The sequence below is a fragment of the Carcharhinus amblyrhynchos genome, chromosome 24, assembly GCF_965287045.1.
Source record: "Carcharhinus amblyrhynchos chromosome 24, sCarAmb.v2.hapA, whole genome shotgun sequence".
NCBI classification, from domain to species: Eukaryota; Metazoa; Chordata; class Chondrichthyes; order Carcharhiniformes; family Carcharhinidae; genus Carcharhinus; species Carcharhinus amblyrhynchos.
The window spans coordinates 25,137,949-25,282,127 of NC_137347.1; the positions used below are offsets into that span (position 1 = coordinate 25,137,949).

Consider the following 144,179-nt stretch of genomic DNA (forward strand, 5'->3'; position numbering starts at 1 on the left):
CAAAAAAATTACCTAAAATAAATTAATTGTTCATTGGCAATCTGTCTCTACTACATTTACAGATGTAAGAACAGTGACTACACTTCAATAACAATTCTGTTCACCAACAACTCAAAATAGTTATTGCACTGCTAATCTTTCCTAATGGATATTTTGGTTTCCAGGTATTTTCAGAAGGTCACACTGTCGTGAATTCTTCAAATTTCAAACTGTACATCTGCCTGATTTTAGAGCATGGAGCTCTTTCCTTTTAAACTCCCTGGTAGAATCTAATAAGAATATGTTTTTAAGCAATTATATATGCAAAAGGAGCAAAGACGAATTCATGTCAGGCATTCATTAACTTGTACATGCTTTTGTCAGCATAACTCCTGTAAAGATTAAAAAATTATTGTTCCACAAAGGAAACAGCAATCGAATGAAACAAAACAAAAATTTGAAAGACTTGAGGCTTATTCAATTAGGGCTCGATTTTTAAAGATAACTTTGAAATTTTTGTACAAGCGGGGACATAACGTAAGTTTCATCTTATTGCTTTTGTCATTTGCCCTTTCTCCTTCCTCTTTATAGCATTAATTTTTAAGTATTCGCTCCCTGTGCCATGTTCTGTCTGCAATGATAACAGTCTGCTCCCAGGACCTTTCCCATTGTCTGTTTGAAGGTGTGCAGGTAGGCATGGCATTCCTCCTTTCCTTGGCATCATGCTGCAGCAGCATTGTTGACTTAAGCTTTGATCATCTACATACCCAAGTGCCAGTAATAAAGTACCACTCTGCATGTGGATCATCAATATTTATCAAGTGCAAGGAAGCACAGTTTAGCTAACTTTAAAATGAGAATAATGAGGTAGCTTTTTTTCCCAATGTTCTGAGACAAGTACCACTATGAATGCAAATGACAAACAGATTGTTGTGACTCCTAATAACACGGTCAAGTGGGCTAAGGAAAATGTAATGTTGGGCGGTGGATGAAAATTACAACCTATTCTCACTAATATGTTCAATCTACCCAGATGAATCTGTAGAGCCCTTTCAAAATCCTAACCTTAGTAATCTGCAGCTGCAATATAAATTTCATTCATTCACAGATATTGCAAAAGGCCTTGATGAAATACAACATTTTTTGTTTCAGAAAGTGCTTAAGTTACAGAAACCGGATTATAACAATTACCTCAGGCTTTAAAAAAATAATAAATTACGGAGCTCCCGCAGGCTTATTAATTTTCTATAAGCCAAGCAACTCATAGAAATCAGCTGCATGTTCCCAGTAGGCACGCTAATTTTATATTATGATAACTGAATTCATGCTGATTGATTTCAAACATCTTGTAGAGTTGCTTATATAGCTCTCCAAACATTGCGAAGAGCTTACGCTATTTACAATTATTATCACCACCTTTATGCTTGTAAATGGTCTTTTGGTAAAAGATAACTTGATCACAAGCTGAGAAGCTATTTTCTGTGGTAAGCATGGGATTGTGCTCTTGTCACAGCCTCGGGCCATGTTTCTTCTGTCATGTAACCCACACAGCAGATTTTTCTATTTTCAAGACGAGGAACGCTTATGTATTTGTCGTATGGGTCAAGGTTTTCTGCTTAAGCCTTGGTTTAGTTTGTATTAAATGCTTGCAACAAGAAGCAACCCCCTGACATCCCTCCAACTGCTTTGAAGAAAACAATAACTTTAAAAAAGAGCATTCTTGGATGTGGGTGTCCTTAGCATTTATTGCTCACCTCGAGCTGCCTTCAGAGTGAGTTGGTGGTGGGTCTCCTTCCCCAACAACTTTTGATAAAATGAAGGGGCTTGTTAGAGGCCCCCATCAGGGAACAGTGAAGAGTCAGCAGTGTTGTTGTGGGACTCAAGTCACAGAAGGCTGGAGAGATAAAGGAGGGCAGGTTTCTATCCTCTAAAGGACTTCATTGAACTGGTTGGCTTTTTACAACAGTCCCAACAGTTTTGTGGTCATTTTTACTGATGCCAGCTTTTTATTTCCAAGCTTTGAAAAAGTGAATGTAAATTGCCACTTGCCATGGTGAGATTTGGACTCGTAGGGTAGAATTTTACACGATTGATTCTAAGGGCCCTATTTTACCATTTTGATTCTAAGTGTTGGGTGGACTTGACACAGCAGTGTTTCAGATCTGACTTTTAGACCCATTCTGCCTGCAAAAAAATCAGCGATTCCAAATTGCGCTGCACAAGCCTGTCAGCCTGCAGCTCTGATTGACATCTCCAACTGCGCATGTGCAGAAAAAAATGATAGAATGCGGCTCCCCTGGCAAATCCTTCCAGGGCCAGATAATGCCTTACCCTGCACCACCCCCCCCCCCAACAAAGATGCTCCCCCCAACATTACTGACCCCCTTATCCCCCATCCTCTTCCCCCTCACCGATCTCAGGCAGAGTGGCAGCGGACCCCCCCACCTTCCCCTTCAGTGATCACAGGCAGAGTGGCAGCAGACCTCCCTTCCCCCCATCCCATCGATCTCAAGCAGAGACCCAACTTCCACTGCCAACCGCTCCCCCCCCCCACCCCGCCACCAGGGGAAGGGGAGTAAGACCCACTTTCCCCCTCCCTCTGAGAATTTTAAAAGCTAGACTTTGGTAATGTCGGTCAGTGAGCACAGCATGATAGGTGACCAGGACCTAGAATAATTTGGTTCATTGAGCCTACACTGACAACAATCCCACCCAGGCAATTAAACCCATGTACTAACCCTGCTAATCCCCCTGATTATAAGGGCAATTTAGCATGGCAATCAATCTAACCCACATATCTTTGGACATTGGGAGGAAACCAGAGCATCCGGAGGAAACCCACGCAGATATGGGCAGGACATGCAGACTCCACACAGTCACCCAAGGTCAGAATTGAACCCGGGTCCCTGGCACTGTGAGGCAGAAGTGCAGCCCTTACTTGACACTTGGTGTCAGTTAGAGGACACAAGGGCAGTCAAACACTGGATAATCTCAAGTTTCTGGAAGTTTGAATGCAAGAGATCAGCCAAGATTGCGTAGGAATAGTGCAGCCTCAAGGTTAGAGGGTCACTTACAGCCTGCCAATTAGATCTGTTCGACACAGAAGATGACCAAAGTGTGCCCTAGCTGTGTGTTGAATTCTGCTTAAAATTGGCAATTAATCTTGACTTCGTTGAAGGGTGAAATGAAAGATCAATGCACATTTTTGCTTTAGTGCTCACCTCACAAATCCAGATGGAACCCAATAAGTACTGGCTACCTGCATATGTAACAAGATGTCTATTCCCATTTTTGTTTGGAAATGAATTAGACATTGATATCCTTTTTCCACAGAGACATGAAATAGAACATTGAAACTTATCTAAACAATTAATTATAACTGACTGCACGATAGGAAAGAAGTGGAACAAATCATTGAACCTAGCATGACCCTGTAACGTCCTGCTTTGAAATACACTTGGACCATAGCAAAAATAAGGTCATGGAAGGTCAAGGTTTTGAAATTTTACTAGGCAGCTGGTTCCATCAGCATTATTCACTGGTATAAAATGCATGAATATAATCACACAATCTTTATAGCGCAGGAGGCATTTCTCCCCATCAGGTCTGCAGTGGCTCTCTGGAAGAGAATTCCTTCTCCTTCCACTCCACTGCCTTATCTGTGTGACCTTGCACATTATTTTCAAGTAACAATCCAACTCCCTTTTCGATACCTCAGTCGAACCTGCCTCTCAGGAAGTTTGTTCCAGAATCAACTGGAATTGTCAAATTGACTTGGGTGGGTTCCTGGTTTCAACAATGTTGCAGTGGGAATTTGTTAAACACAGTCCAAGTAGCACTCTGTATGTGAGGTTTAAAAAAACAATTTTTGATGAGATCATTTTTGTTTGCTCCCTGGCAGCTGGCTAACAGAATCATTGGCCTAGAAACAGGTTTCGCCCTCAAATATAACAAGGACATGACCCCGCATGAACTTGCAAAGAGAGAACATTAGTTGGGAAGGGGGAAAAGGGAAGTTGAAGAGAAAGGGTTGCTCTCATAAAAGTGTAGCATAGACTGGAAATAGTCAGATCAAGCCACAAGTACATTAAACCTCTGGGTGAAACACTTTTTCCTCACATTATTTTTACCTTTTGCCAATTACTTTGAATCTATGCCCTCTAGTTCACACTGTCTTGAAGATTCCCCTCAAGATCTTGAATACCTATATCAAGTCTCCTTTCAACCTTTTCACTAGGATAAATAGTCTCAATCTTTCCAATCTATCCTTATAGCTATAGTTCTTCAGCCATGGAATCATTCTTGTGAATCTCCTCTGTACACCCTCCAATGTCTTCACATCCTTTCTCGTGTATGGTGCCCAGAACTGGACACAGTACTTCAGATGGGGCCTAACTAGTGTTTTATGCAAGTTCAACGTGACCTCCTTACTCTTGTACCCAAACCCCTGTTAATAAAGCTGACAACACTATATGCTTCACGAACTGCTCTCTCAACATACCCTGCCATCTTCAATGACTTGTGTAAAGGTACACTGAGATCCCACTGTTCCTGCACCTCCTTCAGAGCTTCTCCCTTTTTTAATATATTCTCTCCATGTTTTTCAATTACCATTCACTGGGGTTTTTTTTAAAAGATAGGAGTTACATTGTAAAAGGTGCTACATGTACCATTATGTTAATGTAAGCCTTACTTGTGACTAATAAATACATTTTAAAAATTATTTATTTTCTATTGTACAATTATATATTTTACAATTTTGGATGTTAAGGAACTGGAGGGATGTGTAGATAGGCTGGGAAAGTAGAGATCAGCCGTGATATTGTTGAATATTAGAACAGGCTTGAGAGCCATATAACCGAAACTGCTTCTATTTCTTACACTGTAAATCTTTTGCAGAGAATTAGCAAGAGTTTCTCACACTTTTAATGTAACTGTGGCTTGATTTAACTATTTCCAGGCTATGCTACACTTCCATGTGAGCACCCCTCTCTCTTCTACTTCCCTTCTCCCCCTTCCCAACTAATGTTTTTCCTTTGCAGGGCACGCAGGGGCATGTTCTTGTTGTGTTTGAAAGAGAAACCTCTTTAAGACCACTGCCAATGATTCTATTAGCCCGCTGATAGAGAGCAAACAGAAATGACCTCATCAGAATTGTTCTTTTAAACCTTGCATACAGAGTCTGCTTGGACTGTGTTTAACACATGCCTGCTGCAACATTGCATAAGCCAGAAACCCAGACAAGACAATTTGACAATTCCAGTTGATTTGCCATTGTGCCAGACTTGAGGGCTTTTGTTGTGTTTTGTCTGATTTATTTTTGTGGAAATAGGTTTCACTTAAATTAGAAATAGCTTATATGGATACTACAGGATGGTACTAGCAGCACCTCTGGAACACATCCTTCTTTAGAAAGTTTCAGCAAACCTATAGCCAGTATCTTACCAGCAGAAGTACAAGGTTGCAGCATCCAATTATTGCATTGATAGTAGTGATATGTTAAGTTATTAGACTTTCACAGTAAGACAAGGGCTGCTGATTATGCTACTGAACAGGAGGCTCCCTCTTGCATAACAATGAATGCAACATTTCTCCATTGCTATGAATTTTCTTAAAATAAAATGTCTGCAACTTGTTACAGGTGGGTGGTACGCTGGCACAGTGGTTAGTGTTGGAGACCCTGGCTTCAATTCTGGTCTTGGGTGACAGTCTATGTGGGGTTTGCACGTTCTCCCCATATCTGCATGGGTTTCCTCTGGGTGCTCCAGTTTCCTCCCACAGTCCAAAGATGTGCAGGTTAGGTGGATTAGCCATAGTAAAGGTGTGGGTGCATAGGGATGGGGTGGAGGTTTGGGCATCGGTAAGTTTTTTTTGGAGAGTTGATGCAGACTCGATGAGCCAAATGGCCTCCTTCTGCACTGTAGGATTCAATAATTCTATGAAGATGCAAAACAAAGGTGACAAAAGTATGTCTTTATGGAATGCTGCTGAGCAAGTAGATTACTTTTTTCTCACACACAAATTCAAAATTGTTTTCAGAAATAGGTTAACTTGATGGCAAGAGCACTAAAATTTAACAGCTTGTGATTCGACTATGGGGAGGCAATGGTATAGTGGTAATGTCACTGGATTAGTAATCCAAACACCCAGAATAGTGGTCTAGGCATCCAGGTTCAAATCCCACCACAGTAGATGGTGAAATCTCTATTCAATAAAAATCTAGGATTAAAAGTCTAATAATGACCATGCAATCATTGTTGTAAAAACATGCGGAGTTCACCAATATTCTTTAGGAAAGGAAATCTGCCACCCTTACCTGATCTGGTCTACATGTGACCTGGCAATGTGGTTGACTCTTAAATGGCCTCTGATACAATCTAGTAAACCACTCAGTTCAAGGGTAATAAATGCTGTCTCTGCCAGTGATACCCACGCTTCATGTTTAAAAAGTCCTGATATTTGTATTGCAATGGTGCTGTCTGTTCTTTTTGCTGTTTCAGTATACAGTTAGCGTTTGGAGGCGAGCACTGCCCACTAACATGTACAATACAGCAAATTTACAATTTTAAAGTTTATTTCAATGAAGAATTTTTTGAATTCTACCTTTAGTTTTGCTGTATGAACAAAAAAAAATTAACTGACAATGACTGATTATGGGAGTGTGCTGTGTTCCCTACTTCACAATAGTGATTATACTTCAAAAGTACTTCATTGGCTTTAAGACCTCCTGAGAACATGAAAGGCACTCTATCAGCTGATATACAAGGACTAGGGGACACAGGTTGAAGATTTTGGGCAGGAGCTTCTGGGGTTGATGAGGAAGAACTTTTTTTATATACTGAGTAATGATCTAACACTTGCTGCACTTGTGGAGATGGAAGTGGAGACAGTGAATGATTTCCAAAGGAAATGAGATGGGCACTTGTGACAAATGAGCTTGCAGGGCAATTGGAGATAGTGCAGGAAAATGCAGCTGGATGAGTTAACTGACATGTACTCCTTGATGGGCTGAATGGTCTCCTTATGTGCCATTATGACTATGGGCAGAATTTAATGAGCCCCCCTGCCCCCACCACCTCCTGGTCCCCTCCCACCCCAGATGCTGTGTGATCAGATGGGAAGATGTGGGATGGAGATCTTGATGATTAAATCAGGGCAGGAGGGCTTGAGGATGGCTATCTGTGTGGGAGCTAATGTGGAGGCTGCACAAAGCCATCAGGCATGCCCTGTTGGACAAGCCTGGAGCTTGATTTGGGAGCGGGGAGGCAGGGGTTGTGGGTGTGGTGGTTCCTCCTTACCAGGCTCTCTATTCCAAGTGGAAGCACCTACCAACAGGAAAGGATGTGATCGAGGGAAAGACCTCTTTCCCCACCTTCACTGGGACATTGGTCTAGCCCCCGTGAACTCACTCCACTCACCATGTTCCCGAGGTTCTATTGCCAATCCTCAGCCTAGACCACACTGCAATACCAGTGGAGGCTAATGTTTCTGGTATTGGAGCTGTTGGCCTGCGATTGGTGGACAACAGTTGGAGGTGGAATATCTGTGTTGGATATGTGCTTTAAACTAGGATTTCGACAGGAAATACCCTTCACAGGAGCCGGTAAGGTAAATACCCAATTGGGACTTAGTTAAAAGTAGCTGCGCTGCGGTTGCCACCAGTTTTTAAGCTAGTGTATGTGCTCGCCTGCTGCAGTCATTACATTCCACCCTATGACTGTAAAGGTGAGTCTTCCTATTCTATATAAATTCAGGAAAACAGTGATTGGAAACAAAGTTCAACAATTATTCTTGGCATATAGCACTTTGAGGAGTGAATATTTCAATGAATATCTACTTCTGCATGTTATAAATGTGAATGAAGATCACTTGTATTATAAATTATATAGTTAGAGTTAATTTAGTTAACATTGTTAAAACCAAAAGCACTGAGGATTGTTCCATATCATTTACAAGGTGCATTGTGTATGCGGTAATGTTTATAACATGCCAGGTTTAAATTAAATACTGTTACTTCTCAAAAACTTTTGTAGACCCAGTGAAATAAATTTTTAGAAGTCATAAAACCAAACATATATAGAGCGCTTTTTAAAGTCTTTGCTGAAATGGTTCATATTTATTTCATGTACTATTGATTAGATATCTTTGCTGCAGGGCACTTAGAACCATAGAAATGATACTGCATAGGAGGGAACCATTTGGCCCATCTTGTCTGTGCTAACCCAATGAAACCCAACTGCCCTTTCTAATTCCATCTTCCTGCACCCGACCCCTCGCCCTCTTAAATAAGTTTAGGATCTTTGCCTCCATCACCAACTCTGCAAATTCCAGACACCCACCATCCTCTCTGTAAGAAAGTGATGCTCTGCTTTATCTTGTTAATGCAGCATTGAAGAAGACTGTCTTTGAATATATTCTGCTATTCCCTTTATTTTTCATCCTGGTAATGCTGTTGTACTCCGATATGGAATATGGTAATCTAGTGGTTACATTAGTAATAGAGTAGTTTAGACTAGTAATCTAAAGTCCTGGATAATGATCTGGAGACATGACTTCAAATTCCCACTATGGAAGTTGAGGAATTTATATTCGGTTAACTAAATAAACTTGGAGTTAGAAAAACTATCAAAAATGGAGACCATAAAACTACTGGATTGTCATTAAAAAAGCCCATCTGGTTCATTAATGCCCTTTAAGGATGGAAATCTGCCAATCTTAACTGGTCTGGCCTGGAAATAACTGCTGACCCACGCCCACAGCAATGTGGTTGACTCTTACCTGCCCTTGAAATGGTCCAGCGTATCAGGTAGTTATATCAAACCCTACAACAACATATTCTTAGCACATGGACAGCAACAGTTTAAGAATGTGGCTCACCATTCAAGGGTAATTAGAGGACCATTAGGGATAGGCAAAAGTTGCCTTAACAACGATACCTGCATCTCATGAAAGAGTAAAAGAAATCAGAAAATAAGCTGAAATAGCTCAGCTATCTAACATTAGACACACTTTTTCAATATGTTTCTACTGAAATCAATAAAGTCATGGAAAACCATGTTGAAGAAAACTACCTCCCTCTGCACAAGGAAATCCATTATCTAGTAGAATAAGTGATCTCCAGTGCATTTGTTTAATGGGTTTTAAGATTTGAAACTTCACGGCTCTCCTAATCTATGTGTGACATTGTCAGAGCACTGTAAAATAACTTGATGCTTTACAAATACATGAACTGCAGTATTGAATGTATTGATAGATGTGTCTGTATGTCACAAAAAAATGAATGTTTATGTATTCAAGAATTCAGCACTATCCTTCAAACATAAAGCTCATATCAAATATCTGCACAGAAGTGGCTGTCAATTTCCTTACAAATTCTAACTTCTATTGATTGAAGAAGTCTGGAGGTGAGGGAATTAAGTAATTTCTGAATTCCACGATAATCTTTCTGAAATGCTTATTTCTAACATGTGGTTATTATTCCAGGTAAAGCAATATGATGCTGTAGCAAAGGAATTACGTTAAGTACATGAAAACTTTACTTCCTGCTTGATATTTCTCAAAAAGGCATCTATTCCAGATTTTCTCATGGTTCACCTTAGTGAACAGAGTATATGTGAAAGTAGTTTAAAATAGTTACATTTACATAATGCTATAACACAGCCATCACAAATTGCTTCACACAATTAATTACTTTTAAAGTGCAGTGACTAGTGTTATGCAGTCAAACATAACCCCTGAAATACAAACAACTTAGTGGGTGGGATTTTCCGGCTGTGCTAGCCCTAAAACCGGAAAATCCCATCCATAGCCAATGGATCTTTTCATTGTCTGTCCCCACCCCCTCCGCCTGCTATGATTCCCATGGTGGACAGAAAGAAAAAACTCCCCCCATTCAATGAGGAATAGTTCTCCTGTACATTCTTATTTTTCCCTAAAATATTCTGTATGTAACAGCAGTAATGAACGGGACCACATATATATATATATGTATAGAAAATATTTGTATATAAAATAGTATATTTTGGGCCTAGCACTGTAATAAACTGCTGTAATGGTGGAGGATACAGGTTTAAGACAATTGACAAAAGAAGCTACAGAAACACAAGGAGAAGCCTTTTCATGCAGCGAGAAGTTAAGATCAGAAATGCGCTGCCTGAGGGTTTGGCAGAGGCACATTCAGCTGAGGCATTCAAGAGGGAATTGGATTATGAAATAAAAAGGTAGAATGGGCAGGGTTACAGGAAGAAGATGGGGAAATGGCACTCGGTACAATAGTTATTCGACAAATTGGCGCAGGCAGGCTGGGCCTCATGGTTTCCTTCTGCGCTCTAACAATTCTGTTTGATTTTGTGAATGAGCTTGAAGTCTGGGTTACCTCCAATTTGGACAGCTATGAATATGAACTTCTCTTTAAGAAGGAACGTTGTTTCATAAAGCACATTAGAGAGAAAAGTCTGAAATTGATCAGTCTTTTATGTAAGCGTAAGATCTTAAAAGTCTAAACAAATAAAAGTCACAGTTAACTGTGTGGAAAACAATTTTGCTTAAAGGAATAAGTTGACCGAGCAAAGACAGTTCAGTGGGAATTCAGAAAAAAAAGTGGGAGGAAGCCAAGCTTCATCTAAACTCTCAACTGATAGATATCTATATTCTGGTCCAGAATCTATGTCAAATAGAACCATCTGTTGTTTCCCTGTTTTAGCACCTCATACAATCGTGAATGATTAACAGAAGATAAGTTTGTAAGACCTTTCGACTTGGTCACAGCTGGTTCATTTGTTGAAAAAAATGATAGCAGTTCCTTGCATGTGGATATTTTATATAGTATTTTAGAATAGTGTCATGAAACTTTTTTTTAAATTCCCATGTCCTTTATATTTGCCAGAAAAGCACAATGCCAGCAACCTAAAGGCCTGCATCAAAAACCTCTGACCTTGTCCATGGCTCGGATTCTTCAATGCTGCTGCAGTGAATGGAGTTTTGGCTGAGCGCCAGATTCTCCATTCTTGCTGGTAGCGGGGCAAGTATGCATGAGATCAGATTATCCCACCCCTGGTCTAGTTTCTAGCACTGGGCCAGGAAGGAAGCATGGAAACATAAAAGAACAGGACTAGGCCATTTAACTCTCTTGACCCATTTCTCCCAATCAATTAGGTTCTAGCTCTAACTACGACTTGCCTTTTCCCCAAGTCCCATGGTTCACAAAATATACCATTGCCAAGCGTGTACCACAGGGAAATAGCAGGATTCCTCCCCCATGGTGTAGCACATGGTGTTGCTATCTCATATATAGAGCCCCTCAAGCCTGTCCCACCATTCAATTAGATCATGGCTGATCTGTACCTCAGTAACCACCTCTGTTTTGTACCCTTTGCTATGACATACTCAGTGAAGGGCCTCAGAGAAGAATCTAGTCTATAGACTAAAGAAAACTAAAGTACAAAAATGACATTTGACTTCCGTACTTCAGTGGAATGCTCAAATCTTTATTTTTATAGATTTATATTTGAGCATTTAAAAGAGAAAATTGAATGGCCCAATTTTACCGTTTAGCTGTGAGATGTGTTGCAGATTCAAAGTAGTTTTATAATTTGGCATGTAAATTGTACTGATGAAATAAAAGGTACAATTCTTTTTGTATTAATGCTTAGATGCACCACAGCTACATAAAATGCAAATGAAATGGCAGGCAGCACAAATATCATTATAGCTCATTTGTGTGAGTAACTGTTTGCAAAGTACAAAACACAGCAGTGGTAAAGATAAAGAAGATTAAAGCAGGTCCTTAATGCTTTAATCCCAATCATTATGGTAATTTTAAAGCATAGCCATGAATATACCAAAGGATCACTCCAGGTACATGTTCCCCTTACAGATATTATGGCTGGAATTTTCCAGCCGTTCACCAGCTAGCAGCTGATGCTGCCAGCACAGACGGAGAATTTGGTGCCCAGCCAAACCTTCATTCACTGCAACGAGACCAGAGAGTCCTGCTGATGCCAACAGCCAGAGAATTCTAGCCCACTTATTTGTCACATATGTTTGCCACTGGTTAGGAAAGGTTGCCAAGCTAGACGTTGAATAAACGGAACAAAAAACATGGGTTTTGAGAAAATTGTGTGCTTAAGTGATATGGGCCCTAACCTTTGTACAAATTCCATTCCATGCATTAAATTTATTACATTCCAAAATGTCCAAAAATGTGTGAGTTAGGTGGATTGGCCATGATAAATTGTCCATTCGTGTCAGGGGTACTAGTAGGGTAAATTTATGGGGTTACAGGGATAGCGCCTGGATGGAATTGTTGTCGGTGCAGCCTCGATGGGCTGATTGGCCTGCTTCTGCACTGTGGGGATTCTATGCTTCTGTGAAAATATACCTATGCATGGATAATGAATATAAATTGTGAAGATTTCTATGTTTTCTAATTTGGTAAAAGTTCACATTTAATTTAAGAAGAAAACAATTAAGAGTTCTGAAATTGTCTAGTTTTGAAATTTGTAGCACGGTCCTTCTTAATTTTCAATTCATTTATTGCGTGATTATTTGCTCCAACATTTAGGATTAAAATGTTGGGTGAGATTTCCGGCCACGCTTACCCAAGAATTGAAAATCCTGCCAGGACCTTTGCGTAGCCCTGTCCTGCCTGCTACGATTCCCGCAATGGGCGGGACAGGAGAATTCCGCACATGATGTGAAACCACTAGAAAATAAAACTTCTGATGACAATTTGGAATGCTTCAGCCATGCAATTGTGGAATGATTCACTCCAGTCCTAGGCACAGTTCGGATAATCCACCACCTCTCCAGGTTTGAACCAAGGGTTAATCTCCTTCTGTGCACTTGCTACATAATCACTGGTTTGGATGATATTTGGTTACAAGAGTAACTAAAACAGAAACTACACAACTGCTATAATGTGTATACAAACACTTCCAGAAGGCTGCTCAGAATTAATGGCTCATGGGAAGAAAGAAATATAAAACTTATTAAGAAACTGCTGCCTCTTTGTCTAGGCTTCCTTAAAGCTTGTAAACCCAAAAAATTATTCTTATAAGCCAAACTGAGAGTTAGGGTCACTGAAAGGTGCTGATAAAGATCTAATACCGTCATAATTTTTGCAATAAAGATGTTTTTAAACTTCAAAAGACATCTTGTCAGTTCTAGCTCTGTCTGAACTGAGCAAACCTCACTCCAGTGGTACCATTCTAGAAAATGTTGCCAAAATCACATTCGGAGAAACATTGAATATGTAAAATATGCATAATAGCCTGTTGTTTGAGGTCCGCATGACAGTCTTCAGTAGCTTGGATTTCTGAAACATCTTTTGTCAACCATTTATGATTCATTCGATGAATTGTCAGTGAGAAAACTTTGAATATACGTGACCATTTCTTAAATCATTTATTTCTGCATTAGTGAGCCCCTTTGCAAGAACAGGAGATAAAAATCTTTATTAAATTACCTTTTTTTTGTCGTATTATATAAAAATGCTCAAACATTAGGGATCTTCTTTTTCATGGGTGAGGAATGAGATGGTCCCCTTGTCCTCTGATGATGCTGATCACTTCAATAATTCTTGATGGTTGTGTGCTTTTAAATCTATTTATGAAGCAGGACTGTCCTTCAGTTCAGAAGCCAACAGCTCCCTCCCAAGAGAAACCAAGTTAATGGATTAATTAAACCATCTTCTTAGCTGCACAGCAGTCAAGCTTCAATGATATTTACAGAAGGCTTGTTCTTTGGAAACTGAATAAAAGGATGAAACTGTTATTTAGAACAATATTTTTATTATCAGCACTTCAGACCACACATTGTTAAGTCTGGCTCTATGAAAGGGGATGATCTGTATGATTCCTGTTCAGTGGAGTGTTCAAGCATTCGTGAGGAAATATTTCATCAACAAATATCAATCTATGACAGAATCATAAAATATTACAAAGTTCGAAGGAGGCCATTCAGCCTATTTAACTTATGCAAGTTCTTTTGAAGATTTAGCTAATCCCCCTATCTTTTTCCTTTGCAGGTGTTAATTGACTGTTTTATTTTGGGTTTCCAGCATTCAATGTTGTTTTCTTTTTATTACAAAGAAGGCTTTTTTAAAGTTATATTATTCTGCCTTTAGGTCAGTTCTGCTACGAACAAATTGCCATGTTTTCTCTTTTCTTGCCTGAAGGGTCAGGCAACCTAGTTTAACCCTAGCGATTGGTTGGTTTTATAAGGTTCTGGTGAGACCACATTTGGAATCTTGTGAGCCCTGTATCTGAGGAAGGATGTGTTGGCCTTCGAGAGTCCAGAGGAAGTTCACAACAATAATCCCGGGGATGAAAATCTTGACATATGAGGAGCGTCTGAGGATTCTGGGTCTGTACTCAATGGAGTTTAGAAGGGTGAAGGGGAATCTCATTGAAACTTACAAATAATGAAAGGCCTGGGTAGACTGGACTTGAGGAAGATGTTTCCATTAGTAAGGGAGACTAAGATCCAAGAGCACAGCCTCAGAGTAAAGGGACGACACTTTAGAATTGAGATGAGGAGGAATTTCTTCAGCCAGAGGGTGGTGAATCTGTGGAATTCATTGCCACAGAAGGCTGTGGAGGCCAGGTCATTGAGTGTATTTAAGGCAGAGATAGCTAGGTTCTTGATTGGTAAGGGGATCAAAGGTTACAGGAAAAAGTGGGAGAATGGGTTTGAGAAACTTATCAGCCGTGATTGAATGGCAGAGCAGATTTGATGGGCCAAATGGCCTAATTCTGCTCCAATACCTTACTGTCTTATGGAAAAGAGGTCCACTTCTGATTGCCAGGATTTGGGATCTGAATCACCTCTTCCTTCTAACAGTCTCATCATGTATTTAAGACAAACTACTGATTCTGTTGATTCATACCCTGATCAAGGACAGAAGCATTGAGAAAATCATATTTCCTGAGTACAAGTCACAGCTTCTTTGAGTGTTTTACACTATCTCATTATCTATCAATCACACCAGCTGGCAGCTTTTTGCCATTTTGTTTTTACACTTAACTAAGCTGAGTACAACAGACAACTCCTAATGTTAAACCTGCCATAAAAATGATGATTCAAATCCAACTTAAGGTAGACTTAATAAAAACTGACTGTTTACACAAATCCTCCTGTCTTCTGTTTGGTGACAAAGAGACATGATACCTTTGACAATATTTTGACTGTCACATTAGCAATATTTACACTACCTACATATTCAACAAGTCATCAGTTTAGCCATCTGTCTTTAGTAGTAATTAACATTGTAGAGTTTAATGTTTGGAACACAAAGTCATCTTTTGTATTATATAGTTCACTCTTACAGTGTTCCTAAACAGTAAAAAAGACTTTTGGCTACTATATTTACTTTTTTACATCCTGATTTGAAGAATTTATCCAAATGGTAAACTTATTCTTTCTTTAAATTCTGATGATACATTTTGGAAGTATTTTGAGGGCGATTCTCCTGACCTGCTGCCCTGATGGTGGGCTGGGAGACATAAGTGGAGGTCGTGTAGTGGGCTTCCCACTGGGCATCCCAGCCTCCGAGAGTTTCCAGCCACCGGATTTCCAGTGTTGTGAGCTGTGCTGTGTGCCAGAAATCGGCGCGGAGCTAATTTGAATATTATAATACTGATTTCGATCTCATTAGCGGGCCTGGGACTGAAGTCTCCAGCAGAGTAGGGCTACTGCGCATGTGCCGATCTCCACTCTGACAGATCGGCGCATGCGCAATGGCCCACTCAATGCTATGCTGCTGGTCTCTTCAGCAGGAGTAGGCTTCGCCCCTGGATTTTTATTGAGATTCACATTGTGATGCACAGAGTGTGGGAGATTCATTTTGAAAATCCTGCTGAAAAAAACAGCATGATTTACTCCAGTTTGTATGCAAATTCGGCACTAAGAATGTTTTTGGAAGAATTCCTGACTTTGCTTGTTTCAAATTTCCAAGACGCACTGTTTTGTTTTAGATATGTCATCTTTAGGCTTTTGGAAGAATCAGCTCAGACATCCTATGGCAATGCTGAAAGGTCTAAAATATCATTTATGGAAATATACTTATTCTTAGGTTTTCAAAGTAAAGTCCAATTGAGGATCTATGAGATCATTATTTTGTACTGGTGGAGACTGGTATATCACTCATAATAAGTTTGATATTCCGTCCGCTGATTTACCATGGTATTTACTTTCATCTTCATGCAGTACGACAAAAGATTTGACAGCGATACCACTGCTTCCCTTTGGGCACCATCCATTAGCACTGGAAATTTCCTTGCGGGTCCCCCTACTCTGCCACTATTACCCTGCGGAAGTTTGCCACCTATAGGCCTCCATGGGGTTTCTATCGAATTTCCACTGAAATTAACACCAGCAAAGATGGAGAAGCCTTGGGGAATATTCCTGGGATGTCATTTGGAAATTAGGACAAGAGGTACATGAGTATTTGCAAAGTTCCTTGATAAAGAAATGCTTAAAAGTCACTGTATAAATTGGAGATGGAAATATTTTGAGTGGCCATTAATGTTCCATGCACACAATCTGCTGTTACATGAATAAAATCAGTTTGGGTATCCCTTGTTATTGAGGCAAAAATGGTTTCTAGTTTAAAACCTTTTTTACCAGATCACAAGGTACAAAATCTTAATAAGTTCAGATTCTAGAGACAGGCATGAATGAGCTTTCCAAAACCATGACCTCCATCACCCAGAAGAATGAGGGTTGCAGGCACATGGGAGCACCAATGCCTGCAAGTTGACCCAAATCACACACCATTCTGACTTGGAGATATATTGCCATTCCTTCATCGTTGCTGGGTCAAAGTCCTGGCACTTTCTCCTTTTTTTACATTCATCACACAGACCACAGGGGCTCAAGAAGGCAGCTCACGCTCACCATCACCTTCTGAAGGGCAGCTACGAGAAGGCAATAAATGCTGGCCATGTCGGTGAAACCCATGTCCCGTGATGAAATAGAAAAAAATTCCTCAAACATTCGCTTTTACTATTAAGTTTATTTATTAGTGTCACAAGTAGATTTACATTAACACTGCAATGAAGTTATTGTGAAAATTGCCTAATCACCACATTCCGACACCTGATTGGATACACTGAGGGAAAATTTAGCATGGCCAATGCACCTAACCAGCACGCCTTTCAGATTGTGAGAGGAAACTGGAGCACCCGGCGGAAACCATGCAGACAATGTGCAGACTCTGCACAGAAGGTGACCCAAGACAGGAATCGAACCTGGGTCCCTAGCACTGAGAGGCAGCAGTGCTAACCATTGTGCACCATGCCACCCAATGGATGTGCAGGTTTACCCTTAGGATAAGGGAATGGAATTAAACAGTATAGAAACAAACACCCAGTTCATGTTATTCCAGAGGGTCACACATCAATGGGTAAAAATATTAGTATGGATATGAATGAAGGAAGCCATTAGGGCCAACTTACCCCACCCAGCAGTACGCCATGTCGCCATGACACCAGCTACTTATTTCTCCAGCCACTTTTATAGCTGATAAACATCAGCTGCTGAAGCAGGGCCTACCTACTGCCGTAAATTTGGCTGTTTATCTTTGGTTATAACATTTGCTGCATTGCAATCACACAACTAATCTGAGGTTTTGCTTCCATTACACTATGTGGATATTTGTTCCATTTGTTGATCACTCTTCCAGTCTTGAACTTGCACTGCATTAACTTGGACCCGAGTCTCTTGTCCTACCCTCATGATTTAACGTGAAACAGTGCACTGAATTTACCTTTTCAAGATATTCAAAGTAAGATACTGGAAAGCACTGATTCCAGTACCAGAAAAAAAATTACATACAAGTTAAATAAACCTCTGTGCTTAAAAATCAGAAATCCAACAACCATTATTTTTAATTCACTGTAACTAGTAATTAGTGTGCAGAATGGCAGAGACAACGATTACCTCATTTTGTTTATATTGAGTGGATGACAATGCTAAGAAAAGGGAAGCTGCTTGTCTGGTTATGTATCTAGTTTATTCTAGCAGCCTGTGGAAACTTACTGCTGTACGTGACTCACAAGATGACGACAATGCTTTTTATGGATTAGCCTCAATGTACTTCTCATTCTGATCGCAAACAACAACCTGCATTTTTAAAATCATCTTTTAATTAGTAAAATGTGTCAATGCTCTCTGGACTGGGGAGGAAACCCAGGCAGATATGGGGAGAATGGGCAAACTCCACATATTCACCTGAGGCTGGAATCAAACCCACTGCTAACCACTCTGTCACTGTGCTGCCTGCTATATTTTACCCAACATTCTTATAGTTTATTTATTAGTCACAAGTAGTGTTATATTACCACAAAGTTACTGTGAAAATCCCTTAGCCGCCACATGCCAGCGACTGTTCGGGTGCACTGAGGGAAAATTAGGCATGGCCAATTCATCTAACCTGCACATCTTTGGACTGTGGGAGGAAGCTGGAGCACCTGGAGGAAACCCACACAGACACGGGGAGAATGTGCAAACTCCACACAGATAATGACATAAGAATCAAACTCAGGTCCCCGGCAGTGTGAGGCAGCAGTGCTAACCACTGTGTCACCTCGTTGCACTTAAATTGAAGGCAAACGAAAAGGTTAAGAGTCATAAGCATCATTTTTGTTCATCTCTGGAGGCAACGGCCTAAAGATGTGGGCTTGGGAACTAGCTGCCATTTTCCACCTGAAAACGGATGTGATTCAATCCGATTTGTAAGCCAGGCCTTTTATGTATTGAAGGCACTGCAGTATGCTTATTGAAGTCCTTGGGTCAGCAATGCTGTCATATCCCGCAGAGCGAAGATCAGGGGTACTGTTATTTAACTTAAGTACAGAACTGAACAGATGGAGCTCCTCTTTTGCAGTCTTGTACAGTTTATTCACCATTTTTGAAAGCCAGACCGGAGTTAAGCTTCCCATAAGGCTTTCTCTTTAAGGCATTGCGTCCTCTCTGCTGCTCCCTAATTGATGCAATTATCGTGGAAAGGGCAGGAGAAATTTGTTTCAAGGTCTTCCCAAATGATGCTCTGATACCAGGCTGCTAGAAAGTGCATGAAACCGAGCTATTAATAGCTCTCTCCTTAATTATCTTTTCATTAATGCTTGTGGAGAGGCATCTAACCTGTGTGCAGTGATGCAGCTGAGGTCCAAACTCAACTGCATGGGAGAAAATCAAGCCAGCATGTTCTTCCCTATGTAGAGAATTGTCAGCATCTAATGTGTGTAATTTGAACCAGGCTTCACCCAAAATATATAAGTGTGTAAATACATATATAATCCATATAAATTACTTATGGGTTATAGTAAAAACATTTTAAATCAATTGACACAAGGGCCAGATGGGACAATAAAAATGCTTCATGCAGTGCGTTGTTATGACTTGTAATCCATTATCTGAAAGGTTAATTAGGGATGGGCCATACCAGCAACATTCACATCCCAAGAAAATCGAATTTACAGAAAGGTATTAGAACAAGGGGTGAAGTTTGCAGGGTTCTGAGAAAGAGTTGGAGAGTGGGATTACTTAGATAGCTCCCTCAAAGAGCTGCTACAGGCACAATAAACCAAATGTTCGCGGTGACTCTATGATAACTTTATGTTAAGTCGGAACTATCAGGAAAACTGTCATAAGCAGAAAACCCCTGGCTAAAGAAGTAGGTAACAATAATGTCGCCATAGTCCCAGATGGCTGGCTGCTTGCCCCTTTGAGAGGGAGAGCTGACTGGTGGTGATTTAACCTGAGGATCACCACACCTCAGGCAAGGAGCAAGGGTGACAAGGTGGGGCCTTCATGAATAACCTCAGCCGGTATGGGAGCTGAACTCATGCTGTCGGTATCACTCTGCATCAGGAACCAACTGTTCACCCAGCTGAGCTAAACCAAACTCCAATTGTAATGGGGCAGCTTTTACACCTCCAGAAATGGTACCATCGCCATTGCTGGATAACAACTGCATTGGAAAAGTTTTGTCTGTCAGCAAGCAGAGCAATTAGGTATAATAATGTCAAAACTCCAACCAGTAGAGTCAAAAGCTGTGATGCCTTTGTTTTGACACTGAACTGTATATGGTTTTCTTTTAATGATCAATACATCCTAGGGTCACATAAACACTTCATACATAGTTAAAACTATCAGGGATAATTCCCTACTTTCATTAATGTGTTGCAGGCATTCCACTACCACAGCGAATCTCTGCTCCCATTTTTGGTAGCCATGGTATGGAGATACCGGCGTTAGACTGGGATGGACAGAGTAAGAAGTCTCACACCAGATGAAGTCACCTGGTGAAGGAGCAGTGTTCCGAAAGCTTCCAAATAAATCTGTTGAACTTTAACCTGGTGTTGTGAGGCTTCTTACTGTATCTTTGGTTGAGGCTACAGAGTCAAAAATATTTAACTGACCCCTAAGGCTGATCTCAGACTCATTGGCTCATGTTTGTGGAGGACAGAACTCCAGCCAGGATGAAAATAAGCAAAGAAATTTGGACCTGTCTGTTGACTTTTTTCAGGTGAGTGAGTGAGGGATAGGCTTTTGAGAAGGTAAGTAATGGTGCTGCTTTTAAAAGGAGTAGGAATAATGCCTGAAGGAAGTAAAATATCAGTAAGTATGGGGTTAAGAAAGGAAAATTGATTGCTCAGAAGCTGGCTGGTGTTGGGTTGAGGGAGCAGGTACCATGTTTCAATGGAGGAGCTGAATCCATCATGGAAATGAAGAGAAACTGAGCAGTTTGGAGGGTGCAGCTGGTGAGGGGGTAGTGGGACATTGAGTGTAAAAGGAAGTGCAACAGAGGAGAAGCCAGAGGAAAATGCAAAAGCTCGGAGAAGGTCTTGTAAACAGAATGAGGTCTGACAGAGTTGACTTCTGTGTCACCTCCTTATTCTCACCATAGTGGATGTTCAATCCAATATCACCAATAAGAGTAACTGGACAAAATAACAATGTGAACAATTCATGAATATTTATTTTAAATTTTATATTGACCTGAAAATGTAGTATTCTTAACCTCGACTGATCAAGCACAGACAGTATTCTGTACACTCAGAGATACTAGAAGCGGCTCTAGATAGCATCAGCTGTTCTTATAATTCTGTTCAAGGGTTTATTGAATTCATCTGCTTTCAAGTTATTCATTGCAAGCTGCAGAGTGGTTTATTGATTGAAAGCAGTGCAAGCTATCATATTGCTTATTGTCAGCCTCAAGACATCTTCATTAAACTCACTCATTGGTGTGATGGTAAAGTGATTAATGTTACAGTGAGACAAGTCATTTGAAACATTAGGGTTGTCTCATTCATTGAAAAGTATTGTTCCCTTTGATGGCATGGTGGCCCAATGCTTAGCACTGCTGTCTTACAGTGCCAGGTACGTGGCTTCAATTCCAGTCTTGGGTCACTATGCGGAGTTTGCACATTCTCCCCTTGTGTATGTGGGTTTCCTCCAGATGCCTGCTGTTTCCTCCCACATTCCAAAGATGTGCAGGTTAGGTTGATTGGCTATGCTAAATTGCCCCTTAGTGTCAGAAGGACTAGCAGGGTAAATATGTAGGGTTATGGGGATAGCACCTGGGTGGGATTGTTGTCAGTGCAGGTTCAATGGGCCGAACATCCTCCTTCTGCACTGTCGGGATTCTTCTATTCTATGGAAACTCCTTCCCATGGAAGCAGAGGAGCAGGAATGCTCCCTGTAGCTCCATAGGCATTGCAATTGCTCTAATACAGGACTCAACAGGAGGCAAGTAAGAGAGTAAGGAGCCAGCAATGGCAGAGACACACATATGCCCACAGAGACAATCTGTCGAAGCTGGTACCATAATAATGAAATAAAGAGTCCATTTGTTTAAGGTACTGGAGAACCAATTGACATTCAACTCAGGGCTAAATGAATAAAACATTCAAGCAAAAGTAGCCTGACTTTATATCCAATTCTAACATGAATTACTTCCTGATAAATGCAATTTGTTAGAAACTCACAATTTCACGATACACATTGATACTAATTGTACATTCAGCTGTTCATATGGCTTTTTTGCCACTGTGTATTACCAAGTTTAAACATGATGTGGAGATGCTGGTGTTAGACTGGGGTGAAGTCTCACAACACCAGGTTATAGTCCAACAGGTTTATTTGGTAGCATGAGCTTCCGGAGCGCTGCCCCTTCATCAGGTGAGTGGAGTCACTTGATGGAAGGGCAGTGCTCTGAAAGCTTGTGCTACCAAATAAACCTGTTGGACTTTAACCTGATGTTGTGAGACTTCTTATAGAGTTTAGACATACTTAGATTTTGCTTGTACATTAGCCAATAATTTCTCTTACCTTGCTGCGTAGTAGTCCTCCTGTTGGGTGCTCTGGTGTGCTGTACTCTGAAGAACTCTTGGCTTTGTCCTTATTATTGTTCGGTTCATTGTCTTTGATGATGTCATATTGCCTACAAAATAAGGCTATCACACCTGGCAAACAGATGAGAAGGAGTTCAATAAGTAGCAATGCATATGCATAACAATGTTGTGGAGATGCCGGCATTGGACTGGGGGTGGGCACAGTAAGAAGTCTCACAACACCCAGGTTAAAGTCCAACAGGTTTATTTGGTATCACGAGCTTTTGCAGCACTGCTCCTTCATCATTCACCTGATGAAGGAGAGTGCTTCGAAAATTCATAATACCAAACAAATCTGTTGGACTTGAACCAGGTGTTGTGAGACTTCTTACTATGCATAATAAAACCACACTGGGAACACCTCCCAAGAAACCAATAGAGCTACAAGTCACTGAATATTCAATAAGCGTGGCATTATCAGCAGAATTCTTTGCCGTTTGGTTACCACATCAATTAGTCATTTTTGTCTGTTCTCAAATACTCAAAGGTTTCAGGATTTAAGTCCCACTCCAGAACCTTGAGCACAAAATCTAGGCTGATGCATCAGTGCAGCACCGAGGATAAGCTGAACTGCTGGAGGTGCCGTCTTTCAGGTAAGAATTTTAACCGTAGCTCATCTGCCTTCTCAAGTGGATGTGAAAGTCCCATGGCACTATCTCAAAGAAGAACAGAGGATTTATCCCAGTCTCACCACTAAACACCTTGGGTGGGATCTTACCACAATGAGCGACCTGCATGGTGAGTCCGTGAGACAGGGTGAGAGGCAAAAAATTAGGTTCGCACCCAATTTCTTGCCTCTTGTGATCTTGCCACTCCCATTCTGCCCAGGAAGGTTGGGGGGTGGGGTGGGTAGGCAGGGGATGGAGTGTTAGGTCTGCCAGTGTACTGTGTACATAAAGGACACTGGGAGATCAGGACGCCTGCATAATGGCGTTACCCACAGCTCAGCAGCAGGCTACCGGGTGAGCTGGGAGTCCGCCCCTCCCCTGACTGGTGAGATTCACATTATGGCCTCTGTATTACACAGGGTGCTGTAAATTACCATCACCTACCTCGCTGAAGAAACAACATTTAAGGCACGACCTTACCGGCCTTTCACGCCACAATCGCTACAGCGAAGTCCGAGTATTTGACGCCCAGCCAAATCTCCGCTCCCTGCAGTGGGATGGATAAATCTTGACGGCGTGACTGGCCGTAAGATTCTGGCCCCGAAATATTTCTGAGAAACTTCTTCTCGTTAACTGGATCTTAAGTCAGAGTTTGCTGTCTGTAAATTGGTTACTACCTTTCCTACATTATAGTGACAGCATCCCCAAAAGACAGCATTGGCTGTAAAGTACTTAGGGACATTAAGAGGTCAAGAAAGGTTTTATATAAATATGTTTAAGTATTATTGTTTGTTACAGCAAAGCCACATTTTGCTTTGTCACTGCTTCAACATAACTGAGGTGATATGCTCTTTTAAGAGTTCTGCAGATGGCTGTTGAATCATAGATAACCATGCAAAAATAAAATTATAATTGCACATTCTTCACAAAATTGCTGAAATGGTTTTCCTCCCTTGTCTCTGTAACATCCCATTATAAAATGAAATCTGTCTGGTTCCATGGATTTGATATTCTACTTTATATTGTCAGTACATTTAAATTTTCAAGTTTGTTTATTAGTGTCACAAATAAGCTTACATTAACACTGCGCTGAATTTACTTGAAAATCCCCTAGTTGCCACACTCCAGCGCCTGAAAGAGAATTTAGCACGGCCAATGCATCAAACCTGAATGTCTTTCGGACTGTGGGAGGAAACTGGAGCACCCGGAGGAAATCCATGCAGACATGGGGAGAACGTATTGTCGCCACACAGACAGTGACCTAAGTCAAGAATCGAACTCAGGTCCCTGGCGCTGTGAGGCACCAGTGGTAACCACTATGCTACCCCCATTAATGTAGGAACTACATCATTCAGTCCACATAATTCATTTTATACAATGTTAGTCACTAAAGTTTATGATTTATCACGTTTTGTAGCAATAAAGGGTTAAAGTGATGGGATATTCTAATACATGACATAATGATGATGTGTTACTGACATCAGTCAGTCAAGTTTTAGATTCTCTGTCTCTGAGAGAGATAGAGAGGTTGCCTAGAACAAAAACATGCATACTCTCTAACCTGCTGAGATGTAGTATTAATAAACATGTGTTAAACATACCAGAGTATGTCTGGCCTGCCTACTAACCATGTCCCACACCTAGAGTCCAAGACAGCATCTCAGGACATTTTTAACAGCTAGATTGGAGTCTCTTCACTACATTTCAAATAGGATGACAGGAATCATAGAATCTTAGCATTCCTGCAGGGCAGAAGGAGGCCATTCAGCCCATCAAATTTGCACCGACAACAATCCCACTTAGGCCCTATCCCTGTAACTCCATGTATTTACCCTGCAAATGCCCCTGACACTAAGGGGCAATTTAGCATGGCTAATCAACCTAGCCCACACATGTTTGGACTATGGGAAGAAGCCAGAGCACCTGGTGGAAACCCATGCAGACATGGGGAGAACATGCAGAATCCACACAGCCTCCCTAGGAGAGGTTAGGAAAATTGGCACTCCACCTTCATTTAACACATTGGGTTAGATTTTACATGAACCCACCGATGATATTTTTGGTGTTGGAGTAGTGGAGTTGGGGGTCACATAAAATATGTTGGGTGGTTAGCCCACCACTTGAGCTCACCCTCATTTTGGCTAGCTGCTGAAATCAAAGTTCCACCCACCATATATATAAATAAATACTTAAAGGTTAATTCAGCTTGTTCACAAGCCTATTAATAGGAATAATACTCTTCCCATGCCATAATACGGCTGGTGTGGGCAGTCAGGTGGGAATGGGAAGGCTGTTTTTTATGACTCACACGGACAAAGGCAGGAAGGAAGTTAGGGGGGCACCTCATTCAGCCTGCTACATCAAGTTTAATTTACCACATTAATGAAAATAAAGCTGGTTAACTTGATTCACAAGTGCTATCGTCATTCTGTCTGCATCATTGTCTGGAATTTTCCTAGCCCTGAAGGGTTGGCTTTGAAGGAGGTGCATGAAAATTTAGAACACGGAGTGCTAGGTCAGTTCCCCAAGGCGTCACTGCCTCCGTGCGCTTTTCCTGGAGGCAGGTGTCCAGCGGCAATGGCTGCTAACAGTGAACAACTAATGAATTTAAAAGAACAATTAGTTCCTTTTTCTGACACTGCAATGACATTTTACCAATGGCTCACTGGTTCCCTGGCAATGCATCAGAGGTGACACTACAAGTGGAGGTTGGAGTGGCATTGTTTGATCTTGCAGATTCATTTATAAATAAATCAGAAAGGCAGCAAGCAGCACATCTGCAGGCATTTTGGAGCAGTTTTACCTTCACTCTGATCTGCAAGATTGTTCCCCTCACCATTTATAGGGATGCTGTTTGGATCTTTAGGTGAGCACCTCCATTTTGTGGCACCCTCACACTCTTTTTCAGCTTCTTAAGCGGCACCCACTTTTCTTAGTGATGCTTACAGCCAACCCCTTCAATTGGTGCTCTTGCATTCATGGGCTGTCTGCTGTGCCTAATGTGCACCATTTGTAGAGGGGAGTTATTAATTGGGAACCGCCTGTCAGATTGTAAAATTCAAAATGGGTGGACTGGGGACCCAGATATGGTCCCAGCAAAGGGTTCCCAATGCACTTGGAAAATTTCAACTCAACATTGAGTCAGTGCCTTCTGAACATGCACTGGCTAATGGACAGAAGCTGTCCAAGAGATAGAAAAAAAATTGACATCTAGATAAAAGCAGAACACAAGAAATCAAAGCAAGAGTAGGCCATCAGGCCCATCAAGCCTGTCCCATCATTCAATGTAATCATGGCTAACCTATACCAGCCTCAACTCCTGTGCCATTTCCCCAAAGCCCTCTATTCCTCAATCTATAAAATATTTATTTACCTCCACTTTGGATACTTCTAATGATTTAATCTCCATCACTCTTTGGGGCAGATAATTCCAGAGATTCACTGTCCTCTGCGAGAAAAAATTTCTATGATCTTAGTTTTAAATGAACAGCCTTTATTTTGTAGCTATGTTCCCTTGCTCGAGTCTCTCCTCTAATATAAACATCTCATCATCTATCCTGTCAAGCCCCCTCAGGATTTTATATGTTTACCCCTCACTCTTCTAAAGTCCACGCAATACAGACTCAGGCTAATTAGTTTCTGTTGTTAGGACTAATCTCTCATCCCAGGAATTAATCTCCTTTGAACTGCTTCCAATGTTACTATATCCTTTTTTAGGTAAGCAGACCAAAACTATGCACAGTATTCCAGGTTTCAGCCTCACCAACACCCTGTACAATTGCAGCAAAGCCTCCCTATTTTTAAACTCCAACCCCTTTGCAGTAAAGGCCATTTGTCTTCTTAACTACTTGTTGGACCTGCATGCTAGCCTTTTGTGATTCATGCAGTAGAATATCTTGAACCCTCTGTACTTCATTCACCTGCCATCTCTCTCCATTTAGATAATAATCTAATAATCAGGAAACCTAGAATTATATGCCTGGACCATTAGCACCAGTGATGTGATGGAAAAGGTTAGCGTTCTGTCACACACTTGTCACAATTTACCATCCCCTGTATTGGCCCCCGTAATGTAAATGTCCCAATGCATTTCAGAGATGTGGGATAGGTAGTAGGTGAAAAAGAATTAGATAAGGCAAAGGAATGCATTGGTAGAGATATTGAGGAGACTTTTGAAGATATAGAAAAAGGTAAAAAGGTGAATGAGTTTAGGGAGAGAGTTCCAGAAGATAGGGACGAGACTATTTGAGGTTCTGCCAAAATTCAGAGATTGACCTTCTTTGCATCTCTTGTCCTGAGTCTCGCAGCACTGGAAGTACATTGGTCTATAGGCTTGGAGAAGGTTCTACAAATAGGGTGAAAGCTGATGAAGACAAGGTTTTGGGGGAACAGTATAGAACATGAAATTAGGGTGTGGAGAGATGCTGGAGAGGATGAGAATTGTGAATTCAGTATGTTTGAGACATCCGAAGGTTGGTGAGGACGGGATTGATGGGGGACGGTACAGGACTTGTAAGTGGTGATGTAGAATTTTGGCCATACTGAAGGTAAAAGGGTATCGTAGAGGACTGACAAGGAGAACATTTCAGAATTAAAACTTAGAGATGACAATGGAATAGATAAAGATTTTGGCTCAGAGAGGGAGTAGGAATGAGGTGGGAAATGGAGATGTTAAATTAAGTAGCCACAGTAATGAAAAGGGGGGCTATCAGTGGAATCTTATAACCATCTAATAATAATGATGCAACTCACTAAACATAAAGAACTTGTTAATTGTCAGAGTTCACTCCTAGATGACAAAAGTTTATGACGTACATTTAATACACAAAGTATTGATATTTCTTGATTAGATGACAAAAGCCTGTTAAATATTGAATGAAGTGATTTTGCAGCATTATTTGTGACATTCCCTAAGTTCTTTTTTTCCAATTTGTAAAACAGCTTCTCACCTTGTCAGTCTGAACAGCAGGGTAAGCCAAAAAAAAATCAGCAAGTTCCAAGTGTCAAGAAAATAAATTGTAATATTTTTCTTTTGCTTAGTATTACAGTCATATTCCTTACATACAGGGAGGCAGGCTGTTGGGGGGATTGTGATTATGGTAATTGGAGTAACAGACAGGATGGTAGAAAGAGTCTAATATAATAGTAAGAAGTGGTTTTGATCAGTTAATGAATCAGGAGGTATTTCAATCAGGATTCTACACAAGACAATAACAGGAGTTGTTTTGAATGGGTTATTTTGGTTCAAAGGCAGGTAGATACGTGGTAAAAGAAAAATGTAAATATGCAAAGTAAAGGTAACTTCATTTTTCATCCTGAGAGCTAAAGTAAGGAAATGTATTGAATCAATTCTGGGAAGAAAGCATTTCTAAAGATGAGACAATAGAGACATCAAAGGGAAAGAACAAATTTAAGGAAATACTGAAGTCTATGTGATAGGCTAGCTGTTTCAACCTCCTAGAAAACGGTAGCTAACTGGTCAGAACTCCCAGAAAACTGTGTGAACAAAGCCAAACCTGAAGAACCAGCTGCTGTCAGTCTCAGAGCAGGATATCCCAAAAGAAACAAAGGTACTGTGTGGTAAAAAAATAGTAGAATTCTTAGATTATAAAATATATAAGGATAGTTGCTGAACAGAAACAGGGAAGGCTTGCTCCAAGGGTAGTTAAATTAGTACCTTTTGGAACCATTTTAAATTAGTGTTTAAGGTGTGAAGCCATTTTCGTGTTTCTGTATAATTCTGACTTGTTCTCTTTCTCAGTGAACATTTACTTTACAATAAAATCATCATAAGTAGACGGGAATATCATTTCTTGAGTTCAGAACATCTCCTCATACTACACAAATTGCTAAAAACATTTTGGTAACTGTTTCAAGTTTTCCTTTAGCACTTGGGCAACTTGGTGTTTACCAAAAGCTTGCCATAACACAAGAAGAAAACAAATGCAGAGCAAACACTCACCTGCCCACATAACTAGAACAACCACAATAATGATCATCTCGCCCATCCTTAACTGTGCGTTACGTTCCTGCAGTGTCTCTGCTGTCACCTCATCTGTAAGATAAAGATCAAACAGTTCAATCAGTGAGGGACATTGGATACAATTAGGAGTCAATTAGTAAACTAACTGCTGACAAACTATCTGTCAACTTAGCCTGGGATTTTTAAAAAATGTATTTAAGGGATGTGAGCTTTGCTGGCTAGGTCAGTGTAGTGGCACAGTGGTCCGTACCACTGCCTCACAGCATCAGGGACCCAGGTTCAATTCTGGCCTCAGGTCACTGTCTGTGTGGAGTTTGCATGTTTTCTCCGTGGCTGTGTGGATTTCCTCCAGATGCTCCGGTTTCCTCCAACACTCCAAAGATGTGCAGGTTAGGTTGACTGGCCATGTTAAGTTGCCCATTAGTGTCAGGGTGATTAGCAGGGTAAATATTTGGGGTTACAGATAAAGGACCAGCGTGGGATTGTTGTTGGTGCAGGCTTGATGGGCCGAATGGCCTCCTTCTGCACTGTAGGGATTGTATGATTCTATTTATTGCCCATCCCTAATTTCCCTTGAGGAGGTGGTGATGAGCTGCCTTCTTGAACCTTTGCTGTTCATGTGGTATAGGTATACCTTCAGTGCTTATAGTGAAGGAGTTTCAGGATAGTGACTGTGTTGGAGAGAAACTTCCAGGTGGTGGTGTTTCCAGGTATCTGCTGCGCTTGTTGCTCTAGATGGTCATGATCATGGGCTTGGAAGGTGCTGTCGAGGGAGCTTTGGTGAGTTCTGACAGTGCATCTTGTAGATGGTACACACTTCTGTCACTGTACATTGGTGGTGGAGGGAGTGCCAATCAAATGGATTGTTTTGTCTTGGATGGTGTCAAACCATCCAAGACATGGAGTGCTGTTGGAGCTGCACTCATCCAGGCAGGTGGAGAATATTTTCTGTCACAATTCTGACTTGTGGATGGTGGACAGGCTTTGGGAAGCCAGGAGGTGAATTACTTGGCACAGAATTCCTAAATTCTGACCTGTTCTTATACTATAGTGTTTATATGGCTAGTCCAGTTCAGTTTCTGGTCAATGGTAAGTCCAGGATGTTGATTTATTGGAATGACTTCAGTTACTTTTTACATTAAGGAGCATTAAGAATCTCAAATACATAATGATTGCAATAAAATTACTGGTTGAAATTTTTAGTGTTGCATATGGATGTAGGTTGTAGGATTAAAGAGTATAAGTTACATTACTGCATATACCCCCTCAGGAGAGACAATGATATATTGTTATTGTCACTGGAGAGGTTTGAATCCCGTCACGGCAGATGATAAAATTTGAATTCAGTTAAAAACCTGTGATTAAAAGTCTAACGGTGACCATGATACCATTGTTGATTGTCGTAAAAGCCTATCTGATTCATTAATGGAGGAAATCTGCCATTCTTACTTTGTCTGGACTACATGTGACTCCAGAGCCACAGCAAAGTAGTTGACTCTTAAAATGACACTCAGTTCAAGGAAAATTAGAGATTGGCAACAAATGCTGGCCTTGCCATATCCCATGAAAGAATAAAGAAATACATATATAGGGTAGAAGATTTCTTCTGTGCAATTGGTGTCACAGATTTGGTTAAATATGTACATTGTAAATATAGGCAAGGTTTTGCAATACTTACGGTGGTGTGGTGGCACATTGGCCAGCACTGCTGCCTCAGAAAGCATCAGGGATCTGGGTTCGATTCCCAAATTGCAACATTGTCTGTGTGGAGCCTACATGTTCTCCCTGTCTCTGCATGGGTTTCCTCCAGGTGCTCCAGTTTCCTTCTACAGTCTGAAAGATGTGCTAGTTTAGGTGCACTGGCCATGCTAAATTCTCCCTCAGGATACCCGAACAGGTGCCGGAGCATGGCGTCTAGGGGATTTTCACAGTAACTTCATTGCAGTATTAATGTAAGCCTACTTGTGACACTAATAAATAAACTTTAACTTTAGGTGCAGGATGTCTTCTCACAGTTAGTACCACATCAGATTCCTCTCCCAATGTCTTCCTCTCCCTGCCTCCTCTCTGTGTTCTTGTCCCACACCATCTGCCTACCTGTCCCTAATAATGTCTGCTTCCAAGTTTGTTTCCATTCATCTCTCAGTGAAAATAAGGGAGAAAACACTGCCAAGGCCAAGTTACATGTGATGTAAAACTTGCTTATTCTGAATTTAGGGAGAGACAGCAGGGGAAAGATGAGGATTTCAGCAAGGCATAATGAAACATGGTAAAAGAACATGGGGGAGGGAGTGGGACCATATTTTATTCTAACATAGGAATATAGAAATATAGAACAGTACAGCACAGTACAGGCCCTTCGGCCCTCGAAGTTGTGCCGAGCTTTGTCCAAAACCAAGATCAAGCTATCCCACTCCCTATCATTTTGATGTGCTCCATGGGCCTATCCAATAACTGCTTGAATTCATTTTTATCATTTTAATGCAGGTATAGATATGTGTACAGAATGGGAAAATGTGTGTGCCAGGAGACTCTGTTTATTCAATATTGCGACAAAGACTGTTTCAATCCCCAAAAGGGTTTGGAAAATTAATAAAGGAATTAAAAAAAGAACATATTTTGTCATGTAAATCTTTGGATAAAGGCCAAATAGGTGGGAGTTGATTTAATAGGCAATGTTTAGTTTTTGTTATTCCTGGCATTGGAGCTTAGTTTCTTAGTTACTTCATTTAGTGCAGCCCTGGAGAAATCACAGTGGGAGGATCAGGAGTGGGAAGAGTGGCTGTGGGAGGAGCAGTCATGGGAAGACTGGCAGTGGGAGGAGAGGCAGTGGAAGCACCAGGAGTGGGAGAAGAGGCAATGGCAATTTCTATATAAACTGTGTGCGTGTGTTTAGTAATTCAGATATTGAATTGTCTTTGAGTATTACTTGTGTGCATTTGTCTTTAATTTCATAAATAGTCTTTAATAATTGTTACACAACAACTGGGCTGGTTATTCACACTGGGAGTTTCACATGACTCTTCACACTATTCCAAAAACAAAACTATATACCTCCACAAACCTCACTTTCATAGATAACATCTACAGGGGCTGTGACAACTCTCAGCCTTCAAAGTCTGAGGCCTTGATATTAATCCCCTCCATGATGGGGAAAATGTTCTCCATCCCTATAAATATCGGGGGGCCAATATAAAAAGCTACGTGAAATTGACTAGTAATTTGCTAAACTAAACTGGAGTGGATTAATCATAAGGTTTAAAGTGAGGGTAAAGTATATTTGATGTCCAAATGTTCTACACTCTTAATAATAATATAGATGCTTAAGCTTTGTTCTTCCAAGTGAGAAATAACCTTGGTTTGCAACCCATTGTGGGGTAGTGTGAATTATGAGATCACTTTCACAAATGAACGCGTCAGTGATCCACACACTGTTTGATATTCAATAGACATTAAAACATTGCACCAAAATAGGATCAACACAGAAGTAGGTGATGGTGACTTCCCTTCCCTCACTTTGGAGAGGCACCTTTGCTGGAATTTTACTGTCCCGCCTGCCATGGGGATCAGAGCGGCGAGGGCGGAGAATGGGAAGATCCTTTGACCTCGGGCAGGATTTTACGGTTTTGGGACGAGAAAGGCCATGTCTATTTGACACTGCAGCATTGCTGAGTGAGGGAGGATTTTGATTTAGAGACTGAAGGCTTCTTTAATTACCTGCAAATGTTTTTGATATGTTATTGGATTCATGGGCATGCAATAGTCTTCCAGTACATGAATGCATTCCTCTGTGACGAGGCATAACCTGGATAATATGAATTATGTAGGAGCATTTGAATGCACCAGTTCTATTGAATTCCAATAGAAAACTGTAAAGCTAAAACAAAGTAATCAGAAAAAAAATGAATTCATGAATGAATTCATAAATTATTTGCACTGACAACTGTGACAATGAGAAAAGAAAGAATTTCCTCAGGAAAAGTATTGGCAGGAGTGGAGTGGCTCTGAGACTTTGGAACTCCCTTCCTCAAAGGCATTGGAAACACAGGGCAGAATTTTCCAGTCCTGCCTGTCATGGGAATTACAGTAGACAGGTATCATGCAAAGGTCCGCTGGCTTTGTATGAGACTCTTTAGCTTTGGGGTGTGTGCAGCTGGAAAATCCCACCCAGAATGTTTTCAAGGCAGAGGTAAATAGATTCTTGATATACAAGGGGTTGAGAGGTTATCAGATGTAAGCAAGAGCTTATGGTCAGATCAGTCACAATCTTATTGAATGGCAGAGCAGGCTTGAAGGGCCAAGCGGCCTACTCCTAACTCATGTGTTCATACTATGATAAAGATTCATATTATGATAAAGATTCCAATTATTCTAATAAAATTATTAACATAATATATTTCAGCTTCTGATGTGCTTGTCCCAATTTTAATTTCTGCTCTCAGGGCTAATGCAATTTATTGCCTGGTTGGCTGGCTGTGAGAATTCTAACATCAGTGGTGAGTGCTATGGAGCACCACAAGATCTGGAAATTGTGTTGTGAAAATAAGTTGTGGTTAAAGTAGCATTAAAGTAGTGATGTTATTAACAAATGCACAAGTGCATTTGTGTAATTTTTTTACTATTTGAGCAAAGATATAAAATCGATTAATGTCTTTCTTAAATTAGATTTTCAAAGAGATCTATTAGGAATTTTGTAATCTCTTTAGAGAGTGGAACAGGGGGGTTTCCAGCACACACGTCTCCAATTCAGATCCTGACTGCAAGAGCTGCTGCAGTATTCCAAAATAGGTCAGTAGCAAAGCTTCACATACCGCTCACATACTACTCCCTTTGAAACTCCTTCCAATTCTTCTAGCTTTTTGCACTGTCAGGAACCACCTGGTGCAATGGTGCAAAATATCTCACTGTCCAATTCTTGCTTATAATTATGTTACAGCAGCTAACAAAATGTGTAAATTGTATACCAGCATTGTAGTGACTCTACCAGAACTTAACAAATGAGTTGCACATGCAGAATATTCAGTTTGCAAGCAGAGACTGTCTGGGACACTGTCCCTGTACTTACTCACTCAAACTTATATTGTTGTGATAACTCCCAGGACTTACATGGGGAATGCCTGATTGAACTTCCACTAGGAAATTCCAGAATACAAATACCCATGGTGATGGGTAATGACATAAATAGGTGGAACTCTAATTCTGAGCCCTTTATAAAGTGGGTCCTTTGTTCTATCGTCCCAGACTGTGTACACACACCACAGGCTTGTGGTTTAAATTTTTGCTTTGTAAAATAAAACACAGTTCCTTTCCAGTTGTCTTCCTGAGTTATTAACACTGTATTTACTAAAAGGTCTTTGCTTTTCTTTGGCCTTTTACAATCTTGCCTCATTAGCAAAAGATTGAAATGCATCTTCAGTTTTCAAACCAGAGTTCTTCCCGTTATGGGTCTCCTTTTCCCAACTTTAGTTCCCCAATGGATTGGCTTTGCCACTAACTTTGTTTCTAGGCCTCACTCACACGTCCTGGTAAATTGATTTACTGTTGTCCCAAATGAGAGAAGAAGGTTCAACAAATAGTACTAAGTTGAGCAATACTCCATCTAAAAGAGATTCATTTCAAATGACTCCGAATCAATTAAGTCACTTAAATTGTAATAAGCAACTGTTTTCCTAAATATATTTAGATACGAAACTTAATGTAGCAAACAAATCTGCAATAATCCAAAAACTGTGTATTTCTGATCAAAGTACAAATAAGTTGGTCAAAATAATTTACCAAAATATAGATCTTGAGAAAATGAATTTCTGAGAGAGCTTAGCAAGAAACCTTGAGAAAATAAATGCCATGTGAAAGAGACCTTTGAGCAAAAGGCCATTGCCAGAGAGAACAATTTTTTCCTTTTAGCGTCTTGAAGAGGTTAGCCTCAGCTGAGTGGTTCAAACTCCACTCCAGAGACTTAAATCAAGACTGACACATCAATGTAATATTCTTCCCTTATGCAGTCCTTTAGGCTCAAGGGTGACTTCTTTCCCCTCCAGTTCAATCAGTTCTGAGATGGCTGATAAGTCCAATGCACGATTTGTGGCTATTGGCAAATGCAGGGCAGGTGGTGCTAGAAGATTCAGGCTGATGAGGTGTTTGGAGGTTTGTGCTCACTCTTAACGGCGCCTGTGTGTGCTCCTGATGAACTGTTTTGATATGTTTGATGCCTTCCCGAATAAATCTTCTGCATTTTGGTCAGTCACAAATCAGGGACTCTTATGAGCTAATGGGGGTGTCTGACTGCTTCAGGGATGCTTTGGGGGCATCCCAGTGTTCGCTGAACTGCTGGGAGTCTCATGCCATAACTGAGTTCCAAGTGGAACATTAGCTTCTGGCATCTGATATCAAGCAGATGAAAGGCATGTCCAGCCCAAAGGACTGGAGTGATTAACACCTCGGTGCTGGGCATGGTGGCTTGGAAGAACCACTGCTTCTTAGGATAATGGACTTGGGAAATCTTGCAAAAGCACAACTGATGATACTTCTCTCATGCTTTAAGGTGCCTGCTGCAAGTTAGTCCAACTTTCTGAGTACATAAAAGCACGGTGAATCATCAGTAAACATGTCCTTTGTCTCAGGTTTGATATCCTGATCCTCAAATGCTCTTTTCCTCAGTTGGCTGAAGGATGAGCCAACACATTGGAGGCGCTGATGAATTTTGTAGCCTTTGTCTGATTCATTGAGAAGAGACTTTCAAGATATGGAAAATGGTCCATGTTTCTGGAAGCTCGCCATTGATCTTAAAAGATGGGGAAAGTTATGCTGTGAGAGCTGCTTGGAAGAGTACTTTAGTTTTTTGGGTGATTAATGAAAGGCCCATTTTCCCACATACTTCAAGAAAGGGAGTCTACAATGATCAGAAATGCAGGACCCAGGTTCAATTCCAGCCTTGGGTCACTATCTGTGCAGAGGTTGCACATCCTCCCCATGTCTGCATGGGTTTCCTCTGGGTGCTCCGGTTTCCCCCCACAGTCCAAAGATGTGCAGGTTTAGTGGATTGGCCATGTTGAATTGTCTCTTAGTGTCTTAAGATGTGAAGGTTAGGAGATTAACAGGATAAGTACATGGGGTTACAGATATAGGGCCAGAGTGGGATGCTCTGTTGGAGAATCGATGCAGACTTGATGGGCAAAATGGCCTCCTTTTGCATTGTAGAGAATCGATGATTCTATGACTAGTGGGCAAAAACATATTCAAAGAATTAGATTTGGGCAATGATTTGAAAGAGAGGCAGAGAGGATTAGAAATGGAATTCCAAAACATGGGGTCTGATCAGTTGAAAATATGGTTGCCAATAGTGCAGCAAAAGAAATTGAGTGTGAAGGTGGCCATTCTTCCTATATGAGGTCTGGCAGTGAGTGAGGCAGCAACCATTACTGTTGAGCCCAATCCTGTTCTTACCATTTAAATGCTTGTGTTGACTTCCAGCAGCAGTGATTGGAGGGTAATTAGGAATGAATATTTAAGCCAGTTGTTTTCTCCCTCCGGCCTGGGGAAACTGAGGTTAATTATAGCCACTCTCTTGTTGGCATAGCTATGTCAGGAGTCAAAATGTGTAGATTTGGTACCCAGCTACACGGACCATTAAAATCTCAAGAATAGGTACAGAAAGTAATCAAAAGGCCTAATAGAATGCTGATCTTAGGTTAAGAGAGTGGGCTAAAATGTGACAGATGGAGTTTAACGCAGATAAGTGTGAGGTCATGCATTTTATTTGGAAAAATGTGAAGGTGACTTATTATTTAAATTCGGGGTGCTCTGGTGCAGAGGGATCTGGGTGTCCTTGTTCATGAGTCACAGAAAACTAGCATTCAGGTACAGCAGACAATAAGGAAAATGAATAGAATGTTGACATTTATAACTAAAGGAATAGAATATAAAGGTAAGGAAGTATTGCTGCAACTATACAAGGCATTGGTGAGGCTGCAGCTGGAGTATTGTGCACAGTTTTGGTCCCCATACTTGAGGAAAGATGTAATGGCATTGGAGGCAGTTCTGAGTTGGTTCACTAGATTGATTCCAGAGATGAGGGATTTGTCGTACTGAAGAGTGATTGAACAGTTTAGGCCTATACCCTTTGGAATTTAGAAGAATGAGGGTCGATCAAATTGAGGTGATACAGGGTGATAAAAGTTATAGATAAAGTTGACATGGAGTGGATACTTCCACTGGTGGGGCATTCCAGGATGAGAGGTCATAGTCTTAAGATAAAATTGAAAACAGAGCTGAGGAGAAACTACTACTCCTAAAGGATTATGAATTTGTGGAATTCAGTACCTCAAAGTGCAATGGATGCTGGAACAGTGATTAAATTTAAGGAAGAATTAGACAGATTTTTAATTAGTAATGGGTTGAAGGGTTACGGGGAGAAGGCAGGAAAATGAGGATGAGAAGCATATCAGCCATAATTAAATGGCAGAACGGACTCGATGGGCCAAATGGCCTAATTCTGCTCCTATATCTTATGAACTTATGACCTTTATAACTAGAGGACTAAAAGACCAAGGGATAGAAGTCATGTCACAGTTATACAAAACTGTGATCAGACCACACCTAGAGTACTGTGAGTAATTCCTGCAACTGCACCTTAGAAAAGATATACTGGTCTTGAAGGGAATACAGAATAGATTTACCAGAATGGTATCTGAACTAGGTTAAATTTGAAGGTGAGATTGCACAAAGTTAGGTTGTATTCCCTGAAATGTAGAAGGTCAATGGGGGATTTAATTGAGGTTTTCAAACAATTAAGGGGAACAGGTAGGGCAGATAGAGCAACTATTTCTACTGGTTGGGATCTGGTTCGGGTCAGAGTCTAAAAATGAGGACCAGTCTTCAGGGATGAAATTAGAAAACATTTGTACACACAAAAGGGAGGTGGAAGTTTGGAACTTACTTTCGCAAAGACAAATAGCTCGATCAGTTGCTAAATTTAATAATAAATTGATAGATTTTTGTTAACTAAAGGCCATGGGGCAAGGGTAGGGCATATGGAGTTAGGTCAGAGATCATGACATTGAATGGCAGAATGGGCGCATGGGCGCAAGGGGCTAACTGGTCCACTTCTGTTCCTGTGCTCCTGGAAGGCAGCACACAGACTGAACCTGGTCAGTATGGTTTGGTGCAATATGACTCAGTCTTCCATCAGAATAGCTATTAATTTGTAGAATTCTGTTCATGTGAAATCAGTAATGCAATCCGTGCACTGGGACCATTCTTTAACAGCGAACAGGGATTTGGATTCACTTTAGATAATAACGCTTTATATTGATTGTCAATCAGTCCACATGCATCAAGATTACAGGTCGTGTGTGGGAATTCAACTGGTGCCTCTTGCACATTGCCTGCGCTGGCAAAATGCATGTGGAATGACTGAGGTGAGAATAGTGGATTAACTTTGTTCTTCTATTTAAATGTCTTAAAGTACTGCTGCAGGCCATCTGGATATGAATAATTAATACATTTGTCTGAAAGTTTGCCAGTTGTTATTTTGGTAGCGTTTGATTGGAATTCTGTGGACAAGATACCAAGTCAAATTTCATGACGATGTCAAGTATTTCTACTGTAATGTGCCACAGCAAAATTTCAAGGCTTGTGAGTTTAATGAGGAGCAGTAAACACCATTCTGGTTTGGAGCGAAGTCAGATTTTAGATCGCCTCTGCGTCAGCAGCATTTATTACTTCATTATTAATCAATATCTAATTCAAATTAAGAACTCATTGTATCGAGGCCTTGCCCTTCAATGAAATCTGAAAGACATGCATTTCGGAAAGTATTACCAGAGATATTAGAGGAACAATAGTGCAGGCTGCTAGGCAGAGGTGAGCCATACTTTTACTGCTGATTGCACATTTAACATATTCAATTGTGATCATTTAAATGTATTTAAGGAAACTAAGTGATTGCGTGAGATGAATCAGAAGTAATGAAGTATTCTACCCTTCATCAAAAAAAACCCTGAAGGTAACTTATTCTGTTCATTTTAAGTTTACAATGCAACCATCAGGTTAATAACAGTATTCATTCAGCTATAGCCCACCATCCACAGTCCGTACTTTGTTTGATGTCTGTATTTATTTGATCAATCTGAACCAATATATAATGCTCACAAGGTTTATTCTTTTATGGTATGTGGGCGTCATTTGTTGCCCACCCCTAATTGCCCTTGAACTGAGTGACTCACTGGGCCATTTCAGAAAGGCAGTTCAGAATCAACCACATTACGAGGTAAGGCAGGCATATATCCTTCCTTAAAGGGCATTAGTGAACCAGATGGGTTTTTTTATGCCAATCGTTTCATGGTTACTGTTACTGAGACTAGCTTTATATTCCAGAATTACTAAGTTCCACCAGCAGCTTTGGTGGGATTTGAACCCACATCCCCAGATTATTAGCTGAGTCCCTGGATTACTAATGACGTTACCATTATGTCTATCTCCATCCCTCCCCTACCCCTCCTTTTTCCAGTATGTCAGTCATGACTTGGTTTATAGCACTGAGTCACAAAGTTATAGTATATGAAGGATTGTGAACAAAAATCATGTCAGATCCTTCAGTGCAGTACTGAGGTAGTGCAGCACTGTTGGGTTCACAGTTTTGGATGAGGCATTAAACTGAAACCACAGCAGCCCTCTCATGTGGGATAAAAGATTCCACAATCCTATTCTGAACAAGAGCAGGGGAGTTATTAACAGTGGCCTGGCAAAAAAAAAATTCCTGAAATAAATTATCTGGCCATTAGGATATTGGCCAGGTTTGGAGGAGTTTGCTCTGCATAAATTTGCTCCCATATTTCCCACATTATAAGAGCGACTGCACTTCGCGGCTGTTAAAATGCTTTGAGATATCCTGTGGCCATCCATCGCAATGTATAAATGCAAGTCATTCTTTTGAAATGGATTTATAGCAGATCTAAACAACGTAACCATTTTCCTTTTAGTCTTTATGTAAGGAATGGTTATATTGTTATTGCACTCACCTCTTGGTAACAGTTATTTATTTTACAAGATTTTTCATGGGCACATATATAGAATTGTATTATGCAACTCAGCTAGATATGAAATGGATCGTGTATGAAGCTTTATTGGCAAGCATAAGAAAAAGTACACAACATGGATTAAAAAGTTAAAAACAGTTATAGTAAAATGAGGATCTCAGCTTAACATCAGTGAAACATCAGTGCACCTTTTTTGACAAGTAATAACCTATCAATAATAGCACTGTTTGATTGGAAATTATATGCTACGTATTTGATCATCCTTTGACAGTGACTTCCAAACCCGTGACCTCTGCAAGAACAAGGGCAGCAGATACCTGGGAATACCACCACCTGCAAATTCACCATCACGACATGGAACTACATTGCCATTCCTTCACTGTCGCTGGGTCAAAATCCCTCCCTAACTTGGGTATTCCTACAGCATTTGGACGGCAGCAATTGAAGAAAGCAGCTCACCAATCACCTTCTCAAGGGCAATTAGGGATGGGCAACAAATGCAGACCTGTTCAGCAAAACTCAAATCCCATATATAAATTAAGAAAAAGCTATTGTTCTGTACATCATTGTAGCAGGATAGAGGTGTTCACGACCAGGAGAGGTTTGGACAGAGTGGGTCGGAAGAAACTGTCCCTATAGTAGAAATGGAGGATGCCAATTTAAAGGTGATTGCCAAAATAGAAGTGGTCACAAAATTGTTATGGTGCAGAAGGAGACCATTTGCTCTATCATGAGGAATAACCGTTATGCAATGGGTTCTGGAGTGCACTGCCTGATAATGTGGTGGAGGCAGATTCAATTGCAGCTTTCAGAAAGAAATTAGACAATTATCTGAAGAGAGAAGATTTGCTGTGTTGCTGGGAAAGGCAGGGAAATGGGACTAGGTGAATTTCTCTCACAGAGAGCCAACTTGAATGCAACAAGTTGAATGGCCCCCTTCTGTGCTATAACCATTTTATGATTCCATCCACAGGGACATTGCAGCATAGTGTCAATGGAACACAGCCACAAAAGCAAGACATCACTGGACGACATGGTGGCGCAGTGGTTAGCACTGCTGCTACACAGCGCCAGGGACCCGTGTTCGATTCCCAGCTCGGATCACTGTCTGTGTTTGCACGTTCTCCCAGTGTTTGCGTGGGTTTCCTCCAGGTGTTCCGGTTTCCTCCCACAGTCCAAAGATGTGTGGGTTAGGTTGATTGGCATGCTAAAATGATCCTAGTTTCAGGGGTATTAGCAGGGTAAATATGAGGGGTTACAGGAGTAGGGCCTGGGTAGGATTGTGATTGGTGCAGACTCGATGGGCTGAATGGCCTCCTGGGCAGGCTTAGCCAATGATGAATGAAGTTCATTATTTAATGTTTAACTAGAAAAATGTTACATAACAGTAGTTACTTGGGTACATATCAAGGATATACTGTGCAGTATAAAGTTATATTCGGTTTGTTTAAAATATGGTCAATTTTCACAGCTTATTCACAAATCTAATTTGGATTTAATTGTGAGTCAATTTGTCTAGGAACATTGGATCCATGCAAGTCTAATTTTTGGATATTATATTGAACTACATGCATGCAGTCAGTAGTTTTATTAGTTAACTTGCTATTTAAAAATGTGAATAAAATATTCGTCAAAATTTCCATCTGCACTACTGATTTTATATAGAATTAAATATATGCATGGTAGATAACTAACCTATGGAACGCATTTTAATGCGCCATTCCTTCTTAACTGTTTCTATCTTCCTACCTCCTGTTCCATTTTCCCTCAAGCTGCCTTCTTGTGGACCTCCTGACATGTTCTCCACCACAGGTAGCGTAAGGAGGCCAGTACTGAATCCAGCCCAACTGGAATGGGGATTGAACGCCATGCTGTTGACACCAATCTGATCCATACCAGTCAGCTAGCCAACTGAGCCAACCCCCACAAGAAGTCAAGTTGCTGTAGCAAACATACACTTTTACATGCATGTTATAGCCTGTAAAGTAATAGTAGCGGTGATGCCAAAGTTCTTTCCCTCACATGGCTGGCCAGGAGTCTCTCCCACTCTTACTGCCTGCTGATTGGTGTCTGTTTGGAAGGATTTATAAGTTGATACTCAATCTGTTTGACCATATTATGAACACATCCTCCTTGGCCATCAAGTCCTGGAGTGGGATTCAAACCCACAGTTTCTGATTCCGTTATAGTGATGCTGTCCACTGCACCATAAGACTCCCCCCTCAAGCAATGTCTCAGTTCATCTCTTCAATAAGATTCACCTTCTGCATCTTTTATCCTACTTTTATTAAATGTATGGACACCTAATTTCTCTTACCTCGTCAGTACCCAAGAGTCATCATCATAACTCACATCTCCAAAAACACATCCTCAATCTTTTTCCCTCAGTAATTTCTCAACCATTCACCAACTTACTATTCTCTCCATGAATCTATTGTTACCTCCCAAATTTATTCTCACTTATGTAAATTCAGTCTCTTCAGTTTGATATTTGTGCTGACACAACACCTTACAGTCCCAATCAAAGACACAAATTTGCATTCTCTGTGACTGTGACCATGGTTCTCTATCACGCATCCTCCTCGACTTCTCTGCATCAGTGAGAAGGTTAATGGCACTTTCCTCCCTTGATGTGTTTTCTCCCAGTCAAGCTTGATGGAATTGTCCTTGCTTACTTTTACAATAACCTATCTGATGATAACCAGAACGTCTCCAGCAGTATATCATTGCCACAGGAGCTCTCTCTCTCTCTCACTCACTGCCTACTCCCACCCCCATACAAACAGACACACATGGCACATGCACACACCCGCACACCAAAGCCCCATCCTCATCAGCCAGTCTCAGACCAAACAAGACTGTTTACAAATTCAGCATCTTACTTAATCTCAAGCAGAGCTCTCCTAGTTTTCCGCTAATACTATCGATTCTCACTTCTGTAATGTCATCCTGTATCGCCTCTGCCTCAACCCATCAGATACAGAATCCCACACCTAAGCCTTTGTCACCTCCAGATATGACTATTACAAAGCTCTACTCCTTCATCTCCCATCTTCAAACTCTGTAACTTTCTGCTCATCCTAAACTCTACTGACGAGATCCTGTCTTGCATCATTCCACTAACACATTATCCCTAAGCTACAGCGTCTGCCAGTTTCACAATGCATCTAACTTCTTGGGGAGTCCAACTCTCTGCACTGTTGCATGTGTGTTGTAGTTTAGAGCTATGAAAACAGATGATCGGGGCTCCAATCTGTTCTTACAGCCTGTCATTGGCATAGAAAGATTTACAAGTTGATTCTCAATCTGTTCCTTCCTTAGTCATCAGGTCCTCGAGTGGGTCCTGAGCTTTAAGCTCAGAGGCAGGGATGCTACCCCTTGGACAACAATGCCTCCATATTAATCACACTTTGTTGTTGTTTCTCTTTCCGCATCTGGTGATGCGCAAGGCAGAATTTAATCTGTTCCCATAGTGAGGTTTTTGCTGGAACAGGTTGCTAGTCTATCACTAGAGACTTATAGCTTGAGGGGTGCTACTTCACATTCAGCATGGCTGACCAGAAGTCTCTACCACTCTTACGTCTTGCCATTGGTGTGTATTGGAAGGATTTTGCAGGTTGGTACTTAACTGTTGCCCTTGGCATCAAATCCTGGGGTGGGACTCAAACCTGGAGCTTCTGGCTCAGAGGCAGAGATGCCACAAGGCCTCAACAATAATCACACATACAGAACAACATTAAAAATCTTTGCAGCTTACTTAGAATTATAATATTCAGTTACAGGATGCAGCCAGTATCCACATCGTGTTTTGATCATGAAGCCATTCTATTAAAGCGCTTGGGTCTACTGTTACCTTTTGAGGCCGATTTCTCAGCTTCTTTTGGGGTCCGGAAGGAGATAGCGTCACTCACAGGGCTCACACCGCTCAGACCAATTGACTGGACGTGGACAATGTACTCGGTGTTCTCCTCCAAATCCCACAGTACACAGGAACGGGTTGTGGTATTCACTTCCTGGATAAGGCGTAGCATTCGCACATCCTTTTTCTGGGAATAAAAAGTATTTTTGTTAAGGTTGAATGAAAAGTTTACATTTTTGGATAATTATAACAAAAGCAATGGGATGATACACTCCACTTAGATTGAGAATTTAGCGACATTCCCTTAATAGCAGAAACTGCTATATCAATTCCGCAATTAACCCACTGGGTAGACTGAGCCTGAAGAAGTAAGTCAACTTGCAGTAAAGGGGCACAGCAGCAGAACAATGTTCTAACTTTTTCCTGTGAAAAGTTTTAATCCAAATTCTGTTCAAGTCATGGTAATCAACAATACGTAGAATTTCAGAGGGGTTACTGTGCATTTAATACAATAATGTCACAATTTAGGATCCAAAGTTAAGAAGTTTAAGTTAAAGTTTATTTATTAGTCACAAGTAAGGCTTACATTAACACTGCAGTGCCAGTTCAGGTCAATGCACCTGACCAGCACGTCTTTCAGACTATGGGAGGAAACCGGAGCACCCAGAGGAAACTACGCAGATGCAGGGAGAACATGCAAACTCCACACAGACAGTGACCCAAGCCAGGAATCGAACCCAGGTCCCTGGCACTGTGAGGGACCAGTGGTAACCACTGCTAACCGCAGTGGGAAATAGGAGATTTATATTGTTGTGGTGGTGGTGGTGGGGTGGGGGGCGGGGGAGGGGGGGTGTTGTCGGTGAGGGGGCACTATGCACCTATCACTGGCCCTCTATCCACTCCCCACAGCAGAAAGATTTGGCGTTCTTGAAGATAAGAACATTTCAATGCTACAAAAATCAATGTCAATTTCTAGAAGTGGTTCAACATTTTGGTAGTTGCTATGTTTTAGGAAATTCTTTCATAAATGTTTTTCAGGGTGAGATCATCTGGAACATTGTGCAGATAGACATTGGGCGGAATTTTCCCCTCCCACCTGCCCACAGGAACCATAGCGAGCGAGGCACAGACCATGCAAAGGCCGATCGACCTCGGGTAAGGTTTTCCAGGCTTTGGACAGGATTTATAGCCCACTTTCGCCCCATGTGTTAAATAGGAATTCATCAATAGAACAATTCACTCCAAAGATCCTGTGACTTATTTCAACTTAAAGAATGGTCACAGCTTATGGCTGTCACTGTATCTTTCTTCATTGACTTGCAGTTATAACTCGGTCCTGTTAAATATTTAGGTACTTTTTTTTAAAGAAGATTGAAGCGTCTTTATGTTCTTGCGCAAAACCTTTCAGTATTGCACACTGGGAACACAAGACTCCTGAGATTACAGTGTGACAGACAGTCATGAATATTCTAAAATGTCAAAACATTGGGACATATCGGTTTAAATATTTGATTGCATTAAGTTTGAGTTCTGCTTAATTTCAGTTTCATGGGGATATAATTGTTATCATCACTCTCCAGAGGGGCTGACAATACAGGAACTGACTGAGATTTATTGGTTTGCATCTGTTTCCTGACTGTTTAACGCCTGTTACGGTAGATAAATAAAATAAGCTGAAAAAGAAACAATTGAAGGAGCTGCTGCAAATTTTGGCTTTTAATGATTATCACCACATTCACATTTAATCGTTGAGATTTCCATCCAGTTTCAGAGCCATGTCCTGAGAAGGCATTGATGGCCATGGACTTGTGTTTGGTCCATGGTTTTATTTGGCAAGATATTGCAGTAGTTTGCAATAACCTTCTGCAGATGACTGACCAGGAGACTCCCCTACTCTCACCACACGCCATGGGTGTGTAGGGAGGATTTGCAGCTTTGTGTTCAATCTGTTTGGCAACGCTGTGAATGCGCCTTCTGTGGCTGAAGTGGGACTCAAACTGGAGTTTCTAGTTCCCAGAAAGGGACATTTTTCACTGCACCACAAGGCCTCTTGCCTTCAGTTCAATGCAATTCATTAAAATTTAGCTTGTTATCAATCTGCATTACTATCATTGCAGTGTAAATATGGTTACGCATCAACATGACGTTCTGAATCATAGAATCTTACAGTGCAGAAGGAGGCCACGCGATCCATTGAGTCTGCGCCGACTACAATCCCACCCAGGCCCTATCCTCACAACCCCGCAATCCTTGGTGATCTAGAGAGTAGATGTGGGAAATAGGAAATGTTTGGAAGCAATTTGTTTGGAATGATCTGGAGGTCATCACCATGAAGACATTCTCAATGTCAAAATTTCCTATGGGGCACTATTTGCATTGCTCATAACATTGGTGGGGACAGCTGTAATAGACCAAGGAGGAGGAAGTCCAAGTATTAAGAGTGGGAGCAATGTTAAAGGGGCAAGAAAAAATGGAAATCCCATAGGAGAGCCAGATGAATAAGTCTGATAGATCCTGCTCCCTGTTGAGGAATAATAGGATCTCTTCATTGCAGAAGGAAGCCATTCAGCCCATCAAGCCTGTTCCAACAACAATCCCAACCAGGCCCTATTTCTGTAATCTCACATATTTATCCTGTTAATCCATCTGACAATAAGGGGAAATTTAGCATGGTCAATCAACCTAACCCGCACATCTTTGGAGCATGGAAAGAAACTTGCGCACGCATAGGAAACAGAGACATGGAGAGAACATGCAAATTCCACACAGTCACTTGAGGCTGGAATTGAACCTGGGTCTCTGGTGCTGTGAGGCAGCAATGCTAACTACTGAGCCCATGGCTCTTATAGCTTTTCAAAGGTATTCTTGCCTCTTACGGTACTTCAATGGTAGTCCTGATTACAGCACCACTGATATTCATAAGAACATAAGAAATAGGAGCAGGAGTAGGCCATCCAACCCTTCGAGCCTGCCCCGCCATTCAATAAGATCATGGCTGATCTGTCGTGGCTCAGTTCCACATTCCTGCCCTCTCCCCATAACCCTTAATCCCCTCGCTTATCAAAAGCCCATCAACCCACGTCTTAAAAATATTTAGCGAGGCAGCTTCCACCACTTCAACGAGCAGAGAATTCCAGAGATTCACCACCCTTTGAGTGAAGAAGTTCCTCCTCAACTCTGTTCTAAACCGCCCCCCCTTTATCTTGAGGCTGTGCCCCCTAGTCCTACTGTCCTTTCTGAGCGGGAAGAGTCTCTCCACCTCTATCCTATCCATCCCATTCATCATTTTATATGTCTCAATGAGATCTCCCCTCATTCTTCTAAACTGTAACGAGTACAAGCCTAGTTTATTCAGCCTCTCCTCATAGCTCAACCCCCTCAACTCTGGTATCAGCCTAGTAAACATCCTCTGCATTCCCTCCAAGGCCAAAATATCCTTGCGTAAGTACGGCGACCAAAACTGCACACAGTACTCCAGCTGCGGTCTCACCAATGCCCTATACAGCTGCAGCAAGACCTCCCTACTTTTATATTCAATCCCCCTCGCTATGAAGGCCAGCATCCCATTCGCCTTCCTGACCACCTGCTGCACCTGCAGGCTGGGTTTTTGCGACTCATGCACAAGGACCCCGAGGTCCCTCTGCACTGTCGCCTGCTGCAATTTTTCGCCACATAAGTAATAGTCCTTCCTACCATTATTCCTACCAAAGTGGACCACCTCGCACTTGCCAACATTAAATTCCATTTGCCAGTTCCTGGCCCATTCGCCCAGCCTATCTAGATCCTTCTGCAGACTCTCCACACCCTCCGCGCAATTTGCCGTTCCACCAATCTTGGTGTCATCAGCAAATTTCGACACCATACACTCAGTTCCCTCCTCCAGATCATCTATATAAATGGTAAATAGCTGAGGCCCCAGCACCGACCCCTGGGGCACTCCACTAGTCACCAACCACCAATCCGAATAGTACCCATTAACCCCCACTCTCTGCCTCCTATTTGACAACCAATCCCCTATCCACGCTAACACCCTACCCCCAACTCCATGCCCCCTTACCTTCTGCAATAACCTCTTGTGAGGTACCTTGTCAAACATAGAACATAGAACATTGCAGCGCAGAACAGGCCCTTCGGCCCACGATGTTGCGCCAACCAGTTAAAAAACAATGACCCACTAACCTAAACCAATCCCTTTTCGTCCATAAACCTATCCACGGAACTCTTAAATGCCCCCAAACTAGGCGCATTTACAACCGCAGCAGGCAGGGCATTCCAATCCCTCACCACCCTCTGGGTAAAGAACCTACCCCTGACATCCGTCCTATAAGTACCCCCCCTTAATTTAAAGCCATGCCCCCTCATGCTAGCTTTCTCCATCTGAGGAAAAAGGCTATCACTGTCCACCCTATCTAAACCTCTAATCATCTTATATGTTTCAATAAGATCCCCTCTTAGCCGCCTTCTTTCCAGCGAAAACAACCCCAAATCCCTCAGTCTCTCCTCATAGGACCTCCCCTCCATACCAGGCAACATCCTGGTAAACCTCCTCTGCACCCTCTCCAAAGCCTCCACATCCTTCCTGTAATGTGGGGACCAGAACTGCACACAATACTCCAAGTGCGGCCGCACCAGAGTTGTGTACAGTTGCAACATGATGCTGCGACTCCTAAATTCAATCTCCCTACCAATAAATGCCAAGACACCGTATGCCTTCTTAACAACCCTATCTACTTGATTCCCAACTTTCAGGGATCTATGTACACATACACCTAGATCCCTCTGTTCATCCACACTATTCAAAGTCCTCCCGTTAGCCCTATACTCAACACATCTGTTATTCCTACCAAAGTGAATTACCTCACACTTCTCCGCATTAAACTCCATCCGCCACCTCTCGGCCCAGCTCTGCAACCTGTCCAAGTCTTCCTGCAAACTATGACACCCTTCCTCACAATCTACCACACCTCCGACTTTGGTGTCATCAGCAAATTTACTAATCCACCCAACTATACCTTCATCCAGATCATTAATAAAAATTACAAACAGCAGTGGCCCCAAAACAGATCCCTGAGGCACACCACTCGTAACCGAACTCCATGACGAATATTTACCATCAACCACCACCCTCTGTCTCCTATCTGCTAGCCAATTCCTGATCCAATTTCCTAGATTGCCCTCAATCCCATACATCTGCATTTTCTGCAGAAGCCTACCATGGTGAACCTTATCAAACGCCTTACTAAAATCCATATATACCACGTCAACTGCCTTACCCCCATCCACCTCTTTGGTCACTTTCTCAAAAAACTCAATAAGGTTAGTAAGGCACGACCTACCCGCTACAAAACCATGCTGACTATCTCCAATCAATTCATCACTCTCCAAATAACTATAAATCCTATCCCTAATAATTTTTTCTAAAACCTTGCCCACAACAGAAGTGAGACTCACCAGTCTATAATTCCCGGGGAAGTCTCTGTTCCCCTTCTTAAACAATGGGACAACATTCGCTAACCTCCAATCTTCCGGTACTATACCAGAGGCCAACGACGACCTGAAGATCAGAGCCAGAGGCTCTGCAATCACTTCTCTTGCCTCCCAGAGAATCCTAGGGTAAATCCCATCCGGACCAGGGGACTTATCTATTTTCAAACCCTCAAGAATATCCAGCACATCCTCCTTATCAACTGTAATACTGTCTATTCTACTCCCCTGCAACCCAGTGTCCTCCTCAGCTATATTCTTGTCCCCCTGCGTGAACTCTGAAGAGAAATATTGGTTCAATGCCTCTCCAATCTCTTCCGGTACCACACATAACTTCCCTCTGCTGTCTATAACTGGCCCTAATCTTGCCCTAACCAACCTTCTATTCTTGACATACCTATAGAACGCCTTAGGATTCTCCTTAATCCTATCAGCCAGAGTCTTCTCATGTCCTCTTTTAGCCCTTCTTAACTCACTCTTCAACTCCCTCCTAGCCAATCTAAAGTTTTCTAGTGCACTACCCGAGCCCTCAAGTCTCATCCGAACATAAGCCTCCTTTTTCTTTTTAACCAACGAATCAACTTTTTTAGTGCACCACGGTTCCCTAGCCCTACCAATTCCTCCTTGCCTGACAGGGACATACCTATCACGGACTCGCAGTAGCTGCTCCTTGAAAAAACTCCACATTTCGGACGTTCCCAGCCCCTGCAATCTCCTAGTCCAACCTATGCTTCCTAATTCTCTCCTAATGGCCTCATAATTACCCTTCCCCCAGCTAAAACTACTGGCCCGAGGTTCATGCCTATCCCTTTCCATCACTAAGGTGAACGTAACCGAATTGTGGTCACTATCACCGAAATGCACACCAACTTCCAAGTCTAGCACCTGGTCTGGCTCATTTCCCAGCACCAAATCCAATATAGCCTCACCTCTAGTTGGCCTATCTACATACTGACTCAAAAACCCCTCCTGCACGCTTTGTACAAAAACTGACCCCTCTAACGAGCTGGAGCTACAGCAATTCCAATCAATATTAGTAAAGTTAAAGTCCCCCATAACAATTACCCTATTACTTCTGAAAATCAAGAAAGACCACATCCACCGGCTCTCCTCTATCCACCGCCCTAGACACATCCTCATAGAACTCCAATAAATTCGTCAGACATGACTTCCCCTTAACGAAACCGTGCCGTGTCTGCTCTATCAAGCAATTCCCCTCAAGATGCCTCGCTATTTCCTCCTTGATGACGGATTCTAACATTTTACCTACAACAGACGTTAAACTAACTGGCCTATAATTCCCTGCCTTTTGCCTGCCACCCTTCTTAAACAATGGCGTAACATTAGCCGTTTTCCAATCTTCCGGCACTTCCCCGGAATCCAGCGACGTTTGGAAAATAACCACCAAGTTATCCACTATCACCTCCGCCATTTCTTTCAGAACCCTCGGGTGCATTCCATCCGGTCCTGGGGACTTGTCCACAATCAGTCCCTCCAGTCTGTCGAGCACCGCCTCTCTAGTAACAATAATGTCATTGAGACCCTCCAGTCCTACCACCTTTCCATCACTAATACCCGGCAAATTATTCACATCCTCCTCCGTGAAAACCGAAACAAAAAAGTTATTCAAGACCTCAGCCATTTCCCCATCCCCTACCACTAAGTCCCCCCTCTCATCCTCTAAGGGTCCAACGTTCACCCTAGGCAGCCTCTTCCTTTTTATATATTTATAAAAACTCTTGCTATCCTTTTTTATATTAAGTGCTAGCCCAGCTTCATAGTTTCTCCTACCCTTCTTTATCAACTTCTTTGTCAATCTTTGTTGACATTTAAACCTCTCCCAATCCTCTTCTCACCCACTACTCTTAGCTACTGTAAACGCCTCCGCTTTTAATTTAACACTTTCCTTCACCTCCTTCGTTATCCACGGCTGATTATCTCTCCTCCTACGGTCCTTTTTAACCATCGGAATAAATTTCTGCTGAGCACCAAGAAAGATCTCCTTAAAGATCCTCCACTGCTCCTCAGCAGACCTACCTTCCAACGTGCTACCCCAGTCAACATTCGCCAATTCTTCTCTCATCCTACCGTACTCCCCTCTGTTCAAACAAAGGACGCGTATCCAGGAACCCACTTTCTCCTCCTCCATCTGCACCAGAAACTCCACCATACAATGATCACTCTCCCCAAGAGGATTCTTCACCACAAGGTCCCTAATTCTACCCGCCTCATTACATAACACCAGATCCAAGATAGCTCGCTCCCTCGTCGGCTCCAACACACACTGTTCAAGGAAACTATCCCGGCAGCATTCCAAGAGCTCCTCCTCGAGCCCACCACGTCCAACATGGGTCGACCAATCAATATGTATTCCCTACTGGTGTATCTCACTGGAAATTGGATTAAACTCTTGAGATAAGGAGATGGGTCAAATTTGCAGAGCTGCCCCTGACGTGGAGAATCATGACCTAGAATAATAAAGGATAGCTAAAGAAGAGCAATATGGAGAAATGACAAATAAGGGGAGTTTTTATCACAGTGATATAACGAATGGTATTTTTATTAAAGGAGAGATGGCTTGAAGGCATTTCAGAGTCAAGAGAATTTTGCTAAGTTATGCTGTCACTCTGTAAATTAAAAATAAAACTTTTGGACTAAAGTGAGCAAACTCATTGGAGCAAAAGCACATATGTGAAAGAAGTAAGAACAAGGAAAAAGTTAAAGGAATTCTCCAGGGAAGGTTCACCATATATGTGAACTAGCTCATGGTGTATCACATTTTCTAAGGGCAAACATTACATTTCAGCTTCTCAGTGGGAATGATATAAGCCTTTGTGTGATCAATGCACCAGAGCAGAAATGTCACACTTATTTTGTGGACTGCAAATGATTCAGAGAGAACGTGGCATATTGAATGTGTCACTGCTTTGACTGCACTGACTGAAATGCTTGCCAATGTTATTAAGATGCCCTCCTAGAAGGCAGACATTTAACATCTCAAGTCTTCAACTTTCTGCATCTTTTTTTTAGTATTCATTACTCCTTCTGTCTCCACACTTTCCTTTGTCAAATAGGTGATCCAGGTAATGTAGTTAATGCTACTGTCAATTCATTACTAAACAGATGATGGCCTAGTTGTGTTATCACTAGACTATTAATCTAGAATCTCAACTAATGTTCTGGGGACCTGGGTTCGAATCCTGCCATGGCAGATGGTGGAATTTGAATTCAAGAAAAAATATCTGGAATCAAGAATCTACTGCTGATCATGAAACTATTGTTTGAAAAACCTATATGGTTCACTAATATCCTTTAGGAAATTTGCCATCCATATCTGGTCTGGCCTACATGTGGCTCCTGAGTCACAGCAATTTGGTTGACTTTTAGCTGACCTTGGGCAACTGGGGATGGGCAATAAATGCTGGCCAGCTAGTGACACCCATGTCCTGTGAATGACTAAAAAAAAAATTCAAATCGAGGGACAAAGTGCAGCAAGATGGGTTCATATTTTCTCTTTCTCTCTCAGTAATAATTCTTCACTATCTCAAAGCCTGCTCAGGTGCTGGTAAAATTTATCCAATGAGTATAATAAAGAGGGTATTCTCAATACTGGAATTGAGAATCCGCTTTGCTGAATGGTGTCCAGTTTGACCAACAACATTTGTAATACATTCTAATTCCATATTGTTAGCCTTGGCCACAATTCAACTTGCTTCGGTTTAACATGTTTATCCAGCATTTGCAAGACTTATAGCTAGCACACCTTGTGTTACTAATTTTTATTCACTTTATTATAAAGAGCATCCTGAAATCAAACTGCACCTTAGGATTGAAACTAATATTGACAGCAAAACAAGTCTTGTAGGATTCTAAAGCAGAGCTAATATTTTTGTTATATTGCACAGGATGATCAGAACATTGAAGCTTTGAGTAGGAGTCTGGAAAGAATCTATTTGTGCCATCTTTTTGACATTAATTATTTCAGTTGATAGGCATCCAGGCTGCCCATACACAAGGCCCTTATTAACGTTAAAAGTGAGATCTTTCTGAAGTCTAGCAGGTTCTTAGAGGTACTCGGAGTCGTGCTCATCATTGGTGCTGATGTTTTCTGCCCCAGAGCATGGGGACATTCAGTTGATTAGTGGAACTTCTAGGTTGCAATGTATGAAAATTCATAGAACCCTCAGTGAGACAATGTCTGAAATAACAATTTGAAATGGGATAGGAGCACCATCTCCGATGCTCATCTCTACTGGTGTCAATCCTCAAACGTAATTTACTTTCAATCTGTACTCAAGTTGCAATTTTTCTTTCTTACAAAATGTTCAGGAAATGCTATTATGTCATTGGGTTATGTTTTGCTATCGCACTCTCAATATTCAGAGGTTTCGGGTGACATGGTGGCACAGTGGTTAGCACTGCTGCCTCACAGCCACAGGGACCTGGGTTCAATTCCTGGAGTGCGTTACTCTCTGTGTGGAATCTGCATGTTCTCCCCATGTCTGCGTGGGTTTCCTCCGGGTGCTGTGGTTTCCTCCCACAATCTGAAAGACATACTGGTTAGATGCATTGGCCATGTTAAATTCTCCCTCGGTAAACCCGAACAGGCACCATAGTGTGGCGAATGGGGATTTTCACAGTAACTTCATTGCAGCGTTAATGTAAGACAACCCGTGACACTGATAAATAAACTTCAAACTTTAAAACTTTCAGAATATCAGCGCGCACATTTGTTGGAGTAAAATCTAGTTGAAGTCTTTTGAGGTACTTTGATATTTCTTGATTTTTTTTTACTGTACAACCAGGTTATTGAGAAACAGGTGCAAATCCAAAAGAATTAAAATCTAAAATATTGATGAAGCAAACACAATAATACCTGCTGTGATATAACATAGCCAATAACAGAATCTCCATCAGGAACCTCCCATGATACCACTGCTGAGTTGGCCTGCAGATGTCGGATTGTGACATTGACGGGAGCTGCTGGTATGTCTATAATTGGAGAAAAGAACCAAATTAAAAACAAATCTCTTCACTTGTCCTGCTTGACATCCATTTTAAAGGAATGGCTTCCCAGACACAGATCACCGGAATTTTAATTTGCAAAACCTCCATCAAAATAAAAGTGTTTTTGTTTTCTTGTCTATTCTTGCCAAAATGAGGGATGGCAGCGCTCGAGAATTAATAATTTCGAAGTCAAGTACAGCGCAAGACAAATACATCACACACTCCCCTTAAACTTACTCTTAGACTTCAAAGAACACCTCTGCTGTGATAGTGTGACATTTTCATTTGTCACACTGTCAGACTCCAAGTAGAATTGCTAAGTCAGTGTCCTTTCAGAAAGCAATTTTTATTTGACTTAGTCTTCCTAAGCACATCTCATTTATCAAGAGATAAATGTATAAAATGATATATGTTTGGGGTTCTTGCTGACCGTATCAAAACAACCTATAGATTACCATCTGATCAGTAATTCACAGAGTAAGTCCTTGTGATCCAAACAAAGTGATATTTCCGTGACAGTGAGGTAGAAATGGTTCAGACAATTTCCATCCGATTCTAGCTCAGAATGGACTTATGTAGAACAACATGTGAATGCTTTCAAATCACTGTAGAGAGGTGATTCACCAATTAACAAGTGATGGAAATTATTTTCGAGGATACATATTTACTTCACTCTACTTTTTAACCATCTCAAATTCAAGACAGCATCCATCAGGCAATCCAATTAAAGAAACTGGGAGACTAGCAGAGCTGATGGCCCAAGAAACAGTCAGTATACAATCAAAACACCAACAACAGTGAAGGAGAAATTGACTTTATCACGTACATATCAACTTGGGAGCCAGAAACATCTCAACTGAATGGGGTCCATTATCTGGGCAGCATAGTGGCACTGTAGTTAGCACTGCTGCCTCACAATGCCAGGGACCCGGGTTCGATTCTCAGTTTGGGTCAGTGTCTGTGCGGAGTCTGCATGTCCTCCCCGTGTCTGTGTGGGTTTCCTCTGGCTGCTCTGGTTTCCTCCCACAGCCTGAAGGACGTGCTGGTTAGGTGCATTGACCCGAACAGGCGTCTGGAGTGTGGCAACTCGGGGAATTTCACTGTAACTTCATTGCAGTGTTAATGTAAACTTTACTTGTGGCTAATAAATAAACTTCACTTACATTTCTGTTAAAAAGAGACATCAATCACACCTGGTGGATTTAGTGCTGTTTTGGGGTCTGGGTGAATCTTTAGACACGCTAAGCTGTGACTAAACAGCGTAACTTAAAATTCCCATTCATCCTGCATTGTTAAATCATGCACAATTTTCAAACCACTTTCACAAAATGGTGCTAATGTGCAAAGCGCCCCAAAAAAAGTTACCAATATAAAAGTGTAAAAATTCATTTCTCTGAAAACCAGGATGTATAATTTATTCGTGGGATGTGAGTGTAATAAATCAACTTGATGTGATTCAAAGTATAAAATGGTTCATTGCCGACGATAAATAATTAGTTACAACAGACCCTGATTTTACTGGCACAGAGGCTCGTAAGATCGAGTCTGAGGCAAACGGGGAATGCCATTCTGCAAGCCTCGCCCACCCAGATTTCAGGATGGCCGTGCTGGTAAATCAGGGCCATAGTGTCTGATGGAACTAACAATGCGACTTCTCCACTGCACCCCCCCCCGGCTCCAACTGAGGATCCTCCCCAATCCAGGATATGTCCCTTAGCACCTGATTGGCTCAGCTTCCCACCTTGACATGCCAATCGTGTATCCCTCGGGAATTACTCCCTTAAAGGGGCTACGCTATCACATTCCATCCCCCTAATTCCTGAAATCATCTTTGGATGAAAACAAGAAGAACATCCTTAACACAGGCAAGCGATTTATAAAGGACATCAGGAATACCACAAGAAAGTTTACCATATGTTAAATTAGCCTGGGGAGTCTGGACATTGATTGGTGGGACATCTCAATGCTGTGACATGCTTTTCTTGAAATGAAAAAGCTGGTTGAGCGGTGACGAAAGACAAACTCATCAGTCTGGGGTTGAGATCCTCCTCAGAATCTGCTATCGCATCAGTTACAGAAAATGCTGACTGCCCTGGGTCCACATTTACAACTGGGATCCCAGTAACCAGTCCTGGTAAACCCGGACCTACTGCGGGTGTCAGGTGTTGGTCCCCTGAATCAGGCCCTGCTCTCTGTCTCAGATGATTCATATACTTCTTGACATGACAACACTGAGGGCACTATTTTACCATTTTGATTCCGCTGGGCGGACTTGAAACCAGGAGACTTTCAGATCCGACTTTTAGACCCATTCTCAGGCACCCCCATACGCACTCTGCCTGAAAAAATATCAGCGATTTTGAATGGCGCTGCAGAAGCCTGTGGGTGCGGCTTAACGCACCCGAAACCCTGTGTCGAGTATAGGGCTAACGGGAGGACTTTGAATAGTGTGGATGAGCAGAGGGATCTAGGTGTATGTGTACATAGATCCCTGAAAGTTGGGAGTCAAGTAGATAAGGTTGTTAAAAAGGCATACGGTGTCTTGGCGTTTATTGGTAGGGGGATTGAATTTAGGAGTCGCAGCGTCATGTTGCAACTGTACACAACTCTGGTGCGGCCGCACTTGGAGTACTGTGTGCAGTTCTGGTCCCCACATTACAGAAAGGATGTGGAGGCTTTGGAGAGGGTGCAGAGGAGGTTTACCAGGATGTTGCCTGGTATAGAGGGGAGGTCCTATGAGGAGAGGCTGAGGGGTGGGGTTGTTTTCGCTGGAAAGAAGGCGGCTAAGAGGGGATCTTATTGAAACATATAAGATGATTAGAGGTTTAGATAGGGTGGATAGTAATAGCCTTTTTCCTCTGATGGAGAAATCTAGCACAAGGGGGCATGGCTTTAAATTAAGGGGTGGTAGTTATAGGACGGATGTCAGGGGTAGGTTCTTTACCCAGAGGGTGGTGAGGGATTGGAATGCCCTGCCTGCTGCAGTTGTAAATGCGCCTAGTTTGGGGGCGTTTAAGAGATCCGTGGATAGGTTTATGGACAAAAAGGGATTTGTTTAGGTTAGTGGGTCATTGTTTTGTAACTGGTCGGTGCAACATCGTGGGCCGAAGGGCGTCTTCTGCGCTGTAATGTTCTATGTTCTATGTTCTATGAAACCCTGCAGCTCCGATTAGCACTTCCAACCACGCACAGCAGGAAAATAGATGATAGGATGCGGCTCCCCTGCCGCATCCTTCCCTGGTCGGATAACGCCTCCCCTGGCCCTCACAGACTGTCCCACCCCCCAATCATTACTGACTCCCTAATCTCCCCGCCCCTTCCGCCACCCAGACTGAGCGCAGGCCCCTTTCCCACTTCCCCTCCACCGATCTCAGGCAGAGTGGCGGTGTACCCACCCTCCCCCCCACTGATCTGAGGCAGAGTGGCAGCAGACACTAGGCATCTACCTTCTCACTAACTGGAGCACCTGAATCAGACTTCTTTTGTGCATGTCTGTTTCATGTTGATTCTGGGTGGGTGAATTTTTTAAACTCCTCTGCTGTGAATGATGTACCATTCTTTGGGATGTCATTGATTGACAATTTGAGGAAAATATTTTATGATGACAGTGGCCATTGTGGACTTTATCAATCCAAACACCTAGAATATGCATCTACTAATATAAGAAACATATGGTCCATAAAAGGCCCTGCAAAATCTATGGGGGGACTTTGCCCATGCAGCCCGCCACGGGAATCATAGAGGGTGGACCATGAAATGGTCCATTGACCTCAGGAGTGATTTTCCAGTTTTACGGCTAGTGCGACTGGAAAATCCCTATCTATCGGGGCAGCACGGTAGCACAGTGGTTAGCGCTGCTGCTTCATAGCTTCAAGGATGTGGGTTCGATTCCCGGCTTGGTCACTATGTGGAGTTTGCACGTTCTCCCCATGTCTGTGTGGGTTTCCACCGGGTACTCCGGTTTCCTCCCACAGTCCAAAGATGTGGGGGTTAGGTTGATTGGCCATGCTAAAATTGCCCATTAGTGTCCTGAGATGCATAGGTTAGAGGGGTTAGCGGGTAAATGTGTAGGAAAATGGAGGTAGGGCCTGGGTGGAATTGTGGTTGGTGTAGACTTGATGGGCCAAATGGCTTCTTTCTGCACTGTAGTGTTTCTATGATTCTACATTCTACATACGTATCGTGCCCAGGGCTTGCCTGGCCAAACCTAAGGATGCATATTCATTGATGTTGGAAATACCTGTTTGAGCTTCACAACTGGGGCACTAACTGAGCATTGTTTCAATTTCTCTATAGATGCCCGGCAACCAAACATAACTTTGCGTGAGTGCTTTCATCCTACTTCATCCTGGATGTGAGTCGTTCAATTCCTTTAATAAAACTTGTATCCTTTGGAGTGGGATTATCACATTAGCCCCCCCCATGACAACACCACACCCTCACACGTCGTCTCTGTTATTCTTTGTTGGTAAGTTTACGCAGCTCTGATTTATCATTTCACCACACCTGCATCACCAGCTTCTTAACTTTCGACAACACTGGATCTCTTTCTGTCCACATGTGTTTAACTGAGCCTGGCAAAGTCTCAATCAGGTGCAAGCGCCAGCACTATCTCTTGTGGGACCTGTGATGATGTGACTCTCTGTGGCAAAGGCAAATGGCTGAGTGCATCTGCATTTGATACTTGTGTTGCTAGGTGATGATGGAACATGTAACTTTATGCTGCAAACAATAGAGCCCACCTCTGTACCCATGCAGAGTCAAATGGCAGCACTAGTTTATCTTCAAATAAACCTAACAATGATTTGTGATCTGATACTATTGTGAAATCTCATCTGAAAATATACTGTTGGAATTTCTTGACCGCTTAAATGATCGCAATGCTTTCCTTATCTATCTAGGAATATTTTCTTCCCTGCATCTAATAATGTTCTCAATGCAAAAGCAATTGGTCTTTCTACTCCATTCTGTGGGACAAAACAGCTCCCACTCCATACGGTGATGCATCGCAGCTTACTCCAATGGCTTGGCTGGATCAAAGTACACCAACTACTGCAAAGCCTGTTTTATTTTCGTGAACGCTTCTTTTAGTTCTTCTCCCCATCTCCATTGCAGATGTTTCTTTAAAAGCTGGCCATCGTGGCACACACATTTTGTAAAAATCTACCAGAATAATTCACCATTCTGAGGAATGACTTTAACTGTGATACGTTTTTAGGCCGTGGAACCTCCTTAATGGCTTTAATTTTATCTTCCGAAGGATGTAAACCTTCTGCGTCCACCTTAAAACCCAAATATGTAACTTCATTTGCCTGGAAAGTGTGCTTCAACCTGACACCCACCTCCTTAAAACTTCTCAAAACTCCCTCCAAGTTTGATCTGTGTTCCTCAGGTGAGGCTCCTGCCATTATAACGTCATCGAAATAAACCATTACATTAGTGATGCCTTGAAATGAACTCTCCATCATATGCTGGAAAATGTTACAGGCCAATGTGACTCCAAAAAGTAGGTGTGTAGATTGGTTTAAAGCCTTGTGGGTGTTGATGGTAACCAACCTCTATGAATCTTCATCCAACTCCAGCTCCTGATATGCATGACTAATGTCTACCTTGATGTATTTTAAACCTCTGGCTAGTTTGGCACAGTGGTTCTCAATTCTGGGAATGGGGTCTCTGTCTATCTGAGCTCCTCGTTTTATAATTTCCACAAATTCTTACAGTACAATCTGGTTTGAGCATAGGGTCCATGGGTGCAACCAATCTGGAGAACTGTATGGGCTTTATGATATACAAATCTTCCAGTCATTGATGAAGTCCATAAGGCTCAAAAAATGTAGGTTGTGCATCAGGATTCAGATACATTTTCGTGTTAGCTCCCCTTAGCACATTTTGGAAGACTTTGGAATTTTTACTCAGCAGCTCCAGAGAACCTCTGCCTCGTAGGTTTAATGTTTCCAACCAATTTTATTTTATCTATTTAAACCAATCATGGCCCACTAGGCAAGTTCTGTAGCCTTCAATTACCAGGACAGATAGCTATGCTGTTTGGTTCTTGTTGGACACAACAACTTTTATTGCCCCTTAGGTTATAATTGTCTCTTCTTTAGACAATATGGCTCCTGACTCAACATCAATAGTTGGAGATAAGAAAATGCGTGCTCCCTTATGACTGTAGCCGCAGCCCCTGCGCTGACTTCCATTTTAAGAGATCAGCCATTTACTATCAAGGCTATCTCTAGAGGGATATTTAGTTGGACCTAGTTTAGGGTAAATGATTCGGGTCCCTTGTCCGGCTCCTCACCCAGATTTTTTAAAGGAGTTAATCCAACTGTTGTAGTTTTTATTTGCACATTCTGTCCTGACCGCTTCACTCTGCACTGCGCTTGTAAATGACCCTTTCTACTGCGCCTGTACAATACATAATTCCTGCACTGACAAGTTTCTTGGGAATGTTGTCACCCACATCGTAGGCAAGCTTCTGCCCTTAATGCTGTATTCCCTTTTTTGAGCTCAGCTGCACCCACACTTAGGGCTGTTCTTCACAACAGCTGTTTCCCACCACAAATGGTTCACTTCATTTGGCACATCTTGTAACCTGCTTACACCCAGCTCAGTGCGTTCAATCACATGCGCTACCTCCGCCACTTTTTCAAAAGAGATTATGGTCTCAACTACTAATTTCTTCAATACGATGAAGCTGTTTAAACCACAGACCAAACAAACAGTCTCTTAACATTTCTCCTGAAGATGAGCCATATTTGTGCTTTGCTAACCCTGTCAATCTGGCCATGTAGCCCAAGGCTGTCCCCCTAGTTCCCAGACTGCTGAATTAAATTTGGACCACAACATAATCATTGAGGGGCGGGGTGGAGCGGGGCGGGTGGTGGGGGGGGCGGGTGGTGCGGTTTAAAATGATTTTTTTTTCCAATTCAACTATCTGGAGTGTCAGGCAATGTGAGACTTCTCACTAAGCTGTAAGTCAGTGAGTCACAGCCTGTGAGTGGAATAACCTTTCACATTTCTTCAGCTGTTATTTCATTTGCTACAAAGAAGTAACACGTCCTTTCAAGATACTGTCCCCAGATTTCTACTTCTGGGTCAAATGTTTCAGTCTTTCTTATCAGAGACATTTTAATGTTCATATGTACCTTGCTTTTTCTTTGTTTCGAAGCTTAAGTCTCCTCCCCCTATAGCTGCACAATGCAATCCCCGCTGACTTTGAAAGTTTTTCCTCATCGCCACCGTAATAAATCAAGAGCGACTTGATGTGCCTTAAAGTATAAAAGGTCTATTGCCGATGATACATAATTATTTACAATGAAGTGTCTGACAGACCTAACAATGCGACTATTTTCCACTCCTTCCTGGCTCCAACGGAGGTTCTTCCCTGACCCAGGATACGCCTCCTAGCACTCGATTGGCTTGGTTCGGCTTCCCGCCTCAACACTCCATAGGGTCCGACCTGATAATGTGGCTCCTGGGGATCACTCCCTTAAAAGGGGCCACACTGGCTGGAATGGCATTTATTGTCCATCCATAACTGCCTTTGAACTGAGAGGCTTACTGGGCCATTTCAAAAGGCATTTAAGAGTCAATCACATTGCTGTGGATCTGGAGTCACACGCAGGCCTGGACGGGTGAGGAAGACAAATTTCCTTCCTGAAATAACACTGGTGAACCAGATGGTTTCATGGTCATCATCTACCTTTTTAATTACAGATTCTTTTATTGTATTCAAATTCCATGAGCTGCCATGGCTGGAGTCAAACCCACAACCCAGATGCATTACGTTGGGTCTCTGGATTTCTAGTCAGTGACAATACCACTTCACCACCACCTCCCCTTCCAACGGTGCATCCAATAAATCCTTAGTAGCAACCAGCAGACAGATTAACACCTACATAAATACATTTTTTGACTCATGGATTTCCATGTGCCTTGTTTAAATAGGCAGTCAAGAAACAATTAAGTTTGCTTTCTTTCAATAATGACTCTGAAACAGCCACAGTGTGGTTTGCCCAATCCACAATTCCTGCTTACCTTGCCTTTAGCTTTCTGTTCTTCTGAACTGTATGGCACATACAACTCCTTGAACAAAGTCTCCTGTCTCCTCAGCTGCAAATTCTGTTCTACAAATGACTTTTTGGCTTCTGAGACCAGTTGCAATTCAATATCTGATTAGCTGTCTATTTACTTTTTGTTTCAGCTCCACAACAACCTAGTTTACATGAGCATTTCCTAAAAGTTTAATGATACATTGCCAGAATTATCTCAGTTTCATCTTTGTGTTAAAGAGCACATTGCACAACAAGAAAATACAGGTTTTTTTCCAAAGTGCAAGGGTCATCAAACATGACACAAATTGTTCATTACATTTGTGCTCACCTGCCAACTTTTGATGGGATTTTGCTGTAGAGAAACCATTTCTATTCTGAGAAGCAGGGCAACTCAGACAGCAACTTTCTGATGTTTTTGATTTGATTTATTGTCACATATATTAGTATACAATGAAAACTATTGTTTCTTGCAACTATACAAAACATACCATATATAGAGAAGGAAAGCACAGAGTACAGAATGTAGTGTTACAGTCATAGCAAGAGAAAGTTCAACTTAATGCGAGGTAGGTCCATTCAAAAGTCTAATGGAGATAGGGAAGAAGCTGTTCTTGAGTTGGTTGGTACATGTCCTCAGGCTTTTGTATCTTTTTCCCGGTGAAATTAGGTAGAAGAGTGTTATGTCCAGGGTGTGTGAGGTCCCTGATGATGCTGGCTGCTTTTCCAAGGCAGCGGGAAGTGTAGACAGAATCAATAGGTAGGAGGCTAATTTTCATGATGGACTAGGCTTCATTCTTGACCCCTTGTAGTATTTTGAGGTCTTGGCCAGAGCAGGAGCCATAACAATCTGTGATACAACCAGAAAGAATGCTTTCTATGGTGCATCTGTAAAAGGTGGTGAGAGTTGTAGCAGACGTGCCAAATTTCCTGAGTCTCCGGAGAAAGTAGAGGCATTGGAGAGCTTTTTTATCTATAGCATCTGCATGCAGGGACCAGGGCAGGTTGTTGGTGATCTGCACGCCTAGAAACTTGAAGCTCTCTACCATAAACTGCACATGTACAATCGCCACAAGTTGCTGCCTGATTTATTCTTCAATAATTGTGGGAGTTGTATGCTTCAATGTTATTTCTGCAAAATTTGGCTGATTGGAAATTGTCAAGGGCTAAACTTGCAGAGTTTTAACATAATTCACTGGATTATGATTAGGATTTAATCAGCTGCAGAAAATCTACTATCTTCACTACTGCACTGACAGTTGTGTTCTTACAATGGTGCAAATTAAATTAAATTTCAACTGCATCTGAATTAGCTCTGGCATAGCTCCTGCTCTAGCCAAGACTGCAAGGAACTACAAAGGATTGTGAATGTAGCCCAGTCCATCATGTAAACCAGCCTCCCATCTATTGACTCTGTTTACCTTTCTCACTGTCTCGGAAAAGCAGCCAGCATAATCAAGGACTCCACACACCCAGACACACTCTTTTCCATTAGGAAAAGGATACAAAAGTCTGAGATCATTAACTAACCGATTCAAGAACAGCTTCTTCTCTGCTGCCATCAGACTTTTGAACGGATCTACCGTATACTAAGCTGATTTTTCTTCGCTCCCTCGCTATGACTTTAGCACTATATTCTGCACTTCTTTCCTTCTCCCTTATGTACTCTATGAATAGTATGTTTTGTCTATAAAGCACGCAAGAAACAATACTTCTCACTGTATCCCAACACAAGCAACAATAATAAATCAAATCCATTCATAGTAGTGGGACTGGATAATCCCAGCTGTGGGCGAGATCAGAGAATTCTGGCCAGTATTTTTAAGATGCCAGTGCAGACTTGGTCTCAATTATGTCTTGTCAAAGAACAGGTGGCTACTCAAACATGGCTGATAATCATTCAGTTCTTAAAACAATTCTGCTACAAAACACAATCACTTCCTTAACTAATCGTCATAACCATTTCAACTATGGATACAATTGATCACACAGATCCATTTACACAGTTATCAAAACTCACACATGTTGACAAAGTGTCTTATCTGCTTTGACAGATCTCAACTGACCCTTTTCAATGTGCCTCTGAGAAAATCTATGCAATACTTTCCCCATTCAACAGTACTGTTTTATATGGCATCACAGTAGCTATTTCAGGGAGCTATGTCAGCTATACAAGTTGATAAGATATGACAATCTGGTGACAGAAGTTACAAGCGATTTAATCACTTGATCATAGAGTAAGATGGAATAAAACCATGTACCATCAAATCTTGCTGTAAAAATGTTGTGTGGGAGTTAAGGTCCATGGTGCTGTAATGAGCATCCTGCTTGAATTAAAATCGACGCAATGCAACTGAAAGTTCTTTGAGGTGCAACAGCCAGAATTGTACATGATGAAGTATCTAACAGCTAATCACTCAATGTAAAATATTAAAATCATTCATATCACCAGGAAGAAACTCCAATTTAATTCTGGAGGAGGACAAGGACAAAGTAGCATTAATAGCAAAAACAGTTTAACAAAAAACATCATTTCTATATCTTCCTGCTGTTTTATCTGAGTATTTGTCTGTTCTGTATCCCATGTTGACAGTAACAAGTTAATGCAATTCATTATTCTAAAAGCAAAATACTGGAATTTGAAACATAAGCATTCCTCCCTCTCTTTTAGTTCAGAAGAGGAGAAATATGGACTCAAGATGTTCACCAGAATTTTACCATCCCACCCGCCACGGGGATCGGAGCAGGTGAGGGGCAGACAATGGGAAGGTCTGTTGACTTTGGGCAGGATTTTTGTGGTTTTGGGACAAGTGAAGCCATAAAAGCCCACCCGTTAGCTTTGTTTTCTCTCCTTACAGCTATTGCCAGATCGGTTGAGATTTTCCAGCATTCCCTGGTGGTGATTTAGCGCCCGTGTTCTCCATGAGTGTGAGAGATAAATGTGGGTACAAAATATCGCAAGGCTCAGAAAATGAGGATCTCACCAGTGAGATCTCCTTTTCTGAGTTTCCCCTGGCCATGACGTTAACAAGATTCCTGCCCAACAAATTACCGTTTATGGCGAAAACCAACAACCTCATCCACGGCTGGGATTCTCTGGTGCTGCTGCAATCAATGGAGTTTTGACTGAGGGACAAATTCTCCATTCTCGCTGGCAATGGGGTGGTTACAAATGAGGCTGGAGATCTCCTCCCCACAACTAGAAACTCCCCCTTCCACAGCCTGACACCATGTCCACAACACGTACAATTGCTTTTGCAAAACATGAACCAAGTGAAGGGAAACCATCCGGGCCGCAAAGAAAGATATAACCCCCCTCTCTCCCCCCCGTCCCGGGGAGGGAGGGCAGACATGCCCACGCAGTATCTTGGCACTGCCTCTTGGCATTGCCTCCTGTCATTATCCAGGCATACAGGACGCAGTGCCCCGGGGGTTGGCGGGGGGGGGGGGGGGGGGGGGAGTGTGTGTGTGTGTGTGTGTGTGTGTGTGTGTGTGCGCGTGCTAGTGGCCCCTCTGGGGAGCCCCGTTGTGTGAGGACTCCCCTCATCCATGGTAGTGGGGGAGGGGGGTGATGTTTGCCCATGTGATGTGGGGAGGTTCCCCTCATCCCTCAGGTGCAGTAATTGTGTGTGTGTGTGTGTGTGTGTGCGTGTGTGGGGAGGGAGGGGAGATGGGAGATTACCATTGTGCAACAGGGTATTCCCTTATCTGTGAGGAGGGGGGGCGGTTGCCCATGCATGTGGGAAGTTCCCCTAATCCCTGGAGTGGGAGAATTACCCTTATCAATGAGGGGGGGGGTTGGGGGGGGTTGGTGGGGAGCAGGGAGGAGTTCGTCGTTGTGCACATGGGGAGTTCTCCTTATCCATGGTGGGGGGCTGCGGGGTTGGGGGGGGGGGTGCAAATTACCTTTCTGAATGTGGGGAGCGGATTCCTCTTATCTGTGGGGGGTGGGGTGGGGTGTATTTTTTGAAATCGCAAATTGGAAGAGGGCACCCTTATCTCTGCCCACTCTGTTCGGCTCTGTTCTGTCAGTGTGGTGGCATGGGCCATGCAGGGAGATTATTTCAGTACAGAGTGCTGCAAAATACAGTGAGAAGAGCTGGCTCTGTGGTCTGTGAACTGCATTCTTACGCTTCAGCCAGCAATTCATGGAAAATTTCACCTTCTGTTTTTGCAGTTCACTATTGTCTGATGCGCACTTGCCAATGGAAAAAAAGTCATGTATGTATCCTTAGACTTGTGTATCTTTTTCCTGATGGAAGAAGCTGGAAGAGAGAATGTCCAGGGTACTTGATGTTTGATGCATCGAGTTTGTGAGAGCAAAAATTCCTTTAGTTCGGAGCTCTAATAGCCGCGTTAACAATTGTCAGAAAAACCCATTTGGTTCACTAATATCCTTTAGGGAAGGAACTCTGCCATTCTTACCCTGGTCTGGCCTACATGTGGCTCCACAGCCACAGCAATATGGTTGACTCTCAGCTATCCTCAGAAATGGCCTAGCAAGCCATTCAGTTTCAAGGGTAATTATGGATGGACAATAAATGCTGGCCAGCCAGTGTCGCCCATTTCCCATGAATAAAAAAAATCCAAAGTTGTTTTCACACATGGAATTCTGTGTTTAGGCTTATCATGGAGCCGATGCACTTGTGTTTATTTTGCCTAAAACTAGGTTCCATGATTATTTGAAAGTATCACTACTTGCTCCAGCATGGGTGAGACCTGATCAAAGTCCATTCTGAGTCTTGCCATGTTGGTCTGAACAACAATGGTCCAATGATGTCCATATTCTCAAATTTCTGTTTCTCCAGTGATTTTTTCAGGAATACCAGCCCAGCCAATGTCCTCCGTGGCAATGTATCATTTTTTTCCCCTTGAATCCTTAAATTTCAAAGGTTGTTTCTCCTCTGTTATGCTTACATGTCTCAGCTCCTACTTTCTCAGGAGGCCAAGGAAATTTGGCATGCCCGCTATGACTCTCAGCAACTTTTACAGATGCACCATAGAAATCATTCATTCTGGTTGTATCACAGCTTGGTATGACTCCTGCTCTGTCCGAGACCACAAGAAACTATAAACGGTCATGAATATAGCCTAGTCCATCACTCAAATCAGCCTTCTCTCACTGACTCTGTCTACACATCCCACTGCTTTGGAAAAGCAACCAGCATAATCAAGGAAATCTGTCGTCCTTACCTGGTCTGACCTACTTGTGACTCCAGATCCACAGCAATGTGGTTGACTCTCAAATGACCTCCAAGGGCAACTAGGAGATGGGCGATAAATGTTGGCCAGCTAGTGATGCCCATGACCCATGAATGAATTAAAAAATCAAATCAAAAGGCTGCACCAGATTATCCCAAGGAGCAGTGAGCTGTTCATCATCATTACTCACTGTAACTGTCTGCAGTCAGTGCTATGAACATCACTTTAGAAAGGCCCTTGATGTAAGCTGAGAGCATGAATCACTTAATATGAAAATAAAAGCAAAAAAATGAAGGTATTACTACAGGATTGTGAAAATGATAAAACAATAGCAGTTTGAGAGGCTATTTAACAAAGAGACTATTTAAACTGAACAATGGTCTTGGAGGTTTAGCCTAGCAGGGGAGTGTAGCTACGTCATATACCCTAGACCGGCGGAGCGGTCCTCTTCTAGGGGGTCATCCTCTGCGACCGAGCGCTGAGCTTCGGGAGGGACGCACATGGAGCTGTGAGGGAAGGGGGACACCCGCCTAGCCAGCCAGATCAGCCGAATCAACCCTAGCGATCAATGGGGTGACAGATGTCGCAGCCAGATCGCCCTCATGCTTGGTAAACACAGACAAGTGATTAATATTTTCTTAATTCAAATGCAAAAAAGATACCAAGCATCTGGAGAGCTTCTTTATGTTTCTGTCCTCATTTGCACACTTCTACTTCCCTCTAAATGGCTTCCAATAGTTCAGCCACTGTGGTAACTTGAGGCTACTCGATGTGGCAAGTAACAAATTAAAGAATTTATTGAACAAGAAGCATGATATACAATGATGGGTTGAAGGATACAACTGTGCAGGTCTACTAACAATGCCTTTACTCCAACAGAAGCCTTCCAGCCCCAGGGAAGCACGCCCTCACTCCTGACAGGCCCAGGTTTGCATGCTTGCACTCCACTGGCTCTGGTGCGATCACATGGCCCTGCAAATGATCGCCCAGTGGGACCACACTCCTTCCCCCCAACATCTTGGACCACCTATGTTGAAACTAAAAGTAAAACAGTTACACAAAGGCAGGCAAACAACAATATTACAGGAGGGACACCAGGGAGGAACAAGTCATGGCATAGGATCCACTGATGGAACAGACGTGCTAATCTCCTCAGGAACTAGGCCCTTGCCAGCCCCTTCCTCAGCCTCAGCCACTGAAGCCAGGGGCAGCCTTGGCCCCATCACTGGCACTGGAATCTCTGTTTCAGAGATTGATACAAACTGGGCGTGGGGCACACTTACTTGGCTCCTGTAGCTGGCTTGACTCTCTTGCGTCAGTGGTTGACATACCTCTTTACTCGACAGCCCTGTGTCTCCACCACATACAAGACTGGCCCTGTCTTCTCTACAATTTTCCCTGGTAACCAAGCAGATCTGCCACTAAAATTCCACATTAAATGACCTGTTCCCTTTCTGAGAGGCTTGCCTGGCCTTCAGTGTTACAAATTTGGGAAATTAAGTCCAAACAAGTATGCAGGTGCCAGCCCATTACCAATTTTGCAGGCGTGACCCCAGTGTTGGTCTGAGATGTAGTGTTGTAGGACAGCAAAAATTTGACAATCACAATGGTAAAAGCCAATGAACCTGCTGCTTCATGGAAGCCTTGAATGTCTACATGGCTCATTCTGCCAACCATTTGAGGCCAGTTGGTAAGGGGCTGATCCAACATGATGAATGCTGAATAATCTAACTTGATGAAAGTCTGAAATTTGTCAGCTGTGAATGCAGTTCCATTGCCTGACACCAACACTCTGTGAAGACCGTGGATCGCAAAGATCTGCTTCAGCTTCTCAACTGTAGACGTAACTGTGGTGGACCTCATTAGCTAAATGTTCAGCCACTTGGAACGGGCACCTATGATGGTCAGGAACAAAAATGGTCCAGCAAAATCTACACGAAGCTGTGGTCACAGACAACCCGGCCACTCCCAGGGTGCATGTTCAATAGCGTTGGTAACTTTTGCTGGCACTGCCCGATCATTTGTGCGATTTCTCTGTCAATGACAGGCCCATCAGATGTAATTTCTGGCCTCTGTTTTCATTCTGCTCTGACCTGGATGGGCATCATGTAAATCTTGGAGCTGAGGCTGTTGCCCCAAGGGCGGTACAATCTGCAACAATAGCACCCCATCTTCAAGGGTTATCTTGTCTCTGCATTGCAGATATGTCTCCATTTGCTCTGCCTTGTCAAAGTTTCATCAGGAGCTGATGGATGAGGGACCCGAATTTTACATCAGCTTCTGGCTTGGCCAATTGCGTTTGCTCAATGAGGTAAAAATTCAGGCCTCTGCAATTTCACACCCCCCATGCCACCCAATACCCTCTCTTAGCCTCAGAACCTTCCAGGACAGGGAACATAAAATTCAAGCCCTGGTTTTCCTTTGTCAGAGACCATCTTACTGCTAATATTTTGGGTGGAATTTGATGTTGGCGATTGGAATCTTGCCCACCTGTTGGGGAATCGGTGAAAACCCCACATTGATAGTTTTTTCCCCCCAGGAGGCCCACTGCAATTACCAGGTAACCAGGGCCTTGCCTGAACAGGGCCAGGCCTCCTATCAGGAGAGTGGAAATCCCACTCCCCAGAGCCGTCAGGCAATCATAGGCTAACAGTTCTCTAATTAGTGCGGACAGTATCACCAGGAACATTGCCTGTTGTTGGTGTGAGGTAAATAGAGAGGGCTAGAGACATGACAGGGCAGGGGAAGGGAGGGGCCACCAAAAAAGTGTGCAGAGAGGGGTTAGAAGCCAGAGCAAGAGAGTGGCTTTCAGTGGGCACCTCCTCTCCCAATGTCGGCCCTTCAATCAGGCACTGAGTGCCCTCCATTGTTGGTCATGTGCAAACCTGACAGGGTTTTTTCAGTGAAGTTCTGGAGGCACAGGAGACCCAGATGTTAATTATTTAATTGCTCATTCAGCATTAAATCCCAGTGGGTTTACTGGTAATTGAATTTAAATGGTGCCTTAATAAGCCTAACTGACTCTCAAGTGGGCAACTTTCCCACATCAGCCACATACTTCTTATACGTATGTCATATACGTATATTCATTTGAAAAAATTTCAGTAGGCACCATTCAATTGAAATCAGCAATGGAAGCCTACCTCTCCTTTTCCCATTCCCCAGTTTTATTGACCCCATTCCACCCTAGTTGAAATCCAATGAATTAAACTGGAGGAGAATGTGGAACCTGCTGTGTGAGGCTCAAAGATCACACATGAGGTGCACTTACTGCGTGATCAATATTGTGGCAATAATCACACACTTCTTTGGGACAATATTACCACTGCCAGGAGTCAGATTCACCATCTCTCATGTGATTCTCTGAGTCCACCCACCATCTTGCCCACTCCACTAAATTTTGCCCAATGAGTAGAAATCAAGAATAGACATGTTCACAGACATACTTATAAGCTCAGTAACTTTAAGAAAAAAAAATGATAAAACTAGATGATAAAATATGCTGCTGGTGTCTTATCTTAAAGCTTCCATCTTAATTTCAAAGTTTATAATAACAGAGAGTAGAGAATGTCAGAATGGGAGGTAACAGACTTAATTTTAGGCAGTATGAATAAACCATTTCTTATGGAGGAGGGTTTTAGCTAGCAACAATTTAGTCTTCTACAAAAAAGGGGGAAAATATAAGGAACAATTGTACAGTTTCACTGCAATTAAGTTTTTCCCTATATCCTTCTTGTATATGTCTCTAGACACTTTATAATTAATTTATTTCATTCCTCTGTGCTTATCTTTGTCATCAGATAAACGCTTGATGTATCTCATTATTGTATCTTAGTTAGCAACATTGCATTCTTATGAATGTTTAAGGCCAGATGGAAAGTAGAACGCACTGTGCTGCTACTTAGTGTCTGAAAAATTCTGCCATTCACCAAGAATAAAATCTATCCCCACGTCTTTAATCAGCACGACACATTAACAAATCCCTTTCTACTATCAAATATCGTGCTCTCTATTATGTAACACCTCATTCACTGCCAAGGATTTAGCAATCAAGCTCAATACCTTACAAAATAAATATCCTGCCTAACTAAAGTGCAGATTTCATAAGATAATAGCCATATTCTAAGTATTATTTATAATGGATCATTATTATTACGGATAATGGGTGGTATGGTGGCACAGTGGTTGGCACTGCTGCCTCACAGCACCAAGGACCTGGGTTCAATTCTGGACTCGGGTGGCTGTATGGAGTTTGCACATTTTTCCCATGTCTGCATGGGTTTCCCCCCGCTGCTCTGGTTTCCTCCCACAGTCCAAAGATGTGCGGGTTAGGTTGTTTGGCCATGCTCAATTGCCCCTTAGTCTAAGGGAAATTAGCAGGGTAAATACGAGGGGTTATGGGGATAGGGTTTGGATAGGGCCTGGCTGGGATTGTTGTTGGTGCATTCTCAAAGGACCAAATGGCCTCTTTCTGCACGGTAGGGATTCTGTGATTCTATGATTGATTATTATCACAATACTGATCACTCAGTAAGTGCACCCCGTGTGTGATCTTTGAACCTCACACAGCAGGAAGGTTCCACATCCTATTCCAGTTTAATTTATTGGATTTCAACTGGGATGGAATGGGGGCAATAAAACTGGGGAATGGGAAAAGGAAAGGTAGGCTTCTGTTGCTGATTTCAATTGAATGGTGCCTGCTGAAATTTTTTCAAATGAATATACGTATTTGAATAAGTTTATATTTGTATAAGATTACAGTGTGATTATTGTAGCCTTCAAGGATAAATAAGGTGCAGATATTCTTTATTTAGGCTCTGAGATGAAGGGTAATGACTTGATGTAATGCTACTGTACTTTAGCAAGTATCATCACCTTTAGCAACAAAGGAATGGCAACAGAACAAACTTCGAGCATTTACCTCAGTTTTCAGCAATGGAAACAATCATTAGCCAGTCTGCAGCCCCCTAATAAAATATTTGAGTTCAGCCTGTTTTGCAGCACTGCCTGTGTTACTTAGCATTCTCACATTGTGACAGTTATCAGCTACAATATAAGATCAACATCAAGTCATTTGGTGAATTGGATATATATAGTTATTTGTCCAAGATCACTATAATTAATCATAGAATCCTGACAGTGCAAGAGGCCATTTGGCCCGTTGAGGCTACATCGACCACAATCCTACAAAGACCCTATCCCAATGATCCCTAGCTAGTCCCCTGACACTAAGAGGTAATTTAGCATGATCAATCAGCCTAACTCGCATGTTTTTGGACTGTGGGAGGAAACCAGATCACTTGGAGGAAGCTCACTCGGACATGGGGAGAATGTGCAAATTCCACACAGACAGTGATCCAAAGCCAGAATTAAATCTGGGTCCCTGGTCTGTGAGGCAGCAGTGCTAACCATTGTGCCACCATGCCAACTGCTTTCAGCTACTAGTATGAATTTTAATGCCATGCTATTATAAGTTTGGAGGAGGTCTTGTGGTGCAGTGGGTAGTGTCACTGTCTCTGAGGCAGGAGATCTGGATTCGAGTTCCATCCCAGGACCTGATGGCCAAGGAATAACGTGGCCAGCAGATTGAGTATTAACCCACAAAATCTTTCCAACAGGCCAACAGCAAGCAATAAGAGTGGGAGACTCTCCTGGCCAGCCATTCTTGGATGTGGAATGGCACTCCTCAAGCTATAAGCCTCTAGTGACAGACTAACAACCTGTTCCAGGAAAAAAAAACTTGCTATGAAAGCAGATGGAAGTCTGCCTCGTGCATTGCTGGGTGCGGAAAGAAAAAACAGCAATAACAATTATAACGTTTCCTGTTGACAGGTGACGACAGGTAACAGATTGTCATCTGTGATTGGTATACCATCAAAGGTACACGTTGTTAAAACTATTTGCTGGTCTGGGGTGGGGTAAGAGGACAGAATTTAGTCCTCCATAAATGATGTGTCTGGATTTTCCTTCAGCAGCACGATTGACTTGTGAAAGAGTATTTGATTCTAACCCTCTGGAGGCAAACAAAACAGCAACAGTAGGCCATTCAGCCCCTCGAGCCTGCTCCACCATTCATTATCATCATCACTGATGATCATGGCTGATCATCAAATCCAATATCTTAATACCCCTCTTCTCTCATTTCCCTTGATCCCTTTAGCCCCAAGAGCTATATCTAATTTCTTCTTGAAATCACACAATGTTTTGGCCTCAACTACTTTCCGTGATAGTGAATTCCACAGATACACCACTCTGGGTGAAGATATTTCTCCTTAGCTCAGTCCTGAAAGGTTTATACCTTATCCTTAAATTATGGTCCCTAGTTCTGTACTCCCACACCATCGAGAACATTCTGAACCTACACTGTTTAACCCTGTTAGAATTTTATAAGTTTCTAATGATATCCCCTCTCACTCTTCCAAGCTCCAAAGCTCTAATTAACTTAGTGCCTTCTCATATGACAGACCTGCCATCCCAGAATCAGCCTGGTAAACCTCCTCTGCACTCCCTCTATGGCAAGGACATCATTCCTCAGATAAGGAAATCAAAACTGCACACAATACTCTAGCTGTGGCCTCACCAATGCCCTGTACAATTGCAGTAAAACATCTCTATTCCTGTACTCAAATCCTCTCACTACGAAGGCCTTCAATGAGGCGAATATGCTTTTAGTCAGTAGTACCAATGAAATAAGAACAATCAGGGCTCTGAAAAATTAGACAAGTGAATCATAATCTAACTTTTCTTTAAACAGTACCTTAAATACTGTGATTTTCTGAACACTTTGCTGCCTCAAAACTATCATGAGAATATGGTGGTGTCTATTTACCAGAATCAGTGACCTTGTTGCTGAATCTGGACATGCTAAGATGATGTGCAGATGCCAGCGTTGGACTGGGGTAAACACAGTAAGAAGTCTGACAACGCCAGGTTTAAGTCCAACTGATTTATTTGATAGTAAACTCGCAAGCTTTCAGGGTTTGTCCCTTCGTCAGGCCTCTCCACTCGCCTCACGAAGGGGCAAACCCCGAAAGCTTGCGAGTTTACTATCAAATAAATGGGTTGGATTTAAACCTGGTGTTGTCAGACTTCTTACCATGCTAAGGTACCCATGGTAATGAATACAGACACATGTTTCATGACCTCGGTCTGCTTACCAAAGCTGTTGTCAAGCTGTGAATACCAGATCAAGTTTTGGGGGTGGGAGGAGGGAAGTGGGGGGTGGGGGAGTTTGAGTTGTTACATGGCACTAACAGATTTTTTTTGCTTGTTGACTGGGGATGTGCAAATATATTCAGGGTTTACTTGATTCTTCATGGAACTGATTTCACACGATTGAAGGTGGTGTAAAAGCACCGGAGGAAACCAACAGAGTTCAAGAGGTGAGCAGAGCACGACAGAAGCGATGGAGTTAGTCAAACAGCAGTCTCTTCATGAATATAGCATCGCCATTGGAACAGTAAGTTCTTGGAACAACTTAAACAGCTCTAGGAGCTGCCTGTAAGGTTTGAGGCCTTAGGGAAAGAACTTACAGCCTGTGTTATAATGCAAATCAAATCAAGGTGGGTATCAGATGTAACAGGATCTTTGCATACTTACCTTGATATTGGTTTCTATAATTCTGCCACAATTCACGTGGTGGGTATGGGGGGTGGTTACAAGTGCAGTGGTGGCAAGCGGCAAGGTAGAGCTAACTCCAAACACAGAAAAATGTTCCCAATCAGCTAGTTACCATTTGTTACAGCAATCGACTGATTCATCTGACAAACAGGTGGCGGGGGGGGATAAATCACTTCACTGAAATACAAAACATTATTTGTCCAAATGCCATAGAAGGCAGAGAAATGCAATAGTGCAGCAGGAGGCCATTCGGCCCATCACATCTGCACCAACAATAATCCTACCCAGGTGCCATCCCCGCAACCCCACATACTTACCCCACTAATCTCTCTAACCTGTGCATCTTGGGATGCAAAGGGGCAATTTAGCATAGCCAATGTACCTAATTAGCAAATCTTTTGGGCGTGTAATCAAATAAGTTTGATTAATAATTCTTTTTGAGTTTGGGAAAACAGTTATTGACATTGTTGAAGCTTTGTTCAGTGCTACAGCCTGAATGTTTCACATTTGTGATCTTGGTCGGGAGCCTTTCACTGGAAGGGAATTGACTGAGCAAGGCAACTTCTATAGTTGGTGAAAAGTTTTAAAGTTTATTTATAAGTGTCACAAGTAGGCTTACATCAATACTGCAATGGAGTTACTGTGAAAATCCCCCAGTCGCCACACTCCAACGCCTGCTCGGGTACACTGAGGGAGAATTTAGCATGGCCAGTGCACCTAACCAGCACGTCTTTCAGACTGTGGGAGGAAACTGGAGAACTCGAAGGAAACCCATGCAGAGATGGGGAGAATATGCAAACTCCATACCGGCAGTGACCCAAGCCAGGAATTGAACCCAGGTTCCTGGCGCTGTGAGGCAGCATTGCTAACCACTGTGCCACACACGTGAGGAAAGCATTTGAGAGTTTCAATGTAAGAATAAGTAATTATTGGATTTTTTTTAGGAATTGCTATGTACCTTTTTAATAATGTAAAGGGAGCTGGTAAAGTTCAATTATCATAAAGTATCGCTGTTATCTACTGCCCAATAACATGGTAGTTAAAAAGCTAAAGTGGTTTTATTTGGGGACCTTCCCAGGGCAAGAAAGATCAAATGAAGTTCTTGGATAGGGCTATTAGTTGAAATAGTCTTTAAAAAAAAAAGGTCCTATGTCTGTTATCTTGGGAGCAATTGATGTCTTACTTCGTTATGAAGCTAAATAATTAATTCTCCAGGTCATTAAGAATCAGGCATGGGACAGAAAATCTTTGGTGTAGTGCCACTTGGCAGACCATGCCCATTCCCTGGTGGCAGGAGGTGCTCAGGCCACTTTCTGTGCTGCCTGTACAGCTTTCTTCAATGGTATTAATGATATGGTAGCAGTCTATAGTGTTGTCTGCTCCCGAGGAATCGATGTAGGCCTGAGAAGAGCCACTTTGCAAACGAATTTCTCCCTCTGAAACTTACTGACAGGATAACCTGAAACTCAAAATGAGTGGAGTGTAGTGGCAAATTAGGGGAGGGTCAAGAAGATCCTACTGGCATGAACAGCTGGAAAATTCCATAGAACCCTACAGTGCAGAAAGAGGCCCTTCGGTCATCGAGTCTGCACCGACCACTACCCCACCCAGGCCCTATCCCTACAGATGTTACCCACTAATCCCTCTAACCTAAGCATCTTAGGACACTGAGGGGCAATGTTAGCATGGCCAATCAACCTAACCCGCACATCTTTGGAGTGGGGAAGGAAACTGGAGCACCCGAAGGAAACCCACGCAGACATGAGGAGAATGTGCAAGCTCCACACAGACAGTGACCTGAGCCAGAATCGAACCCAGGTCCCTGGAACTGTGAAGCAGCAGTGCTAACTACTGTGCTGCCCCCACTGGTGTACATGTCTGAAGAAGAGTCATACAGACTCGAAATGTTAACTCTGTTTCTCTCTCCACAGACTCTGCCAGATCTGCTGAGTTTTTCCAAACGATTTTCTGCTTTTATTTCAGATTTCCAGCATCTTCAATATTTCGCATTTAGATTATATGTTGGGTTTTCTTTGAAGCAGATTGCGGACTTATGCATTGAATATGGCTTTATTGTAAGCATTCAATGTTGCAACACACAACAGAATAGGTGGGACATTGTGGGGGGGTGGGGGTGATTGTCACTTGGTCATGATGGTCTTTGGAAAATTGTTTGATGACCTCCAGGCTTGGAGAAGAATTCCCAACACTTTTTATTTTGTTAAATCAGCCCAGATTTTTGCTTTCTCTTTTTTCTGTGTGTTTCTCTCAAGAGATTGCGTGGTTGGACTACAATTCCAGCCTTGGTGTTAACTTGCACCGAGGCAGTACAAATGCACTGAACCAGCTGGTGTCTCCCTGTTCTTTTTGTATGCTCCTATTTCAGATTTACCAGGTTGGGGGCTGGGGAGGGACAGTGAACTCAATCCTGTAAGATCCATATACCTGTAGGTTTGAAAATATCTCAGCTGAACATTCATAATTAGGTAAATTTCACCTCTGTAATGTCGATGGACAACAGAATAGAAGAGCAAATATAGTATGGGAGCCTAATGAATTAAACAGTTTACCGGTTGGGGTAACAACTCCATGGTTCAGGCTGAGTTCAGTTTTCAGGATTTGAACATCTTTGTCTCAGTTGGGTGCATCCCATCAGGTCCTCACTGGGATACCATATGATAGCTTGGCAAAGCACTTCAGCTTGGCAAACATGAGGAATTATGATCTTGGCTCATTGAAATAGGATTTTCGCCAGTGTTAAGGACAGACTTTTGATAGACTGAAAAATCTTAAAGGCTTTTGTTGATTCAGAGGTGTTTCACTCCAAATATAAATAATAAAGGAAGCTCGACAAGCATCGATGGACATGTTGCATGAGAGAGAGAGAGACTGCAGATGGTGAGGCAGACTATTGACTCCTGATGGCAGACTTGGGCTGCTCAGAGAATAAATTATTTTCCACTTTGCACAGCATCTTATAATAGTAAAAACTAAGGGGAAAAACTTCATTTGTTTTGATAAAAGCAAACATTTTTGTAAAATGAATGCGTGGTAAACTGCTTCAGATAAGGTCAGTGGTCGCATTCTGCCTTCTGAAACGATGGGAGGGATTTTATAGTCTTGCTCGTCCCAAAACCATAAAATCTTACCCAAGGTCAATGGATCTTCCAATTGTCTGCCCTTCACCCTCTCCAATTCCCGTGGCAAGCAGGGCAGTAAAATTCCAGCCAATAGGTTATGGGTTCAAAATCCATTCTAGAGACACCACCACATTATCTGGGCTGACATCTCAGTACAGTGCTGTATTATCAAAAGTGGTACCTTTCAGATAAGACCCCACCTACTTGCTCAGGTAGAGGGTAAAAGATCCCATCGCATTAGAAAAAGAGCAGGGCAATTCTAATGTGGTCAGCATTTATCCCTCAGCAAATAGTACTGAAACAGATCTCCCGGTCCTGCCGATGGTGACCATGCCGTTATGGGTTCACTAGTGGCAGTGGGTACAAACAACTGGAAAACCCATTGACAGCAGCAGAACTTGAAGATCCTTTAGCTGGCCAGTGGCCTCTGTAAAACACGCCATGAGAGTTTGGTTGGGTGGAGTGTGTGAGAAGTCCCACTCTATTGATCTGTTTTTTTAATATAGTTTTTAGGACCTTGCTGTGACCAAATTGATTGCCATATTTTCCTTCAGACTGTGGCTACACTCCACAAGTAAGTCAATGACTGTGAGGCATTTTTGGACCTACTGAAGATGTTAAAGGTGTTTTAAATGCACCTGCAGGGATAAATTTGACTTGATTTGTTACTGTCACATGTATTAGTATACAGTAAAAGGTATTGTTTCTTGCATGCTATACAAAGCATACCATTCATAGAGAAGGAAACGAGAGAGTGCAGAATGTAGTGTTACAGTTGTAGCTAGGGTGTAGAGAAAGATCAACTGTATACAAGGTAGGTCCATTCAAAAGTCTGAAGCAGGGAAGAAGCTGCTCTTGAGTCATTTGGTATGTGACCTCAGACTTTTGTATTCAATTTATGGTTTGTCCTAAATAGGTTTTCAGTATGTCAATTTCCCCAGGAGAATACAGGGGTGATTGCATGATCCCACATTCTAGCAACAAGCCATGCACAGGGATCATGGATCATATCTGTGCACCAGAGAATTAGGGCTACAATTTTATTTCCGTATTTTGCTCTTTTGTTAAATGTATAATTTTAGTCATATTGGAAATGGTTAGAGACAAAGTTTATCGATTTAATTAATTATTGTCACATGTACTGGGGTACAGTGAAAAATATTGCTTCTGCCACGCTACACAGACAAAACATACAAGTCATAGAGTACATAGGGGAGAAGGAAAGGAGAGGGTGCAGCATGTAATGTTACAATTACCAATGGAGTGAGGAGAAGAATCAACTTAATGTGTGATAGGATCATTAAAAAGTCTGATGGCAGCAGGGCAGAAGCTGTTCTCGAGTTGGTTGGTATGTGATCTCAGACTTTTGTATCTTTTTCCCAACGAAAGAAGGTGGAAGAGAGTATGTCTGGGGTGTGTGGGGTCCTTGATTATGCTGGCTGCTTTTCTGAGGCAGCTGGAAGTGTAGACACAGTCAATAGACTTAAGAAAGTAAAGCAGACTGGAAACATGGTTTAGGTGCGCAACAATTCTAATAATAAATGGGCAGAAATGCGAGGAATGATATTGAAAGGAGAATTACATTGTGTAAGGAAATTAGGGAGGAGGGAATGCTCATTGGTAAGATATTAACGAAATATGTCACATCTCAGAGAGATGGGAATTTACATAGTAGCAGATTACAGAGTCTTGGAAGAATGCTAATAGTTGTGGGAGGAGAAGGAAATGTTGAGGAGGAATTATAAAATGAGACATCACTGAAGAACCCGAAATTGGACTTTGAGAGGAAAACATGAACACAGGTTAACTAGGTCATTTAAAAAAAAGCAAACAAAGCACTGAGGTTCCTTAATAGAGGCATAGAAATGAAAAACGTAATAATTATATTAAAATTGTCTACAACCTTAGTTAGACAAAATTTGGTGTACTGTGAACAGTTCTCTGTATGATTTAAAAATGATATGGCTAGTGAAAGTCCAGAAATGATTTACAAGGATAATAGGTGAATAGGCGGTTGTACCTAGCAGGAAAGATTGAACAGCCTTTGGCATCTTTTTTTCCAAGAAAAAGGACATTTGACCTGATAGAGATCTTTAAACTCATGAAAGGATTTAGTAGGGTAGTTGCGAAGAAGAGGTTTTCACTTTGGGAATCCAAAATTAGGATCCATACAATAGTCAATCTCATTACCCATAATCGATTAGTTAATATAAGTTAGATAATTCCGTACACGAGTGAATGGGGATGTGTTCGGGAGGGGGTCAGATAATTTAGTTTGGCTGTTAAAGGAAGGTAAATAACATTGCGAAGCAGTTTGACTGAATTTTGACAGAGCTGATAAGAGCCTCAAACACATGTTTTTTATATGATTCTTTCTGGCATTTGAGTCACTAGTTTTCATGGGTCACTAGCGAGGCCAGTGTTTGTTACCCATCCCTAATTGCCCACGAGAAGGTGGTGATGAGCTGCCTCCTTGAACCATTGCAGGCACATCCACAGTGCTGTTAAGGAGGGAGTTACAGGATTTTGACCCAGGAACAACAATGGAACAAGGGTATAGTTCCCAGTCAGGGTAATGTGTAGCTTTGAGGGGAACTTGCGATTGATGATATTTCCATGCATCTGTCCATGCTGCCATATCAGTCTAGATGGTAGTGATTGTAGGATCCTTCGTGAGTTGCTGCAGTGCACTTTGTGGATGATATACATTGCTGTCAATGTGCGTTGGTGGTGGAGGGAGTGAATATTTAAGGTGACAAATGAGTTGCCAATTAAGCAGGGTGCTTTGTCCTGGATGGCATGGGTTTCTTGAGTGTTGTTGGAGACCTTCTCATCCAGGTTAGTGGAGAGTATTCTATTACACTCCTGACTTGTGGCTTAGTGGAGTCAGTAGATGAGTTGCTGTAAAATTGCCTGTCCCTGACCTGCTCTTGTAACTTCAGTATTTATATGACTGGTCTGCTTCTGTTTCTGGTCAATGGTAACCCCAGGGTGTTGATAATGGGGGATTCAGCAATGGTAATGCCATTGAATGTGAAGGGCAGATGGGTAGATTCTCTCAATTTCTCCACTTAGGATTAATAGCATTGCAGAAAGTCATTGGTGATCCTAAAAAGTACTTCTTTATGATTCTGAAGCTTTCAGACATAAGTATAAAATAATCTTACATGGATTACTAGCTGGGATTTTATTAGCATGCCCTGGGTTCTGACAATGAGACCAAATGTGGGTAACCTGTATGGGTAAGTGGCACGACTACATTGGAAATTTTATAAGCAGTAGTTAATTAAATACTGCTGCTGGGCCATCACCATTAAGGAGAATGGCATAGATCTCCAAGCTGTGGGCCACAAAACAAACATTAGAAGGCCACCTCAATGTGGTCAGCAATCTCCTCACACTGTAGTGGGTAGTTGTGACATTGATAAAGTGTCAGAGTCTGAATAAAATGACCGTCAATACCAATAAACTATTCTAATTCAGCAATGCTCTCTGGTTGGTGGGTGAGTGAGTCACTGCAGAACCCACCATTTGAAGTACTCCACTTTTTCCTTCCCTCCCACATCAATCCCTTCCCCTGCTCTGCAGCCCATCTCCAAAGCACTGGTAAAATTCAACACATAGAAAACATAGAAACATAGAAGATAGGAGCAAGAGGAGACCATTTGGCCCTTCGAGCCTGCTCCACCATTCATCACGATCATGGCTGATCATCTAACTCAATAACCTAATCCTGCTTTCTCCTCATAACCTTTGATCCCATTTGTCCCAAGTGCTATATCTAGCCACTTCTTGAATACATTGAAGCACAATGGCACAGTGGTGAGATTACTGCCTCACAGCACCAGGGATCAGGATTCAGTTCCTGCCTTGGGTGACTACCTGTGTGGAGTTTGCAGGTTCTCTCCGTGAGTTTCCTCTGGGTGCTCTGGTTTCCTCCCGTACTCAAAGATGTGCAGGCTAGTTTGATTGGCCATGTTAAATTGCCCCTTACTGTTGAGGAAACTAGCAGGGTAAATATGTGGTCTTATGTGGATAGGACCTGGGTGGAATTGTGGTTGGTGCAGACTCAATGGGCCAAATAACCCTCTTCTGCACTGTAGGGATTCTATGAATTCCAACCACTGACCAAAGGATGTGTGGAAAACAATTTGAGTGTATTAATTAGCTTCAGCAGCAGCTGAAAAAATTAATCCCAAGAAACTGAGAAGGATCTTATGGAAAATGTTAGCGAAAAGCTTTTGGAAAGGACTGTGTGTGTAGGGTGTTGTTATTCTGGCTTCTGGGGGGGACGGGATGGTGTGTGGTGTCACCCTGTGCAATATAAAGTGGGCAGTTTCCCATTACCCAGGACTTGAACATGCCACTGAAGAAGCAGAAACTGCATAGACCTGAAATTTTAACTTTGCTTCTCTCTCTACAGATGTTGCCTGACCTCCTGAGTGTTCCCAACATTGTCAGTTTTTACTTTAGGTTTCCAGTATCTATAGTATTTTGCTCGCTAAGAGCAGTTGTTAATTATATAGGCATTATAGGGCACTCAATCCCCTGTTGAATTTACTCATTCACTCTCAGTGCTTTTGAAGGTCAAAGTATGCATAGCGCTGCCAGTCCCCAAGGCTATATGGTCTTGTAAACTTACAAAGGTGGGTGTTCAGGATAGGATTGTCTACTCTGGTTGAAGACATTCGTAGAGCTTTGTTCATGTGACATTTGATCACGGTATCTGATTACGAGATCTGATCACATTATTCTTGTTGATGTGACTTCTACAAATGTAATTGTATTTACCTGACTAAGTTTGGGGTCTCTATAGTAGAATATTTCTGCTCGTGGTTTGTGCACCCACAGATACACTGGAGACCACCAGCGAACAGAGGAATAGAGGAAACTGAGGAACACCGACATTTTGGTGACTTCCACCTATGTAATGCTGAAACTTATAATTACAGAGCCCTCTGACTCCCAACTCTCCAACCATGTCATATGTCCATGTGTGGCATCATTGAGTGAGTATCTTTGCTAACAGCAGCCAAGGGGGGAGTTGGACTAAGGGAGGGGGATGCGAGGCGGGTTGGGGAGTGAGGGCAGGCAGCACTGCAGAAGGAAATTTAAATCACGGAAACTTCCAGGTTGCTGGAGACAATGCTCATGGGAGGTACCCCCAGTTCCAGGAAATTCCCAATTATTTCAGGGTTGGCAAACTTAGTCCATCCTTAGTGAAGCCATCAGATTTACACCAGCACCAGTAACAGGCTGTGCTTCCCGCCCACTGACAGTCGTATAAATGTTGTCCTCATTTCAGAGAGGGAAACTCAGCTAATGTTCTGGGGACTTGAGTTCGAATCCCACCGTGGCAGATGGTGGAATTTGAATTCAATAAAAAAACCATTAAGAATCTACTGATGACCATGAAACCATTGTCGATGTTGGAAAAGCTGATCTGGTTCGTTAATGTCCTTAGGGAAGGAAATCTACTGGCTTTACCTGGTCTGGCCTACATGCGACTCCAAAGCCACAACAGTGTGGTTGATTCTCAACTGCCCTGGGGATACTAATGATGGGTAATAAATGCCAGCCAGCCAGCGATGCCCATTTCCCACAAATGAATAAAAAAGATACTTGGCACATCTACAGGAGAGTAGCTCTCAGAAATAAGGGCCAGTGACCTTGGAGCACTAGTTCTGGATCTAGGCCCATTTGAGCGCCATAAGCCTGGAAATGTCTATAAATCCATGAAATGCCACATTCACATGTAGAAGACAATTGTGAAAGGCTGTTTTGACTGGCAATGTGTGATTAAATTCAAATGACTCACGGCAGTTTTTAAGCACCGCAGAGAGTGCAATTCTGGAGAATATTTCTACTTTATATTACAGAGTCCACAGTTTTCATTTGGCTGCAGAGGCAGGACCAGAGGTAGCCGATTTTCTGTCACCAGCCAATGAGCTGACTTGTCAGCATGTTCCTGACCCCCCGGCCACTTTGGAACTCGCTGGATCAGGGGAGGGGGAATGGGGTGATGGCTACTCACCTGCAAACAACAGATAGCCTACTAGGCCTGGTAAGACCTAAATATGGGAGTTACATAAATACAGGTTGTTGTTGTTGCTGTAGCAGATCCCAATCCCAAAGCCGACCGAAATTTTCCAGTCAGCATGCCGCACCTCACCCACCACTTGCTTCTCCCACTGCAACTGAGGCCAAGCTAAAGGGGTACAGGCAGCTTCCCAGTGGCACAACCCTGCATCCGCCATAGCCAGAGGGCCACAGCTGATGTCTGTCCAGGCGTGGGGGTTGCCCCTCCATGAAGACAGCTGGCAACTGACCCTTCTTTGCATTGGTAGATTTGTAAAAGCTCTTGAGGCCACTCTCTCTCCTGCCTATATTGCCAGCTCCATCAGTGGGACTGTCAGTCTTTCAGTGCTGGTCGTGGGATTGCTTAGCTCTGTTGTATTACATTAAAGGGAGCCACATAAATACAGGTTGTTGTTGTTGCTAGTGCAGATCGCAGACTGCACAGACAGTGATGTAGAATTACCGAGTTTATGCTATCTTGCCTTCCCAGCTGGAAGATGATGAACAGTTTATTAAAAAAACAGGAGAAAACCAATTTAAATAAAACAAAATTGCCTCTGTGCCGCTTCATATAAGAAAGCAATACTGCATGATGCAGCAAAATGTCTGGGAGGTAGGCAGCAAAATAGCGTGGGCTCCAGCCAAAGAGAAATTAACTATAGTTTCAATGTGATCTCTACTTTCAGAAATTTAACCTGTCCCCTGAACTCCCTAGTTGAATTTTCAGTTTTAGTTAAAGATTATACAAGAATATGAGTCCAAAACAGTGATCCAAGACATTGAACTGACATATATAAATCAGTTATATGATTTCACACTTGTATTCATCGTATGCAATGAATGCTGATTCAGTCAAAATAGTTATGGCAAAATCAATAACACATTTGGATCTGCAATCTGATGTACATGTGCCCAATTTTATAGGTTTTTCTTATTTTCATTACCTAAGATAGTTTAACTGTCAGATATAAGTCTGTGGGTGAATGTTCCCTGGGCAATATGTCTCAGCTCTATAGTTAAATATTAAGATTCATTTTCCAACTAGATTAAAAAAGAAATGGACTTGCACTTATACTGTGCTTTTCATGTCCACTTGAGGCCTCAGTACGATTTACAGCCACTGAAGTACTTTGTGAAGTGTGGCTGCTGTTGCAATGTAGCAAAAGCAGCAGCCAATTTGGACACAGCAAGTCCCCACAATCAGCAACGTGATAATGACCGTGTAATTATTATAATCCACTACTCACTCACTAAAGAATCTTAAGCTGGTCTTTCCTAAACATAGGTTTATTCATGAAACCCAGAAAACATAGGTACAGACACACTCCAACTTTTACAGAGTCACCATAGAAAGCATTCTTTCTGGTTGTATCACAGCTTGGTATGGCTCCTGCTCTGCCCAAGACCGCAAGGAACTGCAAAATGTCGTGGAGGTAGCCCAGTCCATCACGCAAACCAGTCTCCCATCCATTGACTCTGTCTACACTTCCCACTGCCTCAGCAAAGCAGCCAGCATAATTAAGAACCCCACGCACACCCTCGACATTCTCTCTTCCACTTTCTTCCATTAGGAAAAACATACAAAAGTCTGAGGTTACGTACCACCCGCCTCAAGAACAGTTTCTTCCCTGCTGCTGTCAGACTTTTGATGGGACTTGCCTTGCGTTAAGTTGACCTTTCTCTACACCCTAGCTATGACTGTAACACTACATTCTGCACTCTTTCGTTTCCTTCTCTATGACGGTATGCTTTGTCTGCATAGCGTACAAGAAACAATACTTTCCACTGTATGTTAATACATGTGACAATAATAAATCAAACCAAAATCAAATCCTTTCCTTCCATTTCACACATATAGGCAGCACGGTGGTTCGCTGCCTCACATTGCCAGGGACCCAGGTTCATTTCCAGCCTTGGGTGCACATTCTCTCCATGTCTGCGTGTGTTCCCTCAGGGTCCTCTAGTTTCTTGGCACACTCCTAAGATGTGTAGGTTAGGTGGATTGGCTGTGCTAAATTGCCCATTGGTGTCTCAATGGGCAAGGTTAGATGGATTTCCATGATAAATGCACAGGGTTATGGGGATAGGGCCTGGGTGGAGGGTGGGCCCAGGTAAGATACTCTTTGGAGATTTGGTGCAGACTCAATGGGTCGAATGACCTCCTTCTGCACTGTAGGGATTCTATGTGGAAACCAATTCTTTAATATATATACAATATATATCGAGATATACGTCCTAATCTTTCCCCAGTCACTTACAAGTAGAGTCTGCACTTCACTCTGGCAGGATTGCAACATTAACAGTCATTTGTTTCCCTGATTTTGATCAAAGGATAAATATTGGGGAGGACGCCCCTGTTCAGATTGGTCAATTTTATTTAATCTTCGTGGCATGAAAACAATTTTTCCTCCTCAGAAATGTGCTCAAGTTTGACAACTATTGGTGAGGAGCACCCTTCACATATTTATTCATTGTACAAAACTTGTCAAATTTAGGCAAAAAAAATGTAGTCTTGAAATTCATAGTGATGTAAGATCGTGCTACTGTAGTTCTGTGCATTACCGGGGAGTAGTATATCAGGAAAAGTTATCTATTGTTCCTGTTTTATTCCCACTAGTGACAGAGGTTAACACCTCATCTGAAGTATGTGCTTGGATTTGGGTTCAGCCGAATATGTATCGTTTTGAGAAAAAGTATTGTTTAAAAGCGCACCATTGATTCAAAGTTGAACAGTCAGCTGTGAGAATTCAGATTAGAATCCGAAATGATTAACTGTAAGATGAACTTTATGAGACCATCAGAAAATCATTACCTCAACATTAAAATTCCCAATGGCTGAGATTGCATAATGAGTAAAAAAAGAAAAATGTAGCCAAGGACAAGAAAGGTCACTTATCCGATTAAAACTTTATTCCCTAGAATCTTTGGTCTTACATTTATCTGCATTTTAAATGTAGCCTTGTTTCTCTTTTTGCTCATAAAATTCTTAGCATTTAACACATTATGAGTAAGAATATCTTTCCAATATATGTTTTCAATTTAGAATCATCGGCCAGAATATTATCACCATTTATGCCAGCAGGATTTTCCCTGGAGATTTGGCTGGCCTCCAAATTCCCTGACCTCGCTGCAGTGGGAGCATGGCGTGAATGGCAGATAAGATTGCACCCATAGACTTCCTACAGTGAAGGAGGAGGCTATTTGATCCATCGGGCAGATTTTCCTGCCGAACTCACCCCAAAACTGGAAAATCCCGCCCGAGGTCAACCGACCTTTGCATGTCCTGTCCAGCCCGCTAAGACGTCCGTGGCAGGTGGGATGGGTAAATTCCACTCATCGAGTCTGCATCGACTCTCCAGCAGAGCATCACACCCAGACCCTATCCCTGTAACCCCATGTATTTACTCTGCTAATCCCCGTAACCTAAGTTTAAATTTATTTGTTAGTCACAAGTAGGCTTACATTACAATGAAATTACTGTGAAAATCCCCTAGTCACCACACTTGAGCGCCTGTTTGAATACACTGAGCTTATACTGTATTTAGCATGGCCAATGCACCTAGCCAGCATGTCTTTCAGACTGTGGACACCTTGAGACATTAAGGGACAGTTTAGCATCACCAATCCACCTAACCTGCACATTTTTGGACTGTGGGAGGAAACTGGGGCACCCAGAGGAAACCCCACACAGACACGGAGAGAACATGCACGCAGTCACCCAAGGCTGGAATTGAACCCAGACCCCTGGCGAAGTGAGGCAGCAATGCTAACCACTGTGCTGCAGTGCTGCTTTTCTCTAGTTTAAATTTACATCGCCAAGCCCTTCTAACCATAATACTTTGTAATAATTAATTCCATCATTAAATATTTTATAAAGCTTGACTTTTTACAAGGCTATTCCCTTAACTACCTTCAAAATATACTGTACAGTATGAACATCTTTCACATCACTGCATAGCTTAGTCCTAATATACTTTGGATCATTCTTGTTGACTTTATTTGCTTGTCTGCTTTTTACAAGAGGAATTCCTTACATTAATTCCAAATGATATTTTTCTATAAGAATATGCTTTGTCCTTGGTGAAATATCAGAGTTTTGAGACGGCTTAAAATAACTTTTATTTTTAAGCTGTATTTTAAAACCACTTTTGACTCTGAAAATAACAACATTCCTTTTGGTAAGTTTTTGTTTTATCTAAGCATGCGTCTGTGTAGAAAGTTCTACCTGCAGTAACCTGTAACATTTGGGTGAGGATTGCTCATGCAACATGTGTCACAACAGGTAAGTATTTACAAGCAGCGATAAAGCCCTGGTCAACCATTAAGGATGATGGCTGTGTCTCCCTTTAAGCTGCTCAAGTGATCAATATTAAATATTGGTGTTGACTGCAAGTGACGGGGGACAGGATATTGTATTTACCTTGTCAGGGTCAAGACAAAACCTTCTGCAAATTATGTCAGGACACCCAAGAATTCTGTCATAAGGTCCCAAATTAGCTCTTAGAAATCAAAGCCTACTTGATTAATTATTTAGCTGCAGTAACTGTCTCTGAGTGAAATGAAAATTAGACCATTCACTTACAATCTTGTCTCCAATTTATAGTGTCATCTTTGATTATGTCCTATACTAAGCTGAGCTGCTGACCACATTTCCTTTTCCTTTGCCAAGACCACCTACTTCCGCCTCCCAACTCCACTCCTGCTTCAGCTCATCGTGTTCTGCTGAAACTCTCGCCCATATCTAGACTGCGAACACTCTCGATTGTCAGCATCCTATCTTGCAACCTCCATAAATTTGAGCCCATCCAAAATTCTGCAGAAAGCTTTGAATCATTTGCTGATCTTCGCTGTGAAGTTTGGTCAATCCTTTTGTTTGTGGGAAGTATTTTACTCTGTATAATACAATAATTTGGTTGGTGGTATAAAGCACCTTTCTTTCTGAGAACATTCAAATCCAGCTCAGACAGGTGGAGTCAAGGCCCCATCATCTGTGTTCTCGGTGTCCTACGTTTGCTCCTTGGCTCCCAGTCCGGCACATGGCTCAATTTTAAAATTCTTTCCTTGTTTTCAAATCTTCCTAGGGTCTCACCCCCTCTACACCTCTGTAACCTAATGCAGACTTCACCTCTCTGTGCTCCTTCAATTTCAGCTTCTACCTCGATTTCCTGCTTTAAGACGATCCTTAAAACCTACATCATTGACCACACTTTTGATCAGCTGCCCTGATATCTCCTTAAATGGCTCTATACCAAATTGTGTTTGATAATATTCTTGTGAGGTGCCGTGGGATGTTTTATTATGTTTAAAGGTACTATACAAATGCAAATTGTTATTTTTATAAATGCAAGCTGTGGTTTTAAAAATGTTGCAAAGATTTTTTTTAAAAAAGAGATCCTGCATAAGAACATAAAGACATAAGAAATAGGAACTAGACGGGCCAATTGGCCTTTCAAACCTGTTCTGCCATTCACCGAGATCATGGATAACCTTCAACCTCAATTCTACAATCCGGCAAAATCCCCATATCCTGTATCTAAAAATCTATCAATATCTGTCCTGAATATAATGAATGACTGAACATCCACCACTCTCTGCAGTAGAGTTTTGACGATTCATAACCCTTTGAATGAAAAAATTTCTCTCCATCTCAGTTCTTGATAGCCAAGTCAGGTTAAATGGATTAGCCATGGGATAGGGCGGATTGGTGTCCTTGGGTAAGATACTCTATCAGAGAGTTGGTGCAGACTGGATGGGCTGAATGGCCTCCTTCTGCACTGTAAGGATTCCATGAGACAAGTCCTTCTTCTAATCTCCAATTCCTGAGAGGGGGAAACATTCTCCCAGCATTTAATCTGTCAAGTTCCTTAAGAATTTCAAAACAATACAAAGAACAAAAAAAAGTACAGCACAGGAACAGGCTCTTCAGCCCTCCAAGCACATGCCAATCATGATGCCCTAACTAAACTAAAAAGGTTTTTCTGCCCTTACTGGACAGTGTCCGTCTATTCTCTCCCTATTTATGTACCCATGCAGATGCCTCTTAAAATGTTGTTAATGTGCTTGGTTCCACCACCTCCTTTGGCAGCGCATTCCAGGCACCCACCACTCTCTGCGTGAAAAATCTCTCCCTTAAGCTTTCCCCCATCATCTTAAACCTGTGCCTCCTTGTAGTCGATACTTCCACTCTGGAAAAAAGCCTCAGACTATCCACTCTATCTATGCATCCCATAATTTTGTAGACCCCTATCAGGTCTCCCCTCAACCTTTGTCTTTCCAGTGAAGACAATCCTAGTTTATTCAGTCTCTCCTCACAGTCAATGCCCTCGAGACTAGGCAATGTCCTGATGAACCTTCTTTGCACTCTCTCCAAAGCTTCCACATCCTTCTGGTAGTGTGGCGACTTGAACTGCACGCAATACTCCAAATGTAGCCTGAACAACTGATTTCAATCAGACCACACTCATTCTTCTAAACTCAAAGGAATATAGGTCTAATCTACTCAATTTCTTCTCATAGGATTATCCTTCCATCCCATGAATCAGTTTACTAAACTACTGTTGCACTTCCTCTAAGTGTATCCTTTCTTCAGTAAGGAAATCAAAGCAGTATACAATATTTTAGATGTGCTCTCAACACAACTCTATAATAATTAAGTCTTCTTTACTCCTGGTTGGAGATATTGACCTACTCAACACTCATCCACACAGAGTTAAAATCAGGTTCTTTGACATTGAAGGTTTACATACCATTTGCTCATCCAATTGTTTACTGTACCTGCATGTTAACTTTCTATGTGTCACGTACAAGGGTTTTCTTTTTATTCATTTAGGGACATGGGCTTCACTAGATGATCAGCATTAATTGCCCATTCCTAGTTGTCCTTGAATTGAATAGCTTGCTAGGCCATTTTGGAGGACAGTTGACAATCAACCACATTGCTGTGGCTCTGAGTCACATGCAGGCCAGACCACATAAGGTCGGCAGATTTCCTTCCCTAAAGGACATTGGTGAACCAAATAGGCTTTTCTGACAGTCGACAATGGTTTCATGGTCATCAGTAAATTCTTAATTCCAGATTATTTTTATTGATTTCCAATTCCACCATCTGCCACGACGTGATTTGAACTCGGGTCCCCAAAACATTAGCTGAGTTTCTGCATTATTAGACTAGTGATAATACCACTAGGCCATCACCTCCCCCAAATAGCAACATTTTCCAGTTTCTCACCAGTTGAAAATATTCTGCTTACAGAATACTGAAAGGCCTCAATAGAATGAACATGGGAGAGTCTAGGATCCGTGGACATAGCCTCAGAGTAAAGGGACTGTCCTTTAGAATCAAGAGGAGAAGGATTTTCTTCAGCCAGAGGGTGGTGAATCTGTGGAATTTGTTGCCAGAGAAGGCCATGGAGGCCAGTTCATTGCATATATTTAAGACGTAACTATATAGGTTACGGGATCAAAGGTTATAAGGAAAAAGGCGGGAGAATGGGGTTGAGAAACTTGTCAGCCATGTTTGAATGGCAGAGCAGAATCATTGGGCTGAATGGCCTAATTCTGCTCCTATATCTTACGGTTTTCAATTTTGAGCCTATCAAACTGGAAAACTTTAACATTTTTCCCCATATTGGTCTAAATTTTCACCCTTGCGGCAGGTAGATGGATTCTGGAAAATTACTGACTTGGCCCACTCCCGCATTGGGAAAAAATACCCTTCACTGCCAGGGTGGTGGGTGAGAGCTGGATTTGGGCCAGCAGATTGTGGAAAAAAGGTTGATTCAGTCATAGAAGCTGCTGGCTGCGGAGGTGGGCTATTTAAAAAGGTCCACCTTGGTGCTATAGGACTTTGTCCCAGTTAAAATACAGACCAAAAATGCCCCAACCCTCATATCCCTCACTTTCCCATGCTCCGTGCATGCCACCAACCAAGATCAAAATCAATACTTCACCATTTCTGTAGCTACCTATTTTAAAACACTAGGATATAGGCCAGCAGGTCCAGGGGATTTGTCAGCTTTTAGTTTTATTAATTTTTCAAGTACTATTTCTTTGCTAATACTAATTTCTCGAAGTTTCTTGATCTCAATAGACCTATTGTTTGCCCATTTTAACTGTAATGTTGTTGTCTTCAGAGTATAAATTTCATGAGCTCATTCTCCTCTATCTTTTCTCCTGTCTCAAATGCTAATCTCTTGCTTCCTCTTACAATCTGTTTCATGTCGCCTACTGCTTTACTCACCTTTTATTTTCTCTTTCTGTGTCAATTTCTTATTTATCTTTTTCTGAATTTTAAAATCCTCTCAATCCTCAGGCTTGCTACTCATCTTGGCAACAAGCTAGGCTGCTTCTTCTAACATACTACTGAGCAGGGTTCTGTGAACTTGTTCATTGTCACCCCGCTGCCAGCAAGAGTGGAAAATTTTGTGCTCAATGAAATCTCCAATCATGCAGCAGCACTGGAGAATCCCATCCGCACACGAGGTTCGAGGTTTCCTCCGGGTGTTCCGGTTTCATAAGAACATAAGAACATAAGAAATAGGAGCAGGAGTAGGCCATCTATCCCTTCGAGCCTGCCCCGCCATTCAATAAGATCATGGCTGATCTGTCGTGGCTCAGTTCCACTTTCCCGCCCTCTCCCCATAACCCTTAATCCCTTCTCTTATCAAAAACCCATCAACCCGCTTCTTAAAAATATTTAGCGAGGCAGCCTCCACCACTTCAACGGGCAGAGAATTCCAGAGATTCACCACCCTTTGAGTGAAGAAGTTCCTCCTCAACTCCGTTCTAAACCGCCTCCCCTTTATCTTGAGGCTGTGCCCCCTAGTCCTACTGTCTTTTTTGAGCGGGAAGAGTCTCTCCACCTCTATCCTATCCATCCCATTCATCATCTTATACGTCTCAATGAGATCTCCCCTCATTCTTCTAAACTCTAACGAGTACAAGCCTAGTTTATTCAGCCTCTCCTCATAGCTCAATCCCCTCAGCTCCGGTATCAGCCTAGTAAACCTCCTCTGCACTCCCTCCAGGGCCAAAATATCCTTGCGCAGGTGCGGCGCCCAAAACTGCACACAGTACTCCAGCTGCGGCCTCACCAATGCCCTATACAGCTGCAGCAAGACCTCCCTACTTTTATATTCAATCCCCCTCGCTATGAAGGCCAGCATCCCATTCGCCTTCCTGACCACCTGCTGCACCTGCAAGCTGGGTTTTTGCGATTCATGCACAAGGACCCTGAGGTCCCTCTGCACCGTCGCCTGCTGCAGTTTTTCGCCACGTAAGTAATAGTCCTTCCTACCATTCTTCCTACCAAAGTGGACCACCTCACACTTGCCAACATTAAATTCCATTTGCCATTTCCTGGCCCATTCGCCCAGCCTATCTAGATCCTTCTGCAGACTCTCCACACCCTCCGCACAATTTGCCGTTCCCCCAATCTTGGTGTCATCAGCAAATTTCGACACCCTGCACTCGGTTCCCTCCTCCAGATCATCTATATAAATGGTTGGTCAGGTGCATTGGCCATGCTAAGTTCCCTCTCAGCGTACCCAAACAGGCGCCGGAGTGTAATAAATAGGGGATTTTCACAATAACTTCATTACAGTGTTAATGTAAGCCTACTCAGGACACTAATAAATAAACTTTAAGCTTAACCTTAACAAAAGGATGGAAATAAAAGCATCTTAGCTCAGAAACTCAAGAGGCAGTTTGGATGAGGCTAAGAAACTATAAAGGGCAGAAAACATTTTTAATCGTAGTTTAGAGAACCCATGACAGTTGTTGCAGTATCAGACAGGGTAAGAATCAGAAAAGTAGTGCGCATGTAACAAGTAATCATGGGAACTTTAATCTTTATATAGACTGGGCTAAGCAAATTTAGAGGAATAATTTAAGAGGATGAGTTCATGGAATGCGTTTTCTAGATCTGTTATGCTGAGGAACCAGGTGGAGATGCCTAATTTATTGCATAGTGAGAAATGATGAATTTTAATAACCTTTTAGTAATTGAATATCTGTTGAAGAGTGGTTATTAAATGATGGAATTTTATATGGAGTTTAAAGAGAAACTTAGTTACAATCTAAATTAGGGTTTTAACTCTGAGCAGAGCAAACTATGCAATCATGAAGGGCACCGGAGTTGAGGTAGATGAGGAACATGATGGTACATAGATAAGAGATGGCATAGCCAGGCAATGGTAAACACAAACAATTATTTCATAATTCACAATGATTATCCCTTCCCTTAAGAAATAAAAATCTTACATGAAAAAATGGTCTGGCTGCAGCTAACAAGAGGTTAAAATTATAGAATCTCTGCAGTAAAGGAGGCCATTCAGCTCATTGAGTCTGCACCGACAACAATCCTACCAGGCCCTATCCCCATAATTCCATGTATTTACCTTGCTAATCTCCCTAATACCAAGGGCAATTTAGAATTGCCAATCAACCTAACCCACACATCTTCAGACTGTGGGTGGAAACCGGACCACCCGGAGGAAAGCCACTCAGACACGGGAACCACTGAGCAAACTCCACACAAACAGTGACCCAAGCCAGGAATTGAACCGCAGGTTCCTGGCACCGTGAGGGGTACCACTGTGGGTATCTTTCGTCCTTCTACATTTTGCTTTCATCTTCTAAAAGTCAAAAGAATCCTGGAATATTACTTCCCAAACTTGGACACTCTGTAACCATGTCTCCATTGTGGCTATTAATTAAAACCCATTTATTTCTATCTGTATTATTAGTTGATCTGTTTTATTGCCAATGCTTCATGTATTTAAATGTAGCATCCTTAACTCTAACTTTTTTTCTTTTTTCACTAATGCTTTAGTCTCCAATGCCATATTATCTTTGTTAAGCTCGCCGTCCCTTCCTGACCCACTCTACTTATTTCTTTTACCTAAACTGTTGCTGTCCTCTGGATCTTTGGTATTTCTCTGACTGCCTTTGAATTAAAACTAACCAGAACTTTCTCATCCCCTCTTCATTTGACCAAGCTAATTTGGGAGGGAAGCCATGTGCAGTTTAATATAGCACTGTTTCAGAAATGTGTATCAACAGAACTGATTAAACTTTGTATTATTTACAATTTGTCGCCTGTAACTTATGTTCACTATGAAGCAGAACAGAAGTCAGATTTATGTCAATTGTAGTGAATCTGAACTCTTGTGCACCAGCGCAGTTAAGGCTGTATGTGCTGTCTTAGAGAATGAGATTTGAAGTGCCTAACAAGGGTTTCATCCACCTTTTGCAGAACCCATGGGGAGCCTCCGTCAGGTCCATGAGGGAAGCCCATGGGACTTAAGCTCCCATCAGGCACTTTAACTGGACACTGTCATGCTTTCCTTGGATGGAGGACCTGGAGGAGGGAGAGCGGAGCTCCCATATACCAAGACCTGCCAGCCAGTTGGTTTCAGATTCTCCCACAAGAGGAAACATTCTCTCCACATCCACCATGCCAAGATCCCTCAGCATCTGACATGCTTGCGTTTCAAAACACTAACAGATACAAGTCTTGCCTGTCCAATCTTTCCTCTAAGATAATAAAAAAAGTTCCATTCTCTTTGCCATAAACAATAACTTATTTTCCCCAGTGCCACTGGGAGCACTGGCATCTGTCAGAAATGCACCCACCAGAAGCCAGAGATCAAAAAAGGGCCCCCAGGTCAAAGGTGAATGAGGGCAGGTTGGAGATGACAGAGAGGGGATCATGGGAGTTTGAGACATTGGGAGGGTCAGAGGCAAAGGCAGGGGCATGGCTTTCACCAGCCCTTTTTCCTGTCACGATGTCAGTACTGAGTGCCTGACAATGAGGAACCTCCACCAGCCCCTCATGCTTCTCATAAACCACCAGCAAATTGCACAGAGTTTGCTGGCATTTTTTGAGAAGAGATTCAGTGGGATCTGGGTGTCCTGGTGCATGAATCATAAAAGGCTAGTGTGCAGATAAAGCAAGTACTTTGGAAAACTAATAGAATATTGTTTATTGTAAGATGGATTGAATATAAAAACTAATAGAATATTGTTTATTGCAAGATGGATTGAATATAAAAACTAATAGAATATTGTTTATTGCAAGGTGGATTGAATATAAAAGTAGGGAAGTAATACTTCAGTTGTACAGGACACTGGTGAGACCATATCTGGAGTACTGTCTACAGCATTATCCACCTTTTGTAAGGAAAAAGGTAAATGCATTGGCAAGTTGTCCTATCAGGAAAGATTGGACGGGCTGAAGAGTAAGAGGTGACTTAACAGAAACAGTTATTTCTGAGGGCTCGCGACATGTGGATGTGGAGAGTATGTTTCCTCTTGTGGGAGATCCTGGAACTATGGAAACTGTAAAGGAAATATTTTCTTTCAGATGCCTGCAAGTCTTTGGAGCTCCCTTTTTCAAAAGAAAGTGGAAACAGAGTTTTAAAGGTTTTCAAGGCAGAGGTAGATAAATTTTTGGTAAACACGGGGGTGAGAGGTAATCAGGTGTAGGTGGGAGGTTACAGTAAGATCTTATTGAATGATAGGACAGGCTCGAAAGGCCGAGCGGCCTACTCCAGCTTCTAACCTGTACGTTCACACATTTGTAAATCCATAAGGTGGGAGAGCTGTGTGACTGACAAGGGTTTCACCACTGATTGCAGAACCTGTGAGGAACACCAGTCAGGTTCCACGAGGCAGAACAGTGGTCAATTTTGACTTGTTAATGAGTCTAACTCACATCCCACTTCTGTGGGTGGGGGCGAGGGGCATTCCTGCATCAGGTCATTCCCACCACAAACTTAATATGGAACAGTTCTCCCAGTGCTGGGAATCTGATGCCCAATTCTTCCAGCCAGCAACTCCCCACAACACACACAATCTCCCGCCCTCTTGGGCAGGCTCAATTAAGTTTCATCTACAGCGTTCTGAGATTAACAAGATCATTGTTGCCAAATTATTTATTACATCTCACACTACAATCAGTTACACTAGTTAAATAGTTACTCAATAAGCAGACTTTCTCTTCTGAGCATTGGTAATGCATAAAAGACTGGATGGACAATATCACCAACCATCATCAGAGAGATGGGACCTCCATCCCATCTGGCAAAGATATATTTGAATGTTCAGTAAGAGGAAAGAACTATGTGTCACACTAACCAAATTAGTGTACCATAGCAAATAAATATTTTCAACATGTTAAAGACTGCATCAAATATCACAGTAGAGATGGGTAAACTGTAACAATGTCACCAATTTAATACATTTTGAAAATAAGCTGCTAAATGTATTCACTTAAAATCTCACACCTATATAAACTGAGCACAGAACGTTGGCAAATTGTAAATTCTGTATTAAGCACCCAGCTAACCCATTACATATTTAGTGAATTCATTAATTTAAAATTAAATCCATAAAAATCCACTCATAAATGCTCTCTACACAAACCAGCCATGCACCCTTTTAGTGTTGAAATAGTTCTTCTTATAAAACCCTATGATTTTCATGACCTTAATGTCTTTTAGAAGTTATGTATTTGTTGTATTATTGTGTTATCTCATTTTAATCGCCTTGGTTGGTTGACAGGCCACACTTCGGAATCAGACTGAAATCTTAATTTACTTCAGCCTTTAAACTCTTGCTCCCTCTGTCCTTTTCCATATAATTAGTCCACAGACAAAAGCATGCATTGACAGAGTATTCTCTTCAGGGCAATGGCTAACACATAGTTCCTGTATTTGGAGTTACCATTTATTCAACACTGTATAGATTAAAGTGTCATTTGTCATGTTAACTACACTTGTTTATTCAGCAGAAGCAGGGGAAGGATTTAAGTGCTGGTTTCAGCATTATTGCTAGGTGAAATTGTTTTGAATAAATATTCTATATTTTTAACAGACGATTCAAAAAGTTCTGCACTGTTGATTATTTCTTTGGCAGATACACCAGCACAATCTTACAGTGGCTCGTACTGATGTGGTTTTGTTTACACTGTGAATTTTAATTGCACATTAAACAAACTATACAATAGGCAACAAATGCAATTCAGAAATAAAATTACTCAAATGAACTTGAACAATTTTCCTGCTGAATTAGTTCTCTTGCAAATTAAACTATACAGCTATTATTATAATCTTATTGTCTGAATATGAAAGGTGTTAGAATTTAAATTAAAACAATAGATTATGAATGGTTAAGCCATTTTCAATTAAAAGTGGCAACATTAGATGCATATAATATCATCTGAATGGCATAATGCTGCATAATAAAGATCATAACATTGACAAAATTTTTTTTGGATAATTTTCCACTGCTATTTCATACTGATTTCTTCTAGGATAAAAACATGTTGGTATAAAGAGCAGTTGTGCTTCTCTCTATCAGGGTAACCTCTGCCATCTGTGGTAAAGCACACCATGCCAAAATAGAGTAATTTTTTAACCCTTTGAAAATTGTATTAGAATTTTTTTAACACTTAAACAGAAATAAAAGATGACATAAAGGATAAACATATTTCCCAACACCTCAATTTAATATTAACATTTTATTAATAGCTTTGATGCTTCTTGGGGAATTCTAATAATGTCTTAATAAGTTCTTAATTTATTTTCTGTCATATGGTAATGTCACTTTTAAACAGATGTGTTGACTTGCACTGTAAACGTGTGTTGACTTCCTTGACCACTCGTGTATTGAGGTTATATGGCATCAGAGATATCATCCCAGATTAATAATTTACAAATACTTGTGCTCTTAGAGAGAAGTATGTGTCAAAGCTCATTCATAGAAATGGTAACTACCCAAGTTAAATCTGTATAATACTTTTATTTCCAGAACAGAAATAAATATATTGAATTTAGAACAGTACAGCATAGAAACAGGCTCTTCGGCCCACAATGTTGTGCCGAACAGGACATCAAATTAAACTAATCCCTTCTGTCTACCCTTGGTCCATGTCTCTTTATTCCTTGCACATTCATGTGCTTATCTAATGGCCCTTACAATACCCCTATAGAATCTGCCTGCACCACCACCCCGGCAGCACATTCGAATCAATTAGCTACTCTCCTGTAAAAAACTTGCGCCTCACATCTCCTTTGAACTTTTCCCCTCTCACCTTATGTGCATGCTCCTTAGTATTAGACATATGAATTTTACAAATTCAAATACAATAAAAATTGTATTCTGTGCCTGCTGTTACATTGTGTATTGATGAAAACTGATAAAACAAATGTGGTGAGTTAGGTTAAGAAATTCAGTGTAATCCATACAATGAACAAAAACAATACACTGTATTAATTGTGATGGAATTGGTTTTGCACTATCAAATTTGGGGATTCCTAAGTGTCATAAGAAAGTTTATTTTGTTGACATATTTTTTGAACTCTATTCCAAAATGTCACTGAGAAAAAATGAATGGGCCAAAGTTATAGAATTAAAGTGTGCATTCTGGAAACTGAAACGGTATTTGTTATTCTGGAAATATGCTGGTCTGCAATGCAGACCCTTGTTAATGAAAGTCTGAGTATTACAGATAAAGATAAAGTATCAAACAATTGACATTTTAGGAGTACCTTTAGTAATTCATTGATTAGTTTATATTGAGATACTTCCAAATTGAATGCATATCCACCTGTAACAAATCAGCATTCATACATAACCACTATTGCTGCTTGTCAAAGAAGTGTCTGGATCAGCTTTTTAACCAGCAACAGTTACCAGTTTAAGGCATTTAACTCTGAGGTAGAATATTTAACTATTCAATTATTTTCCAATACGGCAGTAAATATTGCAACCAGTTTTAAACAACAATCTTACATATGCACACACACCCAATAAAATATGCATTGAATCAAATATTTTAAATTGAGTAAGGCATGATCCCATGTATTTTCATTTTTGATTCACTTTAAATTGCACTTTGTAAGAACAATTAGTTTTTTATTCATGAGCTTTAATTTACCAGAGTGAGTAATCATTCTATTTTGTGATATGATACTTGATTTCCAATTAAAAATGGTGCGATGAATCATAGAATCCCTACAGTGCACAAGGAGGCCATTTGGCCCATTGAGTCTACACCAGCCACAATCCCACCCAGGCCCTATCCCCGTAACCCCACCTATTTACCCTGACACTGAGGGGCAATTTAGCATAGCTGGTCTTTCTGACCCACACATCTTTGGAGTGTGGGAGGAAAGTCACACAGACACAGGAAGAACATGCAAACTTCACACAGACAGTAACACAGGGCTAGAATTGAATCCAGGTCACAGGTGCTGTGAGGCAGCAATGCTAACTACTATGCCACCCATTAATTAAATATTCTTCTCAGATGTGAGTTAATGGGTGCATGAACATCACGATACATCAATACTTAAGGATAAATGCTGTTGCACCTCTTGTAACTTAAAAATACAAATGTTGTGGCTGTAATAATAGAAACATTTCAAATATTTAAGCTTTATATTTCAAGAGTTATAAAACTAAATGACTGGATTTTTGTCATAGCTAAAGCAATTCCAAGCCCCTTACTTGCATTTCTATCGAGGTTAACTTCTTGAATTGCTAACCTTGTTATTTGCTATTTAACCTCCAGCATTACATTGGAAATAAGAAGCAGGTGTTGCTCCATTGATTTACCCTTCATTATAATGCAACAACCTCCAACACCAGCCATTACCACCAAGCTGCACTTTCGGCTGCTCTGAAACTATGCAACATGCTGCAATTGGCAATAGTGTGTGTAGCTAATCTTGTTACACAGCTTTCCTCATTATGTTGTCAGAATGCACCAAGTGCTGCACACTTCACATTTTAGATGTGAAAATACAAGAGGCAATTCATCTACAGCATAAAATTCGGGCTGATTTGTAATCGAAAAATGATTACATTTTTACGGGCACGACTTAAATGTTGAAAGCCTGCTCCTTCCTCTTGTATTTCTTCCTGAAAGCATTCACAGTGAATTGTGCAGAGCTGATGGTGGTGCACATGTACTTAAGTTATGGGCATCATAGACGGCAAACCCGTTCGATTCTGGAAATCATTCGCAGCTTTCAAGATAGACATTTTAAAGGAAACGTTCTGTCGGTTTAAACCTAGCTGCGCTGTCACCAGATCGAACTACATTAGCACAAGGAAGCAAAGCTTATTTCTGCTCCCTGCCTTGCTATGAAATCAAGTTTTTTTTTGGTGCAACATCGGAAGCTGTGATCCCTGTAGGGTTAAAAAGACACCCAGGGCAGGTTGTTCCAACAGCTTTCCTTTGCAGACAAGGGAAAACATGTACACATCCACATACCCAAACTGGAGAGGTATGGGTGAGATTTCTACAGAAATTCGGGCATGTATTTTTCTTTAAACGCCAATCTGACCCTAAATGACTGATCTACAATATAATACAAAAGGGGTTCACTGGATGGAGCAACTCTTTCAGGGTGAATGCAAGTAACAAAAGAAAATACTTGGATTAAGGCTGAGTTTAGGAAATAGCATTGACAGCTCTTTGATTGCACGACTTGCCATCATCGATTGTTGAATCCCCCCCAGTGCCTGATCCAAGCTTAATATTGCAACACTGTCTGCCCTATTGACTGAATTCCTCCGGCAAGAGAAGCGAGTGGAAGGTTTCTTGGCAAACTCACTGCGGGGGCGCAGCAGTAGCGTCAGACCATCTCCCCACCCCGGGCTTTGACTTACCCGCTGTGATCAGGCAGATGTTAAAATAGCTGAAAACCAGTAGCACAGTTGATCTTAGGTACACCAGGAAACGGCCCATTCCGTCAAATCCCGCCACGCATATTTGGAGCAAAAGGAAAGCCCCCCTCCTCCTCCTCCACTAGAAGTGAAAATCTTCACGTCCCATTGCGCTAGAAACTGCGATGGAACTTCTCAGCAGCCAACCCCATGGTATTCCACCTTCAAATCGCCCCCAAAGAGCCAGGCTGCATTTCAGCACCTTGGACAGCGGCGAGCCCAGAGGACGGATTGGCGAGCAAAAAAGTTTTCCCTTAAATACACGCCTCCCTGCCTGGGGAGCAGGGAGAGAGAGGGAGCCTCGGGACAAATACAGCAATATATCACCCAGAGCCGGGGCAGGCACTCCCTCCAAGCCTCCAGATTCCCGTCCCCGGCACGAATGATCCTCCGCTGTGTTGTTGCGTTCAAGTCTTATTTACGGAAAGCGTAGAGTGCCAGCTACCGAGGGGTTCAGGAAATAACAGGCTAACTGATAGACTTACAAGGCGATCCAGCTGCCTCCCTGATGCATTGATGCTTCCAACTTTACCATGTCCTTCACACACCAGGGTGGCGAGGATTTGCTCCAAAGTAGAAGTCCCTCCTCCCCTTAAAATCAACATTCACAGCGAAGAATAAAAGCAAAGTACTGCGGATGCTGAAAAGCTAAAACAGTAACCGCTCAGCAGGGTTAATCACAGAATCCTACCGTGCAGAAAGAGGCCATTCGGCCCATCGAATCCCCCCCAAGCCCTATCCCCATAGCCCCATGCACCTACCCTAGCTAGCCCCCCTGACGCTAAGAGGCAAATTAGCATGGCCAATCCACCTAACCTGCACATCTTTGGACTGTGGGAGGAAACCAAAGCACCCGGAGGAAACCCACACAGACACAGGGAGAATGTGCAAATTCCACAGTGACCCCAGCCCAGAATTGAACCCAGGTCCTTGGTGCCGTGAAGCAGCAGTGCTAAACACTGTGGTGCCCGCCACTGTGTCACTGTGCTGCCCAAATGTTTGGGAGCAACATTTTCATTCTTCCTGTACATGGCACTGGGCTTGTTCTCAAGAGCACCATGCTGTTATTGCTGGTTTCAGTAATTTTGCCCTTGGATCACTGAGGCATTTGAACACCCCAAATTATGGCCTGATCAATTCAGGAATTGAACTTGCAACTTCCAGTTTGTTTCAATATAACACTATCCAATGCTACGACTTTTAAAGTTTGTTTATTAGTGTTGCAAGTGGCTTATATTAACAATGCAATGAAATTACTGTGAAAATCCCCTGGTCACCACACTCCGGCACCTGTTCAGGTACAATGAGGGAGAATTTAGCATGGCCAATGCACCTGACCAGCACATCTCTCAGTCTATGGGAGGAAACTGGAGCACTCAGAGGAAACCCCCGCAGACACCAAGAGAATGTGCAGACTCCGCACAGTGACCCAAGGTGACAATCAAACCCAGGTCCCTGGTACTGTGAGGCAGCTGTGCGCCCCACTGTGCTGCCCTTACTTGCTGAGCTCTTGGAGAAAATGGGGGCTATTGCTAATTTCAGTGGCCATGCCTTCATGCAGCAGATTCCTCCTCTCCCCTTGCCCCCAATCCCATTTTGCACTGTTCAGCCCTAATTTTTGGAAATTGCCTTCAAAATGTGTTGCAAAAATCCAAGTACTGGAGTTTGAGAGGAGAGATCCAATTCAAGGCACTGCCTAAACTTTTACCAGTGAATGGGATTCTAAGGTCATGGTTAAACTAAAAGAGGCCACATTCTGAGCACATTAAGCGAACCCTCTTTGAGAAGTTTTCTACCTGGTGCAGAAAATGAATCAAAAATAGGGGGAATGCATCACTTTCATCACTGGCCCATCCATTGTGAAAGAAGAGAGATCCAGAGTCTGAAATCCCAACTGCAGGATTGTGTCACTAATAATAATCTATTAAGCCACTCTTTAACAATGTATCAAAACCCCAAAAAATCAGATTCATTTCCTCATCCTTGTTATTTATGTACAGAAATGAGTAACACTATAGGGCAGAGTATCAGCTAGGGTGCTAGGGACACAGTGGGTCAATGAGTGGTATAAATGGTCTCAAGGTAGGGTCATTAGCCTTAATTACCAATTGGCACATTACTACAAATCAATTAAAAACCAAATAATACACTTGCTAGAAACCTGAAATAAACTCGTAAAATGCTGGAGATAGCCTCAGCAAATCTGGCAGCATCTGTAGAGAGAGAGAAACCGAGTTATGTTTAAAGTCTAAGATGTCTCTAATGTGACTGAATAATCACATTGGACTCGAAACATTAACCATTCCTCTCACCACACATGCTGCCAGATCTGTTGAGTTATTTCAGCATTTTTTGGTTTTACTTTAACATATTAAGACACACAATTCCATTTTAAAAGGTGCCTACCACTGGATATCCAAAGTGGCCACCCAATTTAAGTGATACGTTTCTTTAAATATGGAAATTTGGGTCCTATGAGAGAAATAACAGGAACTGGTAAGCATTTGGTGTGAGTTCACTGGGGCACAAAAATAGATTCCTGGTATGTGGCCACCCCTAGATGCCCAACCTCCACGACCTTCAACTTTTGAACTCAACACACTCCCCATTCCATCACCATCCCCATACCCCTATCTCCCACCAATGACTGCCATTTCTAAGGCTATTTAGTTTTGGTTGGTCAGAAATCTCAAAAACTGAACAGTTTGAACAGATATAATTGTATTTCATTGCTTACAGACAGGGTCAAGCCTTTGAATGCTTTATAATAGGTGAAAACAAAGGCTGAAAGTAGGAGCCTCTTATGAGGTACCGAGAGAAAACATGCAAGAGAACGAGTGACCCATCCTTAGGGAGATCACTTTTTCACAGAGATCTGTTCTTAGGGAGATCACTATAGAGAGATTTGTCCTTAGCAAGATCACTATTATAGAGTGATCTGTCCTTAGTGGGATCGCTATACACAGAGATCTGTCTTTATGAGATCACTATTACAGAAAGATATTGCCTTGGTGGGATCACTACAGAGAGACCTGACCTTAGAAAGATCACCATTATGGGTAGATTTCTCCTTAGGGAATCATTATTATAGAGAAATCTGTCCTTAAGTGGGATCATTATTACAGGGAGATCTGTCCTTCATGGGATCACTAGCAGAGATATCTGACATTAGGGAGATCACTATTACACATAGATCTGTCATTTGTTGGATCAGTATCAGAGAGATCTGTCCTTGGGAAGATCACTATTACAGAGACAGCTGTCATTAGTGAGCTCATTAACACAGAGATCTGTCCATAGGGAGATTACGATCACAGAGAGTTCTGTCTTTGGTGTGATCATTGCTATAGTGAGGTCCGTCCTTACAAAGATCACTATTACAGAGAACTGATCTCACCAAGGGTAGATCTCTCTGTAATTTGGAAGAGTCCGTATTTTAGGAGATTAATATTACAGAGAGATCTATCCTTGGTGATATTTCTATCAGAGAGATCTCTACATTGTGATTCACTATTATACAGAGATCTGTCTTTAGGACGATCACTACCAGAGAGATTTATTCTTTGTGTGATCACTATTATAGAGAGATCGGTCCCTAGGGAGATCACTATTATGGAGGGATCTATTCATTGTGAGATCACAAAGAAAAAGGGATCTGTCCTTTGCAGGATCACTATCAGACCAATCTATCCCTAGGGAGATTACTATCACAGAGAGATCTGTCCTTCATGAGTTCACTATTACAGACAGATCAGTCCATACTGAGGTCAATATTAAAGAGAAATAATCTCCCTAAGGACACATCTCCCTGTAATAGTAATTTCACTAAGCATAGATCTCCCTGTAATTTGGAAGATTCTGCATTTTGGAACTTCATTATTACAGAAGATCTGTCTTTAGTGAGCTCACTATTACAGGGAGATCCATCCTTTAGCGAGATCACCATAACATGGGGATGTGCCCTTTTTGTGATTGTAATTAGAGAGAGGTCTGTCCTTAAAGTGATCACTATTGCACGGGGATCTGTTCTTAGTATGATCACTACTACAGAAAGATCTCTCCTTCATGTGATCACTATTACAGGGAGATCTGGTCCGAGTGAAATCACTGTTACACAGAAGTTTGTCCATAGTGTGATCACAATTACAGAGAGATCTGTCCATAGGCAGATCACTATTACAAGTAAATCAGGCCATGATGTGATCACTATCACAGAGAGATCTTGCCATAGGGAGATCACAGTAACAGATAAATTAGACAATACCGTGATCACTATTACAGCAAGATCTGTCCTTAGGGAGATCGCTATTACAGAGAGGTCTATTCTTAATTAAGTCACTGTAACAGAGGATGGAGATGGAAAGATGGTGAATAAATAGCATATTGAACCAGAGGGTTTTGAGGAGATTTCTGAAAAATAAATTGGGGAGGGATATTGACAGCAGCATAATGACTACTGATGATAGATTGGAGAAAGATGAGGTGATGAGCAGGTATGGCACGAAGACAGAGGAAGATCATAAAGTAACGAGAGGTGGAGCTATACAGAGCTTTGAAACTTTAATGAGAATTTTACAATCAACACACAGGGTAGTCAATCTTCATTGACAGGACTGGGCTGATAGGGGAATGGAATTAGTGGACTCATGATTTTTTATTATTGTATTTATTAAATTTTGTGATTAATTTTTAGAAGTTTTGAAAAGCCTTATGACATCTAATTTGTTCACAGAAGCTGTCAACAGATTGATGAGGTCCTGTCATGTGTATGCTGTGAGAGTTGGGATTTAGACGATAGTTAGCAGGAACAGAGGAATCACTAGAAATCACAGCAGGGCAGCAGTGAGACGGATGAAACACACAACTTGAAGAAAATGCACTAGTGAGACAGGTGCTAAGCAGAGATATGGAAACTTATCAAGTACAATAACATAGGGAGGTGAGTTGGGTATGACAGGGAGGAGCAGACTTGAATAATAGAAAGGACAAATTGAGGTGGACAGAAATAAAGGCTGTGATTTTGTCGACTTGTTCTATTTTTCTCTGTGTTTGCCAGTGCTGCTACACATTAGTGGTATTGATTTGTTATCTTGTCATTGGAGTGTAGTAGTTGGAAACGTATCAGCAGTTTTGTGTTGAACATGTAATCCAGCAATTGTTGCTTTAAAAAATACTATCACAGTGGTCTTATTGAACTGTGGATGGAGCCATGATATGAAAAGAGGCAGGTGTGAAGATTGACTTTAGGAATCATAAAAACTGCACTGATTTTCTCAAACAAAATAAAATATAAATATGCAAGCCAATTATTCAACTTTATGTGGTCTCCAAAGTAGTTAGCATTGCTGTCTTACAGAGCCAGGGATCCGGGTTCGATTCCTAACTTGGGTCACTGTCTGTGTGGAGTTTGCATATTCTCATCATGTCTGCAGATTTCCTCCGGGTGCTCCGGTTTCCTCCCATAGCCCAAAAGATGTGTAGGTTAGGTGCGTTGGCCAGGCTAAATCCTCCCTCTGTGTACCCAAACAGGTGCCGGAGTGTGGTGACTGGGGATTTTCACAATAACTACATTGCAGTGTTAGTGTAAACCTACTTGTGACTGATAAATAAACTTTAACTTTATATTGTAACTTCACTAACAGTTAAACTAGAATACTGGTGCCAAGTGTTATAATCTAATTGAAAATCAATTCAACAGACAACTGAAATAAAATTGTCGATTAATTAATCCACAGCACATAGTTTATTGATCCAACACTGGAGACAGTAGCTGGAATACAACCTGCACGCTGTGGGTTGTGACCAAATGCATATTCTAAGCCTGCACTGCTGGACAGCTAGACTACAGAGGCTGTTTTACCTGTGGTGTCTAATTAAGAGGCTAGGACTGGAACTGCCATCAGATACGTTGTTCAGGTCTATTGTTGGAGAATTTAGCATGGGCAATGCACCTAACCAGCACATCTATCCATTCCAACCAAAGAAATGGCATTTCAACAGCACTAATGATAGAGATGGTCACTGCTGAGGCTGGAAGGGAAGACAGAGCCCCTCCATATTGAGGTATTCTTGCAAGTAGAAACTGTTTCTTCTGAGCAAAAAGGCAGACAGGCTCAAGTGATGGGAGGAATAAATTCTCCAGCAGTGGCACTGGGGCTATGGAGATGGCCATGGCACTTGAGAGTCCATCGCCATGGAGTCTCCAAAAAGGAAGACACTTCCCCACCCTCCATGGAAGTTTCTGAAAGGCTGCCTCGATGTATTTGGCAGCTCGCCATCTTGTTGGGGTTGTGAGGAGTTTGGTGTGGGGGGGGGGGGGGGGGGGGGGGCACTTTGGGGAAAGTGGGGGGGGAAGGAATCAACATTGGCAAAATGGCAACGGGCTTACAAACTGGGCATCACAGAAATCATAGAAATTCTACTGGACAGAAAAGGGCCATTTGGCCCATCAAGTTTGCACCGACCACAATCCCACCCAGGCCCTATCCCCATATCCCAACATATTTACTCACTAATCTCTCTAACCTCCACATTTCAGGCCATTAAGGGTAATTTTAGCACGGCCAATCAACCCACCCCCACATCTTTGTACTATGGGAGGGAACTGGAGCACCCGGTTTGCCTGTTAGTTTGATTAACTGATTGCGCATCTCAGTTAAATAAAAGCAAAATATTGTGAATGCTGGAGGTCTGAAATAAAGGGGGAAGTCCTGAAGAAAACTCTGCAGGCCTGGCAACATCAATGAAGAGAGAAAGAGAGTTAACACTTCAAGTCTAGTTCTTCAGTTGACATGAAGCTGAGTCACTGCTATTCCCAACTTTTGGGAAGATCCCATAGCAGCAGGAAGAGCTTTGTTGGACTTCTGTCCCAATGCCTTTTGCCACCATTTTAACAGCCCTCCCACCTCCCATCCCGACACCAGAAGGTTGGCAAAATTCCAGCCAGGGAAACATGATTAAAATGAGAAATTAGCTGAGCAAGTGAAACTCAACTTCCTTAATGAAGTTGGTATCATTAAGCAGACTATGTGCCAGAATAGGGAAAGGATTTGCTGAATGCAATTATACATGAGGTCACATACTTTTCTATGAGGCTACAGTGTAAAATCAGTCAAGTTTGATACAGAGGCAAGAATTTTATAGTGATACAGATCACCGAGTGTTTATCATAGCTAATTTATAACAAAGTACATTTATACTAATATTTTCAGTGAGGATATAGTGTATCACTGAGTATAGGAAACAGAACAATGATTAAGTCACACAAGAAATGAAAAAAGATTCTGTCCGACTCTATCGTACTTCTCAAAAGTGTCTCACTACTTCACACTCCGTGAGGGGATTTGTCAACTTCTGCAGTGATGTAAAGCTGGTGGTACTAGATCAGCTGCATTATACACCCTGTATGATTTTCCTTTCCACGATGAGTGGTTGTAAATTGACGCCAGTGCCCCTTGGAGATGATCAAATTTACCCAAAATACATTACTTTGAAAAACAAAGATTGTTATTACATGAACAAATGCAGTTGTCAGACTTGTCATTGTAATTTTTTATTCGTGTGAGACATGGATGTCGCTGGCTACCCAGCATTTATTGCCCATCCCAAGTTCCATTGTTCAGAGGGCACTTGAGAGTCAACCATGTTGTAGTGGCTCTGGAATCACATGTTGGCCAGACCAGATAACAACGGCAGACTTCCTTCCCAAAAGGATATTAGTGAACAAGATGGGTTTTTCTGATAATGGTTTCATGGTCATCAGAAGATTCTTAATTCCAGATTTTTTTTAATTGAATTCAAATTCTCCATGTGCTGTGGGGAGATTCGAACTTGTGTCCCCAGAACATTCACTGAGTTTCTGGTTTGATATTCTAGCGATAATACAACTAGACCATCATCTCCCTTAATTGATGCTAAGATTTCTAAAAACCACAGTGAAATGAACAGTTAATTAATCTCTTTGGGAGATGTCATTTGAGTGAAGCACGTTGGCAAAAAAGAACTTGGCATTGTTTGAATGGTGTCCCTCGGTCTTAAATATTTATGGTCAGGTGGAATTTCTGTTCACTATGTTGTCTGAATGAATGCACTTCTAACAATGCAGCTCTCCCTCAACCTTGATTATGTCTCTGCTCCGAATGTTGAGTGTGAACCCACAGCCTTCTTTCTCGGAGCACTGCTGCCAGCCGATTCAGCTGAATGTAATAGCTGTAACTCTTGTGTCAGGATGAAACCTGCTTGACTTCCTGGTACAGCCTTCAGGCTAAACCATTATTGCTTCATTTCAGAGAAATCTATTTGCTGTCTTTTTTTGCTGTAAGGAATTTTGAACATATTCTTTGAATAAGTTGACCCTGTTTGGGATGACTGGTAGCAACCTGTATCAATATCTGAGTCCCAAATGAGGTGTTATGATAAAAGTACACCATATTAAAAAAAGTGCACAATAACAGATAAATTCTGAACTAACAATTAACAAAGGACAAGATTTGAGATGTTTGTTGTTTAGTTCATAGAACATAGAACCCTACAGCACTGAAAGAGGCCCTTTGGCCCATTGAATCTGCACCTAGCACAATCCCACCCTTGCCCTATCCCCATATCCCTACATATTATACCCACTAATCCCTCTAACCTACGCATCCCTGGATACTAAGGGCCAATTTCTTAGCATGGCCAATCAACCTAACCCGCACATCTTTGGACTGTTGATCAAGTAGTTAGCTTAATCTGATTTCTTAGCAGAACTGAATCATCATAAATAACCTCATTGTACACAAATAGAGGTAAGTGTGTCTGATTTAATTGCTATTACAGAGATATGGTGGTGAGATGACCAACACTGGGAAATTAATATTCAAGGATATTTATTATTAGGAAGGGTAGGCAAAAAGAAAAAGGATGTGGGGTAGCACTGTTAATAAGGATTTTTGAGACAGGATGTTAGATCAAATGGTCAAGATGTAGGGTGGGATTTTCTGGCCGTACTCGTCCCAAAACTGGAAAATTTGATCCAAGATCAACGGACATTTGTGTGGTCCGTGTCCTGCCCACTACGAATCCCATGACAGCGGAATTGGAAAATTCACCTTGTAAAATTTTGAAGTTTATTAAGTAAACTTACATCAATACTGCAATTAAGTTACTGTGAAAATCCTTGAGTAGCCACACTCTGGTGCCTGTTCGGGTACACTGAGGCAGAATTTTAGCATGACCAATGTACCTAGCCAGCAGGTCTCTCAGACTGTGGGCAGAAACTGGAGGAAACCCATGCAGACACGGGGAAAACATGCAGACTCTGCACAGACAGTGACCCAAGTTGGGAGTCAAGTCTGGGTCCCTGGCGCTGAGAGGGAGCAGTGCTAACCACTAGAATCTGTTTGGGTGGAGCGAAGAAACATCAAAATTGATGGGAGTTGTTCATAGACCACCAAACTGGAATAGTAACATTGAGCACAACATAAATCAGGAAATTAGAGTTGCACATCTCATGGGAAATATATTAAAATGGTCAACTTCAATTTACATATAGGCTGGGTAAGCTTAATTAGCATTAATGCTATGGAGGATGCATTCCTAAAGTTTGTACGAGATGGATTTCTGAAGTAGTATGTTGAAGTAGTATGTATTAAGAATTGGGCTATTTTAGATTTGGCATTATGTGACAAGAAAGAGTGAATTGATAATGTGGCACTAAAGGATGGACTCAATTACTTTCTGTCCATCTTCAAGGTGGAAGATGCAGAAACTCTCCCAGAAATAATAGGGAACTAAGGAGCTGTAAAAAATGAGGAACTGAAGTAATGTAGCATTAATGAAGAGGTAGTACTTGACAATTAATTTGATTGAAATTTGACAAAACTTCATACTCGATGAGCTATATCACAATGGGTTGAAGGAGGCAGCTATAGAGATAGTGGATGCAATGGAGGTTATCTTTCAAAATTCTTTAGATTTAAAATGTTTTGTAAACTGGAAAGTAGCAAATTTAACTCTACTATTTAAGAGATTCATTTATTAATGTCACAAGTAGGCTTATATTAACACTACAATGAAGTTACTGTGAGAATCTCCGAGTCACCACACTCCAGCACCTGTTTGAACACACTGAGGGAGAATTTTACCCTGGCCAATGTATCTAATCAGCACGTCTTTCAGACTATGGGAGAAAACTAGAGCACCCGGACGAAACCCATGCAGACACAGGGAGAATGTGCAAACTTCACGTAGATAGTGACTCAAACTAGAAACGAACCCGGTTCCTTGGTGCTGTGAGGCAGCAGTGCTAACCACTATACCACCATCAGAAGGGAAGGAGAGAGAAAACTAAAAACTAAAGCCTGTTTGTTTGATGTCAATAATCAGGAAAATGTTAGATTATATTATAAAGGATGTGATAATGAGACATGAGGAAAATAATGATAGAACTGGTCAGAATCAACATGGATTTATGAAAGGAAAATCATATTTGGCAAACCAGTTAAGATTTTTTGAGGACGTTACCTACAGCAGGGATAAAAGATTGAATGTAGTGAACTTGGATTTTCCGAAGGCTTTTGATAAGATCTCACAGGAGGTTAGTAAACAGAAGTAGAACACATGCAATTAGAGGTAATATGCTGGTATGAATTATGAATTGGTTAACAACAGAAACAGAGAGTAGGGATAAAAGGGCCATTCGCAGGATGACAGGTTGTTACTAGTGCGGTACTGGATCTGTGCTGGGGCCAAAGATGTTCACAATCTATATAAATGATCCTGATCTGGGAACCAAATGTAATATTTCCAACTTTGCTGATGACACAAATCTAGGTGGAAATGCATGTTGTGAGGAGGATGCAAACAGGCTTCAGGAGATTGGATAGGGGTAAATGAATGTGCAAGGACATGGCAAATGGAATTTAATGTAAATAAACCTGAAGTTATTCACTTCTATAGAAAAAATACAGAAAGGCAGAATATTCTTAGAATGGAGAAGGGTTTGGAAATATTGATGTCCAAAGGGAAATGGGTGCCCTTGTTCATGAGTCAGCGAAAGCTAACATGCAGGTGAGGGAAACAATTAGGAAGGCAAATGGTATTTTGACCTTCATTGAAAGAGGATTTGAATACAGAAGTAAAGATGTCTTGCTGCAGTTGTATCGACACTTGGTGAAAGTGCAGCTGGAGTATCGCAGTTTTGTCTTCTTATCCAAAGAAGGATACATTTACCATGGAGAGAGTTCAGTGGAGATTCACCAGATGAATCCCTGAAATGATGGAATTGTCTCATGAGAAGAGAGTAAGGAAATGAGGTCTGTATTCTCTGGAGTTTCAAAGAATAAGGGATGATCTCATTGAAACTTAAATTCCTACAAAGTGTTTCAGGATAGATGTAGATAAGATGTTTCCCCAGGCTGGTAAGTCTGGATTCAAGGGGTAACAGTCCTCAGAATAACAGGGGGAGGGGTGCAGGTCATGTAGGACTGAGATGAGAAAGAATTTATTCACGAAGAGAGTGATGAATCTTTGGAATTCTCTGTTCCAGAAGCTTGTAGAAGCTGAATCATTGAGCATGTTCAAGACAGGAATTGATAGATACAAATGACATTGAGGGAAATGGGGATGGTGCTGGAAAGTGATATTATAGTAGATGATCAACCATGATTTAATTGAATGGCAGAGCAGGCTTGGAGAGCTTTGTGGCCTACTCCTGCTCCTATGTTCCTAATGCGAATTGATTATATGTGGATTGTAAAAAGAATTACTTTAAACCTTGGATTATTATTTATCCTAGGCCCAGTCATTTTCATCAACGACCTTCCCTCCATCATTAGGACAAGAGTGGAAACATTTGCTTCTGGTTTCATAGTGTTCAGTACCAACTGCAACTCCTCAGGTACTGAAGGAGTCTGTATCCACACATAGCAAGACCTGGACAACATTCAGGCTTAGGTTAAAATGTGGCAAGTAATATTCATGCCTCTCGCCTGTCAGGCAAATACCATCTCCTTCAAGATAGGATCTTAACCATTTTCCCTTGACAGTCAACAGCATTACCATTGCTGAGCCACCCACCATCAACACTCTAGAGGTCACCATTGATCAGAATCTTAACTGGACCAGTCACCAAATTATTGTGGCCACAGGGCAGGTCAGAAGTAGGATCATCTCTTTAGCAAATAACTCACCTCCTAACTCCTAAAGTCCGTTCACCATCTGTAACCTGGTGTTGTGTGACTTCTTACTGTGTTCACCATCTGCAAAGCAGAAGTCAAGAGTTTTAGATTCTGCACTTGTTGGATAAAAGAACGTGAAGTGATAGCACATGGAGTTAGATAAAAACAACACTGCTGGTTTATTGATAAGCTGTTGATTCTACAGAGGCTTGATCTAGGCTCAGGCAAAAGCACATGAGGCAACTGATGATGGCACAAACTGTACATGAGACTAGACTCTTAAAGTGACAGCACAACACCAAGACAACAGCCTCAAATGCACAACTAGAGAGTGTAATGGGATACTCTGTACTTGCCTGGATGAATGCTGCTCCAATAACACTCAAGATGCTCAACACCAGCCAATACAAATACTTGATTCAGGCTCCATCCAGCACCTAAAATATCGACTCCTTTACCAGTGGTGCCCAGTAGTGTGTACCATCTACAAGATTCATTGCAGAAACTCACCAAAGCTCCTTTGACAGCACCCTTAAAATGTGTGGCTTCTACCATCCAGAAGAGTGAGGGCAGCAGATGCATGGGAAAGCCACCACTTGCAAGTTCCTCTCAAAATCACACATCATCTTGACTTGGATCTGTATTGCCATCCCTTCGCTGTCATTGGGTCATAAGCCTAGAACTCCCTCCATAACAGCACTGTGGGCAGCAGCGATTTAAGAAGACAGCTCAACGCCATCTTATCAAGGGCAACTAGGGAACGGGCAATAAATGCTGGCCTAGCTAACAATGCTCACAGGTTGTGAATGAATTTTTTAAATACCCTTACTGCGGATTGCTTAGAGATAAATGGGAAAATTGTTGATTGTTTCAAATCAATATATCTATCTATATATATATTTGTAAGCACAAATTGTTCACTGTTCATGATAAATGCTCTAATGCAATGGATCACCAATTCATTGAGCTACCTTCACTGTCTAAAACTTAAGCATATTAGTCAGAAAGAAATTTGCTTTGCAAATAAAAATGGAAAGCAAGTAATTGATCTTTTTCACAAATACCTTGGAGCTGGTGAGTTACCATTGGATATTTAATCATGAATATCAGGTTAACGGCAGTTGCCATCTTCCTAGGTCACTGCAGTATAAATCATGGTGTTCTTTATCCTTAAGCTGTCAAATCACTCAAAGGTAAAAAATAAATTTAGCAAGGCTTTAGCCAAGTGGATTCTAAATTTATTCAGAGCTTAACAATGCTCGGCACTCTTTTGCTTTCTCAATCCTTGCTTAGATGGATGTTTCTGATCTTTTTGCTATCCCCCCTTGAAATTATCCTACAGTATTTGTTCCACTAATTCAACCTGAACAGACAGATAGGGTGCAATCTTATGTCCTCATCACTCCTATCCGCCCCTCCATCCTCTCCCCAAGGTTCGGTGAGCTGAGGTGGTAAGATCAAGCGAGAGGCAAAAAATTCAGGTTTGTGCCCTGTTTCTCACCTCCCATGATCGTAGCGGCCTGCTTTGCAGCAAAATTGGCTTTGTGCCTGATTTAAATATTAACGACATGCTTAGCATGTCATTAACAAGTCCCTAATGCTATTGTCTGGGCTCACTTATCTTAACCACCTTGCCAATCAAAGCTCTTCCTGGTGAGAATCACAGATGGTTTCCACTAATGGAGACCAGATGCAATGGCCTCTCTGGAGGATTGGATACCATTGAAACCCTGGGTGGTTGGGGTCACATCTGGGAAGTGCCTGGTGCTGGCCATTTGACATTCTGACAATGCCCATCAGACTTGCTGGCATTGCCTACCAGGCACCCTGGCATGTGCTGGGGCAATGTCAAGGGGGTGGGGCCTGAATGGAGGCAGTGGGTGTACAGCTGTGACATGGGAGAGGGAAGGTGAACTCTGTAAGGGTGGGAGGGGGAAAAGGGAACTCTGGCAGAATGGTGATTGATGGGGGACTGGGGAAGTTCTGCAGACAGGGGTGATCAGCAGGGGGGGAAGGAAGGAATTCTGCAGATGGGGGTGTGATTGGTGGGGGGGAAGAGGGGAACTCTGCAGACAGGGCTGTGATCAGTGGAGGGAAGGAGGGAACTCTGCAGACAGGGGTGTGATCAGTGGGGGGAAGGGGGGAGATCTGCAGATGAAGGTGATCGGCATGGAGGAGATGGCAATGTCTCTAAGGTGGGTGGAGGGGGCATTAGACTTGCACAGGAGATAATTGGAACTGGGGCGGGGGGGGTGTCCCAATGTTCATGGGGCAGTAAGAGGAGGCAGTAGGAGATCTTTAGGAGATGAAGGTGGATGTGCAATGACACCGCAAGACTCAGCAGCTGGCTTCCCCAAAGAGCTCAGGCTCCACCCTCTCCCCCTTCCCCTCACCCCTGCTGCTGAGACTCACATCCTTGCACTTTTTTTTAATGCAAAGTGCCTTAAGATTGCGACTTGCACCTCACCGAAGAAAAGGCACCATTCATTCCTGATTTCTCGCTCGTCAACACTTAGAATTGTTTTCATTAAATCGTGCTCTTAGACAAAGATGAATATGGGTGCATTAATACTTTGTATGGAGAAATCAGTCTTAAAATGTGAAAGCGTTCTCAACTATTAATCAGTTCAAGACTAACATAATAAAACTGTAATTAATCAGAGAGGTGCAAGTGTTTGTTTAATGACAGGAAAGGGGTCTGTTAAATTAAGCAGGGCTGGGGGAAGAGGAGTTATATTCAGGGAACCCGAACACATGGTTTACCCCGAGCGGCATGTATCGTTTAGAAGCAGATTCTCCTCCCTCCCCACCCCAGGGAAGCCAAACTGATTGGCAGACTATGCCCTGTGTCAAACACCAAAATCCTGTGGCATAAAGTTGTAGCTCAGGAGCGGAACAGGTTTTGTGATTTTTGGGGCTGAAGTTGAGGGGGGCGGGGCGGGGCAGGGTGGGATCTCAGTTGGGAGGGTCGAGCATGATTGTGACAAGTCAGGGAGTGATCAGAAGGGGGGGGGGTGCTGGCAATTGGAATGAGCGCTGGTGTGTGGTGGAGATTGACGCCAGTGATGGAAGCATCCAGGGAGAGATAGTGGAGTGGTGGTAGATTTACAGGTTAGCCAATTGGATCTGGAGGAAACATTACTTCTTCTCCTAGCCCACAAGCAGTACTGTAAAGGCCAGTACTCAATTGATCTAGCCCTTGTTATTTCCCTTTACCTCCTGAGCTTCCTGAGTCCTGAAAAACCTAACCAGTTGTGGTTAAAAATAGAAACTTGTTAAAACGAAGGCGCACAGCCACTTGAAGAGGTTTCATTGACTGATTTACCTCACCAAAGAGGTCATCACCTCTAATCCTGCCTCCATTAGTGGATGGGTGCAAGCTGGTTTGGATTCTTGATTCCAAGTTTTAACATGTAAAGTTTCCACCAGACAAGTTTTTGAGTTTTAAAAGAATGGCCCTGAATTTCCAGAGATGCTGTGAAGAGTTTAGAACATTGGTAGGCGGGGCTTTGGCCTCTTCATGAATCTTCCAGAGCGCAACTAATTAGCATATTTGATGTAGACACGGGCTGGGATTCTCTGACCTCGCCTGCCTGCTGGGATTCTCCAGCCCCGCTGCGGTGAACTGAGTTTTGTCCGAGTGTTAAACTCTCGCGAGCAGTGGCGGCAGGGCAAGAACGGCCGGAGAATTCTGGCCAAGGGGCGAAAATCCTGGCCAGAATTCTCCGGCTGTTCACAGCAGTGAGACTCTCCGGCCATGCCAGGGGAGTATTGCAGGTCTCCCAGCAGCGTAGGGGGATTCAATGGGAATCCCTAGTGACAGTGGCGGGACGAAAAGATCCGGCCACCAGTGAAATGCACACAATCTCCCGACATTGAGAGAAACACTGAAGGGAGGCCAGAGAATCTCCCCCCTCCCTTCTGTTTAAAATGCTGGGTGGCGGGGGTGGGGTGGGGTGGGGAGACTGTAACCCTGTTGCTTAAGGAAAAATGTGGCCAATTAACATGGCTGCAGCTTCAGGATCAGTGCTTACATGATGTTTCATCCAACACCTGAATTGTAATAAAGTATTTTATGGTGCTTCTTCAAGAATATTTTCCGAGGAGTTAGCAACTTTTTCAGTAGACCAGTTTATCCTCACCAGCTCAGGAAGCAGCATCAATAGTATATTCGCTGCACGAGGGAAGTCAGAGGTCATCATTTTTCTGATGCTGACCTTGGACAAATAATGATGTGCAAGGAAAGGTTGTGAGGCTCATGTGGGTGAAAAGCAGTGAAGATGATTGACAGAGCACGTGGGAATAGATGACGCTTCTCACTTTCCGAGAATGGCATAAAGAGACAGCTTTCCAAGTCTTGTTCACACCTGACTTATAAAAAGATGATGTTGTTTACCTTGATCCTGGAGATGAAAGGTCCACACCTGAAACATCAGTCTGTCCATCTCTCCAAAGACTCTCAGCAATTTGCGGTCAGTTTTCAAGCATTTCTTGTTTATGCTATAGCACCGGTAATGTTTGCATTCAGTATGATAGCCATGTTGTCAAACATGCTTCACAAAGGTTCAGTATATGATGGGGCAATTAGAAAAAAGAAACAGCAGGAGGTTCGCAACAGCGATACGCTGCAAAAAGTTCCAATACCCAATGGAGGGGAATACTTGTTGGTTATCTTAGTGGGTGTTTGATTACTCCAGAAATGTTTTCCCATTATTCTTGAAAAGTACCCCAGCTGGATTCAGAAAGTAGGTCATGCAGTTTCAAATTTGTAATCTGAAACGTAAATTACATAAAATTATACATGGTTACAGTACAAGAGGCCATTTGGTCCATTGTGGCTATGCTAGCCCATACCCAATGCATTCTAAAGTGAATCTCACTCTTCTTGCTTTCTAGAGTGTACTTTAATGTATCTGTTCAGTATTTCTCTATTAATAAAACCCACAATGCTGTTATTTGTGTGCACTTGTATATTTAATGAATTATTCATTATATTCCTGTGGCTCTCTGTTCCTTCATAGACTTCAGGATCTTTCCATTATATTTTTATACACATTCCCTCTTTTTTATCCCTGACTAAATTTTATCAATTCCCACTTCTCCACAATAAATTGCATCCATTACCTGTCTGTTTATTTTTCTATCCTGTCTTTATGCCTGCAAGTCTTTGATGGTGGGTCCTCATCATTTCCCAAACCTCTACTTTGAGTCTTGAGTAAATCTCAATTTTGTGCTCTCACTTAATGCTAACTTCAAACACTTGTATACAGTGAAGAAAAAAATAGATCCAGCACTGACCTCTTGATACAAAGTTCCTTTACATCAAGCAACTTTATCTTTTTCACATCCAATCCCAGAGGAAAAGATCCTCGTTATTTAAAACTAAATCGTAACTGTTTTTCCTCTCCACTATATGCATTCACAACTTTGCTACAAAAAAAGGGGAAATTTTATTCCTCTGTTAGTTTTCTAACCTTTAAAATATTTGTTCATGAGATGTGGGCATTGCTGGCTGGGTCAGCATTTATTGCCCATCCCTAATTGCTTTTGAACTGAGTGGCTTGCAAGGCCATTTCAGAGGGTATTTTAAGAGTCAACCACATTGTTTTGGGTCTGGAGTCGCATGTAGGCCAGACCAAGAAAGGACAGAACTTTTCCTTCCCTAAAGGACATTAGTGAACCAGATGGGTTGTTACAACAATAGTTTAATGGTCATCAGTAGACTTTCAATTCCAGATTTTTGTTGAATTGAAATTCCACTGTCTGTGGTGGAATTTGAAACTGGGGCACCAGAGCATTACCCAGGGTCTCAGAATTACTAGTCTGGTGGCAACAGCACTCCTATATGCTAGAGTGAAAGTACTCCTCAAAAAGAGGCGAAATACCCAAAGTTCCCATGACTTACAAGCCCCAGAGAAAATACCAGAGAATAAATATGGACATCCCTCTTCAGAGAGATCCTGTCAACAATATAGGATAATTGGACTCATTCATTGCCATGAGAATCTGAGTAATTTGGCCACAATCTGACTAATTTGGTCACATTTGGCTGCAAGAAAGATTTTTATTTTAATGTAATTTTTTTGTGGGGCTGGGGCATGGGTGATGGTGGGGAGGGAGGGTAGAAAGAGCACTCCCACATTTAGTACAATTGGTACAAGCTCCCCCTCAACCCCCTCCCCCCCCGCCCCCAGACAAACAATGTCAATGGCTGAAAGCAGGGATTACAATTGTATCTGTTTGCCATTTGCAGTGAAATCAAAGAGTGTGAACAAAGATATTTCAGTTTCCAAAGAAACATCACTTTTGTAAGATAGCAGCTGAGAGGCCCTGGAATAGTTGAGCTGAGCAGAGCACACTTGTCACTGGGACCTCTACAGGGGCTCCAGCAGACAGATGCTGTGAATTTATCATCTCACAGCTCTCGCCAAAAAATGTCAGACCTAGTCATCTCTGGCAAATTATAACAGGATGAAAGAGGAGTAAGATCAATTGAACAGTGAGCACTGGAATTGTGCCAGGGAATTGGCAACAATTGTGGGCAGGATGATAAGAGAGTGAGCCTTTGAAATTTGCTTGGCAGGTGCCATTGTGAAAATACTTCATAGCAAGTGATTTTCATGAAATTATACAATAAATTACAAAACAGAGGTCAATGTTCAAAAAAGACTTTCCATTCTCTGAGGATGCTAACAACTTGCAATTTGTTTTACAACTGCTTAATCCGTGTCCCACAAATTACGAATCTTGCTTTACAATTACTTCAAAGCATTCTCTGCTAATTCTTTTTGTCCAGATCCCTCTGCGTCATCCTCCAATCAAAACAACAAGCCCACTTCAATTCTTCACTGGAGTTGCCCTTCTCTTTCAAACACTTATGCAATCAAAAGTAGAATTCCCTCCCTAACGGCATTCTGGATTAACGCACAGCATGCGGACTGCAGCAATTTAAGAAGCCAGCTCACCTTCTGAAGGGCAATAAATGCTGGCCAGCCAGTGATGCCCATGTCCCACGAATGAATTAAAAAAAAACAAAAGGAAGAGTGTCAGAAGTGAGGAATAATTTTTCACCCTACTTTCCAAGTAGTCCAATTTTTGCCAGAGTGTATTTCTATGGATGTCCATAGCCATCCAGTCACTAACCCAAAGGATTTGTTGTCATGCTGACACTATGGTGAAGGGGCAGCTTTTCCTTTGCTGATCTGCAGGGTGCAAGTGGGTCAGGCTATTGTGGGGAACCCACAATTCACATTTCCTTCATACACTGTGGAGCTTTAATTCCACAACATTTTCACAACGTCATCAGTGGGTTCAACCTATGCAAGCGAGCCTGACTGACAGATAGTTTCTAGGCCTCCCATCAAACAGGGGGCTAGCCAGTGAAGGTGACAGCAACAAGGTAAGTCCGTGCCAGGGAAGGGACTGGGGATGAGTAATGGGATCGAGTGGTGGGGAGATTTGAGTGGAGTGGTGGTGGGGTGTGGGGGTGGTTTATGGGAATGGGGATTGGTCAGACAGGTGGGGGGAGATCAATGGGGGTGATTAGTGAAGGAGGGCTCGGATCAGTTGGCGAATCTTATGGGGGTGGGGGAGTGGGATGGGTGGTGGAGGTCTCATAGAATCATAGAAACCCTACAGTGCAGAAAGAGACCATGTGGCCCATTGAATCTGCACTGACCACAATCCCACCCAGGCCCTACTGCAACATCCCTACGCATTTACCCATTGATCCCTCTAACTTACGCTTCTCAGGACACTAAGGGGCAATTTAGCATGGCCAATCTACCTAACCCACACATCTTTGGACTGTGAGAGGAAACCCATGCAGGCACCAGGAGAATGTGCAAACCCCACATAGATAGTGACCCAAGCCGGGGAATCACATTCAGGTCCCTGGAGCTGTGAAGCAGCAGTGCTAGCCACTGTGCTACCGTGCTGTCTCAGGCTGGTTGGGGGCTTGCAGGCATTAGGGAAGGTTCAGAGGTCTTGGGTACTTGAATCAGAGATTTCAGAGGAGGAAATCAAAGATTTTTGTGGGGAGGGGGTGGGGACTTAGGAACCAGTGACCTGGAGGTAGACTGGAGGCTAGCAGGTGGGGGTGAGGTGACATTAGAGGCATTGTGGTGGGGTCAAAGGCCTGAGGGGGAAATAATAGTTAGGAGGGTGGGGGAAGTCCAATTTCGGTAAGTGTGAAGGCATTTACCTCCCGAATCCTATTGAAGAAGTTGCCCGATTTCCTGATGCTCAGGAAACCCTGCTGACAGCAATTAAAGTGAAACTTAAATTAGTTTTGCACCCTCATTAACAAAGTTTTAACCTGCCTCCTTGGATCAGGTTGGTTATCCATCTGAGCTTAGGTTAAAGTTGGAAATGGAAAGTTGGAGGCAGGTTTGGGTCAGGGAACAGACCTTAGATTTTAATTCACTCATCTGACCCGACCTCACTCATTTACTTAGCTTTAACTTCTCCCTTACTGTCCCCTGATCACCCACCAAAGGCCAATTGAATTTTGGCCTGCTGGCAGAAGCCCTCAGAGAAATAGGACAAAACGGAGGAGAGATCCAGAGGGTGGGTGGGAGGAGGATAGAGAAATTGGCACAGGGATCAAGACAGGAGCGATGAGAAGCAGCGGGGGGGGGGGGAGGCACAGTGAGTAGCCAGTGTGGAAATGGGCTAAGTATTCTACAGTCAAGTGAGTATGTTTTGAATACTTGCCATTTTCATAGCCGCTTTGCCTATAATCAGGAGCAAGAAAACAGGCCCAGAAATTTGATGATGTTCTTATGTTTTACAGGAGCAAAATGAACACTAAAGGGACCAATGTGGCATCTGAGTTGGAGTTGCCAGATTAGTACAGGCAAAAGACAGAGGGGTCCCAGACCCATGCCTGAATCAGGTGGTAGGCTCCCTATCTGCAAGTATCTATTTGACATACTCTTCCATAAATTGTCTTTCCTTAAATGCAGTTGGAGGTAGCCTTTGTGTGTTCAAAAAAGAAACGGTATACAATCGGCCCAAGTGTCCTCAGAGGAATCTCTGCAAAGCTGCCAAAAAAATGGCAAGTATTTAAAAAATACTCACTCGACTGTAGAGTACTCGGCCTAATTCCACACTAGCTGCTTCTGCCAGCAACGCAGCCCAAAATTCAATTGGCCTTTGTTGGTGGGTTATCAGGGGACAGCAGGTGGATATCCACAGATCATTGCTTCTGATGTAAATGAGGCCTAGAGACCAAGGTAAGGGGTCCTGTTTCCAGTTTGTGCAGGGATCCTGAAAGGGATTATCAAGATCTGCCTTTCGTTTAGCAAGTCCTGCATGAGTCAGGAGGGACGAGGGCCAGGGTGAATAAAAGGGAAGAAAAAGGGGAAGAAACTGAGAGTAGTGTTTTTGAGAGGCAGAGCAAAAGCAATAGTAACAACAGGAAAATAAGAATATTGGACTGAGCTGGCCCTGTATACCTTAAAATGGAACTCCAGTAAAGTTGGGAAATAGGAATGCTGCTCTGATCTGTTTTTCCCCATTGGGAGGGGAAAACTGGGAGCTGTCCTTTAGGATAGGAGAAGGAGTCCAAAGATGTGCGGGTTAGGTTGATTGGCCATGCTAAAATTGCCCCCTAGTATCCTGAGGTGCTAGGTTAGAGGGATTAGTGGGTAAATATGTGAGGATACGGGGGTGGGGCCTGGGTGGGATTGTGGTCGGTGTAGACTCGATGGGCCAAATGGCCTCTTTCTGCACTGTAGGATTTCTATGAGCGCCAATTTAACAGAGAGACAGAGTAAGGAAGGAGGGTATCAACATCAATGGTGGGGAAGGAGTGCATATCATATATTAAAGGGCCAGAAGAGTGCCAACCTGACGTGGTGGGGTGGAGCGGAGAGCGTGCGAACTTGAACTGGATGGGTCGAGAATGCTTACTTAATGGGATGGGCAGAGAACAGTGCCAGCTTGAAAAGCTGGGGTCTAGCAGAAAGGTACCAACTTCAAACACAATGGAGAGGAGGGTGCCAGGTTGAAACAGATTTCAGAGGGCAATTGATCACGGGCGGAGGGGAAGAGACCAGAATGAACTCGGAGGGTTAGAACAAGAGCAAGTCTCCGAGAGAAAAGGTGTATAGGTTGCAGGGTTAGAATAACTTTTTGAGGTGTGGTCATTTGATTCATAATACAAATGTCGCATCAGTTTTTCATTTTTTAAAAGAAACACATCAAATGTAACAAATACAAGTATTAAAGTTAACCAATGTAAAAATTCAGTTTTCAGAGTCAGTATTCCCCCATTGGCCCTCTAGAAATAGAATCATAGATTTATAGAATCATACAGTGCAGAAAGAGGCCATTCGGCCCATCGAACCTGCACTGGCCATAATCCCACCCAGGCCCTAGCCCCATAACCCCTGCATTTACCCTATCTAGTCCAATTGATACTAAGGGGCAATTTAGCATGGCCAATCCACCTAACCTGCAATCTTTGGATTGTGGAAAGAGACCAGAGCACCCAGAAGAAACCCATGCAGACATGGGGAGAACATGCAAACTCCGCACAGTGACCCAAGCCGGGAATCGATCTCGGGTCCCTGACGCTGTGAGGCAGCAATGCTAACCACTGTGCCACCTTAAATAAACAATCAATTTTGTGCCTCTGGCATTTGCATTTCTTCATCAGATGTTCATGTAGTTATGTTTGTTCTCACGCAATACCTGTGATGGAATATTGGGTGTACTTACAGCTTAACTAACAAAACTCAGGTAACTCCCTGTTTTCACATGTTTGCTTTATGCTTGGGGCAATTTGGCTGCTTTTTTGAACCTGCTGCTTGTGTTTTTCAGGTTGATCTTTTTCTTGTCCTTAACTATTGATACACACTTATCCTTTCAGGGGGGAGAAAACTTCATTGAACATGGGCAAAACCTAACTCCTCCCTCAAGATTTTTTGTCTGAGTGGTTTTATTGACTGCAGGAACTACCTCAGCTGCTCTGAACTACCATCTGAACACCTGTCCAATTGTCTGATATGAGTGGATTAAATTAGATTTTTCCCTCTTATTTTGCACAATGAGACACTGTACCTAACACCTGCTCCCAACAACTTGAATAAAGGGATAAGGCTAGCTCTGAAAAATCAACATCAAACATTTGAGGCTGGAAATTGTTTTTGGCCCATTAGCAGGTTTGAATGATATTCCTATTTGTTATTTGACCAGAAATATTTATGAGTTTATTTTAAAAATAGATCAACATCTCCACTGAAAAGTAGAGATAGAGAAGAAACGTGCAAAATTTTGTTATTATCGCCAATAGTAATTTTTCTCAGAAGACTAAGGAAATTTGGCATGTCAGCTCCAACTCTCACCAACTTTTACAGATGCACCACAGAAAGCATTCTTTCTGGTTATATTACAGCTTGGTATGGCTCCTGCTGTGACTAAGATCGTAAGGAACTACAAAACATCGTGAATGTAGCCCAGTCCATCACGCAAACTAGCCTCCCATCCATTGACTCTGTCTACACTTCGAACTGCCTCGGCAAAGCAGCCAGCATAAATACGCACCCTGGACATACACTCTTCCACCTTCTCACTTCGGGAAAAAGGTATAAAAGTCTGAGGTTACGTACCAACGGACTCAAGAACAGTTTCTTCTCTGCTGCTGTCGGGCTTTTGAATGGACTTGCTTGCATTAATTTGATCTTTCTCTACATCCTAGCTATGACTATAACACTATATTTCATTTGTTCTCTATGAACGGTATGTTTTGTCTGTACAGTGTGCAAGAAACAATACTTTTTGGTTAGAGGGATTCGTGGGTAAATGTGTAGGGATATGGGGGTAGGGCCTGGGTGGGATTGTGGTCGGTGCAGACTCGATGGGCTGAAGGGCCTCTTTCTGCACTGTAGTGTTCTATGATTTACACTGTATGTTAATACATGTGACAATAATAAATCAAATCAAATTAACCTTTGGGTCAATAGATTTGTGGACTGGTGCTACCAAACAGTTGCAATAGCATTCAGTTCAGCTAGCACTTTCTGCTTCCATTCACATCGGGTGGGTTTAATGGTGGGACAGAAAATATAGCAAGAATTGCGAAGTTGTGGTTTACATCAGCTTAGATGCGTGACGCAATTGTCGTCTCCCCCACCGCCCCCACCCACCAAGTTACAGGAGTATTTCCCAATGTTGAACTAGAGGAACATCATTATAATAGATTAACATATGATTATCATCCCCTCCCATCAGAAAGTCCATTCACAATAGCGTGACGGCAGAAATGGCATGAATGAAGACTGGTCTCCAAAGGTGTGCATCTGGCAAGCAGACAACCCAGGGGAGCTCAGGTGAGTGCAATACTCAAGAGGCAGAAGGTCATATCTGGGTATTGTCCAAGTACCCACCCTGCATTGCCCAGGCACTGCCTAGGTAGTAGTGCCTGGTGATACCAGGTGGGTTTCCAGGGCGAACTGGTTTGCTGGCTCTGTGCTGGGACGGCGCTTAAAAATGGCACCCTGATCCTCACCATTGAGTTTCTGGTGGGGCGGGCAAATCAGAGGCTGGTGACATTCTGTGGAACTCATAACCTGAGCTTTTTCTTTTCAAAGTGCTGCACTATATGGCAGAGAAAGCCACCACTGCCGTGGGCGCCTTCAACGTTGCTTTTCTTGCTGGCATCAGCCTTTAGTTTATACTGGGGAAAGTCCTGGCCTTAAAAAGATAAATAGGGGTGGCACAGTGGTTAGCACTGCTGCCTCACAGTGCCAGGGACCCAGGTACAATCCACAGCATGGGTCACTGTCTGTGTGGAGTTTGCATGTTCCCCCTGTATCTGCGTGGTTTTCTTCCGCAATCTCCGGTTTCTTCCCACAGTCTGAAAGACGTGCTGGTTAGGTGCATTAACCATGCTAAATTCTCCCTTAGTATACCTGAACAGGTGCCATAGTGTGGCAACTAGGGGATTTTCACAGTAGCTTCATTGTAGTGTTAATGTAAGCCTACCTGTGACACCAATAAATAAACTGTACTTTATCTTACTATGACCCTGATTTTGTATTTCTAACATTTTCCCCTAACTGAAGGAAACTGGGGCCAATAAAAATAACGAGTGCTTCTTACCTTCTACCCATTCCACTCCTCCTCTCTGTGTTCCCATATTGACCTCTTTGAGCAAGCAAGTCACCCAATATCAACCAGAGGCTTGAGTGGGACAGTGGTGTATTTAACCTTCCTGCATCATCATCAATGATGGGGGCATGTTCGAAAAACCGGGAGAGTGCGTAACCCAAAGATCTGCTGTTTAAAATCTCTTTTCCCCTCACAGGCACCCTGATTGACAAACTGGAGGCCTAGCATTTGAGAAAGCCTGCTAGGCCACAGTTAAAGACAGCAGTTAGTTCTGGTGGAGTAACAGTCTGATTGCAGGGGAATGGGTCTCATTCGTGGAGGGGGATTGAGTCACAGCGTGTGCTGGTTGGTCACAGTTGGTGGGTGGAGGGTCTCATGGTAGTTTAGGGAGAGACAATGATGGGGCTTAGGAGAACCAGAGAGATCAGTGGGAGGGGGGAGGGAGGTGTGGTGGGGCGGGGGGTGGAGGGAGGAGGGGAGAGGTGAGGGAGTGGTCGTGGTTCAATGGGTAATTTGTTAGGATGAGAGAAAGCACTTCAGGTTATATTGTTCTGCATCAACACCGCACACTGCCACGATGAGCATCAGTTGCTGTCATCATCACAGATATGGTATCATTGCTCACACAATGGTGTCATCACATTAGGGGCTTCTTTTTCTTTATTCTTCCATGGGATGTGAACATTCACTACCAAAGCTGTATTTGTTTCCCACCTCGAATTGCCCTTGAATAGAACAGCTTGAGAGGCCATTTAGTTGGGGGGAGGTTAGCAGTTAAGAGTCAACCACATTGCCATGGATCTGGAGTCATATGTAGGCCACACTGGGTAAGGATGGCAGATTTCCTTTCTTAAAGACCAGAGTGTTCAGTGCAAAACTGTATATCTGGCTACCCTCTTCCTTCCAGCCCACAAGCATCACTGGAAAAATGCTTACCTGATGGATTCAACTTCTCTTGCCTCCTTTCACCTGCTGGTTTTCCAGTGGCTCAGTGGTAGCACTGCTGCCTCATAGAGCCAGGGACCCAGATTTGATTCCCGACTTGGGTCATTGTCGTGTGAAGTTTGCTCATTCTCCCCATGTCTGCGTGGGTTTCTCCCACAGTCCAAAGATGTGTAGGTTAGGTGGTTGGCCATGCTAAATTGCTCTTTAGTGTCAGGGGGACTAGCTAGGGTAAATGCATAGGGTTATGGGGATGGGGCCTGGGTGCGATTGTGCTCGATGGCCTCTTTCTGCACTGTAGGATTCTAAGAGTCTATGATACTTGAAAAACCCAGCTGAGTTAAAAATAGAATGATTGTTAAAGTGAAGGCAGCCAGTCCCTTCCAAAAGGCCAACCCGGATCCCAAAAGCAGATTTCTGTGAAAACTGGAAGTGGGCAGGTTCTGGGCAGGATAGAGTGCATGAGGGCAATCATCCCAACCTGCGCATCTTTGAATGTGGGAGAAAACCAGAGCACCCGGAGGAAACCCATGCAGACAACATGCAAACTCCACATCAACAGTGACCTGAGGGTGGAACTGAACCCGGGTCCCTGGCCCCGTGAGGCAGCAGTGCTAACCACTGTGCCATCATGCCAAATATTTAACCACTTTTCCGTTAAAAGATGACATTGTCCCTGCTTTAATGATTCCTTTTGGCAAAAGCATCCCATTCTCAAAATAAACGTCTTCCGATCTCTCGGTGATAGCTTTAAATTGATGACTAAGAAATATTGACCCCCAATCCAAAAGAAATATTTGTTCTTTGTTCACCCTATCATAACCCTTCGTAATATTAAAAACCTCCATTAAATTTCCTGTTAGCCTTCACTGCTCCAGGTGGAAAAAGTCCCAGCATCATAAATCTCTCCTTATAATTATAGCTATTCGTCTCTGCAGAAAATTCCATGGAAAATCGATTATTTTCTTGCTGGACATAAGTGCTATTGTGTTGTGAAAGCCCAAACCTTTGTCACAATGCTTCCAGTATCCAATTTGCGACTTATGTAAATTGGCTCATTACGGGTCGTAATCCTCCGTGATCGTTACAAAGTCTTTGCAGTGGTATAGTGCGGAGGCAAGCGGGAGAATGAAATACCTAATACAGAGCTGGTGGAGTAAACATCGGCTGGTGCTTGTTATCAAACCGGTTGCAAATAAAGGCTGACAAGTCAGGGCAAGAAGAATTTATCACCACAATCACTTCATTTAATTTAGTGCCATGCTGGCTGACTTTGCAAAAATTAAACTTTACATCAACAGTTGAGCCCGAAATCTTTGTGATCTATGTAGTTCAGAATATGCTGGTGTCTGTAACTTGTTGGATCTTGTGGAAAGAATAAAATTAATTAAATCAGGTCCATTTTTCCTATTTCTCTTCTTGTTAAAGTTATGCTTTATCTTCTCACCTCCCCTGTCTGGAATTTTTATAATCTGCAAGTCTAACTTTCTGAAGACTGAATTCATTGTTTCACTTCCTGTGTCACATGAAGCAGCTGAAAGTAATAAGACTGACTGCAACAACGGGGAGACGATGGCCAAGTGGTATTATCGCTAGACTATTAATCCAGAAACTCAGCCAATGTCGCAAAAACCCAGCCTGCAGGTGCAGCAGGTGGTCAGGAAGGCGAATGGGATGCTGGCCTTCATAGCGAGGGGGATTGAATATAAAAGTAGGGAGGTCTTGCTGCAACTGTACAGGGTATGGGTGAGGCCGCAGCTGGAGTACTGTGTGCAGTTTTGGGCGCCGCACTTACGCAAGGATATTTTGGCCTTGGAGGGAGTGCAGAGGATGTTCACTAGGCTGATACCAGAGTTGAGGGTGTTGAGCTATGAGGAGAGGCTGAATAAACTAGGCTTGTACTCGTTAGAGTTTAGAAGGATGAGGGGAGATCTCATTGAGACGTATAAGATGATGAATGGGATGGATAGGATAGAGGTGGAGAGGCTCTTCCCGCTCAGAAAGGACAGTAGGACTAGAGGGCACAGCCTCAAGATAAGGGGGGGAGGGGCAGTTTAGAACAGAGTTGAGGAGGAACTTCTTCACTCAAAGGGTGGTGAATCTCTGGAATTCTCTGCCCGTTGAAGTGGTGGAGGCTGCCTCGCTAAATATATTTAAGACACGGGTTGATAGGTTTTTGATAGGCATGGGAATTAAGGGTTATGGGGAGAAGGCGGGAAAGTGGAACTGAGCCACTTCAGATCAGCCATGATCTTATTGAATGGCGGGGCAGGCTCGAGGGGCTAGATGGCCTACTCCTGCTCCTATTTCTTATGTTCTTATGTTCAACGTGCTGGGGACCCGGGTTTGAATCCCACCATGGCAGCTGGTGGAATTTGAATTCAATTAAAAATATCCGGAATTAAAAATCCCATGAAACCATTGTCGATTGTCAGAAAAACCCATATTATTCATTAATGCCCCTTTAGGGAAGAAATTTGTCATCCTTACCTGGTCTCTGAATCTGGTGAACTGGTGCAATAACAATAATCTCTCCCTCAATGCCAACAAAACAAAGGAGATAGTCGTCAACGTTAGGAAGTGTAGTGGAGGACGTGCCCCGTCTACATCAATGGGGATGAAGTAGAAACCTGTCCTAGTCTCTCCATGTCAACAGACTATAGTTAGGAAAGCCCATCAACGATTCTACTTTCTCAGGGGGCTAAAGAAATTTGGCATGTCTGCTACGACTCTCACCAACTTTGATAGGTGCATCATAGAAAGCATTCTTTGTGATTGCATCACAGCTTGGTATGGCTTTTGCTCTGTCCAAGACTAGTAGAAGGCAGAGAGTGGGAATAAAGGGGTCTTTTTCAAAATGGCAGCTGGTGATTAGTGGTGTGACTCAGGGGTCAGCGCTGGGACCACAACTTTTCACAATATACATTAATGATTTGGAGGAAGGAACTGAAGCCACTGTTGCTAAGTTTGCCGATGATGCAAAGATATGTAGAGGGACAGGTAGTATTGAGGAAGCAGGGCGGCTGCAGGAGGACTTGGACAGGTTAGGAGTGTGGGCAAAGAAATAGCAGATGGAATACAACGTGAAAAAGTGTGAGGTTATGCACTTTGGTAGGAGGAATGGAGATATAGACTATTTGCTAAATGTGAAAATGCTTAGGAAATCAGAAACACAGACTTGGGAGTCATTGTTCAAGATTCTGTTAAGGTTAATGTGTAGATTCAGTTGGCTGTTAGGAAAGCAAATGCAATGTTAGCATTCAAGTCGAGAGAGCTAGAATACAAGAGCAGGGATGTACTTCTGAGGCGGTATAAGGCTCTGATCAAACCCCATTTGGAGTATTGTGAGCAGTTTTGGGCCCTGTATCTAAGGATGGATGTGCTGGCCTTGGAAAGGGTCCACAGGAGGTTCACAAGAATGATCCCTGGAATGAAGAGCTTGTCGTATGAGTTGAGGATTCTGGGTCTGTACTCGTTGGAGTTTAGAAGGACAAGGGGGGATCTTATTGAAACTTACAAGATACTGCATGGCCTGGATAGAGTGGACTTGAAGAGGATGTTTCCATTTATAGGAAAAACTAGAACCAGAAGGCACAACTTGAGGCTAAAGGGATGATCTTTTAAAACAGAGGAGGAATTTCTTCAGCCAGAGAGTGGTAAATCTGTGGAACTCTTTGCTGCAAAAGGCTGTGAAGCTAGGTCATTGAGTGTCTTTAAGACAGAGATAGATAGGTTCTCAATTAATAAGGGGGTCAGGGGCAATGGAGAAAAGCAGAAGAATAGGGTGAGAAAAGTATCAGCCATGATTGAATGACAGAACAGACTCGATGGGCCAAGTGGTTCTGCTCCTATGTCTTATGGTCTTATGGACCGCAATGAACTACAAAGTGTTGTGAACGAAGCCCAGTTCATCATGCAAACCAGTGTCCCATCCACTTCTTGCTGCTTCAGAAAAGCAGCCAGCATAATCAAGGACTTCACACATTATACTCCCGGATTATACTCTCTTCCACCTTCTTCCTTCGGGAAAAGCTACAAAAGCCATAGGACTCAAGAACATGTTCTTCCTAGCTGCCATCAATTTGATTGAACCTACCTCATATTCAGTTCACCTTTCTCCACACCTTAGCTATGACTGTAACACAATATTGTGTACTCTCTCCTTTCTTTCTCTATGAACAATATGCTCTGTCTGTGTAGCATGCAAGAAACAATACTTTTCACTGTATACCAATACATGTGACAATAATAAATCAAATCAAACAAAACATGTGATTCCAGAGCCACAATAACAATGTGGTTGACTCTCAACTGTGCTTGGGCAACAAGGGATGGGCAATAAATGCTGGCCAGCCAACAATGCCCATGTCCAATGAACGAATTAGAAAAAAAGCTCCGACATCCCATATCATCAAATTTAGAGACCTGAGGCTTAAGACACACACACAGGGCTCAATGCAACCCAGTGTTACTGCTTAATGCAATGGAGTAGACTGACTGACTGTCATGTAAATTTAGTGCTTAAACCATAATCCAGCAGTTCTTGTTCCTAAATTTTTCTTTTCCGGGATGGCCCTGACTTTTACCTCAGGCTTGGTCCAAAAGGCAGAAAGTTCCCTTATCCCCACTTCCATGAGCATTATAGGAGAAAGCAACTTCCCGCTGCAAGATGATTTTACTTAAAATTCCAATTTCCTCATCCCTACAATCCCAGTTTATTGCACGCTATGTGTAAAGAGAACCCAGTAAAGGTATTGCATATAAGGGCAGCAAGGTGGCATAATGATTAGCACTGCTGCCTCACAGCGCCAGCGACCTGGGTTCAATTCTGGCCTTGGGTGGCTACCTGTGCGAAGTTTGTACATTTCCCTGTGTCTCTGTTTCCTCCCACAGTCAAAGGATGTGTAGTTTAGGTGGATAAATGTGCGGGGTTACAGGGATACAGCACAAGGGTGAACCTGGGTAACAGCCCATGCAGACTCATTGGACTGAATGGCCTCCTTCTGCACTGTAGTGATTCTATGGTACAATCCTATATTATGTACACATATATTATGTGTTATATATGTATATGTAACATGTTATATATGTTGCATGTTATACATTGTATTGTATGTTATATACCCGGTTTCCTCCGGGTGCCTCGGTTTCCTCCCACAGTCCAAAGATGTGTGAATTAGGTGGATTGACCATGATAAATTACCCATTGTGTCAGGAGGCTAGCTAGGGTAAATGGTAAATGCAGGTTACGGGGATAGGATCTGGGTGGGATTGTGGTCGGTGCAGACTCAATGGGCCAAATGGCCTCCTTCTGCACTGTAGGATTCTATGACTCTATGAAAAGCTGATTAGACAAATTCTGCTTCATGGTCAAGAAATTTGGCAAAGTTTAATCCTGCATTTAATCCTCCATTTCCACCAACACTAAAAGATAGTAGGCTATGTGAAATTTAAAGCTCCAAACACACCCTGTCCAGTATACTATCGCACCAATTTTAGTTTGGAGACCTTCTCACAGGACTATTCAGGGTATTGCATTAACATATTCCACTCCCCCTACTAAACCAGCAATGACTTGCCCCAGACACATCCGTCAATCAGGCTACCAGGAATAAATACTTCAACTTTGTAATCATGTTAAAACCATTTTGGGAGCTAAAATGAACATTTAAAACTTTGCTGAAAGTTCCCTTATTGCAGAAATCCCCAAGCTAATCACAAAGCAAAAATGATTTGCAGACTGGTGTCAGATTTAACAGAAAAGTTCATTTAAGCAGAATGAAACCGAGTATTACACAGCTGGTGCAATGAAGCAAAACTGCACTAAAAGTAATTTTATGCAAATATCACAGTACCAGAGACATTATCAGTATAAATGATTACTAGCTGGGCTTTCTCCAGAAACTATTTAAAATCTCATTTAAACATTAACAGGATGGTGGGTTTGAAAGAGAAAGCCTTGTATTCTCCTGAAGAAAACTCTCTGATTTGGGTCATTGTAAAGATGGGGAGTGGCAAATAAAATGGGGCAGAGAGGACATTTTGGATCTAAAAATGCTGTCATGAATTCCCTCCTATGATCCTACTGTGACCCCCAGTTCACCATTGGAAACATTCACATTCCAGTCAAGTGCTCCACGGTGGAAGCATATTTCTGCCACCTTCAATGCCTGAAAATTACCACCATGATAGCGGTATATCAGTCACAAGTGGGCAATCGGGAAAGGTTAGATAGTGGAGCCTTTCTGCACAGTTGTTTTATTTGGGAGGCAGCTTCACTACGTTGAAGTTTCAATTTATGAGCATAACAATACTTTGAGAAACTTAATTGCAAGGACATCCAAAAACTGAAATAATACATTTCAGCCTGGGGCTTCCATTATCCCTGTGTTTTGCAGAAGATGACTTTTTTCATTCATTTGTGGGGCATGGGTGTCATTGGCTGGCCAGCATTTATTGCCCATTCCTAGTTGCCTGAGGGCAGTTGAGAGCCAATCACATTGCTGTGGCTCTGGAGTCATATGTAGGCCAGGCCAAGTAAGGTCAGCAAATTTCCTTCCTTAAAGGGCATAGTGAGTCAAATTGGTTTTTCTGACAATCGACAACAGTTACATGGTCATCAGTAGATTCTTAATTCCAGATATTTTTAATATTGAATTCAAATTCCACCATCTGCCGTGGTGGGATTCAGACCCGGGTCCCTGGAAGAGTAGCCGAGTTTCTGGATTAATAGTTTAGCGTAAATACCATTAGGCTATCATGTCCCCTATGAAGGAGACATGGAGAAAAGAGGGATGAAAGACTTGAGAGAAAAAGGGGAAAAAAAAGGAAGATTTGCATTGATATAGCACCTTTGAAGATGGATATCTCACTTTACAGCAAACAAGGCACTTTGGAGCTAATTTGTGCATAGCAAGCTCCCACAAAGAGCAATGCAATCATGATCAGATACTGTGTTTTTGTGATACTGATTGAGAGAGAAATATTGACCAAGACCTAGTGGATATATCCTACCCTTTTCTTCAAAATAGAGCCACAGAATATTTTTTATCCACGCAGGGAGATAGGTAGGGCCTCAGTTTAACATCTCATCCATTAAATGGAACCTCTGACAGTGCAGCACTCCCTCAGTACTGCAATGGAGCATCAGCCTTAACTTTTGTGCTCAAGCCCGTGAGAAATTTGTCATTCAAAGACAAAATATGGCTGACACTTATGGAATCATGTACAGTGGTAACTCATGACCAAAAGGTGTCCATGTCATAGGGTCTACAGACCACTGAGAATCCCTGATTTGAATTTTTCAAACCGTTACTATTTTCCTCTGACATTGTGACGGAGTTATTCTCTCTGCTGGAAGTTGACACAACTTCTTCACACCAGGGACACTGCTAGGTTTTGGGCTCTGAAGGTGACAGCAATACAAGCTGTTATGATTCATGACGCTTCAGGCAGCCTCTGGTATCAATAGTCAGTCAACAGCTCAGTACTGCATTAAACATGTCACATGTCACATATGTACAACACACCTCTTGATTTCATTCATTCCCAAATGGATCCAGAGTGAGCAAGAGAGACATCAGCTGTTTCCGAAAGGCTGGATTCCTGCAAGTGCAAGATGACATCGATGTCACCTCCATTTCAAAGTGAGTGATTTTAGCCACTTCATTGCACACTATTCAGGGAGTAACCGTGATGTGTTTATTACCAAGGAATCCAGGAAATATTCATTGATTAGCTATGGTGGCACAGTGGTTAGAGCTGCTACCTTACAGTGCTAGGGATCCAGTTCTATTCCAGCTTGGGTCGCTGTCTGTGTGGTGTCTGCACATTCTTCCCATGTCTGCATGGGTTTCCTCCAGGTACTCTGGATTTCCTCCCACAGCCTGAAAGATGTGCTGGTTAGGTGCATTGGCCATGCTAAATTCTCCCTCAGTGAACCCGAACATTGCCAGAGTGTGGCAATTAGGGGATTTTCACAGCAACTTTGTTGCAGTGTTAATGTAAGCCTCCTTGCGACATTAATAAACACACTTTAAACATTGTGACAGGGAGACTGATGGGGGACCGCTACAACCGTAGCTGATAATTACTTTTTGAAGTGCAAGGCCAAAGGCCAACAACAGGTTAAATGAGGCCTCGGGCAGTACCATGCTCATTGTTGAACAAATTATTAGAACTCTCAAATGGTGCCGGCCATACCCTTCTCCTGGTGAAGTCTATGCAAGAGTTGATGGGTGTTAACACCATAATTCCTTCAGTGTGCACCATAAGGCAAGAGATCATCAACAATTCCTGCCAGTGACAAGGCCACAGTCCATCCACGTGGCACATGGGTAGAGCATTCCTGGCCACATGGAGGTGTCTTTGGATATGGGCTGGGGGGATTAGAAAATTGCATCAGCTTCATAACTTATTTTTTAATCATTCGTGGGACATGGGCGTTGCTGGCTGGCCATCATTTAGTGCCTTTCCCTAGTTGCCCTTGTCCAGAGAGCAGTGGAGGGTCAACCACATTGCTGTGACTCTGGAGTCACATGTCAGCCAGATCAGCTAAGGACAGCAGATTTCCCTCCCTGAAGGACATTAGTGAACCCAGATTTTTTTTCCAACAATCGACAATGGTTTCATGGTCATCAGATTCTTAATTCCAGATTTTTTTTTAATGATTTCAAATTCCACCATCTGTCATGATGGGATTCCAACCCAGGTCTCCACAACAGTAGTTGATTTCCTGGATTAATAGTCTAGCGATAATACCAGTAGGTCATCGCCTCCCCATGCACCTGCCTCCCTGTGTTTATCCCAGAGATGGTGATGGCAACTTACCTGGCAGCATGGGGAATGTATTCAAACTAGGTAAGAGGCACTTAATTATGATGATTGCAACAGCAAAGCAACTTCACTGGGTGAATCATGTGGGTTCCCCATCATCCCCATCATAGTGAGTGGAGGCGGTTGCACAGGGTCAAGGCTGTACCACAGTCAAAGGAAATCTAAAAGTTTCTGGCAGTAAATGACATGGCTGCCATCTTCCTGTGTCACAGTGACTGAGTGTGAATTTCCTGGAGGCAGATTTCATCAAAGGGTCCAGTGAACTCTGGCACCTCCATCGGTATCAGAGGAGTGGCTAAGTGTTTCTTGCCACTCAGAATCCCTACAAGGCAGGAGGCCATTTGGCCCATCAAGTCTGCACCAAGCACAATCCCACCCGGGCCCTATTCCCATAACCCAAATTATTTACCCTGCTAATCCCCCTAACACTAGGGTCAATTTAGCATGGCCAATTAAACTAACCTTTGGACTGTGGGAGGAAACCAGAGCACCTGAAGGAAACCCACACAGACATGGTGAGAACATGCAAACTCCACACAGACAGTGGCCCAAGCTGGGCATCGAACCCGAGTCTCTGGTGCTGTGAGGTAGCAGTGCTAACCACTGTGCCACCATGCCGTCCCAATCACTGTGCCACCATGCCACACTCCTGCTGCTTGGGCCTCTGCAGCATTCCCAACCATCATATGCTGAGGGTTGCTGACCTCTCTAGCAATAGGCCACGTTGTTTGTAGCTTTCACCTCTGCAACCTCCAGTCAGATGCAGACACAGAGGCGATTTTGGCTGACCTCCCCAGAGATTCAGCTGGAAGGCACAATAAGCACAGTGACCCAGTAATGACCCCTCTGCGTCAGGTTCTAAACAACTTCAACACAATAAATCACTTCATGACCGCTGCCTTTGCTCTCAGACACCAGTTATCGCTTCTCTAATACCTCTAATATCCTCACTAAGAGAAGGCAATTACAAAATAGGGAGGCAATGGACTAGTGGTATTATCACTAGACTATTAATCTAAAAATTCAGATTTTAAAAGACAGCTATAGGTGTCACATCTACAAAAATAGATTCTACTTAATGTTCAGCAGTACTTTCTTTTGTCATAGATCTTAGATTTTCATAGCTACTGTCAATGAGAGTTTGGAAAAGAGCGAGCTGGTGATATATTGAGGATTAACTCTGGGGATCTGTTTCGAATCCTGCCACAGCAGATGGTGGAATTTGAATTCAATAAAAGAAATCTGGAATTAAGAATCTACTGATGACCATGAAACCATTGTGGGAAACACCCATCTGGTTCACTAGTGTCCTTTAGGGAAGGATAAGAATCTGCTGTCCTTACCTGGTCTGGCCTATATGTGATTCCAGAGCCACACATGACTCTCAACTGCCCTCTGCCCTCTGCAAGCCATTCGGTTCAAGGGCAACTAGGGACTAGGCCCATGTCCCACAAATTAATGAAAAAATGAAAAAGACATGTGTCTCTATACAAGATGGATAAAATCTACCTGCGACCTGAAGGGTATTAATTTAAAAAAATACAGAACGAGGAGGAGGAGGGCTGCTTTGAATTGCAGAGCCCGCCCAAGGGCCGGTGGCTGCCCACACTTGACTCCCACGTTCATTCACAGCCCCCAATTCAGACTCACTGCTGATAAAGCATGGGGGCACGACAGCAGTAATATTAATGAGGTCAGAAACTAACTTCTAGGCCAGGCTTGGGCTCTTATCATGCCTGAAGCTCTGTGATTGCCATCACTAAGTGTAACATAGCTGCAAAAAAGAAAATTCACAATTCCTTCGCTCATGTAATTCTCTTTGTTCTGTTGGAATTTGAACCGAGAAAGGTTTTGCCACCAGGGCTTATCCTGTCTGAAACTGTGTGGAAGTCTTCTTCATGTTATGGCTGGATTTTGCAGCCCTATGCTCCCTCATCCTGCTCTTGCATCCCTCCAAATTGTCCACACACCCCAGCCCTCGCAAGTACTCACAAGCCACAAACCACCTTTCCACTACAGCAAAGGAACTGGTAACTCACCATAATTAATGTGTTTCCCTTCCTGTAAGAAATCCATAAATAAGGGCAAAAATAGCTAGATACTAAAATCTGCAGTTTCATCTTAAAATCTTATTATGAAGGTAATCACCGGACAGAGATTTGGCAACTAATGGAGAAATGCAGACTGTAAATTGAATGCAGTGAGCATGTACCATTGTAAAGGATCTTTACAACAATAAGCACGTCTGATTTCTTTTAAAATCCAGCCAATTTCTATAAATTGCATACTACATGTTCCGTCATAAATGTAAAGGGAGTGGGTGCCACTCACAGAGGCTGCACATTGCACAGTTCATTAATATTCATCGTTCGGTGGGATGTGCATCCTAGATAGAAGGGCTTGCAAAAAAATAAGCTGGTGTGATAATGAAAAGATCATTAAAGGGTCCGATATGGTGCAAGTACTTTCTTCTTCTTACCTCTGCCCAGAGGCAGGGGATTATTTGCTAAACCAGGGCTGAAGTGCGGTGATTTTCTTCCCACTGTGAGGACAAGGAGGCGTGCCTTGAGTCTGCTTCACCCACAATGGGCATCAAAGCCAGTTGGTGTTAGTCTGATCCACGTGCTGGCTGTCTAGTCAACTGAAATAACTACGCCAACTCTCCTCCTGCCACCCCAACCCACACACTGAGCTGTTATGTCAACTTCTGAGAAGTTTCACGTGAGCCCACTGCCTGCACAAACTTGAAAAGGGGCTTTCATTTCACTCACGTGTGACTTTTGCATGACAACCACCTCTCTCATTTTCTGGACATTTGTCAGGATTTTTATACCTTGCGGCAACTTTTCATTTTCTAATTACTTACTCCTGCACATCAGGTGAGAGGCTGGCTGCTTGGGGACAAGGGTTATAACTTGCCTATTTTGAACTATGATTCCTTTCAGTAACCTATCCTTGCTGATCAAACTGTTAGACCCATGGACCAACATCCGCCACAACTCTCACAAACTTTTACAGATGCACCATAGAAAGCATTCTGTCTGGTTGCATCACAGCTTGGTATGGCTCCTGCTCTGCCCAAGAACACAAGAAACTATAAAGGGTCATGAACAAAGCCCAGTCCATCACGCAAACCAGCCTCCCACCCATTGACATTGTCTACACTTCCCGCAGCTGTGAAAAAGCAGCCTGCGTAATTAAGGACCCCTCGCACTCCGGACATACTCTCTTCCACCTTCTTCAAATCGGGGAAAAGATACAACAGTCTGAGGACACCTATCAACTGATTCAAAAACAGCTTCTTCCCTGCTGCCATCAGAATTTTGAATGGACCTACCTCATTAAGTTGATCTTTCTGTCCACCCCAGCTAAGACTGTAAAACCATATTCTGCACTCTCTCCTTTCCTTCTCTATGTACGGTATGCTTTGTCTCTATATCGTGCAAGAAATAATACTTTTCACTGTATACTAATATATGTAACAATAATAAATCAAAATAAATTAACAAGAGCCCTCATGAAATAGATCACTGGAGCCCTTGAGGGGTGAGTGGGGGCTCCGATTAAAGTCATGTCACCTGTTGACGCACAATATCACTGACCATTATTTACCACTGAAAATTCCCCTTTAAGGCACCTTTAAATAAGAGACAAGGCTCCTAATTTCACAACCTGCCAATCAATGAGCTACTTGCAGAGAAGGTGATTGGCACTGACACCTTGCTGATGATGAACTTGGCACAGGCTCCATACCAATTCCAGTAGGGTGCACACCCCACACACTGTCCGTCCAATTAATGCTAGATGTGGAAATTGCTCCAAAGAGTGACTGACAGAAGCTTATAACATTTTATTTTCAAATCTGGGCCTCGCTGTGCTTTAACCCAAACCATAAGCAATCTGAACCTGTGCTCAGAGGCCTCAATCAGAATTTGAATCTTACACTAAAGCAGGGAGCAGGGTTCACTCTACTGACATTACAATTCAAACAGGGGATGTAATGCAACAGATGCAGATCTTTTTAACTTTCTTATGGATGAAACACATTTTTAAAGAATTGACTTTTGATAAACAATAATGCCAAGTGGCTTCAGGTACCTGTTCTTGGAAAATGACAGTATTGTTTAGCAGCATTGACAATGTCTCAAGGATAGCTGGTTATCTGATCCCCAAACATAATAAACAGTTCTAAGAAAGTGTTGAGACTAGAACAAAGAACAAAAAAAATTAAAGCACAGGGACAGCCTTTCAGCCTTCTAAGCCTGCACTGACTGTGCTGCCCGACTGAACTAAAACTCCCGACCCTACCGGGGACCATATCCCTCTATTCCCATCCTATTCATGTATTTGTCCAGTCGCCCCTGAAAAGTCACTATTGTATCTGCTTCCACTACCTCCCCCGGCAGCGAGTTCCAGGGATCCATCACCCTCTGTGTAAAAAACTTCCTCATACACCTCCTTTAAACCTTGCACTTGCATCTTAAACATATGCCCCTTAATAATTGACTCTTCCACCCTGGGAAAAAGCTTCTGACTATCCACTCTGTCTATGCCTCTCATTATCTTGTAGACTACAATCAGTCACCCCTCAACTTCTGTCATTCCAGTGAGAACAAACTAAGTTTCTCCGACCTCTCCTCGTTACATAATGCCCTCCATACCAGGCAACATCCCCTGGTAAATCTTTTCTGTATCCTCTCCAAAGCCACCTTCTGATAGTGTTCCATTCCACTCATGAATAGAACAATTTCTTTTCTTCAAGAAAAGCAACGTAAGGTGCTAACAGTTCCACAAGCCTATTCAAGGCAATGCTGGTTGGCAGCCATCTCCCAATACAATAGAAAGAAGCATTGCCAAGTTTGCCGTCGAGATCCGGCTCTTTGGCACGTTTTCCCATTTGAGTGGATGGAATTGACAATTTGAAGGGCAGCTTTTATCACATTTTTGTACTTGAGATATCTGGCTGCTAGTTGATTACGATGAACGATGCAATGGGATAGGGAGAAACTCTGGAAATTTGGGTTCACTTTTCAACAGTGCGATTTGGCCTCTATTTTTCCCTACCGTTGCAGGTACTCTATCCATTGCAACACTGAGCAGTTTATCCCATGCTACATCAACATTCATTAACATTCCACTGAACGTCAATGCCATCCATTGTTCATTTTAGTGCCACTAAGCCCACCATTTCTTCATTTACAGTTAAACCTGAGGAAATATAATAAACAAATATCTCCAGTTGCAGGTTGTCTTGTATGCCTGTCCACTCATCTGGAGTTAAGCTGAAAGCTAGGAAATTGTTCGCCTTGTTTTGTGTCTTGCTTGTAACATCAGCACTGATCTGGGAGATATGGTAGGTCAAAGCAAACCTAGAAAAGAGATGTGAAAGATGTTGATGGCTGCGGTGACAGGAAGCAGGGTGGGGGGTGGGAGAGATAGAAAAGAAGAACCTCAAAGAAAGAAATGAAAACAAAATAATCTTTTGTTTTTTGTGCCAAACTGTCCGGGCTTCACATTCAGGAAATGGCCTCTGAATCATGGGGACGTTATGTACGAGAACTACAGAAGAAATCTTGCTGGAATAAATGGGTAAATTGGAAGAGGGTTAAAATGATAAATGATTCCTTCCAGCATTGTTGTGAAGTTTCTTTTGTAGTTTTCTGTTGGTCCTATAGTTTTCTTATTCATTCATAGGACATGGGTGTTGCTGGCTGGCCAGCATTTATTGCCCGTTCCTACTTGCCTTTGAAAAGGTTGTAGTGAGCTTCTTTTTTGAAATGTTGCAGCCCACCTACTATGGGTTGACTCACAATGCCCTTAGGGAGGGAATTCCAGGATTTTGACCCAGAGACTGTGAAGGAACGGCGATATATTTCCAAGTCCGGTTGGTGAGTGACTTGGAGGGGAACTTGCAGATGGTGGTGCTCCCATGTATCTGCTGCCCTTGTCCTTCTGGATGGAAATGGCCATGGGTCTGGAAGGTGCTGTCTAAGGATCTTTGATGAATTTCTGCAGTGTATCTCGTAGATAGAACACACTGCTGCTACTGACCATGGGTGGTGGAGGAATTGGATGCTTGTGGATGTGGTGCCAATGAGTTGAGCTGCTTTGTCCTCGATGATGTCAAGGTTCTTGGGTGTTGTTGGAGTTGCACCCATCCAGGCAAGCGAGGAGTATCCCATCACACTCCTGACTTGTGCCTTGTAGATGGTGGATAGACTTTGTTTCATCGATACTTGTTGTTTTCACTTCTGTTTGGGCTGGCTAATTTGTTTTCCTGATCCTCCACAATCCTATCCCAGGATTGGGGGGAACAGCCCCGCACTATTAGATATTTTACTTTTTTTGACCCTTCACAGCACAATCTCAGGAATGGGCCCAGGTGAAAGGGCCCAACGCAATGGGTCGAAGAGCCACACATGGATCATGAGCAGTGATTTGGCCACCCCCGCTATAAAATGACTTAGCGTTTACAGCATAGAAACAGACCATGTGGCTGATCTGATTTATGTTGGCATTTACAATCCACACTACCCTCTTCCCACTTCTCCTTATCTAAACCTATCAATCCTCTTTAAGCCTTTCTCCTGCATGTGCTTCGCTACCTTTCTCTAAATGCACTACTAAGTAGTCTCCTACCAATGGGGCTTCAGCCGGAGTTTACTACAAATTCGGTCCATGGCGAAGGAAGGCAAAAAAAAAGAAAGCGCTTTTCATGAGCATCAGATGTCTCAAAGTGCTTTTTAGTCAAGGAAGTACCTTTGAGGTGTAGTCAAGGCTGTAAATATGAGAAATGTAGCAGATAATTTACACACAACAAACTTCCTCAAACAGCAATGTGATGGTGACCAGATGATCTGTTTTGTGATATTCACTGAGGGATAACTATTGACCAGGACACAGGGAAATCCCCCTGCTCTTCTCTGAAGTATGCCTGGGCATTTG

General features: G+C 42.4%; 1 protein-coding gene across 2 annotated transcripts; it reads right to left on the reverse strand.

Moving 5' to 3' along the window:
- Positions 1–13,634: 13,634 nt before the first annotated feature.
- fndc5a (fibronectin type III domain containing 5a) lies at positions 13,635–102,223 on the reverse strand. Of its 2 annotated transcripts, none has more exons than XM_080211329.1 (6): positions 102,127–102,223; positions 54,223–54,338; positions 43,857–44,049; positions 28,947–29,039; positions 22,315–22,448; positions 13,635–13,728 (listed from the first exon to the last, which is right to left on the reverse strand). In XM_080211329.1, exons 1-6 carry the CDS (start codon positions 102,203–102,205, stop codon positions 13,687–13,689), a joined length of 657 nt encoding a protein of 218 aa, XP_080067455.1. In that variant the 5' UTR covers positions 102,206–102,223; the 3' UTR covers positions 13,635–13,686. The 2 variants fall into 2 exon arrangements, with proteins under 2 accessions (XP_080067455.1, XP_080067456.1); XM_080211330.1 differs by lacking the exon at positions 13,635–13,728 and adding an exon at positions 13,819–13,893.
- Between the last annotated feature and the right edge of the window lie 41,956 nt (positions 102,224–144,179).

Excerpts from the sequence above, each read along its gene's own strand:
- fndc5a (XM_080211329.1), bottom strand. The coding sequence starts at position 102,205 with ATGGGCCGTTTCCTGGTGTACCTAAGATCAACTGTGCTACTGGTTTTC. Across the intron at positions 29,040-43,856 it reads TGAGAAATCGGCCTCAAAAG|ATGAGGTGACAGCAGAGACA; the intron begins GTAACAGTAGAC and ends TTTATCTTACAG. Across the intron at positions 22,449-28,946 it reads TGTTCTAGTTATGTGGGCAG|GTGTGATAGCCTTATTTTGT; the intron begins GTGAGTGTTTGC and ends TCTGTTTGCCAG.